Source organism: Coenobita brevimanus, chromosome 19, assembly GCF_032717465.1.
Source record: "Coenobita brevimanus isolate Jiangsu-jjx chromosome 19, ASM3271746v2, whole genome shotgun sequence".
NCBI classification, from domain to species: Eukaryota; Metazoa; Arthropoda; class Malacostraca; order Decapoda; family Coenobitidae; genus Coenobita; species Coenobita brevimanus.
Window position 1 is genome coordinate 23,714,514 of NC_136972.1, and position 126,347 is coordinate 23,840,860.

Sequence of the window (126,347 nt, forward strand, 5' to 3'; positions counted from 1 at the left end):
CGTTCCCGCCAAGTACCGCCTAGCAGTGTTACAATGGGGTCATTGTTCAGCCTCAGGAGGTCACATGGGCAAAAGGAAGACCCAGGGCCGTATCCGAGCTGACTTTTTCTGGCCAGGGATGGGACGAGACATAGATAGTTTTGTCCGTTCTTGTAGTGTGTGCCAAAGTATCACCACTAATCAGGGACATGCCCTTCCAGTGCCATTTGTAACCACACCCATAATCTCTGAGACAGTTGAGAGACAGGGTAGTGGTGAAGTGGGTGCAGACCTGACGTCTCGCCCATTGGCCCCACAGGACACATTATGTCCAGGGCCTGTACATACATATTATGTATCGTAAGTTAAGGGGGAAGTTGAGAGGCGACTTGAGGCTATGGAAGACCCAAGTTTACATAAGGATTCTCAGCTTCCCGGTACTAATAGAAGTACTGTAGGTTAAGGGGGAAGTTAGAGAGAGAACTCCGCAGAGGCGACTCGAGGCTATGGAAGACCCGAGTTCGCACAAGGATTCTCAGCTCCCGATACTAATATAAGTACTGTAGGTTAAGGGGAAGTTCGAGAGAGAACTCCGCAGAGGCGACTTGAGGCTATGGAAGACCCAAGTTTGCACAAGGATTCTCAGCTCCCCGATACTAATATAAGCACTGTAGGTTAAGGGGGAAGTTCGAGAGAATTCCGCAGAGGCGACTTGAGGCTATGGAAGACCCAAGTTTGCACAAGGATTCTCAGCTTCCCAATATTAATATAAGAACTGTAGGTTAAGGCACAGGTTGAGGACCCGTGTGCAGTTCGAGGCTATGGAAGACCCGAGTTTGCACAAGGATTCTCAACTTGCCGACCATAATCGTGTGCTATAATTAATGGCGACCTCGAATGTACGTCGTAGCAATGACTGCTAGGCAGAGAGAGTAATTGTAACATGATAAAATTTTGTCTCATTGACACTTTTGATGCTCCACCTCAATTGGTTTTGCAGGTTCAGCAATGGGTGTAGCAGTTTTGATGTGCGGGCCAGCTGATCGTCTGCCGCCTCTTCTCTGCCTTCTCGCTGCCGCCATATTATTATTTACTGTGTCATTTTACACGTAGGTACAGTTACACTACAACTGTCACACCTACACCGTGTATTACATACACCACGCTACACAACAATTAGTTGTCAGTGTAAATGTACCGAATTTTCGCTCAGTTTGACCTGAGTACAGGATTTTCACCGTCGTCACGGAGTTTTTCCCTCAAGCTTGCTTCTATTAACGTAAATACGAGGTTTTTTCGCTCACTGGCGACTGCGACTTTCTCCTGTAGCAGGATAGCACACACACCACAGTGTGAATCTTGTGTGAATGACTTAGGATGTGTACATATATATATATATCCACAAATTTTTTCCCATAAGGAAAAAATTTAATTTTGTAGGGGCATAATGTCACGAATCAATTCGCGACATTTCCCTTTTGTGAGAAGCCACGAACTATTAGTGGAAAACTCACTGTGTATCGCTCAGTTAACCGTTTCTCTCTCCATTTCGGAGTATGCTTTTCAAAACATTCGTCACCGTTTTCAAAAGTGACCGATTTAATGCACGTCACTAAGTGCTGTACTGAGCGATACTATTGTTTTTTTATTGTTCGTCCCTGCTCACTCGACCGTTAGAAAATGCGGCCTAGTGCTCCGCTTTTCTTTCCCACGACTTGGTCAGTCTAGTGTTTGTTGTGACGGAGGAAGGTCCTGTGCTCCAAGAAGTGTGAGAGGTCGCTAGCACCCAAGCTCCACTGAGACAGTTAATCCAGTCCTCCCACCCCCCGGGTGATACATAGCATTCATCGACTGGTATTTCCTTTTGTATAATCCGTTTTAAGAGCTTAGTTAAGGTGTTTTTTCCTAGGCGTAAGTATTTAGCTATTGCGTGAGTGAGTGAGTGCGTCTCATTGATTTGATTTGAAATGTAACGTTAAATTTATTTTTTTGTAATCAATAAATTTAACAGTTCTTTCTCTTGAGCTTAATGTGAGTAAACTCTTGTTTCATTTCTCCATAATTAAGCTTATTTCCCACATAGCTCCTAGCTTGCATACACGTTTTACTATTCATAACTGGTACTTAGACCAGTCTTGTTGTATTAACTTAAAATCCGTTGTGCCATAGGAGTTAATGCATCAGCAAGGACCTGATTATTATTATTAGTATTAGTTATTTATTGTCAGGGGTGAAGTAACTTTCTCCAGAGGCTAACAGTACAGTAATTCAGCAATTGTGAGTAATTAGTCTCTTCTGTGTACTGTTGAGAAACTTTATAAATTCTCGTTCTTAGAGAATCGTAGCAAGTCAGCGTAAAGTAATCGTTGCTTGATGTAGCAAGACAATCATTGTCTCTGCTCTTCAATATTATTGAATATATTATCAATTTAAATAACATTTAACCATTTATTTAAAAAAACACAGTGATATTATAAAAATACCGTGACAATTGGCGACCTCATTCCAGGATATTAACTCCTAGCTATAAAGCTACTCACAAGATAGTGCTCACTCATTCATATTTAGGTATTTATCATTAAAGTTTATAGGCACAAGTTTACTGGTGGTTACCGTTGATTTAGCAAGTGAATTTTTGCTTTATTAATCAATAGAGTACTTAACTCTAGTTTATTCTTGGTAACGCCAGACGATTTTATTCGCTCCTGGGAAGTCGGTGTACCCATTGTGTTATTATTGAGTCTTCCCAGTCATTTACATTTTTTATTTATTCTTTGCCAGTTAACTAGATAAGACTGGTCACCACTAGCTTGTGTCTGTATTCTTTATTTGTATTATTAGCATTCGTTTGCGAAGCAGTCAGTGCTCAGTTTCGTTTGCTTAATAAATTGGCGCCATGACAGCCAGTGCTTATGTACAGGAAGCCAAAGATATGGGTCTCACTGACCCAGAGAAAATACAGAGTTACGTTCTCTCACGGTTCAATTACGAGCAAGAACGTGAGAAAGACGCTCGTGAACGTGAGCGAGAACAGCGCGAATATGAGCGAGAACAGCGTGAACACGAACAAAAACAACGCGAGCTCGAGTTAGAAAAAGAGCGACAACAGCGCGAACACGAGCTAGTACAAGAGCGAGAACAGCGCGAATACGAGCGTGAACAACGAGACAAAGAACGAGAACATGAACTTGAAGTGCTGAAGCTCAAGCGAGATTCCTTGGCTTCAGACACGTCTGGTACAGTTGGTCCAAGCTCCACGAGCGTTCTCCCTGCACATGTCCTGGCGACCCCACGCATCAAGCATACAAGGAAAGCGAGCGAATCGAGCCGTACATAGCTCGTTTTGAGGACATGGCAGACTTATATCAACTGGATGAGGCAGCTAAGCGGCTTCAGTTCCTTAGCCTATTTGAGGGCCCTGCCCTCGATATTCTCCACAGAATTCGTGGAGACAATCTCACATATGAGATGATGAAAGCTGCACTCATTAAGGCGTATGGTCTCACAGTAGACGACGCCAAAGTTCAGTTCATGCGAGCTCGTCTCCAAGACAAGGAGACAGCTGTTCAGTTCCTTGATCGTCTCACAGCTTACTTAAATGAGTGGATGGAGAAAGATGAAACTCCTTCCAGCGTGAGGGGATAATTGACCTTATGCTGCGTACACAGCTAGAGAGGTCGTGGCCTGCTGAGCTCATAGCACAGCTTAAGATCTGCCAGGTGAAAGATGCCAGCCAAATGGCAGAGAAGGCTGACGCATTCTTTACTGCATACGGGTATAAAGCTCGTAAGCAAAACACCTGGAGCAGAAAAGATACTGCCATGTCTGGGAATTCGTCTCAGACTGAATCCCAGCACCAAGGCCGTTCTCAGAGTAATGGCCAAGGTCCAAAACCACAGAAGGACCAGGGGCAAAATACACAGCAGCCTGCTTGGAAGCGGTACAACAAGCACCCCAACCAGCAGCAGTTCCCCAAGCAGCAGCAGCAGCAATACAAGGACAAGCCACGTAACCCTCAGTCAGGTCAATTAGTGTATCGGAGGCAGGAGGCAAATGCAGCCTTCATTCCACAAGTACCCGGTGGTACCATCTCTACCAGTGTGGGTACTTCCCCACAGTTCACTAGTCCCACAGTGACAGTGAACCCCCTCCACAGATGGCCAATGTTCCATCTCCTTATAATTCTCAAGGCACAATGTTTGCCACATCAATTCAGCAGCCTCATGAGTGGCTAGCTGCTTCCTCCACAGGCCCCACCACAGGTGACAGTACTTTCCTTGTACAACCAGGGTTTGTGGAAGGCATTCCTGTGAAGGTCCTGAGAGACAATGGTTCCTCAGGTTGCTCTGTTAAGCAGAGTTTAGTTCGGCCTGAGCAGTATACAGGTCGACAGATCCATGCAAACCTTATTGATGGATCAGTGAGATTGTTCCCTGAGGCATGTATCCAGGTGGCATCTCCATTTTTCACTGGTACGACACTTGCAGTTGTCATGCCAGAACCTTTATTTGAACTCATCATCGGCAACATTCAAGGAGTCAAGGATAGTTGCTCCGATGATGATGCTACTCAGACTTCGGCTGCTGCGGTAACACGAGCCATGGCTGAGGCTCCAGATTGTGTCACCCCAGTGATCATTGAATCGCCGCAAGATCTGATGTGTAGCCGACTTGTTGTACAAGAACAACATTCTGACCCGACACTTGCTACCGTGTGGAACAAAAGGGTCGAGTGACAAAGTATTCACGGGGAGGTCGAGCCAAGTTCCTTCGTAAACAAGGACGGCTCTACCGTGAGTCACGAACACCCGAGGGCGAGGTTCGACTGCAGTTTGTCGTTCCCGCCAAGTACCGCCTAGCAGTGTTACAATGGGGTCATTGTTCAGCCTCAGGAGGTCACATGGGCAAAAGGAAGACCCAGGGCCGTATCCGAGCTGACTTTTTCTGGCCAGGGATGGGACGAGACATAGATAGTTTTGTCCGTTCTTGTAGTGTGTGCCAAAGTATCACCACTAATCAGGGACATGCCCTTCCTGTGCCATTTGTAACCACACCCATAATCTCTGAGACAGTTGAGAGACAGGGTAGTGGTGAAGTGGGTGCAGACCTGACGTCTCGCCCATTGGCCCCACAGGACACATTATGTCCAGGGCCTGTACATACATATTATGTATCGTAAGTTAAGGGGGAAGTTGAGAGGCGACTTGAGGCTATGGAAGACCCAAGTTTACATAAGGATTCTCAGCTTCCCGGTACTAATAGAAGTACTGTAGGTTAAGGGGGAAGTTAGAGAGAGAACTCCGCAGAGGCGACTCGAGGCTATGGAAGACCCGAGTTCGCACAAGGATTCTCAGCTCCCCGATACTAATATAAGTACTGTAGGTTAAGGGGGAAGTTCGAGAGAGAACTCCGCAGAGGCGACTTGAGGCTATGGAAGACCCAAGTTTGCACAAGGATTCTCAGCTCCCCGATACTAATATAAGCACTGTAGGTTAAGGGGGAAGTTCGAGAGAGAATTCCGCAGAGGCGACTTGAGGCTATGGAAGACCCAAGTTTGCACAAGGATTCTCAGCTTCCCAATATTAATATAAGAACTGTAGGTTAAGGCACAGGTTGAGGACCCGTGTGCAGTTCGAGGCTATGGAAGACCCGAGTTTGCACAAGGATTCTCAACTTGCCGACCATAATCGTGTGCTATAATTAATGGCGACCTCGAATGTACGTCGTAGCAATGACTGCTAGGCAGAGAGAGTAATTGTAACATGATAAAATTTTGTCTCATTGACACTTTTGATGCTCCACCTCAATTGGTTTTGCAGGTTCAGCAATGGGTGTAGCAGTTTTGATGTGCGGGCCAGCTGATCGTCTGCCGCCTCTTCTCTGCCTTCGTCGTCGCCATATTATTATTTACTGTGTCATTTTACACGTAGGTACAGTTACACTACAACTGTCACACCTACACCGTGTATTACATACACCACGCTACACAACAATTAGTTGTCAGTGTAAATGTACCGAATTTTCGCTCAGTTTGACCTGAGTACAGGATTTTCACCGTCGTCACGGAGTTTTTCCCTCAAGCTTGCTTCTATTAACGTAAATACGAGGTTTTTTCGCTCACTGGCGACTGCGACTTTCTCCTGTAGCAGGATAGCACACACACCACAGTGTGAATCTTGTGTGAATGACTTAGGATGTGTACATATATATATATATCCACAAATTTTTTCCCATAAGGAAAAAATTTAATTTTGTAGGGGCATAATGTCACGAATCAATTCGCGACATTTCCCTTTTGTGAGAAGCCACGAACTATTAGTGGAAAACTCACTGTGTATCGCTCAGTTAACCGTTTCTCTCTCCATTTCGGAGTATGCTTTTCAAAACATTCGTCACCGTTTTCAAAAGTGACCGATTTAATGCACGTCACTAAGTGCTGTACTGAGCGATACTATTGTTTTTTTATTGTTCGTCCCTGCTCACTCGACCGTTAGAAAATGCGGCCTAGTGCTCCGCTTTTCTTTCCCACGACTTGGTCAGTCTAGTGTTTGTTGTGACGGAGGAAGGTCCTGTGCTCCAAGAAGTGTGAGAGGTCGCTAGCACCCAAGCTCCACTGAGACAGTTAATCCAGTCCTCCCACCCCCCGGGTGATACATAGCATTCATCGACTGGTATTTCCTTTTGTATAATCCGTTTTAAGAGCTTAGTTAAGGTGTTTTTTCCTAGGCGTAAGTATTTAGCTATTGCGTGAGTGAGTGAGCGCGTCTCATTGATTTGATTTGAAATGTAACGTTAAATTTATTTTTTTGTAATCAATAAATTTAACAGTTCTTTCTCTTGAGCTTAATGTGAGTAAACTCTTGTTTCATTTCTCCATAATTAAGCTTATTTCCCACATAGCTCCTAGCTTGCATACACGTTTTACTATTCATAACTGGTACTTAGACCAGTCTTGTATTAACTTAAAATCCGTTGTGCCATAGGAGTTAATGCATCAGCAAGGACCTGATTATTATTATTAGTATTAGTTATTTATTGTCAGGGGTGAAGTAACTTTCTCCAGAGGCTAACAGTACAGTAATTCAGCAATTGTGAGTAATTAGTCTCTTCTGTGTACTGTTGAGAAACTTTATAAATTCTCGTTCTTAGAGAATCGTAGCAAGTCAGCGTAAAGTAATCGTTGCTTGATGTAGCAAGACAATCATTGTCTCTGCTCTTCAATATTATTGAATATATTATCAATTTAAATAACATTTAACCATTTATTTAAAAAAACACAGTGATATTATAAAAATACCGTGACAATTGGCGACCTCATTCCAGGATATTAACTCCTAGCTATAAAGCTACTCACAAGATAGTGCTCACTCATTCATATTTAGGTATTTATCATTAAAGTTTATAGGCACAAGTTTACTGGTGGTTACCGTTGATTTAGCAAGTGAATTTTTGCTTTATTAATCAATAGAGTACTTAACTCTAGTTTATTCTTGGTAACGCCAGACGATTTTATTCGCTCCTGGGAAGTCGGTGTACCCATTGTGTTATTATTGAGTCTTCCCAGTCATTTACATTTTTTATTTATTCTTTGCCAGTTAACTAGATAAGACTGGTCACCACTAGCTTGTGTCTGTATTCTTTATTTGTATTATTAGCATTCGTTTGCGAAGCAGTCAGTGCTCAGTTTCGTTTGCTTAATAAATTGGCGCCATGACAGCCAGTGCTTATGTACAGGAAGCCAAAGATATGGGTCTCACTGACCCAGAGAAAATACAGAGTTACGTTCTCTCACGGTTCAATTACGAGCAAGAACGTGAGAAAGACGCTCGTGAACGTGAGCGAGAACAGCGCGAATATGAGCGAGAACAGCGTGAACACGAACAAAAACAACGCGAGCTCGAGTTAGAAAAAGAGCGACAACAGCGCGAACACGAGCTAGTACAAGAGCGAGAACAGCGCGAATACGAGCGTGAACAACGAGACAAAGAACGAGAACATGAACTTGAAGTGCTGAAGCTCAAGCGAGATTCCTTGGCTTCAGACACGTCTGGTACAGTTGGTCCAAGCTCCACGAGCGTTCTCCCTGCACATGTCCTGGCGACCCCACGCATCAAGCATACAAGGAAAGCGAGCGAATCGAGCCGTACATAGCTCGTTTTGAGGACATGGCAGACTTATATCAACTGGATGAGGCAGCTAAGCGGCTTCAGTTCCTTAGCCTATTTGAGGGCCCTGCCCTCGATATTCTCCACAGAATTCGTGGAGACAATCTCACATATGAGATGATGAAAGCTGCACTCATTAAGGCGTATGGTCTCACAGTAGACGACGCCAAAGTTCAGTTCATGCGAGCTCGTCTCCAAGACAAGGAGACAGCTGTTCAGTTCCTTGATCGTCTCACAGCTTACTTAAATGAGTGGATGGAGAAAGATGAAACTCCTTCCAGCGTGAGGGGATAATTGACCTTATGCTGCGTACACAGCTAGAGAGGTCGTGGCCTGCTGAGCTCATAGCACAGCTTAAGATCTGCCAGGTGAAAGATGCCAGCCAAATGGCAGAGAAGGCTGACGCATTCTTTACTGCATACGGGTATAAAGCTCGTAAGCAAAACACCTGGAGCAGAAAAGATACTGCCATGTCTGGGAATTCGTCTCAGACTGAATCCCAGCACCAAGGCCGTTCTCAGAGTAATGGCCAAGGTCCAAAACCACAGAAGGACCAGGGGCAAAATACACAGCAGCCTGCTTGGAAGCGGTACAACAAGCACCCCAACCAGCAGCAGTTCCCCAAGCAGCAGCAGCAGCAATACAAGGACAAGCCACGTAACCCTCAGTCAGGTCAATTAGTGTATCGGAGGCAGGAGGCAAATGCAGCCTTCATTCCACAAGTACCCGGTGGTACCATCTCTACCAGTGTGGGTACTTCCCCACAGTTCACTAGTCCCACAGTGACAGTGAACCCCCCTCCACAGATGGCCAATGTTCCATCTCCTTATAATTCTCAAGGCACAATGTTTGCCACATCAATTCAGCAGCCTCATGAGTGGCTAGCTGCTTCCTCCACAGGCCCCACCACAGGTGACAGTACTTTCCTTGTACAACCAGGGTTTGTGGAAGGCATTCCTGTGAAGGTCCTGAGAGACAATGGTTCCTCAGGTTGCTCTGTTAAGCAGAGTTTAGTTCGGCCTGAGCAGTATACAGGTCGACAGATCCATGCAAACCTTATTGATGGATCAGTGAGATTGTTCCCTGAGGCATGTATCCAGGTGGCATCTCCATTTTTCACTGGTACGACACTTGCAGTTGTCATGCCAGAACCTTTATTTGAACTCATCATCGGCAACATTCAAGGAGTCAAGGATAGTTGCTCCGATGATGATGCTACTCAGACTTCGGCTGCTGCGGTAACACGAGCCATGGCTGAGGCTCCAGATTGTGTCACCCCAGTGATCATTGAATCGCCGCAAGATCTGATGTGTAGCCGACTTGTTGTACAAGAACAACATTCTGACCCGACACTTGCTACCGTGTGGAACAAAAGGGTCGAGTGACAAAGTATTCACGGGGAGGTCGAGCCAAGTTCCTTCGTAAACAAGGACGGCTCTACCGTGAGTCACGAACACCCGAGGGCGAGGTTCGACTGCAGTTTGTCGTTCCCGCCAAGTACCGCCTAGCAGTGTTACAATGGGGTCATTGTTCAGCCTCAGGAGGTCACATGGGCAAAAGGAAGACCCAGGGCCGTATCCGAGCTGACTTTTTCTGGCCAGGGATGGGACGAGACATAGATAGTTTTGTCCGTTCTTGTAGTGTGTGCCAAAGTATCACCACTAATCAGGGACATGCCCTTCCTGTGCCATTTGTAACCACACCCATAATCTCTGAGACAGTTGAGAGACAGGGTAGTGGTGAAGTGGGTGCAGACCTGACGTCTCGCCCATTGGCCCCACAGGACACATTATGTCCAGGGCCTGTACATACATATTATGTATCGTAAGTTAAGGGGGAAGTTGAGAGGCGACTTGAGGCTATGGAAGACCCAAGTTTACATAAGGATTCTCAGCTTCCCGGTACTAATAGAAGTACTGTAGGTTAAGGGGGAAGTTAGAGAGAGAACTCCGCAGAGGCGACTCGAGGCTATGGAAGACCCGAGTTCGCACAAGGATTCTCAGCTCCCCGATACTAATATAAGTACTGTAGGTTAAGGGGGAAGTTCGAGAGAGAACTCCGCAGAGGCGACTTGAGGCTATGGAAGACCCAAGTTTGCACAAGGATTCTCAGCTCCCCGATACTAATATAAGCACTGTAGGTTAAGGGGGAAGTTCGAGAGAGAACTCCGCAGAGGCGACTTGAGGCTATGGAAGACCCAAGTTTGCACAAGGATTCTCAGCTTCCCAATATTAATATAAGAACTGTAGGTTAAGGCACAGGTTGAGGACCCGTGTGCAGTTCGAGGCTATGGAAGACCCGAGTTTGCACAAGGATTCTCAACTTGCCGACCATAATCGTGTGCTATAATTAATGGCGACCTCGAATGTACGTCGTAGCAATGACTGCTAGGCAAAGAGAGTAATTGTAACATGATAAAATTTTGTCTCATTGACACTTTTGATGCTCCACCTCAATTGGTTTTGCAGGTTCAGCAATGGGTGTAGCAGTTTTGATGTGCGGGCCAGCTGATCGTCTGCCGCCTCTTCTCTGCCTTCGTCGTCGCCATATTATTATTTACTGTGTCATTTTACACGCAGGTACAGTTACACTACAACTGTCACACCTACACCGTGTATTACATACACCACGCTACACAACAATTAGTTGTCAGTGTAAATGTACCGAATTTTCGCTCAGTTTGACCTGAGTACAGGATTTTCACCATCGTCACGGAGTTTTTCCCTCAAGCTTGCTTCTATTAACGTAAATACGAGGTTTTTTCGCTCACTGGCGACTGCGACTTTCTCCTGTAGCAGGATAGCACACACACCACAGTGTGAATCTTGTGTGAATGACTTAGGATGTGTACATATATATATATATCCACAAATTTTTTCCCATAAGGAAGAAATTTAATTTTGTAGGGGCATAATGTCACGAATCAATTCGCGACATTTCCCTTTTGTGAGAAGCCACAAACTATTAGTGGAAAACTCACTGTGTATCACTCAGTTAACCGTTTCTCTCTCCATTTCGGAGTATGCTTTTCAAAACATTCGTCACCGTTTTCAAAAGTGACCGATTTAATGCACGTCACTAAGTGCTGTACTGAGCGATACTATTGTTTTTTTATTGTTCGTCCCTGCTCACTCGACCGTTAGAAAAAGCGGCCTAGTGCTCCGCTTTTCTTTCCCACGACTTGGTCAGTCTAGTGTTTGTTGTGACGGAGGAAGGTCCTGTGCTCCAAGAAGTGTGAGAGGTCGCTAGCACCCAAGCTCCACTGAGACAGTTAATCCAGTCCTCCCACCCCCCGGGTGATACATAGCATTCATCGACTGGTATTTCCTTTTGTATAATCCTAGTTTTAAGAGCTTAGTTAAGGTGTTTTTTCCTAGGCGTAAGTATTTAGCTATTGCGTGAGTGAGTGAGTGCGTCTCATTGATTTGATTTGAAATGTAACGTTAAATTTATTTTTTTGTAATCAATAAATTTAACAGTTCTTTCTCTTGAGCTTAATGTGAGTAAACTCTTGTTTCATTTCTCCATAATTAAGCTTATTTCCCACATAGCTCCTAGCTTGCATACACGTTTTACTATTCATAACTGGTACTTAGACCAGTCTTGTTGTATTAACTTAAAATCCGTTGTGCCATAGGAGTTAATGCATCAGCAAGGACCTGATTATTATTATTAGTATTAGTTATTTATTGTCAGGGGTGAAGTAACTTTCTCCAGAGGCTAACAGTACAGTAATTCAGCAATTGTGAGTAATTAGTCTCTGCTGTGTACTGTTGAGAAAGTTTATAAATTCTCGTTCTTGGAGAATCGTAGCAAGTCAGCGTAAAGTAATCGTTGCTTGATGTAGCAAGACAATCATTGTCTCTGCTTTTCAATATTATTGAATATTATTATCAATTTAAATAACATTTAACCATTTATTTAAAAAAACACAGTGATATAAAAACCCCGTGACAGTTATTATCACGTGTTTGAAGTGGTCAACAAAGACAAGTGTGGACTGATGAAGCTTTTGCTCATAAGTGACCCTTTCCTGGCTAAAGAACCAGCCTCCCATCGGGGAACATGGCTTTGTCATCGAGATTGACGAGACATTTTTTGTGAGGGCAAAATATGATCATGGGAGAGACCTAAGGGACGTGTGGCTTTTTGGAGGGATTGAAAGGGTCGGAAAAAGGTTTTTCTTGGTGCCTTTAGTGAAGGGGAATCAAGTACCTGACAGGAGTGCTGCAACCCTTGTACCCATTATCAAAAAATTCATTCGGCCAGGTAGCCTCGTTAACAGTGACAGTTGGGCTGCCAATCGACGGTTGGCGGACGAGGGGTACACGCATCGTGTGATTAACCACAAGGAGGCATTTGTGGACCCAGACGACCCTACCATCAATATGCAGACCACTGAAAGACTGTGGCGTGACGTAAAGGAGTGGTCTAAGCATCCTGGACTATGGATTGAATATTTTGAACAGTACTTCTCTAGGTATCTGTTTCTTCACGCGAACCCTGAGCAAACGTTATCCCACTTCCTTATTGCTGCAGCCGCACTGTACCCGCCACAGTCAGATCAGCCACGTGAACGACCTGGTGCTGTTGCCGCTATTCCAACTGGCCTACCCCCGGAAGACGACGACGACCCAGACGACCCTCGTCCTGGACCATCATATCTCTAGGGTAAGCGTTCCCCTAGGATAGGTTAGGTATGTTGGGTTTAGTTTGGTTAGGTTTAGTGTGTTTGGTGAGGTTACGTTACATACTCCCCTAAGATAGGTTAGGTATGTTGGGTTAGGTTTGGTTAGTTTTATTGTGTTCGGTGAGGTTACGTTAGGTCTGTTTCGTTTGGTTTGGTCTGTTCGGTTACGTTTACGGGTGGTGCAGTATATTTTTCTGGTGGTTTTTGATGCGAGTTCAGTTGTTTTTTACTTCATTTTTCCCGGAAAATGCTTCATTTTCACCTACTTGTCCAATCAAATTCAATGTTTGTAAACCAGGGACAATGAGGCATTTCCAACAAAAATGAAAGTCAGAAACATTTGAATCGCATCAAAAACTGCCAGAAAAATATATTGCACTACGTGGGGGGTGTATTGTCCACTTGTAAAAATTTACCCAATAGTTTGACAACTGTCACTGAAATCAGGCAACTTAGGCTCTGCAGCTTCTAATGCAAATTCTTAATCTGATATGTTTTTTTTTTTTTTTTTTTTTTTTTTTTTTTTTGGTGACATGAAACTAGAAATGGTAAGCTTTTGGATGTAAGGGAAGCCTCAGCTGCAAAATGCAGAACTTGATACTCAATGTTAAAGCGGGAAATGCAAAAGGTAAACCCCACGGGGAGATGTTGGCCCAAGTTAAATTCTGTAATTTCAAGTGGTTGCAAGTTTCGTAACACATTCTTATAATTTGGTATGGAAATATATTTAGGTTCTTCATCTTGGTGAGGAAGTGGAGAGAACAGCAGTAATGGCAGGTGGCTTGAATTTGAAGTGCCAGGGTGAGTGACAAGAAATGATTAACCATTGTACCTATAAAATGATCTTATCTACTTCCAAGGCATGGGAGGTTGAGACTTTTTCTCTTGTGTGGCTCCAATCTCTCGGTCATCTTGAGGCGTATTATACATAAAGATAATAAGCTCTTATTTCTACAGAGAAATATTGTTACGGCAGGAGGAAGAATGAGGCAGCGCGCGGGACATGGAGGGGAGCAGCTTCTGGGACAGGGAAGAGGCGCACGGGAAAGTGAGTGGCTCAACCGCCTTTCCCGCACGCCACCTCCTTCCTCCCTCCATTTGACAAACCTCTTCCTCCCTTTTCCCACCAAAACTGAACATTTCCCTGCCGATATAGCTTGGATTTCCAATTACACCTGATTATGCTAGCTGATGTTTTCCAAACTGAGTTACACATTTCAAATCTTCCATTCCCATGGTGTCTAAAATGCCCCCCGTGCCCTGCTACCCTACGTGTAGCGCTACCCAATTACGGAAGCGGTGTCCCGGGGTCGGTACCTTGCCGCAACGGACGGGCGAACTTAGTCGTCTTCCGTACAGGCAGACACTCGGCTCCAGCCGGGGCATGTACCAGGGTAGAGAATTCCCTGCAGGTAGGATCTGTCCGTATTGGAGAGAGTGTGGCCTCTGCGCCCCTCACTCCGGCTTGTCTCCTACTACGGGAGGAACACCACGCCGGCGGTACCTTGCCACGGTGAAAGGGCGACCTCGATCACCCTATAGGTGTCCCCCGTACGCCGGGCAAGTTCACGGCTACAGCCAAGGTGCACAATAGGGGAAGGAGAGCCCCAGCTCAGGCCTACAGACACACTCAAGGGACCACGAGTAGCGTGAGTCTTCCTTTAGCCTCTTTCCCTTCGGAGAGCCCTTCGTCGCCATCAGGGCTTATAGGCCCAGAGGAGGCACTAGAGTGGTGGCAAGGCCCGATATCAGACCTACCGCCCACACCCAGGAGTTCTTTGACCCTGCCTGAGCCCCACAGGAGACGCTGCCGCAGTCCAGCCCTGACGGCGCCTCTCCCCCTGAGCACCCGCAGTCCCAGGACGCCCAGGCCCGCCGCCGCAGTCTACAATGAAGGCGATCCAGGCTCCCTCACTCCCCGGAGGCAGAGGAAACAGGCCCGACTGCTCCGGCTGTTCGGCCCTAGTCCCGAGGGCCACCGATCAGGTCGAGGCCCCCAGACCACAGGGCCTCCCTGCACCCCACCGGCGCGGCCCTAGTACAGGAGCCGCCCCTCAGGTCGAGGCCCCAGACAGGTGAGCCTCCCTGACAGTAAGTGAAACAGTGAACTAGTAAACCCAGGAAACAAGGGGAAAGACAGTGACAGTGATCCAGAGTACAGTGACAGTGCTTACACGGAAAATATATTAAAAAGTGGCCCAATAGAAACTCGTGCCATCAGGGTAAGAAGTGTATTTTAGCAAATAATTCAGTCCCTCCCCGCATCAAGGAACCAGGGGGTTTTCTGTGAGTCTAGAGGTAGGTGCGCGGACGAGTTGAAAGATAAGTGTACGTGTCCCCGTGACCAGGTGACAGTGTCGAGTGTCGCTATCCGCACCCTACCTCTATTATGGTAATATCCTCGAAACAGACTCCCAATCTCAGTATTCTTAAAGTGAACAACCCCAGTTTATTATTATCCTGAAGCGACATAATAATTCCATACAATTAATTAAAGTGAACAACCCCATTTGCATAATTACCCTCCAAGTGACATTAAAGAATACCCGCGATCTCACTGTGCAATAGTGATAATATATGTGATCATTCTGTGAAGCCGAGTGTAATCCTGTATCTCTGTTCCTCTATATGCTAAATATCATTGTATGTACACTGTTATGAGTAGGACCTAAGTAATAGATGTGATACGGTATACTGCCTGTTTTTATGTCCTGTTCCTTTGTTAGTGCTTTACATCCGGTCTAGAAAAAGGACCCCGTTTCAGTAGCTCGTGTTTTTACGACGTGAAGTCGCCTTAAAAACACAGCATTACACTGGTGGCAAGCGGTGGTTCTGGATCCGAGTAAAGCACGGAGGAACGAAGAAAGGAAACTTACACAATGGCAGCCAAACCACACATCCAATTGCCGAGGTTTAACCCGGACCAGTGCGACATAGAAATATATTTAGATATGGTCAAACCCCTCCTAGACATAGGGTTCGACTCAGACAGAGAAAAGATTGCAGTCACACTACCTAACCTGGGGAAAATAAACACCACTGTCACTCCCAAAATCGTCCCGAGACTAAAATGGGATCAATTCAAACAAATTGTGAAACAGGTGGCGACACCGTCTCGGGGCACAGCTGTAGCCTTGTCGGAACTAGACGCCCTCACATACGACGGAATCCTCGATGACACCTTCATCCAGGCTAGGCAGCTCGTCACCGCTGCGTACCCGGGCACAGACGCAAAAACCCGGGAACAACTCATATTCCACAAACTCCTCAGGATCCTCCCCGATTTCATTAAAAACCACTTCATAATACATGAACCGACGGGAGACCTGGATAAGCAAATCAACTTAATAAGGCGCCTTCTAACCGTCCACTCCTCCCCCAAATGCATCGGCATCATCAACCATTTCCCCACGGATCTCATCCCTGTAAATCCTTGGAAATTTACTCCTTGCTGCCCTGAGTGCCCAATCCACGACATTCGTGAGCAGCTAAAAGCTGCCCGGGGCAGCAAAACAAAACAAGAGCGCCCACAAGCCTCCCCACCATACGCCGATTGCCCCAAGCCTCAAAGAAGAAAAGTGAAACGAGGAAGTCACAGAAGGCGCCCCCCCACTGCCCCCACATCTCACCGTAATGACGGGGGCCACCTCACATCTCCCCCAGATGATGACAGGGGAAAACGTCATCTTTCCATTTCCTCTCCTCCCACTATCTCTTCTATTTTGCCCTCCCCTATTCCTACCACTATTCCTAACCCTCCCACCTCACACACCACTTTCTCCACTGCTACTGCCTCCCCCCTTCCTATTCCTCCCCAACACAAAGCCTCCCTCCCCCTTCGCAGGCCTCCTAGAACCCTTACCCCATCTTTCCCAAACCCTCTTCCCAAAACTGCCTCCTCCTGTCTACTCCCTCCCACCTACCACCCCGCACCACCCACCACCACCACATCCCCGCCACTCATTTTTCCCACCTACACAGCCTCTCTTCCCTCGCTCACTTCCCCCACCCCACCCTCAACCTCACCATACCCACAAACCCCTTCCCCCACGTCACCCTTGCCTGACCCACCACCACCTTCCTCCGATTCTGATCCTTCACCAACCACCCCACCTCCTCCAACCCGCCACTCTCAATCACCACCCGCTACGCCCGCCACCAACACCTTACAACCAGAAACAAAAATTGAGAGAGTGCTATGGCGCCGCCACGACCGCCCACCTGTCAGAATCCAAGGGACCCAACACCTTCTCCGACTCCTATGCCGGACCAACCATCCATCCTCCCTCCGGCTCACTCTCAACCCCCATCAGGAGCCTAACACCTTCACCACCCACTGGGTCAGCCTCACCCAACACCTCACCCCGGCCTACCAGACTTCCACCTCCACAACCTACCACCTCCAGTCACGGGCCGTGACTTCAACAACGCGGAGGGTGGTAAAATGCCCGCCATGCCCGCCACAGGACCTCCCACCTCACCACCCCCCACACCACCACCGAGCCGCCACCCCACCACCACCCCAGGAGGACACACCGGTGAGGTTAGTGACCCCGGGCAAGAGGGCCATCAGGGCATCACGGCCCTGAGCCCCTATTCCCCGCAAGTGCCCCAACCCCAGGTGATCAGGGGAACCGAACTACTGTGCGGGCGGGGTAGTGATCGTCAGACCAAGGGTGGGACTGAAAAGAATTCAGTCCCAGGTAACACTGTATGGACGGTCTTGTTACACCCTCTAGGGCAGGAGGCCCAAGGGCAGGAGGCCCAAGGCTACGGCCTAAATAAAGAGAGATTGATAGACATAGACTACGGCCTAACAGAGTGTGCAAAGGGGAAGGAGACCCCAGGCTCCGGCCTTAACACACTAAGGAGAGAGAGTTGCCTTTGTGCATCCCTCTCCAGTTGCTCTTCGGCTACGGCCAGAATACGGTCCAGGGTAGAGAGACCCTGCTACCCTACGTGTAGCGCTACCCAATTACGGAAGCGGCGTCCCGGGATCGGTACCTTGCCGCAACGGACGGGCGAACCAGTTCGCCCGTTAGTCGTCTTCCGTACGGGCAGACACTCGGCTCCGGCCAGGGCACGTACCAGGGTAGAGAATTCCCTGCAGGTAGGATCTGTCCGTATTGGAGAGAGTGTGGCCTCTGCGCCCCTCACTCCGGCTTGTCTCCTACTACGGGAGGAACACCACGCCGGCGGTACCTTGCCACGGCGAAAGGGCGACCTTGATCACCCTATAGGTGTCCCCCGTACGCCGGGCAAGTTCACGGTTACAGCCAAGGTGCACAATAGGGGAAGGAGAGCCCCAGCTCAGGCCTACAGACACACTCAAGGGACCACGAGTAGCGTGAGTCTTCCTTTAGCCTCTTTCCCTTCGGGGAGCCCTTCGTCGCCATCCGGGCTTATAGGCCCGGAGGAGGCACTAGAGTGGTGGCAAGGCCCGATATCGGACCTACCGCCCACACCCGGGAGTTCTTTGACCCTGCCTGAGCCCCACAGGAGACACCGCCGCAGTCCAGCCCTGACGGCGCCTCTCCCCCTGAGCACCCGCAGTCCCAGGACGCCCAGGCCTGCCGCCGCAGTCTACAATGAAGGTGATCCAGGCTCCCTCACTCCCCGGAGACAGAGGAAACAGGCCCGACTGCTCCGGCTGTTCGGCCCTAGTCCCGAGGGCCACCGATCAGGTCGAGGCCCCCAGACCACAGGGCCTCCCTGCACCCCACCGGCGCGGCCCTAGTACAGGAGCCGCCCCTCAGGTCGAGGCCCCAGACAGGTGAGCCTCCCTGACAGTAAGTGAAACAGTGAACTATAGTAGGACTCGCGCGCGCTCGCGGCCGTGGCGCGGCCCTCACCTGTGTACAGTGTTGCCACGTTTTCTATACCGTTATCTCTCTCTCTCTCTCTCTCTCCTGGCGGGAAATGTGAGCCACCTTGAGTACTTTTGATTCTTTTATAAGTTATGTATAATTGTGCTTTCATTTGTTAATTTGGTTTTGTTATATTTAGTAGTAGATGGAGTGTCAAAGTTACTGTCTGCTGAGAGGTTTGTTACGTTACTGATTCATACACCCCGACGTAGTGGTCCAGGGGGGAGGGGAAGTGTGAAGGGGGATTTGACCTGAGACACCCAGGAGGGATTAAGAAGGGAGGAGAGGGGAAGGGGGGGCTGGATTCACCTACCACGTGGTCAGTATTAGAAGAGAAAGAGAGAGAGAGAGAAATTACGTGTATAGATATATGTGCATCAATAGGAACAATGTATATCAGTGTGTGCAGTATGTACAAAGGAACAAATGAATACAAAGACGGCAGTGACAGACCTCTCTCTCTCTCTCCCCCCTCCCCCTCTCTCTCTCTCTCTCTCTCTCTCTCTCCTGGCGGGAAATGTGAGCCACCCTGAGTACTTTTGATTCTTTTATAAGTTATTTATAATTGTGCTTTCATTTGTTAATTTGGTTTTGTTATATTAAGTGATGCCGACAATGCATTCAATGCATGCCTCTCTCTCTCTCTCTCCCTCTCCCTCTCTCTCTCTCTCTCTTGGGACATTGAATCTCCTCATTCTCCCTTGGGACATTTATTTTAAGCCAGATGGATGTGTAAGTATTGCCACTCACAAGAATTACATGAATTATTTCTTTTATTTTGGATATTGGCATATTTCTTCTTTTTTCAGGTTCATTATCTTATATCCATAACTGTGATATTATTACCCACCCTAAAACTACGCTAAAAACCAATAAAAGTGACTACAATATCTTTTAGCAACACTGTACAATATGTGTGCCATGTTTCTGTGTTACTGTATAAATATTTTATGCATAATAAGATTACTGTTGATTCATCCATCAAAATACACAAGTGTAAGTTTTATTCATCTGAATTTATCGAATTTGTGATGCCTTGTACATAAATAGCTTCCGTTTCACATCGCAAGTTGGGGAAACGTGGCACCATTGCCCACAGGTGCTGGCCACACCCCCGCCGCAAACAGGCGGGAATCCGACTATAGTACCCAGGAAGCAAGGGGAAAGACAGTGACAGTGACAGTGATCCAGAGTACAGTGACAGTGCTTACACGGAAAATATATTAAACAGTGGCCCAATAGAAACTCGTGCCATCAGGGTAAGAAGCGTATTTTAGCAAATAATTCAGTCCCTCCCCGCATCAAGGAACCAGGGGGTTTTCTGTGAGTCTAGAGGTAGGTGCGCGGGCGAGTTGAAAGATAAGTGTACGTGTCCCCGTGACCAGGTGACAGTGTCGAGTGTCGCTATCCGCACCCTACCTCTATTATGGTAATATCCTCGAAACAGACTCCCAATCTCAGTATTCTTAAAGTGAACAACCCCAGTTTATTATTATCCTGAAGTGACATAATAATTCCATACAATTAATTAAAGTGAACAACCCCATTTGCATAATTACCCTCCAAGTGACATTAAAGAATACCCGCGATCTCCCTGCGCAATAGTGATAATATATGTGATCATTCTGTGAAGCCGAGTGTAATCCTGTATCTCTGTTCCTCTATATGCTAAATATCATTGTATGTACAGACGTCGGAATAAGTTCGTTTCCTTTTCTGTGAACTAAGGCGTTTGTAACACTGCTCGATGGAGAGCTTCCCCCTCCTCCTCCCTTCCTAATAGTCCCACACTCCCCCCAACCCCCCCACTTTTCTCTCTGACCCCATAACCCCACCCGGTACCCTCCATACTCTCGCTCACAGCCACCTAGGGGTTTCTGTACTTCAAGCACCTCTCTAATTACGTGTAGTCCGAACAACTAATTAAGAAATAATACAGTATATACATAAACCAAGTTAGGAAAACTTTACTACACGGAGAGAGAGAGAGAGAGAGAGAGAGAGAGTTAAAAGACAGGGAGCGACAGGCGGAGAGGGAGTGCGAGTGGAAAAATGAGAAATAAGAGGGCAGTTACGGAGAAAATAAAAAGGGGAGAGGCAAGCAGAGAACAACTAGAATTAAGAAATGAGAGAGTGATAAAAAGAGACAGTGAGAGGTGAAATGAGATACAAGCAGTGTGAAAGGGAAAGAGAAAAAGGGTGATGTGAATCGGAAGGCTGGGAGACAGGGATGCAGAGACAAAAGGGGTGACAGCTTAGAGAAAATGGGAATGGAGCAAACATAGAAATAGGGATAAGAAAAGGAGAAAGTGGAAAAGAGAGTTACGGAACGGAACACTGAGAACGATATGAGAAAAATTAGAAAAGGAGGCAAGGTAACAGTGAGGAGGAAGAAAGTGTGTTATTATGACAACGACTCAGTGAAAGAACTAAGCAGGATAAGACGAAGGCACTGAGACTGAGTAGAACAAATGACATTCAAAGAAAAGGGAGGGAGAGAAATAGAGAAATTTGCGGAGAAAGTTGAGGTTAAGGGTGGGAAGAAAATAGGTTAATTTTTAAGGCAAGAATGGGAAAGGGGATGTTAAGAAGGGAAGACAAGGGGAGGGAGAGGGAGGGAGGAAGGGAAGGAAAGACAGTGGGAAGAGTGGAATGAAAGAAGAGATTTCAGGTGACAGGGACAGACGGAGAGAGGAGAGAGAAAAAGGAGCATGCAGTTATTACTGGAGAAAGAAAGCAGTGAAGGAAATGGGTTTAGTACAAGTAAAGAAATACGAAGAGAGTAATGGAGAAAAAAAGGTAACACGTGACAAATGAAAAAAAGTAAGACAAAGTTGTGACAGGGAGGGAGAAAGAAGAGTGAGGTAAGAAGGGAGTGACAGACAGGGAGACAGACTAAGGAGAGAGGGAGGAAGGTAGGGACTGAGCAGATAGCTAGAAAGAGGACGGAGGGAAAAGGAAACTGGGGGTGAGACAAAGGATCAAGAGGGAGAGATGAGGGGGGGGGGTGCAGGGGCAGCACACAGACAGGCACAGACAGATAGGTCAACAAATATTCAGAAAGTGTGTGTGTGTGTGTGTGCGCGCGCGCTTTCGTCCCTGTGTCACTTCCATAACATTGTTCTATTTTTTTCACCTGAGTGTTTTCCTCTTCCCTGCTTCAGTTACTCCTCTTACTTTTCTTATCAGCATTTCTCCTGACTGTTCTTACCATTCCAAGTCTCCCCTCCCCCCCCTCTCTCTCTGTCTCTCTCTCTCTCTCTGGGAATAAAGAGATTGTTCTCACAGTCTATGTCTCCTTAATACGGCCACTTCCTGAGCTGCTGTGGAATATTGGTCGCTTGGAAACGAAATACGTCGACTTAAAGAGTTCAGGAGACTAAGGTATCAGGATCGCCTGAGGGCTGTGGGACTTTTTTAGTAGAAACTCGTAGACTACGAGGTCAACTAGTTAAAGTGTTTAAAATCTGAATGGGTTTCACAATCATTACATACAAAGTTGCTTACTCTTAATACGGACTCGGCACACAACCATGGTTGGAAGCTGTCAATTAGAAATTTTACCAGCAGAATTACGTGAAAACTTTTTCACCTGCAAGATCTGCTCCACATGGAACTGACGCAACATGGACGTTGCTAACAACAGATAAGTTTAAGGGATTCATTGGCAGGATCTTACACTAGAATAAATGTGAACTGGATATGCATTCCCAGGCAAACAAGAAGTATCTCCACGGTAGTCATTAAGATCCTAACTTTTCCTTGTAACTCCACTCTCTCACTGTGTGTGTGTGTGTGTGTGTGTGTGTGTAAAAAAGATGTCTACTATCGCAACATTTAATCACAGCAGATTTATTGTGTGTGTGTGTGTGTGTGTGTGTGTGTAAAAGAGGTAAAAGAGGTGTCTACTACCGCAACATTTAATCACAACAGATTTATTCTGTGTGTGTGTGTGTGTGTGTGTGTAAAAAGGTGTCTACTACTGCATCATTTATTAACAGCAGATTTATTCTTTCTCTCTCTCTCTCTCTCTCTCTCTCTCTCTCACACACACACACACACACACACACACACACACACAGTGTGGTAAACCTTTTCGTAACTTGGTTTATGATATATACTGTACTATTTCTTTATTAGTTGCTCGGACTACACTTAATGGGGTGCTTCTGAAAAGCCTAGTATTCCGGTAGATGTCACTACCACTGGGACAAACACAGTCCCTGCACTGTTTAAAAAGCATTTTTTTCTTTGTTGAATCTCTACATTGTGTGAAACTGTGAATCATAGTAATGTCAAATTCCGTAATGTAAATAATACAAATAGAACACGTACGTATAACGAAGCGTGAATTATTTATATTTATCATAAACGGAAATTAAAATATCATTGATGAAATATGATGCTCCTATATTATTTAATGTCTGCTACATTTAGTGCATGTTAGGTTCTAAATACATAGTTTGTTCAGACTGTAAATTACGCCTACTATAGTCTCACCAATCTAAAACCAAGGTTTGGGTGGGGTCTGGCGCTGGGTGCAGCCATGCCATACTTCCTAAACAAGCGATGAGTAGATTCTGTTATATATGTAATAGGCATCACAGATAGGTACACACATACTAATACAATATAAACGTAAGTATTCTAGCTTATCAAAGGAAAGTAAACTTGTAATGCATATGGCTCTTGTACATCAATAAAGAAACGTGGCATACATATTTTACAGTGGTGCTGAAAAAAATGTGGTTACTTTTACCGACTTTCACGGTAGTTCTAAGTTGGGTAAGTAATGTAACAATTACGTTTATAATATAATTTGAAGGAATCAGTAGAACATACGCTATTTTCTTAATAGATATAAGTTAAAACACTCACGAGCGGCAACATCCAGGCCCATACTGGGAGTTAATCCATTGGAGGGAGATTAAGCTTCTGTCACGTGCTTCCACTGTTCACTTTGTTATATATATACCGGTAACTTAAATTATATTTATAACTTAAATTAGTTTGTCTTTACACACACACACACAAAAAAAAAACACACACACACACACACACAGAAGTGGGTGAAGTCATGTCAGGCCAGGTGGCGAGATGTGAGCGGCGAGCTCTAACGGTGTCAGGTCAGCCACTACCCAGAGTATAGGAAACAAGGCAACGCTGTACGCCGGGAAATCCCCGGCTGGACTCACCCAAACCTTGGTTTTAGATTGGTGAGACTATAGGTATCTTGACTCATTCAGTCTCTACGTGGGCAGAAATTTAATGCTGAGTAAATACTGGGACTCAACATTTATCTCACTCCCTTCACGCATGCGCACAAGACAGTCCAGTGTTTACGTTTTTTCACGAGAGATTTGTTTTCAAAACAAACGCACTAGGGCTAGTGCTTAAAATAATACAATTTAGACTAGGCTACGTGTGGTCTAGTTAGGTTAGATAAAATAAGATACTGTAATTGCTTTGAAGGGTCTGAGGGGTCAACACCACGGCCTTCTCACACCGTGGCACACGGGTCTTGCGGTGTGCAAGGGTGAACGGAGTGAGCAAAATGTTGAGTCCCAGTATTTACTCAACATTAAATTTCTGCCCACATAGAGAGTGAATGAGTCAAGACACCCACTAGGCGTAATTAACAGTCCGAACAAACTATGTATTAAGAACCTAACTTGCACTAAATGTAGCAGAAATGAAATAATATAGGACCAATGAAATTACGGGTTGCCATCATATTCCATGAATGATTTTTTAATTTCCGTTTATGATAAATATAAACAATTCACGCTACGTTATATATACGTGTTCTATTTGTATTATTTATTTTACAGTATATGACATTACTATGATTCACTGTTTCACACAACAGTGTAGATATTTAACAAAGAAAAATATACTTATTAAACAACGCGGGGAATATGTTTGTCCGAATGGTGGTGACATCTACCGGAATACTAGCTTTGAAAGCACCCTATCAGGGAGGTGCTTGAAGTACAGAAACCCCTAGCTGGCTGTGAGCGAGAGTATGGAGGGTACCTGGTGGGGTTATGGGGTAGAAGAGAAAAGTGGGAGGGGGGGTTGGGGGGTTGGGGGGGACTATTAGGAAGGGAGGAGAAGGGGGAAGCTCTCCATCGAGCAGTGTTACAAACACGGAAAAGGAAACGAACTTATTCCGACGTCTGTACACTGTTATGAGTAGGACCTAAGTAATAGATGTGATACGGTATACTGCCTGTTTTTATGTCCTGTTCCTTTGTTAGTGCTTTACATCCGGTCTAGAAAAAGGACCCCGTTTCAGTAGCTCGTGTTTTTACGACGTGAAGTCGCCTTAAAAACACAGCATTACAGTGTCAATCCACTTTAATTTTGCAATAGCTAAACTATTTCACCCATTTGATGCTAACCGATTGTGACGGTATTCACGAGCGATTATATAATATATACCGGATATATATATATATATATATATATATATATATATATATACATACATATATATACAGACACATATATATATATATATATATATACACATATATATATTCATACATATATATATACACACAAATATATACATACATATATACACACACATTTATATATATATATCTATATATATATATATATATATATATATATACACACACACACAAATATATATATATATATATATATATATATATATATATATATATATATAAAACCCGTCTACTTCAAAACATCCATCCTAAACATGAACAAGATCTTAAGACAGGAATGTAAAAAAGTCTCCAGATTCAGCGGGTTAGGCTAGTGCAAATTATTCACCACCACTTTCAATTTTCGAGAGTCCATTCATCACCCATTACTTTTTCCCCTTAATTCGAATGCTTAATCGCGGTACTTATCACTCAAAGGCGATAATTCAAGGATAACGTGTGGTCACGTAACCACGTTGCAGCGCCGTCTGACATTTCACATTCCTCCGGCCGTTTTCTCGCCTTCTCTTATCGTATCACAAACTATAGCTGCCACCTTTCCAGTACTAATACTGATAATCCTTAATAATAAAAATATCACTTACTCGGTTATTCTGGAGATAAAGCAGGAGCAGATCCCCGCACCCCTAACCCCCACAATGGTCATCTTGAAACTGAGAATCAGTGTTGCCAGATGGTGCAGAGGAAATTTCAGGAGAAATTTGCCAAAAAATTCAGTAGATATAGGTAAAAATTCGGTAGACACACACCAGTATATATATATGCACCATATTGGTACTTAACATATATATTTCTGGAATCAATTTAATGAAATTAAGGAGAAGCTTTTTATATATTTAATATCTTATTACAATAGTTGGTGAAATATTACAAAACAAAATATAATTTTCTTCACAAACTAAAAATTACAAAATCATTCTTTTATATGCAAATCAGAAGGAACCAAAGGCTAAGGAGCCCACAATTTTGCTCTCACTTAAAAATTAATTTATTGAATAATTATTAATCACCATCATTTTGTTCACACAAAAAAAATGAATATAATGAATATCGAGTAGCTTTTTAACGACTGTAAATGACAGTAATTCGGACATCTAGTTTTTTTTTCAGCAAAAATGAACTTATAAAGTCAGTATAGGCCATCGTTTACTTTAAAATATCCCCAAAACATATTATGATCTATTAAAACTTCTCACCTTTCAATTATGGCGAGGCACAACTGAGTACTCGTAAGATTTGCTGCACTAATGTCTATCTCCATGCACCTCGTCTCGTCCTCAGCGCAACTGCCAACTGCAGTGCCGAATTTCTGACTGACTAGGAAAAGCAGGGCTGCCAAATATTGTTATGTCAAGGCACTATACCGGTATTTACAAATAAAAATCAATAGAAAAGCGCTGGATTCGATATTGGCAGAATTACTAACTAGTTAACCTTACAAACATAACATCCAAATAAATCAACAAAATATTTTGGGCCTTCAGGCCATTATATTAGGTCTCGTGGATGTGTGTTCCTCAAAGTCTGCAACTCCTCCCCGAGGGTTCAGTTTCGTCGCCTTCCTGTACACACCGACGTGTTTAATACGAACGAGTGGCAGTCAGCAGTGGCACACGTACAGAAAATGTCACAACACCGGCCATCCAGTCCTCCCTCACCCCCCCCCCTCCGGGCCTCCCTCCCTCTGTCTCCCTTCCTCTCATATTTAGCTTTTATGGATTTTCAACTGCCGGGAAGCATAATTTCTGTAGATTTTCTGGAGAACCTTTCAAAATTCAGTAGATCAGAGCAATAATTCGGTATATCTTGAGATCCATCAGAAATTCAGTAGATCTCACGATATTTCGGTAGATCTGGCAACACTGCAGTGAGAATTTGTCTGAGTGCAAATTTGAAATTTCCTGGGCAGGGGGCGCGCTCTTCCGCCCAGTCACGGCGCGCTGTGATTGGCCGATTTGCATTGACGCCAAAACGAATACCCACAATGCCCAAAGGACAACCATGACAAAGACCCACTAAGACTATGCTGAAATTGCAAACGACACCTGGCCATCTATCGATCTGAAACGTTAAGGATAATTTTCAGATTAGAGTGGACGCACCATAATTGTTTTCCTTATAACGTCCGTCGTCAGTCAATGGCTGAATATTCTACAGGCTGGTCAAATATTAAGCCAACTCAATTTCCGTGTTACCCGGATATACCAGTTACGTCTATTTTGAATAATTTCTAATGGTACTTACAACACTTCATGCTTTATAAAACCTGTTTTACGTCCACTGACTGCATGGCTGACTGGTACTACAATGAAGCTGCCAAAACGCATGCTCTGCATGATGTTTAAGCTGTCCCCGCAGCATAAAGATTCCAGCCACACTTAGCACCACCCTGTATATTCAATATCCTCAACTTTCATTTTGGGTTACACTGACTTTCACTACCCGTCTCAGAAGGTATTATTCTTTATTTCTTGTCACTTCAATTTCCAGTTTCGTACAACCATCGAATTTTAATATGAATTTTTTTTGTTGATTCGATCAATTTTGCACCTAATTTGTTGCAAATAAACCGTTTGCTACCCCTTTCCCCAACGATAATGGGGGACCGGTGGGGAATCGGGGGTTTTGGGTGGGGGATGCACGGCTGAAACGGTTTATCTGCGATAAATCTGAAAGCCAAAATCGATCGAATCAACAAAATACACCAAAACCACACTCCTAATTGGGAGGTCTGCCCCCTCAAACCGCAACGATATTAACCAACCTAATCGCATAACTAACCTATCCTTGAAAATACATAAATCTTACCTTACCATTTCGAAGTAGATGGTTGCTGCTCTTGAATGTTGGGAGTTTTCTCGACTGAATGGAACTGGGGGCAGAATGGAGGCAGTTCTCACTTCCTCGGACTGGGGAGGGTAAGCGTCCACAGTACAAGTTTGTCATTTCAGTAATTACATAGCAACTTGCACTTTGGAGAGTCAATATGTTGGTGCTAGAACTCCATGCGATTTTTTAAAAATCGAGCGCTACACCATCCTCCTTGTAAAACGATTCACGAAGTCCCAGTAGTTGTAACTTCAATCACCACATAGAGCAGCAAAATCTGAACTGAATTCGGGTTCAAGATACATGACGTAGGTGTCACGTGACTTCCAATCGGATTGGTCGGCGCATCTGCGTACGTGTCACGTGACTAACGAGGTTCAACCTGATTGGTCGGTGCTCCCGTACTTTTACCCGCCGAAAACCCTGCAAGGGTTCAGGCACGGCCAATTATACTAATGTTTAATAATCATCTGCGACGATTTAATATTTAGTAAAATCGACACGTGAGATATGTAATATAAGAAAATTTCAAAGTTCCCTGGTTGTACGAAACGGCAATGTCAAGTTTTTTCCACTTGGTGCACACCTTTAGTGGTGAAGATATTGATGAAGGCTATACCGTTGTGCCGCGTTTCAAAGGTAAACCAGATCTGCAGATAGCAAGAATAATCGTAAAAATGTCACCGGACTGAAGGGGTTAGGTAGACACAAGAAATTATTAGCCACTTCTCAGTTTTCAAAGTTCACTCACTCATCACCTATTAAATGCGTCTTTTCCTTCACTCGAATACTTAATAGCGATAGTAATTAACATTCGAAGGCGATACTTTTCAAGGACAATGGGTGAAGTCATAGCCACACTGCAGGGGCGGCATCCATGTCAGGTTCCTCTAACTGATTATTCGTCTTTTTCTTGTTTTATCACACACCCCCTGGGTAGGGGGGTTTTTCAAGAATACTCCCCCAGTATCCCTGCTTGTCGTAAAAGGCGACTGAAAGGGTTGGCGGAGGGTTAGTGCCCCTCCCCGGAAAACAACTAACTAAAAAAAAAAAACAAGAAGCCTCGGACAAGGACTGACCAAACGATGACGACCCAGGACCGGACAAAGGACTTGGTAATGAGTACATGGAATGTAAGAGGAGCGAATGATGAGGTGAAAGAGAGAGAGATTGTCCAGGTGCTTGAGGGTGCGAAAGTGGATGTATGTGGAATAACTGAAACAAAATGGAGAGGAGAAAGTGTGAGAGAATGGGAGTATGGATGGGGTATGCAGTATGTGCAGGAATAGATGAGAATGAGAGGGCAAAGGAAGGAGTGTGTATAGTTGTGAGTAAAAGATGGAAGAAGAGCATAAGACAGTATGGATCAGTTGGGTCAAGGATTGTGTGGGTAAAGTTGAAAGTTGGAATACAAATGTGGGCGATTGTGTGTGTGTATGCGCCAACGCAAGATCGTGCTAGAAGAGTGAGAGAAGAGTTCTGGACAAATGTGGAAGTGTGCATGGAAAAGTTTGGAAGGAATGAGAGAGTGTTTTTGATTGGTGATATGAATGGTAAAGTTGGTAATGTGAAGGTGGATGGAATAGTTGGTGAGTGGGGTGTGCCTGCCGAGGTAGATGAGAATGGGAGTGCGTTAGTGGACATTTGTGCTGGGAGGGGGTTGGTGATAGCCAATACCCTCTTCAGGCATAAAATGATCCACAGGTATACATGGCGAGTGATGAGAAGGGTGGGTGGTGAACTGAATGAAAGGAAGGCAATGATTGATTATGTGTGTGTGGATGAAAGGATGCGAAGATGTGTAAAGGATGCAAGAGTGTATAGAGGTTGGGGGAGTGGACTTTCTGACCACTACTTGGTGGCGGCCAGAATTAGGATGCAAGAGAGATGGAGGAATAGAAGAAGGGAAAGACGAGAGGAAGGAGTAGTTGCAAGGAGAGTGGAAAGGTTACAAGAGGATGAGAAAAAGGCAGAGTATAAGAGAGAAGTGGAGGAACGATTGGGCAAATATGAATTGGAGCAGATGGGAGACGTGGAAGGTGTGTGTAAGATATTTACAGAAGAAATATGTGCAGCATGTGATGTGGTGTGTGGAAGGAAAAGAAGGCGGAGGGGGGTGCAAGGAACAGCGTGGTGGACTGAAGAGGTGAAACAGGCTGTGGCACAAAAGAAGAAAGCATACAATGAATGGGTGAGAAATAGGGGCGTGGAAGAAGTTGAGAGGCGGAAGAGAGAGTTATATGTGGAAAGGAAGAGAGAGGTGAAAAGATTAGTAAGAGAGAGTAAGAAGAGAGTGGATGAGGAATTTGGAAGGAGTGTAAAGTGGAGGGACTGTAAGAAAATGTTCTGGAGAGAAGTGAAAAGAGTAAGACAGGGTGGAAGTGAAGTTAGCAGGGGAGTGAAAGATAAAAATGGTAGATTACTAGTGGAGAAGGGAGAAAAAGTGAGCAGATGGAGAGAACACTTTAAGGAATTGTTGAACGTAGAGGATGGAAGTAATGCGAGTATAAGTGGCTGGGGAATGGCTGGGAGAAGGAGGGAGGTGAGAAGACAGGAAGAAATCAGTAGGATAGAAGTTGTGGAAGCAATGAAGAAAGTTAAATCGGGGAAAGCCCCAGGAATTGATGGAGTGTGTGGTGAAATGCTGAAGCATGGGGGAGAGATAGTAGTAGAATGGATGTGGAAGATGTGCAGATTGGCCTGGGAGGAAGGTAGAGTCCCAGAGGATTGGAAGTCAGGTATAATTATTCCCTTGTACAAAGGAAAAGGGGAAAAAGAAGTGTGTGGTAATCATAGGGGCATTTTGTCTTCTTAGTATAATAGGAAAAGTGTATGGTAGGATACTTATAGACAGAGTTAGAGAAAGAACAGAGAAATTAGTTGGAGAAGAACAGGAGGCTTTAGGAAGGGAAGAGGTTGTGTAGATCAGATATTCATTCTTAGATCTTTAGTGGAAAAGTTTCTAGAGAAGGGAAAGAAGTTGTATGCGGCTTTCATGGATTTGGAGAAAGCATATGACAGGGTGGATAGACAAGGATTGTGGAAAGTGTTAAGAATATATGGAGTAGATGGGAAGTTGTTGAATGCTGTGAAGAGTATGTACGATGGTGCGAAGGCTGCAGTGCGTGTGGATGGTGAACTAAGTGAATTTTTCTCTTTGAAAGTTGGTTTGAAACAGGGATGTGTCATGTCTCCATGGTTGTTCAATCTGTACATGGATGGGGTAATAAAAGAGGTACAAGGTAGGGTAGTGGATGTTGGAGTGGCCCTGGTGAGAGAGGATAGTGTTTGGAAACTCCCTATACTGTTGTTTGCAGATGATACTGTGTTGTTGAGTGAAGACGAAGGGGAGCTGCAAGGCTTGGTGGATGAGTTTGAGAGAGTGTGTAAGAAACGGAACCTAAAGGTGAATGTAGGGAAGAGTAAAGTGATGGTCTTTGAGAGAGGTGAAGCTAGTGAATGTACAGCGAGGTTAGATGGTGAGGAATTGGAAAATGTGAGTACGTTTAAGTACTTGGGTAGTGTAATGAGTAAGGATGGAAGTTTGGAGGGTGAAGTGCTTGAAAGGGTACAGCAGGGAAGAAAGGTTGCTGGTTCCTTGAAAGCAGTGATAAGAAACAGGGAAGTGAGCATGGAAGTGAAAAAGTTACTACATGACAGTATTGTGATACCAACTCTAACGTACGGAAGTGAAGCTTGGACATTGTTGGAAGGACACAAGTCAAGAGTGAGAGCAGTGGAAATGAGTTATTTAAGAGGAGCCTGTGGAGTCACGTGGAGAGACAGGCTGACGAATGAGGATATAAAGGAGCGTTGTGGTGTGGATGTGGATGTGATAGGAAGCGTTATGAGGAACACACTGAGGTGGTTTGGCCATGTGGAGAGGATGGAGGGTGAAAGACTGACGAAGAGAGTGTATGTGAGTGAGGTGGAGGGGGGAAGAGGGAGGGGGAGGCCGAGGATGAGATGGAGGGATGGGGTGGAGAGGTATATGAGGGGGGTGTGAGTTGGGAGCAGGGCAGTGAAATGGCGGGGGACAGGGCGACTTGGAGGCGATTTGTTTGTGGCCACCCCAAACGGGATTGAGGTGTCTGGCAATAGATAGATAGATCACACACTTAGCAATGCCGCCTTTTCATTAACCAGTAATTATGATCCTTAAGACTAAAACCAATTTCTTATTAGAACCTACTTTTTTTTTTTTTTTTTTTTTTTTTTTTTGGAGATAACGGAGCACATACCCTTCCCCACAAGCCCCTACCACGGTCAACCTGAGGACTGCGACTATCCCGGGCCGGGACCCCGGGCACGGGCGGGCGCGCCCCGAGTTACGGCGCGTTGTGATTGGCCGATTGGAATGATTGGCGCCAAAACGAATGCCCACAATACATAAACGAAAGAATGACAAAGACCCGCTAAAAATCTAAATGCCGTATGCTTAAACCTGAAATTCCAAGTGATACCTGAATCGATCTGAAACGTGTTAATACTTCTCAGATTACAGTGGATGCTCTATAATTCAAAGGTTTAATTGTAAAGTCCATCGTAAATCAAGGGCCAAAGTATTCTACTGGGTGTGTCAAATATAAAGCAACTCGGTTCTTGTGTTACGGGGACACACAAGTTGCAAATACTGTATGTTCTATATCATTTCTAACGGTACTTAAAACTTCATGTTTTATGATTGCCTTTTTACGTAGCCTATACTGACTACATGGTTGACTGGTTGAGTTCAGTTCATGGAGCTGCCAAAATGTCTAGCAAACTGAGCAGTCCCTGCAACACAGGACTGGAGCTCAATATTCGCACTGCCCTGTACATTCAACGATTTTCTCAACTTTCACTTTGGATTACATATACAGTATATGTATAATATTTATTTATTTATTTATTTATTTATAGGTGGTGGCGACCATCATCCACTCACTTGACGTAATGCTGCCTACTGCTTTCTTGGCTTTTATCATTCTTTTTCTGTGACTACCCTCCTCTCTTCCTATTTCTCCCATCTTTCCTGTCACCTCTTATTGCTTTTCTTTCCATTACAGGTGGCTTTACGTTAAGTGACAAGCCAAATGGTTTCCTGTAAGCCAAGAAACCATTTACAATGCCGGGTGGTAACTATATAACCGAGCCATACGTGCTCCCTACGTGTCAACAAGTGGGTTGGTGGAGGGTTAGTGCCCCTACCAGTAAAACAAATAACTCAGAGTCAAATGGCCACCCCATACGGGATTATGGCGTCTGGCAAAATATATATATATATATATATATATATATATATATATATATATATAGATAGATAGATAGATAGATAGATAGATATATATATAGATATAGATATAGATATACATATATAGATATATATATATAAATTATTCACGTAATGCCACCCAGGGATGAGTGAGGCTGGTCACTCTCATCTTAAATGTCAGGACCAACTTGCCTAGCCCCGGGCTCCTACGCTCCTCATGGGGCAACATAGGATTGGATGATGGATGGATGGATTATTTTTTTAGTTTTTTTTACGTTACGTCATTTATGAAAAAATACCTAATCTAAAAACTCTAAACTAATAACCTAACGGAAAATTGCTAACCTATACTAAAGCCTAATGATACAAATAGCTGAACCTACACTAATGGGAAAGATACCTGGACCAAGAGAACACCATCGACTCCAGGTATGTAATGCCTCTCCACAGTACATACCTGCAATCATCACCTGCTGATTGTCAGTCGAGACACAAATTAATATAGGGGACATCAATATATGAAACAGACCCAGAGGAGTTGAACTATTCCATATACGTCAGCTGTCGAACCCAATTCATACAAAATGGTAAACTGCATTTACATATCTACAAAAAGTGAAGTACCTCACCCAACAGTAGAGACGTGTATTGTGTCGCCCGGAACCGCTAACTCGTTAGTAGTTCCCACCCTGACCGCACAAAACTGTTGGCTTGTATTCTCTTTACACCTCACTCATGTCTTCTAAAAATCTGTAGGCCAGGTTATCATGCCCTATCCATACCTCTTGAAGTTCGGGTGTTGGGAAATCTCTAGAATCATTTCATTAATGTTACGAGGAACAACCTTGACCCCTTCAGTACGGTGACTTTTTATTCTGGTCATCTCCAAACGACCAATTTTCGCCAGCGGAGGTCATATACACTTCATTATCCCTTCCACAACCTCACGTCTCAAGGAGAATGCTAGAGGTTTCAGAGCTGGATCTTTTTCTGCGTTATTTATGCAGAACTGTCGATATTGGAAGGCTTTACTTAACACACAGGAGTCCAGTAAGGTGTAATAAACAAAATCAGTTGCCTAGAAAGAGGTGTTAGGGAGCCTCCTTACCCATCGAGAATATGGGTATCAGACTCACATGACAGCTGAGCAAACTCGTCTGGCGTTAGATGGAATAGGATAAAGAGTTGCGCTTACCATGGATGAGGCATGACACAGAGTAAATACGGGTCGAGATAACTCCTCGACCAGCGTCATTCCAAACAGCGGGAAGCGGATCTAACCACTTTGTTCACCGCATTTAGGAGAACAGCTGATAACCACGCGATTAACACTCAGGCTCCTATGATTCACTCACTCTTTGTCTGTCTATTATCCTATCTATCTGCCTATCTATTATTATACCGATCTATTACTCTCTCTATCCATCAGTCATTCTCCTATGATTCACCCACTCTTTATTTATCTATTATTCTATTTATCTGTCTATCTGTTATTCTACTTATCTATTACTCTATCTATCCATCAGCCATCCTCCAGTTAGACGCCTTAATCCCATTGACGCGGTGACCACAGACGAATTTATTCAATGTCACCTTCTCCGTGATCAGGCTGCCTTTTCTCCGTCTCAAACCCTTCTCAATCACCAACCTTTCTACCCCATCCCTCCATGCCATCCTTGGTCTCCCCTTCTTCTCCCCCCGTCTTCACTTCACTCATGTACACTCTCCTAGTCAATCTCATTTTTCATTCTCTCCACATCCCCGCCCACGGTAATCATGCTGCCCTTTCTCCATCTCACGCCCCTCTCAGTCACCAACATTTCCACACAATCCCTCCTCATCCTTGGTCTCTCCCTCCACCCCCCGTACGCACACTCTCCTAGTCAGTCTGTCACTACGTTTTCTCTTCATGGCCCGTTAACTCACCATTCAGAGGAATAAAAACATCTGTCGTTAGTTGTAATAGAGTTGTTCCCACCATGAAAGGGTTAATGGTGACAGTGTTAACTCCCTCGGGCTCCTATGACTCACTCTCAGCTGAATGAAATCGTCTGGCTTACCTGGAATAGAGTGCCAGAGTTGTGCCGCCCATGTGAGGGTCAAGAAGCTAACTATCGAATATTTCCCCTCGTATTTCCGCTACCACTGTCACATTTAACGGTGTGGTGCTGTGCTGGAGAGGGTCGCCTTCACGTGGTGGCACAGATAATACAGGGAATTTTTTTCAAAGCACCACCTCTTTGTTTTCCCCTCCGATAAAAGCTCTCGAAGTCTTATCAGCTTGGGAAGGCAATGGAGCGGAGATAGCTCTTATCGGCTAAAAAAATCATCTCATCAACAAATGCTCTTATCGGGGCTATCGTGAGATAAAACTTCCACGTATACAGGTGGCGGTGGGGGAGTGGTCAGTGTGGCATTGGTGCTGAACCGAACGCTGCCACATGCCATCTTGTCTCGTGTATCCCTCATTCCTCATCTGGCAATCGTCTTCATCATTTTTATCAGCTTTCAAGAGTTCCTCATTATATCGCAAAGTGTTAGTGGTTCTACAGAGCATCGATATTTCTCCAACTGTGCCTCACTATTGCTTTTATGGTGCCTTAAAATTACTTCTACAATGCCCCCATAGTGCTCATTATAATAGTTAAGTAGGACTAGTGGCGTCCGAGTGTGACTCAGAGTGTGACTACAGATGTTCTAATAGTGCTCTTTATAGCGACTAAGTGAGATTAAGTGTTCGAGTGTGACTAGTGGCGTTCGAGTGTGACTTCGAGTGCGACCACAGAATATTATTAGTGTTCGAGTGTGACTTCAAGGGTGAATACCGGAATTAAATTTTCAGTCTTTTACTGTTGACGTTGAGTCTGCATGTAAATATCAGAATTCAAAATTTCTTGACAAACGTTTTTCGCGAAACTTTACACATCCACCCACGGGGGTTCCAAGAGCAAACATTCTGAGATTCATAAGGCTGTATTCTCGTGAGGTTAGGAAGCTTACTAACTCCTCTTCCTTTGTGGTTTATTTTTGTGATTCTGCTCCGTTACACCATTCTTGCGTGTTATTCATTACACTATTCCTGCGTGTTATTCAGGCAATCTATGTCAGTATTAAAAATACGAGTACTGTGTATAAGAAGCAAAAAGGAGAATTTTAATCGATAGTTCTGAATATTAATCGTTAAGGAAGAGGTGGAAATAGCTCGGAAAATAAATCGTTAAAGAAAAGGTGTCAGGGAGCCTCCTTACCCTACGGAGATACGGGTCAGCTTCCAGTCATCAAAGACACTTGTTATTATCTAGTAAATAACTCTAACTGTGCCCCTGCAGGAATTTGGACACTGAGGCTTGAATAATGCGGTTTGTGGATTTCTAAATATACCATGAAGACACTAAAAAAAACGACAGAATAAACAGGGATAAGAGGACTGAAGGAAACAGGTGACGGTGATGTGGAAAAGAGAGAATTTGTGAAGATAGGGGAAACTTAAGATTTTGAGGCGAGGGGACGGAAAGAGGGGAGGATAGTGTGCTGGAGTAACATTTCTGACAGAGAGAGAGAGAGAGAGAGAGAGAGAGAGAGAGCACCATGCACCTCCGTGAGTGGGTGTGGGTGGGTGTTCTCTTCCTTCCCGTCCTCACCCCTCCCACTGCCTCCAACATCACATTCAACGTTGATCAAGTGGAAAATGCAGCTGTTAAGGCCACGAACTCTATACAGGCAGCTATCAAGACGTCAAAAGCTATTAATGTTACAGAAACTAAGATCACTGCAGCTAAAACGACCCAAGAATCGATCAACACAGCTAAAACCACCATGAAATCTAACACCACTGCTAAAACGACTTTGAAATCACCCAGTGCAGCTAAAACGACCACAGAATCAATTACAAAAGCTAACACGACCACAATGTCAATCAACACACATAAAGCGACCCCAGAATCAATAAACACAATTAAAACGACCACAAAATCTAACACCACAACTAAAACGACTTTGAAATCACTCAGTGTAGCTAAAACGACCACAGAATCAATTCAAAAGGCTAAAACGACTACAGAATTTACGCCCCAGACACTCCTCACTGCAGCTGCAAGGATCACGAGAGGCACGACCACCGACGAAGCTGCCAGAAGGACTACATATACGACCAATGAAACCCCTACGACCTCAAAAGCCATCCCAAGGGGGGCCCCAGCCACCACCACCACCACCACCACCATGACCAGAAGGGCAACCAGCACCTGTCTTGATCCCCTCAGTAAGCAGTGGAGGTCATAATATGTCGTAACATGCACTTTTTGGCAATTTACCCTACGTGTTACAACCTCAGTATCATGCTGTAAATTATTCGTGCAAGAGAATGTTTGCAATAAATCACATAGGGAAGAATGCTTAGATGTTATATGCAAAATAAATCGCCAAGGAAGCGGTGTGAAAAAATCTTATGCCATTCAGACTTAAGTGTCCAAAACACACAAAATACAACCCTTTACCTTCAACCCGTGCACCAGGTATGGATCCCCCAGGCGAGGAGGTGTACTGGGAGGCGGGATATCCACACACCCTGGCCTGCACCACGCACGACACCGCCACCGTGCCTGTGGAAAATGTTGGATTATTTAAGGACTTCAGTACACCTGTGCCTATTACGGTGGGTAGTGTTGCTCCCTTCCCCCCCTTCCTCCCTCCCTCTCTCTCTCTCTCTCTCTCTCTCTCTCTCTCTCTCTCTCTCTCTCCTGGTGATGAAAATAATGTTGATTAGGGTTAGAAAACGAAGATTACATTACTACTACTACTATAATAATAATAATAATAATAATAATAACAATAATAATAATATATAATGACAAAGATTCTGCTATTACTGCTACTACTGCTGCAACTACTATTACTACTACTACTACTACTACTGCTACTACTACTACTACTACTAATAATAATAATAATAATAATAATAATAATAATAATAATCATAATAAAAGCAACAAAACAACAATAACAACAACAATAAAAGTAATAATAATGATAATAATAATAATAATATCACACAGACCATGACCAACAGCACAGTGGTAGCAGTGATAAACCAGACCAGACCAGAGACCTACTCTATCTCATGTCAAGATGTCATCAACCAGACCAGTGCCATCTGTCTTGGTATAGTCTATGCTGGATGTAAGTACTGTGGTCTGTTCACTTTCATATGGTCTAACATGTGGTCTTTTTAATTCAGCATATACTATTTTCACATAAACTTGGTCTAAAATATACTAAACTGGTCTAGTATAAACTCAGTTGCTCTAGAATATACTCAGCTGGTGTAGAAGATACTCAGCTGGTCTAGAATATACTCATTTGGTCTAAAACATACTGAAATTGGTCTTAAAATACAATAAACTTGGTCTGAATTATACTCGGTTAGTCTAAAATATACTCAGCTTGGTCGAAAATATGCTCAACTTGGTCGAAAATACAGTATACTCAGTTGGTCTAAAATATATTCAACATGGCCTAAACTATATTCATCTTGGTCTAAAATATATTCAGTTTGTTTAAAATATACTCAATACTCAGCATGGTCTAAAACATATTCCTTTCTCTTTAAAATGTGTTGTCTCCATCTTGAACGCTAATCAGTGTGGTGTGTGTGTGTGTGTATGTGTGTGTGTGTGTGTGTGTGTGTGTGTGTGTGTGTGTGTGTGTGTGTGTGTGTGTGTGTGTGTGTGTGTGTTTCATTCTTGCTATAAGATGGCAATGACCTTTATTATTACGCTACCAGGATTATGATACAACAATCAATCAATCAATCAATTAATCAATCAATCAACTAATCAATCAACCTCAATAAGATTATGTCTTTTGTTTTATATTTTGCTATCTCGAGACGATTTTACTCTGCTGATATCACATTTCGAGCTGTAGGGGGTTATATAAAGCCTTTATTAACCCTTTCACTATCAAAAGCCCCTATTAAGTTGAAGAAAATCGTCTGGAGGTAGATAGATTACAAGGTACATCATCTCCACAGGGCATACTCCCCCTCATTCCCTCCCTCTTATCATCACACACCCTCACCCTCCACCAACCCAGTCTTATACCCCTTTTACTCTAACTTGGTCTAATATCGCCATCTCTCCATGTTGAATGCTGTGCTGTAGCACTCGATTAACACTAGAAAATGGTGCTAGTCACGAGGAAGTGCTATGGAAATGATGTAGAGCCACAGTAATGTCTTTTTCTGCGAGTGAAATAAGTGAAACAGGCTGCAAAAAAAGACAAAAATTCTGGACGAAGTTAAAGAATTATAGCGAAGGCGGGAAACTCAAACTTATTATTGCTTCCCTGTCATAATTTAGAGATGCTTTCGCAGGAAGGACAAAAAAAAAACGGATATGCAGAAAGTCTCCAAGTCTCAAATTAATCCTACAAAAAGCACATCTTAGTTGCGAGAGGAAAAATTATCGCAGCTTATAACTGTTTTCTGCAGGAAGGACAGGGAAAGAAACATTCAGAATTTTCCCATGTCTTTAGTTCTTCCTACTAAAACAAATTCAAGTTCCGACAGCAGATAGATTGTAAATATCTGAGAATCCCACCCCAGAAGCCTTCATATCCCACCCTCAGGTGAGGAACCCCAACCCACGTTCACATCTAAAGGCACTCACAGTCAAGCTGCTCAAGCACAACCAGTCATCACCCACAACGTGGTATAGACACTCAGAAGCCTTCTACAGACACTCACAAACACCCACAGTCATCCACAAACACCTACAGTCACCCACAAACACCTACAGACACTCACAAATACCCACACGCATTCACAAACACCCAGACACTCACAAACATCTACAGTTACTCACAAACACCCATAGACACACACAAACTTCAGCCACATACTGTACACCTTCAGACACTACAGACACTCACAGACGCCCACAATGAGGCCTCTCCACCCCCACAGACAAGCCCCTGGACGTGACGAGCCTGGAATGCGTGTCTGTGAACTGGGAATGGGTGTTTTGTAACTGGACAATACCTAATAACCCAGTGCAGAGGCCTTCTGAAAAATACATCCCTACTGTCATCACATCTACTACGATAAGGTATTGGAGGGATTAAGAAACAGATAGATAGATAGATAGATAGAGTAATATACTGTCTCCAAGCCGAATAAAAGTAAACAAGGAAGTCTGTGTGAACGAATGAGTGACATAATGAATGGGAATGAATGTAAGGGAGAACTACAAGGCACTCAGAGAGCACATCCATCCATCTGTCAACGCCATTAAAACTTATGATTAACTGTTGTGCCTCCACTTTCTTACCAGACGAATACGGTCTCACATAGTCAATTAATTCTATATTCTTAGTCTGCCCTGTTAAAGTCGCAGTGAGCACATACCTCAGCGAACGCGAATAAAATCTATTATTTATTCCTGCACCAGGATCCGGATCTACCTCAGAATCTAATCAACTTTTCCTTGACCCTCTGCCCACTTGTCCACGTGATTTCATTGAAATCCGATTACAACGTTTTAAGATATCTCGTACTCAAACACACACGGATGAATACATATCTCTGTCCGGCTTTGTTGGTAATGAATGTGATGGTGTAGGCTAGTAGAATCAAAGAATGAGTATGTGAGTGAGAAAGACAGTGAATGTGAAGAGTGAGTAAGTGGGTAAGAGAATGAACACGAGTGAAAGCGTGTGCGTTGCGTCATGCAACTGAAGGAATTAACAAAATATTGCTATTCCTCCATCCCAGCGGTAAGTCCACGTGCAATGGCTCCCTGGGCGGCTACACAGACTCCTGCAAATGCCTCACTGACTGCAGCTGGTGGACTCCTGGAGAAGGTTATGTTCCCAGAGACACGGAGTTCGCTGTTAACTTCGAAGTCACCAACCATCTCGGCTCCGCAAACTTTACACACAACATAAGCAACTTTGCTATAGGTAAGTTTGTGAGTTTAAGTGATAAGAAGAGGTGCAGTAGTAGCAACAATGGTAGATGTCTGTCTATCTATTGTTGTTGTTATTCTGCTACTACTACTACTTTTAAGTCTTCTTCCTCTTCTATTAGCAACCCAATAATTTATTTCCTTACTATACCCTTTTTACTCTAACTTGGCCTAAAAAGGTTCTCTCCCTGTCTTGACTATCGAGTTGTAAGAACAAATTAACGCCAGATGACGATGCTAGCCACGAAGAAGTGCTATGGAAGCGATGTCGAACCATAGTAGTGTCATATTTTGTCAATGAGCTACGTGAAGCAAGCTGCAAAAGGGCAAACATCTGGGTCAGGTTAAGGTGAAAGGAGAATAGGTTTGCAAACTATAGGTTTGAATTTCTGCGGCCACTTATACACTGCCCCACGTACAGTGTTGCCAGATCCACTGAAGGAGGTGCAGGCGGAGGTGGTGGAGGGGACGAGAAGGGTGCGAGTGAGGTGGACTCTACCAACACCTATGGACTCCCTTGCAGAGCTGGCGGGCGTGGTGGAGCGAGTGGAGTACCACCTCGCTCCACCTTACACCTACCCATGGTCTCAGGTAATTAGTCAATGGTTCCTTTACACCTCAAACATCCCTACACTCATGTACACTTCGTTCCTCCCAAAACGACGGAGAATATCCTTGCATCTTACATTCTTTTGCAGTGTGCTACATACTGATGATGATGATGGTGGTGGTGGTGACGATGATGATCATGATAGACACGCAGTGTCATTTCGTAGTAGTTGTGTTTTTTAGATTTTATACAGAGAGAAGAGGTGCATATGCCTCTTCCCCTTCTCCTCCCATCGCATTCTCGGTCTTCCTCTCCTGGCTCCCCAAGACAAGAAATAAGAGAGCACCAAGACTCAGCATTTTCCTTCTCTCTTATAATCCCTAACTTTGTCCTTCCACCTCGGTCTACCTCTCTTTCCCACACCACAAGAAATAGTTATAAGGTAGATAAAACATATTAATCTTTGTTTTCTATATAATTCTTTGTCTACGTCTTCTCCCCACATCAAAATGAGTAACTATAAGGTTGATCAAACATTCTTCTTTTTTACATATCATTCTAGTTCTACTTTTTTTCCCCTATCTAATTTTTGTATCATTCTAGCTTATTTCTTTATCTCATTCTTCTATCTTTTATTTTTAGTGTTGCTTTCTCTATCATTCTAATTATACCTTTTTATCCCATCCCCCTATCGTCTTTTCTTTCCTCTCTGTCATTCTAACTATACCTTTTTATCATATCCCCCTCTTGTCTTTTTTTCTCTCTGTTATTTTATCTCTATACCTCTCTCCCCACGCACAGGCAGAGGACATAGAGTGCAATAATTCGTGTCTGCATGGAGTGGGTGAGGTGGAGGTGGGGTATTGGTGGAGCAGCTATGAAATGAGAGTGCGTGTGAGGTCAGCCGCTGCACCAGATGAAGAACAGTGGTGGTCTGGGTGGCAGCCTGTCAATTTTACCACTCCCACGTCAGGTTCGTTGTCTGTCTGTGTATTCTTCTGACTGTCTGTCTGTCTATCTATCTGTCTGCCTGTTATATTTATGTCTTATCTATAGGCATCTAGATTATAACACTGCCTCTTGGGATTCGACTAGTACTAACAAGATAGTGACTTTTTACATATTATGCATTTTATTTTTTACCATGCCAGTAAGAAAGAACCAAAGTCTAAAAGACAGAATGCGGTGTGTGTGTGTGTGTGTGTGTGTGTGTGTGTGTGTGTGTGTGTGTGTGTGTGTGTGTGTGTGTGTGTGTGTGTCCCTAATGCAGTATGTACCCCCTGCAGCACCACCTTCAGCCCCTTCAGTGGGTCCCGGGTCATACGAGGTGACGGAGGCGCAGGAGGAGTCGGGGCTGTGTGATGTCACCCTCTCCTGGCGTCCCCTCCCACCCCTGCTACACGCTGGACCCAACCTCACATACCTCGCCACCGCCACCCCACAACCACGCCTGTATGTTCTAAAAGTCCAGATCAGATCAGGTCAGGTCAGGTCATTATCTATCTATCTATCCATCTATCTATTCCCTACCCTACCACGTAAATCAAGAACGAGGAGATGGACAAGATGATGGAGCACATGACAGGGTGTAAGAGAGTGACAAGGTGGGAAGAAGAGGTAGACCAAGAGCAGAGCAATCATATGGCTTTGGTGGAAGAAGAAGAAGAAGACCAAAAAAGAGAAGGAAGGTCAATATGGTGGCGTAGATATGGGCAAACTGGGAGAAGTAGACCAAGAAAGAAGTGGAGGCATTAGAGAAAGGAATTGGAAAAAGTCTCTGAAGTAGAATAGATAGGATGACTGAGAAAGGAGGCAAGGAGGTGGAGAAAATAAGAGAAAAGGAAGAAGGCTGGATGAAGAGGGTTTAGTAGGAAGGAGGAGAGTGGATGAGGAAAAGATGATTGAAGGAAGAGATAGACCAAGGAGGAGGCGGAGGAGAGGGACACTGAGCAGGAGTTCATACAGGTGGGTGTATGATAGTGAGGTGGGTGTACGAGTTAGTCCCAGTACAAGATGGAAGGGAGTGTACATGAGGGAGGGTAGCAAGATGGAGGAAGGGGGTGTACCATTGGGGAGGATGGCGTGGTGTGGTGGTAGAAGGGATTGTTACTGAGTAGTGAGTAGTGTCACTGTCTCTCTTGCAGGAATGTGGGTGTGGAGGCGGACGTTGTGTGGAACTGTGGAGCAACATTCTACAATCTTTCTTGCACTGTTCCTTATTGGTGAGTTTAAGTGAGATGTTCCTTTGTTTACACCAGCTTTTATGTGTGTGTGTGTGTGTGTGTGTGTGTGTGTGTGTGTGAGAGAGAGAGAGAGAGATAGTGGCAGTGAAGTGTATGTTACAGTTAATGGCAGTGAGAAATGTGTTGGAGTTGGCAGCAATGAAGAATGAAATGGTTTACAATGACGGCAGTGAAAAGCGTATAGCACATTGAGAAATATTACACGTGACAACAGTGATAGGCTGTACGTACTAAGAGCTAGTGGTGGTGGCAGCAGTGAAATGTTGTGCAAATATGCTAGAAATGGTGACAGCAGTGAAATATTATGCTACACATGGTGACAAAGAAGATGTATGACGTTGTTGCTGGCAATGATATTTTAAGTGAAGAATATTACATTTAAAACAGTGAAAAATGCATGACAGGTTGGAAGTGACGGCAATGAACAGTGAAGGCAAGAGTAATGACACTTCTGGCCTGATGCTGGAACTCGCTGACTCTCGCCCAGCCCTTCCTTACCTCCCAGTGGTCGTCACACACTCTACCGACAATGCCACACTTTATGAACTTAGGTGGGCTTGGTTCCTCTCTAATGTATTCAGTATAAACGGTTCGTATATGTATCTCTAGTGTATTAAGTAAAGACGGTTCATATATTAATCTATAATATGTCTATCTGTACTATACTCGTATATCTGTCTGATACATGACTAATTCAAGTATTCACCAATCCTGGGCTGGCAATTTATCTATTTATCTACCTGTGTCATAATAACATAAACTTACACAATTTATTACCTGAGCTGAGCTTTCTATCCGTGTATCTTTTACTTTCTATCAGTCTTGAGTAGGGAATTTTTCTCTCTCTAAACTGACACTCCCTACAGGTGGTATAGTGACGCTAAGGGCGTGCCAGCAGCCAGGTACACTGTCTACCTGTGCACAGATGGCTTGGACACCCGAGACCCTTGCCAGGTACGTCTCGCCTCTTCACTGCGATGATGTATAATTTTAATTTATTCTCGCTACCTCCAGGTAAATTTGTTAAAGCTTTGGGAAGAAATTATTATTATTATTATTATTATTATTATTATTATTATTATACTTCCAGGCAATTTTGTCGTCTTAAAGAGAGTATATGTAGGATCATTCGTAGCGACTAGGCTATAACCATCTCCATTAACCCCTTTACTACCTAGTATCCCTACGCAGAATAAAATCGTCCAAAGATAGCAAGAATACATTTAGAGGCACAATATGTAAACGAAACTAACAGGCAGGAAGCTGTATTGATAGTACACCGGGAGGAGAAATCCAGTGTATACAATATTTCCTATGGTGACACCTATATCTCTCTTGGATAAGGAAACTCTCTGTCTCTCTCCTTTCCTCCTTTTCACACCTTGCTCTCTCACTTTTCTCTCTAATTTCACCTCACCCCTAATCCTACCTGTATTGTCTGTTTACACATATAGTTGAAGAACAGTAATGGATCTCAGTTTATGTATATCTATACAGCTGTTGTTCTGTGTGACTGTTCATGTAGTAACGCTTTATTTACGCAGGATGATCTGTACTGGGTGGATGTGGGCAACGTGACGGCCATCAACGTGAGCCTGTCCATGTTCAACGTGACGGAGGAGTTGGTCGGGTCAGTGAGGCTGGGTGTGTCTGGTGAGAGTGTTGATGGAGCCTCCAGTGGCCTGGCCTGGGACCAGTGCACCACACCACGACCATATACACCTACACGACGACCACCAACACTGACTACACCCAGTGTGTAAGTATTATACCCATGGTGTTAGTATTACCCCACAACCCCAGCACCACCATATACAGCCACACAACGACCACCACTACCACCCACACCAACAGCGTTAGTATTTTGTCCTTGGTGTTAATATTACGTCCACAGTCTTTGAATTACCCTGCCTACCTTGTGTTTATATGTGTAACTTGCGGCAACTTTATAATGACTGTGGTGATAGTGATGATAGTAGGAACTGGTGGTGATGGAAGAACTATATACCGATAACACTGTATAATTGGTACCACGAGTAAATTTGTTCTTATGATGATGGTGGTGGTGTTATGATAGGCGTGATGATGATGATGATGATGATAATGATGATGATACAGGCGTGGTGGTGTGGTAGTGGTGGGGTGGACTGCAGATTGCCAAGACTGGGCTGGTGTGGTGGAGGGAGTCACCGCCACATACTGCGAAGGTGACCACAACACCACAGAGCAATGCCAAGGTCAGTACTGTACACTGTTTTGTAATGTACCGCACAATGTACGAAATGTGATAACGGTTCTGATACTGACTGGCAAACTCATTTATATTAAACACTTACTTGCAAAATACTCCCCACCATGCACAAACTTGTTCAAATGTTCCAGCTATTGATAGAAGCATTGCTGGAACTCCTGCATGCAACTCTTCTTACTTGCTGTTTTTCAGATGGATATCTTAATCTGTTAAAACGATGTCATTTCATCAAGGGATTCAATTAGGGAAACAACCAGAAGTTGCATAGTGCTAAATGGAGTGGAGGTGCATGGTGCTAAATGAAGTGGATGTGGAACTAATACAATTTCTTCTTGGCCACAAGACTGTTGGATAACGACCACTGCCTGACTGGGAGCACTGGCATGGAGAAGGACCAACTTACGATTCCACCTCTCACATTGTAGTTAAGGTGTGGAAGAGTGAGACTGATAGTGAGGTGTGCAGTATTGTATTGTTGTGTTGTGTTGTAGGTGAGGAGGGTAACGTGGAAGGCGAGGTGTGGACGGGTGAGGTGGAGGTGACAGATGCGGAGGCGGGGGTGGAGTACACAGTGTGGCTCAGATTCCGTTATAGAGCAGGCTTCTCGCGATATTCTGAACGCAAGGGATTCATCATCTGGACACACGGTAAATTCCACTGTATATCATAGAGTTAAAGCTTATGTAGCTCAGTGGATGTAGTAACGCGATGTTGCGTACTTCTTTAACTTTATGGTCTGAGTACCACTTTGTAGTATCCTGAACAAAATATTTAGGCTTAGTAGTCTTGGATATAAGCGAGGTATGAACATCCGCTTCTTGGCTTGTATTCCAGTCGGTTGAGGGGGCTTCCTAACACCTTTTCCTATGCGATTTACTTCGTTTATTACACCACACTGTCCTTTTCTGCGTTATATAAATCCTTTCCAATACCGACATACTTTGCATAAATAACACATATGGGGATATTAACCAGCCATATCCAAGAGTAAATATTTAAGGAAGAGGTGTTTGAGAGCTTCCTTAACCGACGAGAATACGGGTCTTAATCTGTCAATTCCTCAGGGGTAGCTGCGTGGGTCATCGGCATCATCATCACTACCTCCATTATCATCACAGGCGTGCTGGTGGTCACATTAATCTACAGCAAGAGGTTAGTACGTGTTGAGATGTCTAGTACATCGCTACGGACATACTGGCACCTGGCATACCGCAGCCATACACGGGTAGCGTAATGTGGATAATACCAAGCAGTTTTATTAAGCTGAGAAAGCCTCACGGTGGTATATGTGTTCGTGGCGTCAGGTGGGGATTATTTTAAAGAAACATCTGAATAATCTTTCAGTAACAGGAAGTACAAAAGAAAGGGAAGTGCTGAATCGTCCCGTCTCTTCTTCCTGCAAAACCAAATTTTATATACAGTAGGACAGGGAAGTGATTGTAAGTTTGTTCGTGGGTTCAAAATTTTAAGCAATTGAAATTTACCAGATACACCGACACGCAGGCTGTGGGAAAATATTGCTCAAGCCAAATTTCATCGAAGGTTGGAGTCTTGATACCTCTTTGGTTGACTATGCAGTATAATTATGAAAGTGATGTTGATGATGATGATGATGACGAATATTACCGTTGCAGAAAACTATCAGTCACCCTGGAAGAACTACGCAGAGATATTTCCCTTCCTGACGGTCTAATTCCTGAGGTTAGTCTTATTACATTGCCTAGTGTTTGCAATAATATGCAGTTTACAAGTTCATATTGTTCCGAAGATTATACAGCTCGGAGGATCCCCACATATCTCTCTCTCTCTCTCTTACCCCCCCCCTCCACACACACATTTAATGTATGTGCCAAGCTTGATAAAACTCAGTTCAAGTGTTCATATTTCTTTAAGGCTGACAGACAGATAGACAGATTGATAGACAGATAGATACATACTCATCACAATAGCTATGCCATGGTCATCGTCAACAAATCCTTCTCCAATAATATGTTTCCTCAGGATGCGGGGCTGACTCTAGAAGCACAGCAGACCACTCTGGTCCACCCTCACCCTATCAGCACCCACCTCCCTGACGCCATTCCTCCCACCACCCACAGGTCAGTTTCTAACCCATTCTCAGTCTGCTGTTGGAAAAGTCATGTCTAGACACACACTTCACACTACCCACGTTCGCTGACACATCCATTACAAAAATATGTGAGACCTACCCAAACTCTTACTGCCTCACTATACTTGGGTATACTTTCACATCGACAGCTTCAAAAGTTATGGCTGCTCAAAAACCAACACCTTTAAAATAGTATCTTGCTGTTTCAAGTGTTTTTAAAGAAATAATGCATTATTGAACAATATATTAGGTATGTTCATGTTTGGTGTAAAACATTCAATACGTAATTAGTTGTTTACAATTTATCTGAGCCCAACATCGCAGTACTTTTATATAGCTCAACATCGCAGTACTTTTATATACCGTACCGGTATATTATTTACATTTAGCTTTACTTCATAAGTATGGATGAGGTGTGTAATGTAGTTACAGCCAACAAAATGTAGCACCCCCTTTTACTGCTTTGGAGCAAATGGAATGTTTCCATACAACATGTGTTGCGAGAACTTGCATGATCAGGTGAAGAACACAATGTTGATGGCTTTTCAATGAGGTTTAGTTGAGTATCTGGTAGATGTGTGAATGGATGTATCACCTACTTCAGTTAGTTCTCGATAGTTTTCCTCCTTTTGCGTTTTACGGTTACCTGTACTGGCCACAACACCTCCAGTTTATAGAGTGAAATACCATTATGATGATCATGGTAATGACAATGATGATGATTACTGCAGGTGACATGAATCCTTTTTCCCAGGTCCGGCCAGAGAGTAAGGAATGGTGGAACGAAGATGACAGTGGTTGACGGTCATGGCTTGGCTGTACAGAGCAACCTAGATGACATCACGCTCCTCATTTCAAACGCCACACCAGCAGGTAGAACGTCCATCATCTCGGAATCAGGATCAAGTGGGTCTGTGAAGCCAGGTGACAGTGTGCCCCTCCTGGCTGCATCGCCCTCACTCAGCCGCCCAGCTAGTGCTGCTGGCTACAAAGATGACACTACCAACAACCACTACACAACAACCCCTGATACATCCCCCAAACGCACCCATCAGTCCGCGCCCCCAGATACCAAGACTGCATTTCAGTTTGCGCCCTCAACAGGTTATGTCTCTGTTCTGATGGTGGAGTCTCTGGGTGCATCTGACCATGGTAAAACAACTGCTTTGTGTCAAGAAACTGTCGGAACATCACCCTACCCTCACAATGAAAGCTTAACCATCACCACTATTGTCCCACTCCAAGAAAATGCACAAACAACACCCGATCCACGCATGAGAGATACACCCTTGCAAAATACAAACAAAACTTCAGAGCACACTTCTACATCTCCAACCATGCCACAGAGGGAAGACACAACCTTGTAAAACACAAGCAAAACTTCAAACTCGGGAGCATTGTTGTACTGTGCCTACCAGTCATGTTTATCTGCGGTTTGCAGGGGCATGGGTGAAGCAAGAAAAGTGGAACACTTACTGATATGGATGGATAATGCAAGGATGAAGTTTCCGTTGTGCAGTGTGCCGGTGCAGCTGGTGCCATGATGGTAAGGAACTCCAGTTACCAAGGGACGGTGGCGCCAAATTTTGTGAACACTGAACCGAAGGCCAGAAGCCCGCAAGATTAAATATATACATTACACACACACACACACACACACAGATATATATATATATATATATATATATATATATATATATATATATATATATGGTAGGATACTTATTGACAGAGAACAAGAACAGAGAAATTAGTTGGAGAAGAACAGGAAGGCTTTAGGAAGGGAAGAGGTTGTGTAGATCAGATATTCATTCTTAGATCTTTAGTGGAAAAGTTTCTAGAGAAGGGAAAGAAGTTGTATGCGGCTTTCATGGATTTGGAGACAGCATATGACAGGGTGGATAGACAAGGATTGTGGAAAGTGTTAATAATATATGGAGTAGATGGGAAGTTGTTGAATGCTGTGAAGAGTATGTACGATGGTGCGAAGGCTGCAGTGCGTGTGGATGGTGAGCTAAGTGAATTTTTCTCTTTGAATGTTGGGTTGAAACAGGGATGTGTCATGTCTCCATGGTTGTTCAATCTGTACATGGATGGGGTAATAAAAGAGGTAGCCTACAAGGTAGGGTAGTGGATGTTGGAGTGGCCCTGGTGAGAGAGGATAGTGTTTGGAAACTCCCTGTACTGTTGTTTGCAGATGATACTGTGTTGTTAAGTGAAGACGAAGGGGAGCTGCAAGGCTTGGTGGATGAGTTTGGGAGAGTGTGTAAGAAACGGAATCTAAAGGTGAATGTAGGGAAGAGTAAAGTGATGGTCTTTGAGAGAGGTGAAGTCAGTGAATGTACAGCGAGGTTGGATGGTGAGGAATTGGAAAATGTGAGTACGTTTAAGTACTTGGGTAGTGTGATGAGTAAGGATGGAGATTTGGAGGGTGAAGTGCTTGAAAGGGTACAGCAGGGAAGAAAGGTTGCTGGTTCCTTGAAAGCAGTGATAAGAAACAGGGAAGTGAGCATGGAAGTGAAAAAGTTACTACATGACAGTATTGTGATACCAACTCTAACGTACGGAAGTGAAGCTTGGACGTTGTTGAAAGGACACAAGTCAAGAGTGAGAGCAGTGGAAATGAGTTATTTAAGAGGAGCCTGTGGAGTCACATGGAGAGACAGGCTGACGAATGAGGATATAAAGGAGCGTCGTGGTGTTGATGTGGATGTGATAGGAAGCGTTATGAGGAACACACTGAGGTGGTTTGGCCATGTGGAGAGGATGGAGGGTGAAAGACTGACGAAGAGAGTGTGAGTGAGTGAGGTGGAGGGGGGAAGAGGGAGGGGGAGGCCGAGGATGATATGGAGGGATGGGGTGGAGAGGTATATGAGGGGGGTGTGAGTTGGGAGCAGGGCAGTGAAATGGCGGGGGACAGGGCGACTTGGAGGCGATTTGTTTGTGGCCACCCCAAACGGGATTGAGGCGTCTGGCAATAGAGAGATAGATAGATATATATGCAATTCATTTAATAACACGTGCTTCATAGATATGCTGATCCCCACATTTTGTTTCCTTTCCTTGTGGATATCAGCATATATATATATATATATATATATATATATATATATATATATAAAATGCAAGGAAGAAGGAACCAAAGGCCAGAAGCCTGCAAGATTCTTATATATATATATTGGAGAGAGAGAGAGAGAGATGAGATTAATCCCCGAGCTAGACCTCATCAGATCATATAGCCCTGCTAGGGTTACAGGAGAGCGATACCCCTCCCAGCACGGCAGCCACCGGGCGGGGCACGAACTCGCAACCTCACGATTACGAGCCCAACACCCTGACACCGAGCTACCGCGCTCCCCAAGAGAGAGAGAGAGAGAGAGTTTTGTCAAGCAGCACTCATCTGACGCATGAAAATATCAAGTACACTATTGTACTCTGCTACTTACTAGGCTATACTAGACAAATAATACTGGTGACCATCTTGCAGCTTATAGAGAAAAAAAAAAAAAAAGCTGCTTGCACACAGTAACACTAGCTACCAAGTTAATGTTTTGATATATTGTATTTCTACATATTATAGTGGGGTTTGGGAACACAGTACCCTATATAAACACTGATATACATTATTGTCATAAATTCTGGAGCCTGAAAATTGGCACAGTAACTTTTACAGCAAGGTTGGACCTCTGCTGAATGTTAGAACACTGGTTATTATGGAAAATTCAGTGACAAGGGCACTGTCACCCAAACACAGCTGTTAGATGTAAACTATATTAACCCCTTCACTACAGTCACTATATATTAAAATGATCTTTAAGTAGCAGGAATAAAATGACATACATCACTGTATTAAAGTGGTTAATGTAAACAGTGGATGGCAGACTTTCCTGTAGTCATCCTCTGTTAGCAATGGAGGCAGGGACATGGCTCAACTTAAATCAACAATCCATCATTCAAACCTTTATTGTCCCATCAGGAGCTCAGAAGTCCAAGCCTAGGCCCCTCAGTCCAAAAACTTTATGAAAAAATGAAGACTTGTTTGTCCACGAGTAGCACTATGCAAGCAATAAACTCCATCCATCCCTTGCCCTGAACTCCTTCAGCCATAGGATATTTATTTTTGCCATTTCCAGACCATTTCCATCATCTTTAGGGGACTGTAAAATGGAGCGGTTAGATATCCATCCATCCATCCATCATCTAATTCTATGCCATCTCATGGGCAGCGTAGGAGCCCAGGGCTAGGCAAGTTAGTCCTAACATTTAAGATAAGAGTGACCAACCTCACTCATCCTGCGTGGTATTATGTGAGCAATAAACCCCAACCATTCCTTGGATTTAAACCTACACAGGCTCAATCCAATTGGAGCACCTTAATTACCCACTAACCACCAGGTGCCATAATTTGATTATATTGTTACCACCCGGAGAAGTATATTATTTCCTGGTGTACAGGAAACCATTTGGCTTGTCACTCAGTGTAGTCACCCACAGGTACAAGGAAGATGAAAGAGTGAAGGAAAGAAAGACAGAAGAGGAAGGAAGCACAAGAGGAAAGGACAGACACTCAAAGTAGCACTACATCAAGTGAGTGGATGGTGAGCACCCCCATAACCTTTATTGCCTCTTCAGTACTCACAGTCTTTTCTAAGCTCAATAATATCACCTGGAGGTAGCATTAATAAAACTTTAAGATACATCATCAGGCTGTATGACTTAAACTCTTGTGGGTGCATTGCTACGGAGCCTACACGTGGTGGTGCTACGCATTCTGGGTGCAACAACTGTGGTGTCCACCCGGAAGCCAAATATCCTAATATTTCCCTGCACCTCAGCATGAAAAAGACCCTGATCTGAACCTGGTGAGCCACTGTGTAGCACAAGGGGATACTGGTTCCCTACACAGAGGAATACTGTACTGTAATTGTGGAGAAGAGAGAGAAATTGAGGAGATGGAAGGAGCACTTTGAGGATTTGTTGAATGTAGAGGGTGAGAGCAGTGTGAGTATAAGTGGTTGGGGAATGGCTGGGAGAAGAAGAGATGAGAGGAGGGAGGGAGAGATCAGTAGGGCGGAAGGAGTGGAAGCGATGAAGAAGATTAAGCTGGGAAAGGCCCCAGGAATTGATGGAGTGTGGTGAAATGCTTAGGTATGGGGGTGAGATTGTTGTGGAGTGGATATGGAAGTTGTGTAGACTGGCTTGGGAAGAGGGAAGGGTTCCAGAGGACTGGAAATCAGGTATAATTGTTCCTCAGTACAAAGGAAAAGGGGAGAGAGAAGTATGTGGTAACCATAGGGGTATTTGCCTTCTTAGTGTGACTGGTAAAATATATGGTAGAATACTCATTGATAGGGTTAGGCATATGACAGAGGAGCTAGTTGGAGAACAAGGGGGATTTAGGAAGGGAAAAGGGTGTGTAGATCAGATATTTGTTCTAAGATGTTTAGTGGAGAAGTATCTAGAGAAGGGAAGGAAAGTGTATGCTGCCTTCATGGACTTGGTGAAAGCTTATGACAGAATAGATAGGCAAGGTATGTGGAAGGTATTAAGAATATATGGAGTGGAGGGGAAATTGCTGAGTGCTGTGAAGAGTATGTACGAGGGAGCTAGGGCTACGGTGCGAGTGGATGGTGAGCTGAGTGAGTTCTTTGATCTTAATGTGGGACTGAAACAGGGTTGTGTGATGTCTCCATGGCTGTTTAATATATATATGGATGGGGTTGTAAAGGAGGTGCAAGGTAGGGCAGTGGATGTGGGGCTGGCCCTAATGAATGAGGGTGAGATTTGGAAGCTTCCTGTGTTGCTGTTTGCTGATGATGCAGTATTGTTGAGTGAAGATGAATGGGAGTTGCAAGGTTTGGTGAATGAATTTGGGACAGTGTGTAGGAGGAGGAAGCTGAAAGTTAATGTAAACAAAAGTAAAGTTATGGTGTTTGAGAGGAATGAAGTCACAGAGTGTGCATTGAGGTTGGATGGTGAGGATATGGAGAATGTGAGTGCATTCAAGTACTTGGGTAGTGTGATGAGTAAGGTTGGAACTTTGGGGGATGAAGTACGTGAAAGGGTACAGCAGGGAAGGAAGGTTGTTGGTACACTGAAAGCAGTGATGAGAAATAGGGAGGTGAGTATGGAAGTTAAGAAGTCACTGCATGATGGTATTGTGATCCCTACCCTGACGTATGGAAGCGAGGCGTGGACCTTGCAAGAGGGGAACAAGTCAAGAGTGAGAGCAGTGGAAATGAGTTACTTGAGAGGAGCATGTGGAGTGACGTGGAGGGACAGGTTGACGAATGAAGAAGTGAAGGAACGTTGTGGGGTAGATGTGGATGTGGTTGAAAAGATTAGGAGAAATACACTGAGGTGGTTTGGACATGTGGAGAGAATGGAGAATGAAAGACTGACTAAGAGGGTGTATGTAGGTGAGGTGGAGGGAGGGAGAGGGAGGGGTAGACCGAGGATGAGGTGGAGGGATGGAGTTGAGAGGTATCTGAGGGAGGAGGGGGTGAGTTGGGGGGAGGGGAGTCAAATGGTGGGTGACAGAGTGACTTGGAGGCGTTTTGTCTGCGGCCACCCTTTGTGGGATTAGGGCGTCGGGCTATAGATAGATAGATAGATAGAATTGTGTGATGGCCCCATACATGCAGATACTTAATCGTAATTAACAGGATTGCCTGGCACAACAGAAAAAAGTTTAGTAACAACAACAAATCCTTGTGGGTCACATCCAGTTTATGAATACAGTAAAACTGCTTCTTATGTACAGTATTTATACTTCATAAGAGCTTACAGCAAGAACTGACAAGTTTGTTCAGCTCCTAGACTCCACACACTAAGGCCTTACAGTACTTCATCATGCAGCTACTGCATTCTTAATACAGATTAAAGCTTCATGTCTACAGTAATAATCAACATTAATATCATGATTCAACAGTACAAATATAATTTATCTAACCGGCTAAAATCAAAGAACAACATGAGTCAACAGTACAAATATAATCTATGTAAATAAAAAAAAAAAAAAAATGGAATGTAGCATTTACTCACATACCTGACTAACAGCCATCCTCACACAGTTTATTGGAACACAGGTCAACATACAGTATTGTAATTCAACCTTTTCTCAATATCATTAGTATTATTATTTTTTTAATACAGTGAAATGTCCTTATACAGTAATTCTGTAAGCCAGAGATGAACAATTTTCATATCCTATGTTTTTCCTGACTGGAGGGTAATTTTTAAGTGGGATATGCTGTACTATATAATCCTATTCTATCAGCTCATTAGTGATGAACCACTCAGGTTAAAACAGAGATTCCAGATTAATGAAATGTACAATGTATAGCACAACATCTCTACTGTGTACGTAAAGATACACCGCTGAGACAAATTGATACCTTGTTTTTTGTACTTGTTATAATATTTTGCATTTTTGTATACATAAGTTTTATTAATTATAGAGATTCCAAGAATGTCCAAACAATTCACTGTACTGTATTACATTCTCTCAACGACACTAATAACTAACAGGAACCCCCTACCAGCTCCATGTCATCATAAATGCAGCACTAAGCATCTCATCCTAAAACAAGCTATTACTTGCTATATAAACAAAAAATTTTCAGCTCTCACGCAACTAGAAATTCATTGCATACGATGGTAAGTTTGGTCTACATTATTAATTGTAAATAACCAGATAAGGGTGTAGAAATAATCTACTGGAAGAAAGTGTAGGGGTAATATATTATGACCTGTGTATGAATGATGTGAAGTCTGTACAATGTATGACTGATTTTGATGTTTGCAGGCTACTTACTTGCACTACATTTGAAGAGATTCACAATGAGGGGAAAAAGGTACATATGAACTCCTTCAATATGGTGAAACTTTTTTTTTTTTTTTTTTTTTTTTTTTTTTTTTGCTATCTCTGGCAACTGTTGGATATTTAATTTAAGAGAGATTATCTGAACAGTATAGGGATCAATTACAGGCTTTCTTATTCTTTCAATTAATTAGGCACTCTCTTAAACTGACTACCTAAACTGATACAGTAGGGAATCACCATCATCATCTTTTCTCCCAACTAAGAAAGGAGTGTTGCGATGGTCTGGGCATATGGAGAGAATGGATAATGAGCGACTGGTGAAAAAGATAACTGGATCTGATGTGAGAGGTGTAAAGCTGAGAGGAAGACCACGAATAGGATGGATGGACAGTGTAAAGAGAGCGCTGGATGCGAGAGGGATGTCTGTTGAGCAAGGAAGAGTGGCTGTGCGTGACAGAAATGGGTGGAGAGAAATTGTGAATGAATAAGTGATGACGCAGCCCTGAGGGGATATTCTCCCGCATTTGGTCCGATCAGCTATTTCAGGTCAGGTGCGGGTAAGGGGATGAGTCTGTTATGATGTGGCAGGGGTAAACCAGCTCTGCTGTCGGGCCCTGCTCCGGATGTCACTGATTACAATGCGCAGTTGACCCTTGTGCAGTGTGGTGCGGTGAGGATCTGTCCGTTCTCCCCTTTGGGGCTAAGATGCGAATGAATGTGTTTGAATGGATGAGTAAATGGGGAGTGTGTCGTCCTGTCTCGGCTACCTCCCTTTCCTTGGGGGAAGTAGCCTAGGTATATAGATAGATAGAAGAATGGAGTGAACTTGGATCCACAAACTAAGAAAACAAGATAGTGGGAGAACAGCAATAACATGTCCAGTGAAATAAGCCACACAATTATTGACACATCACTGAGACCTCCAGAACTGTAGCAGCTAGAATACATTTGTATAATTCGTATAATTTATCTCATTAAAAAAAAAAAAAAAAAAGGAAGTGTTGAAAGATGGATCAGCAACAGGAAGAAGAGAGATTATATTTGCAATTTACTACCTTCAGAGCAAGGTGTATGAGAGTATCAAGGACTTAATTTCTCATACTGGTGTGTCTAGAATGATATAATCTATAAGTACTGGCAGTCATTTTTATTACACTCTTGCAGCTATCAAATGGTTTTACTCAGTTTAAGGAGAAAACCCCAGTACTGAAAAGGGTTAATAAGGCTATATCTAACTCCTCCAGTTCAAAAAATCTTCCCTTAATTATCATCCAGTGATAAATTTAGAAACAAGTGACCATGCTAGCATATGTACAGTAGGTTCTATCAACTCATGGCAATGCTCTATTCACTGTGATTCTGAGCCATTTCCTTGCTCAATTCTCCAGCCTGGAGGTCTCCATGCAGAACCTCACCCCATGTCTTCCTCATGCTGCCTCTGGGCATTCTTCCCTCAGGTGGAATGAGGGAGACATCCGCATGGTGAACAAAATAAAGTAATATGGTAATAAGGTAGTGTAATGGAAAAGGAAAATGAGTGAGAAATAGTTTCTTGGTAGAGGTGAAAGATAGATGACAGAATAAGTTTGACATTTAGAAGTAAAAACTGACAAAGGATCCTGAGAAGGTACAACAGAATGATAATATAAATACTGTACCAAACAGTACTTCCAGAATCATTAATGAGCGAATGCAAAAGAAACCAGTATGTATTGGTTAAAATATAAGCACTAGTTAGAAGTGAAAAAAATTACTGATAGTAATGTGCTAATTTATATAAAAGGAGAATCATTACTTATGGAATGCCAAATATGAGTACTAATTTAAACAGAAGAAACCACCACTACTCAGTGAGTGCCAGAAATATGCACCAATCAATGCAAATGAAGAATCATTTCTCAGTGAAATCCCAATATGAGTACTAACTTAAGTACCAAGAAAAACATAATAATAATTTAAACAACTGAACAAAGATTAGCTACTTAGTAAATGCCAAAATTAAACATTAATTTGGTAACAGAAGCATTAGTAAGTAATAATGTACAAAATTATTACAGTACCAGGATACAGAGTAGAAATTTACCAAAAAACCTAAAAACATATGTACAGTATGTGGACTCCACGTATTAGTTTCAAAATAATGATAATCGCTCAAAACTTGTGTACTCCTTCAATTTAGCTAACAATGAACATCCCCCAACTTTATTATGTAATTATGCTCCCATTACCCTATGTATACAATGCCTTTAAAACCCCGAAGTTACCAATGTCCCCCCTTCTACTTTCCATGGAGAACCTTCACTGCCTCCAACAGCTTTCTACTGGCTCCTTATACTGTACTCTTAATTCCCCTGATCTGCTTATGTCTGTCTGGTGTTCCACAATTACAATTAATGTTGTTTAGGAGGGCTGCTTACTAGTGAAGGGGTTAATAAAGGCTACATCTAACCCCTTCACTTCCATAAATATCTTCTAACTTGAAACCATGTCATCATGACCTACTTCTCAAGCAGTCTAGCAAAGATTCACACAAATACGTTAACTCCTTCCATCGGATGATACAATTATTTTATCCTTGTTATCTCCAAATTATTCTGCTCAACTCAGGAGAGACTTCTCAAATGTAGGGGCTAGTTATAGCCTTCACTAACCTATTGGCAACAAAATATCTCCCCTAAAATTAATAAAATCAACTGGAGGCACCATCCACACAGAAAAAAAAATCATACCACCAGACTGAATGGGTGAACAATGGATAGCAAGTCTATATTCGTATGAAACTCTGGTAATGACTTGCCTCCAGCCGATGACAAGGATAGATAGTGAACAGAATTCTCTCTTGGGTGTACAATCAAGAGTACATCCTGTTATGACATGAAAATAATACAGGAAAGCATATGCTAGAAAGCACTACTGCATTTTCCTTGGAATAAATCATCATCATCATCATCTATACTATATGATATGTCCAGAGACAGATCCAGCCTTTAGAATGATAAGGCCGAATACTGTATACTTTTCTACCTGTCACTGGTAGTGTCATATTATTGTACTAAGTGATGAAACTCGGACACGAACACTGTTCCCTGTACTTTTTATTTTGGCACTTTTGGAAAAAGTAATTGTATAGCTTAAAATGGAGGAGGGAATCTGAACTCCCTGGACCTCCCCTCTGGATCCGCCACTGTTGTTGCTTAAAGTAAACAGAGAAAGTAAAATCAAATACTGTACAGTAACAATAAGTACAGTATAAGGTAACAGACTATACGAGTACAAATATACTGATGGCTAAAACAATACTGCTTATGTAAACTATAACTGCAGACTTATTAGATATCAACGTACAAATATCACGTATTTATTCTGGATTATAACGTACACGATAAGTGTAATGTTTATATGAGGGGCCTCCCACTGGCAGAAAGAAAACATCATCATCTTTATCATCGGTCCCAACTAACACTCTTACTCCGTCAAATGGTGTAAACTTAACTTCTTCAATTAGATGAGTTTTTTCTTTATTTTCATTATCACCAAACAATTTTTCTCAATGGAGCACATAACTGAATAAATAATGGAAAAAAAAAAAAAAAAAAAAAAAAAAAGGATGATAAAGAGAGCTAGAAAATATCAGAAAATAATGAAAAACATTAAAAGAGAACAAACTGTAATTATCTAGTGTTACCATGGACCAAAAACTGAAGTGGACACAGGTTACATACTGTCTATGGTGTGCTGACTATACTGGATTGCTGACAGCTCTTGATTCCTGCTTCTCACAACTGTCTTTTGTATTTCATTCTTGCTATCTCCGAACAATCTTGATTCAGCTTGGATTTTTCAAACTGGAGAGGTCAGATATAGGACTGTATTCTCGTCAGTTAAGGATGCTCCCTAACACCTCTTCCTTCGTGATTTATTTTGCTTATTACAGTACAGTACTTCTCTTCAGTTAAGGAAGCTCCCTAATGCTTCCTTAGTGATTTACTTTGCATATTATACCTTACTACCCTTTTCTGTGTCATTTAAATCCTTCAAAAATAATTACCTGTACATTCAGCCTAAATAATGTGCACAATGATACTGACTTGCTGTATCCAAAAATTAACTGCTATGGAAGAGGTGTTAGGGAGCTTCCTTGAAAGATGAGAATGTGGTTATGGCCCATTATCTTCATTAACTTCTTCAGTAGGAGAAGTCTTTCATAAGCTGAATTAAGTTATCTGGAGGTTGTAGCAATAATATAATCACTGTAAAAGGGTTAATAACTTGAAAAAAATTAAGCATGTGTGCTGACTACAACAAAGGTGAAAGTTGTATTAGTAGCTGTTTTGGTGTAAATGGTAGTGACGTCAATGTTTTGGTGTTAGTGATGTAGTGGCAGTGATGTCAAAGTGATATTAGTGTATACATCAATGTACTTGTAATGCATTCTTTCAACCTCTCAAAGATCCCTGACCGCTTGCAGCTCAGCTGATGCCAAAAGTGGTCAAACTGGAGATGCAAATCTGACTGGTAACCAAGGAGATTCATTCATAACTCAAAGCTAAAGATCATATTCTAGGTAGCATAGGAGGTCTCTCATCACCTCTTCCTTAATGAATTATTTTGTATATTACACCTTAATTTTCACCTATATGATATTTACATCGGTTCAAAGGAGTGTGCAACAATAACATACAAGAAGAAACTGTGTAATGAGCAGAATAAATAAATATGGATGAGGTGTTACATCTCCAAAGCCACATTTTTTACACCCCTAAGGCTCATCAAAATTACTGGGGCTACAAAGTCACTGAGGAAAAAAAAAACTATAACAATGTCAGTGATTTAAGGATGTCAAGCTTATGGTGTGAGTGATGTTATGATAGTAATGTAACTGGTGTAGTGGTAATGCTGTCAGCACTGTGGTGTTATTGGTGCTGTGGTAGTAAGGTGAGGACTTCTGCCTGGTGGCTGTAGGTGACGGTTATGGTGCCTGGGTGTTGTTCCCAGGGCTCTCCATCAACCTGCATTGGTGCAGTTTCCTTCAACTTGAGCTGTCACACAAAACATCACCATTACATTTTATACATCACAATTATTTACACACATTCATCGAACATCATCTAATCCTGTGTTGCCCCATGAGGAACGTAGTAGCCCAGGGCTAGGCAAGTTGGTCCTGACATTTAAGATGAGAGTGACCAGCCTCACTCATCCCTGAGTGGCAGTATGTGAGCAACAAACCCCAATCACTCCTTGGATATAAACCTGCACAGGCTCAATCTGACTGGAGCACCTTAATTACCCATTAAACCACCAGATGCCATACTTTGGTTATATGGTTACCACCCAGCATAGTAAATGGTTTCCTGGTGTACGGGAAACCAACTGGCTTGTCACTCAAAGTAAAGTCACCAGGAGACAGACGGATGAGGAAAGAGTGAAGGAAAGAAAGACAGATGAGGAAAGAATGAAAGAAGGAAGAGAGGAAAAGGCAGTCACTCAAGAGCAGCACTACATCAAGTGAGTGGATGGTGAGCACCCCCACCTACAGTACTTACACACAATAAATCATAATCATATTCTACATGACATCATGATTACATTATGGACAAGATATGATCATTACATTATCCATCATCGTCACCATCAACACCATCCTGACCTTTTTTCCCATCTATGAATGAGGTAAGATGGGATCCAAAAACAAGGAGGAGAATACATGAGAGCGGGAGACCTTGCAATGGCATACCCAATGAATAAGAATGAGAACTGCATTCTACAGCAGATTCATTATCATCATTATCCTGATCTCATTTTCCCACTTAATGATGGGGTACTACATGATCCAGAAAGCAAGGGATGAAAACACTCAATAGAGGGACAATTACACAACAGGATGCCTAGTGAAATGGACCACACATTCATTCTTTCACTATTCAAGCCCTGAATCCTAGCTCCACCACACAGATAATACAACCAAAAAACATTCCCACCTTGAGAGTGGAACACTGGCCCAATCTGATAGGTTCACTGAGACCGACTTGCAGCTGTGCAATGTGGAATGATGAGGACAAACAGAAGACTTCCAGAAGCCCGTCACTATAGCTTTGAGTAGGAGCGTCTGCACCGCCTGCGGAGAATTAGCAAAGACGGATCTCATTGTACGTATGGAATGGGTTTCAAAATACCGTATTTTTTTTCCAAACGACTGCTAAGGTAAACCTGAGGAATCTGGAAAATCAGCTTCACAGATGGGAGAAAAACAAAAAAAAATCAAATGATGGTCAAGCACTGTTAGGCTGGAGGGTAGATTTGATCAATGACATTCATTTCTACCTCAAAACTATGGGTCACTGAACTGGACACAACCATGACATAATATTCAACTTGTAGGAGTGGCCCAGTTCTGTCAGATGAAAAAAAAAGGGGGGTGGGGGGGGGCTATGGTAATCTTACCTGGTCCCAATGTCCAGGGTCGGACTCCAGCACCCCAAGTAGCAATGTTGAGTACCACCACTGACTCTATGCTGGGTAATGTCACAGGTACCCCATCCATCCACAGCTCCACGCGCTCTTCCAGGTTGCTGCACTCACGCTCCAACACATCCTTTGTTCCAAATCCAAAGTACAACAACTGCAACACAGCACAACCAGTACAGTATTAAGAAAATTACTATAAAGGTAAATGTGAATCACTCCATCATATTACTACAACTCACTGTATTCGCAGTAATTTCTATTTACTTTCAACACTACATGCACTCAGTAAATAGACATTAAACATCATCATCAACATCATCCTGACCCTAAAATGGTAGGAAAGCTATCAACTGCATTCCCAGTAAAACAGGCTTCACAATCATTCAGCTCCTGGAATCCTATCTCCATTTCAAACCCAAACCATCTGTGCCCTTTTCTGTTTTTTTTTCTTTATAGCCTGAAGAACAGGTACATGACTGAAAACATACAACTTCACTAAGAAAAATGCAAACTTTCTAATAATGAATATACCAACATGAGAGATACACCTCATTGCTTTAAGACAAATTCCACCCTTACAATTATATGATTCACCAATCCAACACAAAGACAAACAAAGCAAGACACTTCTCTACACTGCATAAAATGCCTTGAAAACATCCCTTGTCCACCAACCAACACTATGTTAAGCAAATATATACACAAATACACGGCCACTACAGATATTCAATAACATCAGCAAAACATCTTCCAAGAACCCCAAACATATATTCATCTCACAGAAACTGCCACTTCCAGAGACACAGAAGTTCATCTAGTCAAACAATGATGTGCCAACACCCTTTCCGAGTTCATTACCAATACTCTACGCCATTCACAAGCGATCCATTCTACCCTTATCACACTTAACTCACCTCCTGCACACAAACCTTCATCTTAACTTCAACAAAAGATCTCTAGGAGCACCCGGCTAAGATGCAGGATAACCGCAGTCCATCACATTTAGGCCCAGATTACCCTGGGATCAAAACAATTGAAGTGTAGCTTCTTTTGCTGAATATCAGTCTAATTTTGGATGAAAAGTATATCTATCACTCAGCTAATATTAACTTGTTCAGCAAAAGAACTTAATTTCTTAATATCTTCAGCCAATTATTGTCAGCTGAGGTGAGACTTTTCAAGCTGGATTGAAGGGGTTAAACTGCTAACAGGCAAGAATTATGGAATAGTATTTTAAATGACTTTGGAGATTTCAAAACATCTCCTCCTTAGCAATATATTCTGTTTTCAAAATCCTCTTGTATATCACTGAGACAAACTAGGTGAATATTAAATCAATAAAAAAAAAAAAAGTTTACATAAGAATGTTAAGGTGTACTATGCAAAATAAATCACGAATGACAAAGTGCTACAAAGCCTCCTATGCTATGTATAATATGGTCTGAGTGTGGGGAGACCTTGTTGATTTGGCGATGAGGGAAGATGTAGAACGGAGACTGGCGTGCCTTGGTGAAGTTGAGAGTGACCAACGCATCCACCCCAACACTCAGGTAGTTGTTCATGTACACCTCAGCTGCTGGTATCCTTAACCCCGCTGTCAAATAAATAAATAAATAAATAATAGTAATAATTTTTAAAAATCATCATTATACGGTTTGAATTTGCACTGCCATCACTCCACTTTGAGTTGTAAAAACAGATTAATACTAGAACATGTTGTTAGTCAAGAAGTGCACTGAAAAGCAGGTTAAGCCATAGCACTATACTGCCTATTTCTGCCACTGAGTTAGGTGAAATAAGCTGCAAAAGTATAAGAATCTGCACCAAATTAAGGTGAAAGATGTACAGTAACCAAGAAGACTCACTCCTACCTCAGAGAAAAAGGCTTATCAAATTTTTTGTAAACAAGACTTAGTATTCAAGTGGCTGGAGTGGCCAAGTTCCATCAGATGGAAACACATCAACCCTCACTGTGCTAACCTAAACTCCGGGGTGCATCATAGTGTACTCTCCAGCGGTCCAGTGAAGCCGGAACAGCATCAGCCAGCTGGTCCAGGTACTCCACCACGTCCACATCGCGGGAGTGACCCTCACCAAACCCTAGTACCCGGGACAGGTCATTGCCAGTACCTAGGGGTAGCACCGCCACATGGGGGGCTCTCTCCTGTAACATGAACAGTTGTTGTGATTATTAAATCTACAGCTCATCTGGACGTGAACTCCGTGGACCATAGGCTGAAAATAGCATTTTCATGCAGTCACCATCTCCCTTTCAGAGGACAGACAGACAGCGATGCAGAGCACTACATAACAAGGTAGCAGCGCCACCTACTTATATCAGTGCCACCACAAGAAGCATCTCTCACCAGCACCAGTACTGTACTTCATTATCAGTACCAGCAGTAGTAGTTGTAGCCCCATGTTTATCTGAAACATGAATGTGGTGGACTGCTGGCCGAAGGTGTCCTTCTCCAGTAGTCCACCACCCTCCTTTCTGAGGCAGGGAGAGTTGAGAAACATTTGTATAACCAGGAAGAGGAACTGCTCAGTCATATCAGTGCCACCACATGAAGGCATCTCTCTCCAGCCCCAATAGAAACAGCAATAGAGAACCCATTTAAGACCATGAACACAGATCTGATAGGTCAAAGATATAATAGGAAGAGACCTGCTTGAACAATTCAACCATGTAATGAACTACGGTACCATAACAAGAGCACAAACGTACCTTGAGGTCCATCTTTTGTATGGAGTTGAAGACCCAGCCAATAGTGCCATCTCCACCAGCCACCACCACCCTGCACCGGGCATGGGCTGGCAGGAGATGGCACCACTCCAAAGCCTCCTCTGGTGACCGTTCAGACAGATCTATCACCTGGGCAGGGTTTAGAACACTACGGAACGATGATAACACCATGTCAGCTTCTAGACTCCCAGACTTCCTATTGCCTGACCAGAGAAAGGAAAACCACTCATTAGACTAACACACACCTGATCTGAAAACACACAAAACAATCCCTAACATAACAAGTACTGGTACTCTATCTCCTTCACAATATATGGCAAATCAAGTCAAATGAAAGAAATTCCTCTTGTATAAAGAAACGAAGGTATCTAACATGAAGCAATACGGTTACAAACTGAGGTACCAAACCAAATCCGACAACTAGTTTGATTTCTTGGAAGAAATATTGCCACAGCTATTATCACATATTCAATGAGATTGTTAAATACAGTATGGATGGATACTGGCATTATGTTAGACAGAGATCAAAGACACTTCTGAGAATGTTATACTGCATTAGTGCACAAAACACAAATGCATAACAAAGGTGGGATGGATTATTAATGGACATAAAATTACAATTACAACCATACAGAGGTGCAATTCAACATACAACACAATGTACCGTATTGCACTTCTTCATCATACCAGATGAATATCCCACTTTAACAATGAGGCCTGACAAAAGGATACAGTCCATAGGAGGGCAATTTTGAAACTGACTAATTTTGTGCCACACTCAGGTGCCCTTGAGATGTCTAGCCCAATAACAAGATCATGGATGGTGGATGACTAACTACTGCTATGGAAACGTCATATTTCACCACTCTAAATAGTCAGTCCTCACATAGCCCCTTCAATCCACTGACAATTTTTAAATTTTACTCTTGCTACCACCAGACAATCTTAGCCAATTTGGGACTGACCTCTAGCAGTGAAAGGGTTAACAGAGGCTATATCTCTCCAAAGCTGAATACAATTGTCTGGTAAGTCAATGCTGTAAGAGAATACAGTTTAAAATATGTCATCTGAGTAAGGTGGTTAAAATCTAGGATGAGTGAAGGCAAAATGTTAAGTGAAGCAACCTTCAGTGAGACATGCTCCTGGTTAAGATTAAGAGGCTAAAAGCACAAAATACACTAACTTCTGACTTAAATCAACCTCAGAGAATTTTGGGCAACATTTGGTGAAAAAGAACCCTAAATTCTAAACGTGCTTCATAATGAAACCTCAAAACTGGTGACTTAAACAACTGTGAAAAAAAGCAAATTAAAACAAGGACTGCTTGTATTCTTAAGTCAGTGCTTCATATAATTCTACAGCTAATCTGTACACTTAAACAAAGCATAAAATTGCCATTTCTCTCTATCTGAATGTTAAGCTATAGCAAAAATTTACACTGGAATATGATGCTGGTCACAAAGAAGTGCTATGGAAAGTATGTACAGCTATAGTATTGTCTTATTCTGACACTGAGCTATGTGAAATAAGTTGCATAAGAACAAAAATTTCTACCATGCTAATATAACCAAACTATGGCTTCTTACACTCAACTTACCCACAACAATGACAGGACTCCAGCTGGGAATATTTGGTTCCAATACTTCATTGATAAGCAGGTTCCTCTTCATTCTTGAAAACTTTAATCGGATGCAGCTTGGAGGTACTATGCAGTTTCTGAGCTTTCCAAAGTCACAAACCTGTTAGAAATATTGCACTATTAACTGCCACATGATACATCAAGACTTTTTTTTTTTTTGCTTTATTCTTGCCATCACCAGAAGATTTTACTGCATTTATCTTATGATAGAAATCCTCTAGTGAAGGGCTAATGAGGGACAAAGTTAAACTCATCAAGTAAAGTCACTCCAAAGCTGAATTAAAAATCATCTGGTGGCAACAATAAGGTATAAAATGTCAAATGCACACCCTGTTGATTCATACTGATGACATTTACTGCTGCTGACAAACATAATCATAACAAATAAAACATTATAAAAGGGGTTACTGTTCAGGAAATTCTGGTCCCCTCCCATAGGGACTCTAAGATCTGATCATTTGCTATCATACTGACAAAGTTCTGATGGCTAATAGAATGTGTAATATTGCTGGAAATAAAACCACAATACTGCAATATGATGTCAGTATCACTATACTCATAAGAATAAAAGCTTTGCCCTGTCAGCCTCCAACACTTACAGCAGCAGTATTTGTACTTATTTAGAACAGTGTGCATGTGTGTGATTATAAGACAAAATACAATGTCTGGTTGATAGATCCAATAAGCAATTGTAAAATCTGCTTCCAAGAGATTAGGCGTGCTAAGCCAACTCCGTTCCTTCTTTACCCCTGCACAACTGTTGACTCTATACAGGGGTTTTATCCGTCCCTGTGTGAACAACTCTCATGTGTGGGGAGGCTCCCCACATACAGCTCTTCTCAATAGAGTGGAGTCAAAGGCTTTTCGTCTCATTAACTCTCCTCCCCTTACCGACTCCCTTCAACCACTGTCTCTTTGCCGCACTGTTGCATCTTTATCTCTTTTCTATCGCCACTTCAATGGTCACTGCTCCTCTGAACTGTCTGCATGCATAGCACCCGTCTAGCAGCAAACTCTCATCCCTTTTCAGTCCAACTCTTTAATGCAAGAGTTAACCGTTACTCCCAGTCCTTCATTTATGCAACAGGTCAACTCTGGAACTGTCTACCTCAGTCTGTATTTCCTGCCTCCTATGATCTCCAGTCTTTCAAAGTAGTGTGTCCAGGCATCTCGAAATGATCGGATCTTGAATTTGGCTCTCTCTTGTATTTTGTTTTTCTCTTGGAAGGAGCAATTTTGTGGGCTCGTGGTCCTTGGTTCCTTCTTCCTCACATAAAAGAAAAAAAAAAATTATATTCCCACAGTTATTACCAGAAAGACTGGAAATAAAAAAATGGCTTTGCATTCATTACCACAGTTTGGGTTGAAAATCTCCTATACAAACATGAGCCACAGATTCTTCTCATCTTCAACTGCTGTCCAGTGTTAAGTGGTAATATGAAGCTCTGCTAGAATGTATGAGGAACAGCTGACTACGACAGTTACCTGCACTGTCTGGAAAAGCTTGTCTTCAAACAACAAGGCTTTGGTGTAAAATCCAGGTTACAACTTCCTATCAGCCACAGCTGGGCAGAGAATGGCCAGGAACTATAGCTCATGAGTGTAAGGCATGTGGCATTGTGGTGGTGGTGGTAGTAGTAACTAACCTCGGCCACATTGAGGATGCAGGCGTTGTGTGCATAGCGATGGCACCAGCAGCATCGCCAGTCACTCAGGCCTGGCTCTGCTCCACACTCCTCCTCACACACCTCACACTCTGCATTCACTGGAAGGTTTCCTGCAACACACACCTCAGCTTAGCCTATGTACTATGAAAGGTTTCCCCGAGCTGATTTAAATAATTTGTCAAAAGCAAAAACAGAACAGAGTACAACATAACGTCATCATACTTCAGTGACTAAGGGAAATACTGTGGTGTAGTTTCTAACTCATTCAATACACACCATTCTCTAATGACCTGACTTAGTTTCAGCAAGAAACAACCCCCATTCAGAACCACACAGCAGCCACAAACATTAACAAAGATTTTCATACACTAGCAAAACATATTCTAGTAAACCAAACCTTAAACACTTATATGGACAATGACAAGAAATGGCTAGCTAACTTCCCCTTCAGCAGACAAGTTCAAGTACACTAGGAAAGCCAAAGCTCCACATTCTGCATAACATTTAAAGGTATTCAGGGCCGAGTTGCCTCACCCTCAATTTTTAACCTATTCCTACATGACCCACCAATCTCTCTCTCCTTCAGTACTGCATTAAGCTGATGACTTAGCAACATATCGACAACACCTCTAAAACTCAACAAGCAACCAGCTCTGCCAATAGTGTAATTATTCTCTCTCTCTCTCCCTTACACACACACACACACACACACACACACACACACACATGCTCTGCACTTTTAGTATTGCAAAATGGATACATACTTTAGTAAAGCAAATTTGGAAAAGAAAAGGGATAAAGGTACAAAGCAAAATGATGATTTCTACCAAGAACTGGTTGAAGTGGAGACTCACAACAGACTGGTTGAATGTGTAAACAAACTAGAAATGGCTTTCAAAAATGAAATTAATGAAATAAAGAAGCAGATGCACTTGCAAAAGGAAGAAATAGAAAAACTAGGAAGGGAGGCCAATAAGAAAGACACAACCATCAGTGAAGTAACAGTGGAATTGAGTACACGTAGGAAGAAAATGAGTGAAATGGCAAGTACAGTAGTCAATCACGAGATTGTTATGGAAGAGTTCAAAAATGACACAGACAATTAGACAAGTACGCAGTCTTATAGGCCAGAGCAGTGATATTGAGGAGAAGATAACACAGGTGAATGAAGCTGTGCAAAGCTACAAAAATGATGTGGAAACCACGTATGCTGAAATGGTGAAAGTAAAGAAAGACTTAGAAACAAGGGTGGAGGAAAAAAGCATTAAAAAGGAGGTGAAAAGAATACAGTAATCCAAAACAATCCAAGGTTAGTCAGAGATTCAGTAGATATAAACAAATCTATAGTAATCACTGGTATAGAAGAGGAAGAAGTAAAAAACAAGATCACAAGAGACAAAAAGGAGATGGCAAATGTAATGAGCTTACTGAAAGAAGTATCAGAGGAAATCTGTAGTAAAGACATAGAGGAACACAAAAGGTTAGGGAAATATAAGAAAAGCAAGACAAGACCTCTAAAGGTGACTTTCCAGAGTGTAAACACTGTGGAAGAGATACTAAAAAAGGCAAAGAATCTTATGGAAAAAGAGGAGTTCAAAAATGTATGGATAAAAAGATGCCTAACACAAGAGGAACTGGAAGTACTGAAAGAGAAAAGGGAGGAAGCAAAAACAAAAAATGAGGGAAGATCAGAAGAGGAGAAGAAGAAATTTTTTTATAAAGTAATAGGATTGCAGGTACGAAAGTGGTACACAAACAGGGTGGAATAAAAAGGAGGAAGGTAGTAGAACCATGTCATGACAAGTATATAAACAAGATGATAAAGTTGATGTACTCAAATGTGGATGGAATGGTATCTAAATTACTAGAGATGAATGATTATGTCAGAGAAAATGAACCACAAATAATATGCCTAACTGAAACAAAATTAACACCAAGGATATCCAATGACATACTAAACTTAGAGGAATACAATATATGGAGAAGAGACAGAAATTTAAAAAAAGGAGGAGGAATTATAATATTAACTAAGAAAAATCTAAAAGTCAATGAAATAAAACTAGATATACCATCACAAGTAGAACTGATTGCAGTAGAGATCAACACATCTGAAGGTAAAGTAATTGTAGCCAATTTGTACATGCCACCCAGATCAAACACATGGGAAAGAGATGAATATGAGGACCTGGCAGAGAGTACAATTCAGAGTTTAAGATCATTACTACATAAAATGGAAGAGAAATCAGAAAGAATTATACTAACTATGGATTTCAATACAAATATAAATTGGAATACTCTAGATATACTGTAATTAGCCAAGAAAGCTGTTGGGACCAAAAGCTCCTGGATCTCGTACAAGAGTTCTTCCTAACGCAACATGTGAGGGAAACCACCAGAAAAAGAGGCCTTGATGAACCTTCAGTGCTAGATCTAATATTTACTAGGCAAGAAAATGATATTGACAGTTTAATATATCACCCTCCACTCGGCAAAAGCGATCATGCAGTACTAAATTATAACTTCAGGATAGCATATGACATAGTAAACAGCAATGACAGTTACAAAAAGAGCCTAAACTATAAAAAGGGAAATTATCAAGACCTGAAGAAGTATTTCTTAGAAGTTGATTGGGAAAATGAGCTTAGAGGACAAGATTTAAATGCTGTATATAAAAAATTCTGTGAATTTTATGAAATAGGAGTCCAGAAGTACATCCCACAGCACAAAGAAGCAGATAAGAAAATACAGGAATGGTTCAATAGAGAATGTAAAAAATCAAAAGAAAGAAGAGATTTGTTGTGGAATAGATACAGAAGGCATAATAGTGAAAGGGCGTATAATAATTACAAACAGGCAAGAAATGATTATACAAGAATAAGGAGGGAAGCCCAAAAACAGTTTGAGGAGGATATAATAAATAAAAGTAGTGATCAACCAAAGCTGTTTTACAGCTATATCAGAAGCAAAACCAAAGTAAAAGATATAATACAATCAATTATGGACGAGGGAATCACTTATACACAAGAGAAAGATATTTGTGAAGCACTAAATAAGAATTTCCAATTAGTTTTTACAGAAGAAAAAAATTTTGAGAGGGACTATGTGGAACATGCATGTCCACACATACTACCAGATATACAAATAGCAGAAAAAGTAATACAGGAGGAGTTAAGTAGATTAGACAGAGGAAAAGCAAGTGGTCCTGATGAAATTTCATGTTGGGTACTACGAGAATATGCAAAGGAGTTAAGTAAACCATTATTTTTAATTTTCAAGAAATCCTTGAGTCAAGGTAAACTACCTGATATTTGGAAAAAAGCAAATATTGTCCCCTTATTCAAGAAAGGAAATAGACAAAATCCACTCAACTACCGACCAGTATCACTGACCAGTGTTGAAAGCAAGGTATTAGAAAAGCTTATAAGAAAAGCTTAGGTAGATCATCTAGAAGAACACAGTATGATAACAGAAAGACAGTTTGGTTTCAGAAAAGGAAAATCATGTGTTACTAATCTGTTGAGCTACTATGACAGAGTAACAAACACAATACAGGAAAGGGAAGGATGGGTGGACAGTATCTATTTAGATTTCAAGAAAGCTTTTGACACAGTACCACACCAAAGACTTTTATGGAAACTGTACCATCGAGGAGGAATTCGAGGCAAACTGTTTTGTTGGATGCAAGCCTTTCTCATAAAAAGAGAAATGAGAACAGTACTAAGAGGAAACTACTCATCATGGAAGGAAGTGACTAGTGGAGTACCACAGGGTTCAGTGCTGGCACCAATCATGTTTTTAGTGTATATAAATGATATAAACAGTAACACTGGAAATGAGAGCTATCTGAATATGTTTGCAGATGATGCAAAAATACAAAGGAAAATTACTAACACAAACTCTTGTAAAGAGCTACAAGAAGAATTAAATAAACTTCATGAATGGAGTAGTACATGGCAAATGGAATTCAATGTGGACAAGTGTCATGTAATCAAGTTTGGTAAAAGTGGAAAAAGACCTGATTGGGATTATAAGTTAGGAAATAAAACCCTATACACATCAGAAAGAGAGAAAGACCTAGGTGTGATTATCAATAGCAAACTATCTCCGGCTGACCACATCAGCGAGAAGGTACGGAACATGTATACACTGCTTGCAAATATGAAAATATCATTCACATACATAAATGAAGACATGCTAAGAAGGATAATAACATCATTCATTAGACCAACCCTGGAATATGCATCAGTAGTCTGGAGTCCTCATCTCAAAAAGCACATAGACAAGACTGAAAAAGTTCAAAGGGCCGCTACAAGATGGATACCAAGCTCAAGGGACCTAAGCTACGAAGAAAGACTAAATAAACTGAATCTACCAACACTACAGGAGAGAAGGAAAAGAGGTGACATGATAATGCTATATAAGTGCATATCAGGGAAGGAGAAAATAGACATAAATGATTACTTAACATATGGAGAAGCATCAGCAAGAGGACTGCAAAAAACTGCATAAGAAGAGAGGTGATAAAGACGTAAGGAAATTCAGTTTCCCAAACAGAGCAATTGATCAATGGAATGCACTACCAAATGAAATAGTGTGTGCCAAAACAAGTCACAAATTTAAAGATATGTACGATAAATATGGTTTAAGACACGGGACAGTACGAGCTTGACTCATTCCTGTAAAGATACAATTAGGTAAGAATTAGGTAAGAACACATCATAAGCATAAATACACCAGTAAGGGATGGGTTCTACAGAGCTTCCTGGGCTGATGAGATATCGTATGGGATTCAACAATAAAACGTTGTATCACCTTTAACCCAGTGGTGCTTATGTGTGGCCGTCCTAGTAGTGATGACTTTACACGGCAGAGTGCGGTCAGCGGTGACTTCACACTGATGGGAGTCGGCACACACACCACACGAGTCACACACCATGCCATCACTACCCATGGCTAGAGTCTCACAGATGTTGCAGAAACATGGCTGATAAAAAATTTAGCATTACTACTATACAGTCATCCCTTAACATCTGCAGTTTTAATATACACGGCTTTGAATATCTGGAGATGGCTACAGAAAAAAAAAAATCTCATTGGACTCTGCTGACACTGTAACATTATCCCAGGCACAGTTTGTGGCTGTTTTAGTACAGTAATGGCATTACCCAGTGAATGAAATATACCGTAACACTCATCCTTTTTGACGGAGCTGGGATGAGCACAGTAGTCAGAAGAGGCCATGCAGGAGTACACTATTCATTATTTTTAACTTTTAGTGTTCTTGTATTAAATAATGTAGTTGTTTAGTGTTCTTGTATTAAATACTGTGGTTGTATACATGCACACAGGGTTTTTCTTCAGTTATATAAGGAAATGGGGGTCCAAAGGTGTTTTTAAGGGGGGCAGCAGATATCCGCGGATTTTTAAAATTCGCGGGTGTCTCTGTTGTCTAACCCCCACGGATGTTAAGGGATGACTGTACATGATTAGCATGAGCATAAATGGAATTCAGTGCAGCATGGGAGAACATGTGATATCTAAGTTTTGAAAAAAAAATAAAAAATAAATAAATAAATGAATAAATAAAAGTTTATTCTTCCTACTGTAGTCCATACAGCACACAAATACAAATTAACCATCACTTCAAGTCTAGTCTGTGTGTGTGCAAAATGCTGCTTCATGTGAAGCAACCTTAAATGCGATGTGCTTTTGGTTCATGATTCATTGAATAAAAACACCTAATTAGCTTACACTTTAAAACAATGTTATAATCAATCATAAGTGACTTACAGCAAAGAAAATACCAGTAGTTTTTTTCAGCACTTTATTACTGGTAATGAAACAACTTTAGCAGAAACAACTTTTACACTTGGACTACTGTATTTATAAACATCAATACAGGTATATGTCATTTTTGGCCGATTGTATATCATACTTTTGGAACAGTACCGTACCTCCTGGAAAAAAAGTAAAATGCACTTTTCTCAATACTTTAATAGTTAATGTAAACTCTTACTGCACTGAATTCCTTATATATCAGATATGGTGTATCAATATCTGCTACATTATAAACCATACCCCTTAAATTATAAACACAAGATGCTTAATTTTAAGTAAATCTAAAATTATGGTACCAGGTAATGCCATTTGACATACAGTACTGTAGAAGCCACAATATGTACGGTACAGTATATATTGTACATACATATGCTGTACCATACTGTACAATATATATATGACACTATCACCAATTATTAATCTTGAGGTGAATATGGCCTACCCTTGAGAACATGCCCAAAGAGCACCAGCGATGGCCCTTGTGGACGTCCCTGGCCCTGAGGTCATGGTGGTGAGGGCGTCGTGTCAGCCTTATCAGCACAGCCAGCACCACCAGCACTACCACCAGCACCACCACACTCATCCTTAGTGTCACCTCAGCCTATACGTCATCATCACCAACACTGCAACACATGCATAACACAGACCTTTCTCTGACTCCAACACTGATACTGAGCCACTCAAATATCTATCTGCCACTACACATGCTAAGTTGAAAGGTACTGGTATTCAATAATTTTCTTGCCACTACAGTTGCCTAGCCTCCCTTAAGCAGCTACACTATCATTGTAAATCTTTAGTGTTCAACAGTTTTCCCCTCTCTACGATTGGGTAGCCTCAAGCCCATACGTCCATATATATATATACTGTATACCGGTACATATATATATATATATATATATATATATAAACGTAACAGTTTCATAAGGACTTTAATCAGAAAAAGAAAAAAGTTTCACTGAGTTTCACGAGGACTGTAATATGAAGTTATATGGAGAGACAGACTGACAAATGAGGAAGTCAAGGAGCGTTGTGGTGTGGATGTGGATGTGATGGAAAGCGTTAGGAGAAATAGACTGCGGTGGTTTGGCCATGTGAAGAGGATGGTGAGCAAGAGACTAACGTGGAGAATGTATGTGAGTGAGGTGGAGGGCAGAAGAGGGAGGGGGAGGCCGAGGGTGAGATCGAGGTATGGAATGGAGAGGTAAATGAGAGAGAGGGATGTGAGCTGGGAGGAGGGCAGTGAAATGGCAGGGGACAGGGTGACATGGAGGCAATTTGTTTGTGGCCACCCCTTATGGGATTAAGGTGTCTGGTAATAGATACATAGGTACACAGTTAAAAAGGATGGACAATACATAGAGCTCATTATATAAATATGCAAATCACAGACACGGTAAACCTGTAGAAGACACTTCAGTATAAAATATAACTGGCTGTTAGTGTATGATAATAGTGTCCTTGGGGTTGTATGATAGTCAAATCTTATAAACAGCTAATAAATTAATTAATTACATTAGTAAAACAAATAAAAAATCTGGGTATTATTTTGGAATTACACACAACTAATGGAAAGTGAAATTACAGTAATATGTTCATCATTTACTTACTGTATTTTTTAAAGTAATTTCTCTTCTATGCACATCTGTCATAAATACCGTACACTTTTCAGTACAGTATTTACTATAAAAGGTGGGTGGCTCTGTCCAGCTCAATACTCTGTCCATTATTGCATCTACGTTAAAGTTAGGTTAGGTTTGGTTACGATTAAGCTGTTAGGTTTGGTTAGACTAGTTCACTTTAATGCAGAGTCACTAAAAGATAGACATGGAGCTGAAAAGTCACCCCCAACACTACATATGCTACGTAAAGTATGTAAAAACATATTTGTGATGGATATTTACAGAAGAGAAACTGCTTCAGGTGGAATTAGTGACTTTAGTTCTGAAATGAGCACTATATAATTTCAGTGTCCACTGGCTGGGTGTGATTCCACAAATTTACCAAAATCTGTGATCTACTTCTTCTCCAAGGTAAGGATAATATGCACTTCACTCAAAACAAAAGCCTCCCTCAGTTATAGTAGTGTCAAGTACGTAAAGGTTGAAGAATTAACCAGTGGTGTCCTAAATCCCCTACACAGCAGATGCTCTTCAGGATCTGCACAATGCAGTTAGAACACACACGGTAAATGCTGCCCATTCAAATAGCAATAGGCTGCATGTAAATTAATCACTTTAACATATCACTAAAGATTCCTAAAGCTTTCTCCTGTGTGAATAACATGCCAACCAAAATAATGTAGCCATGGCAAGTGGAACTGACATAACCATGAGTGTTGACGGTGGCTGTCATAACTCAGAGCTGCATAAAATCGCCTGATGTTAGCCAAAATAAATTAGTGAAGGTGGAGCAACCATTACTGATACGCATTGTCGACGTCAGTACTGGATCAGATCATCAGACGGCTCAATATTATTCTGTATTAGTGTACTCTACAATATGCTATTTTCCTTCACCATTTCCAAAGCTACAAGTCTTCTCCCATATTCCATACTCAGTTCTGGACCACAGAGGGCTTACCTGATAGGAGGATAAGTATAGGGCTTGCAATCGGATATAATCCACCTCTTCAAAGTACACTGCTCAAAATAAAATATTCAGGATTATTTTCCTGAATATACCGAGTTTATAGGAAACATACGTTCAAAATCATGTGCTAATCATGAGAATCATTCACTAATGAGACTCACTGGGATATGACCACCGATTTTCAAGACTGGATGAAAAATTTATCTTTCAAAAACAGCACCAAAATGATAATCACACAATGAATCAGATAAACACATTTTATTGACTTAATGAGTTTAATGCGACTCCAAATCAACATTAATAATGGGTTGCTGCACCACTGAGTCTTACACACACTTCACAACGCCTACGCATGGTCAGAATAGTGTTCTGGATCACATTATTGCCAATGTTCCTCCACTCGTCCTGGAGAGCAACTATTAAGTCCTGGACATTGGAAACGGGAGGCTGACGGTTCCTAACTCTGTCACCGAGTATACTCCAAATGTTTTCAATCGGATTTAAGTCCGCCGACAAAGCTGGCCACTCCATACGCTCGATATTGTGATCCTGAAGAAATGTGGAGACGAGTCTCGGTGGGGACGGGCGTTATCGTCCATTAGGAGAAAACCAGTACCGATACGATTTGCCATTGGCAAGACATGAGGCTCCAGAATATTGTCCCGATAATTCTGGGCGTTCATGTTACCCTGGACAATATGGAGGTCTGTACGATGATTGATGGAGACTCCGGCCCAACCATTAATGATCCACGCCCCCATCGGTCACATTCCACGACAAACTGAGGGTTGTAACGCTGTCGTACACCTCTCCAGACCCGAATACTACCATCTGGGAGAATCAACACTGAGGTGGCTTTCATGTGCCCACTGGTCCACCGTCCAACGAAGGTGTTGTCTAGCCCACGCGAGACGAGCTCTGCGATGTGCAGCAGTCATCCGAGGCACAATGTTTGGTCTCCTGGAGTGTAGGCCGACTTCGTGGAGCCTGTTACGGACGGTCTGGTCACTCAGAGTCCTCCCATGGCAGCCTGAAACTCATTCTGGATCCGCCGAGCTGTCAAACAGGGGTTCCGACGTGCCAAAAGATCCATATGACAGTCCTCTCTGTCATCAGTTATCCTTCCACTACCTGTCCCACGTCTCCTACGGTAACTGTGTGTATCCTGGTAGCGATGCCACACGTTCCGGATACACTCCTGACTCACACCCATTAGCTGAGCAACTTGTCGCTGCGTCCGGCCACTCTCGAGCATCGTGCATGCTCTAGCACGGTGAATCTCATTCAGGTGTAGCCTACTGTATTGTCACACCATGAATGACCGACAGAAAGCAGACCAACAGGGTTAGCACTGTCAAAGACATGCTTTAACAGAAAACAATCGCCTGCACGTGATTGTGAACTTGCACTTTTGACCTGACTTGGGAGAGCTGCTTTCCGAGTCATGGCCAATGAAGCATGACTGAAACAAAACATGACAAAATGAACACGATACACTCCTGAATAGAAATTAAGTATCATATTTGGAATATCCTTGAGTACTATTCTATTTTGAGCAGTGTATTTCTTTACTAAACAATGACGTCAGAGTTCTTGAACAACAAACACGAAAATCTAGTTTTATAACTATTACATTTTCATCCACTACTACCACCAACCTACTTGCCACCCCACCCACCCCACCAACCTACTTGCCACCCCACCAACCTTTTGAACCACGTCACACCACCCTAACTTCAACATCACACCAATTTCCACACATTCCACGTTCGACTCACCAATTCCCACATCATACTATACCACTAACTCACATACCACATTACGCATCCCCCTCTCCACACCGCACTTCCCACCGACATCACATCACTTCGCACACCGTACTATACGATCCCACCTCCCACACTACACAACACAACTCTACCTCCAACACCAGTTATCTCCTACACCACACCACTCGTACCATAACAGCACACACATTCAAAAAAAAAAAAAAAAAAAAAAAAAAGTTTTGTTTACGTTGCCTGGGTGCAATGACAGGATAATTGAAGTTAGCGTCTTTTCCGCTAACTTATTATTTTATTGTTGTTCATACTGCTAAAAGAAATCTTGCGATAATAAGGATTTTGTGAAGCTTCAGAAATATTTCAGAGATTATAGTAATGTTAATTTTTCTTATTTAGTTCTTATGTTTAGCGATATACGTTGTTTTGAGTGGAAATTTAGCGGGAATCGTTGATAGGGATGCTTGGCAACCCTTGATGGGTGTAGTAATAGTAAACAGTAGCTCCAGCGAGTGACAGCAGCCTGTTGTTGTTCCTGTAAAAACGTGGTGCTGTTAGACCACCAGAATGAGGTATGATTGATGAATGGTGATGTAAGTGCAAGTGCAGAGTAAACCCAGTGTATTTTACGTAGCTGAATTGGCCAGCCAGTTGAACACGTATTTGTTGAGAGTAGTTACACCATATGCATTGCAGTATAGGCTTTGGTGTTTTTAATTTTTATTGAATTGTTTTTATAGCCGTAGTTTTACAAGTCGGGGTGTACAGCCTGTAAAGTTTTCCAGTTATTATTTGATATAGGTCCCCCTTTTGTGATGGTTGGATGGGGGAAAGAGATCGTAAACCATGAATTACGTTAGGGTACTATGTTCTACAAATTATGTAAAAAGTATTACACAATTAGGTAATTAAAGTGAGTCGTCCATGTGCCTACGACCAGGGCAAGCTTGGCACGGCCCTGATATGTTCAAAAACCAGAATTTTAAGAAATGGATAGGGTAATGGGGTGCTTTGGAGCCGCCATTGAAGTGGTCGAGCCTGCCACTGACAGTGAACAGTCGCACTCTCATGAATCATTAATAATATATCTTTGTGTGGACTTATGATTCAGATTAATGTTTGTAATGTGTAGAGGAATTATTTTTTTCTCAAATAATTGAGAAGAAATGAAGGCAAACTACTTATTATTTTCATAGTAATACGTAAAAAATATTTATCCAGCTAGACTAGCATCAAATGAACTCCAAGATCCTCATTTATTTTGCATTAGTAGTCTTTTATTGTACTGAAAGAGGTGGAGTTACATTATTCACTATTGGCTGGAACGAAATACTTTGTAATTGCCCTCTTCAAGTCGATTACTAGCCAATATAAGTAAAAAATCGGTATGACGCTCGTAACATCCCAAATATCCAAGTGGCGCATGCGCATTGAAGGTACAGTCCCAGGGACAAGATAGACTCTGCTTTTGTTTACTAATATTGCGGCACCCAAGATTTTGTAATATTCACATTTGAGGACATCAAGATAATTTCAGAAAGGCTGTCTCAGATAACTATTTTTACAGATCAGCTTCTAACTAACTGCTCTATGCTACAAGATATTACCAAATTCTTCTGTTACTGTGCTTTCATTTCACCAAAGATTTTGTGTGCATGTGGGACAAGGGGGATGTTATTGATAGTGAGGTGTGAGTTATGACTGTGTTCTACCATAAAAGAGGCCATTCTGAGTCTTTTTGTAGTACACCAGTCATGAAGTGTGTGTGGGAGTGTTAAGTCATCTGGGTAGGAAGCAGTGTGTACTTTGTGAGTGAAAGTGAAAAGCACATATTTTTATATATATACATATATTTTTCTATATATACTTATTATAGAGAATATATTCTATTCTGGATTGATTAGCCACTTTGAGAAATATATACATACTGTATATGACACTATATCATCCAAATTGTTTATTTTGTAATTTCATCATTCATAATCTGAGGAAATTGATGGCCACCCCAATTAATGCACAGGGGAACACAACAGTACGATCCTGACATCTCAGCTTCTCAGCGTGCGTCCTCTCGACTTCAGTCCAACCTTCCGACCTCTCTCAGAGCAGGCAAAAAATGACTGTTGACCGTTCCTGGATTTGGGACGGTTTGTTGAAATCGCTGACTGAAGGCGAATTTAGGCATTAATAAATTTAAGTTAGTAAATCGTCTCAGAGGAGGAAAATATGACTTTCCTCATTGAAACCATATATTAAGAGATACAAATCTACTCATTTCTAAAGAATTAACATAGAAAACATTAAATTATAAGGGATGAATGAGCTGACTAGTTGCTAGACTTGCCAGATTAGAATATTTTTACCTTTTTGTATGACTCATACAAATGAATAAGCTCTTGTTGTGTGTATTCATTGGAGAGTGTAAGTGGTTTTGTAAGTAGGAATGACATTAATCCTATCACAAGTGCACACAAACAAATGCAGCATATGATTCATGAGCATGCGTGTTCTACGACGTTTGTGGCAGGCTCGACCATGACGATTGTCAATTGTCTTCCACCCCATAAAGCACCCCATTGGCTTTGGTATAGCCATTTTCAATCTGTTTAATCTCAAAGTTTCACTGTGCTAATAAATTTTTAAGGTAATTATATGTATTATTGATACTCTTTTGTTAAAGTGCCAGAAGACCTATTTTCATTATCTCATTATATTCTTTCAGTGATGTGCAAGACTCACAGATAGCATCAGTAGAAGAATATTCAAGATGCTTCATAAGGCTGCAACATTTATGGAAGGAGAACAAGAAAACAGAGTTTAAGAATCAAATGCAAGAATATCTTTCCTTGTCGGCAGATCCTTACAGAATGACACTTGTAAATGTAAAACTTTGTCCAGATGTGTTCAGAAGCAAACAAGATTCATTGGCTGCAAATATTTTGGTAGAGCTGCAGACATTTATGAATCAGTATGATGCTAAGAAATTTGAGTCATGTCTAACTGAGAAACTGCAGAGAGAAGTTTATGAACTGGCTATCAGACAAAAGAATACAGGGATGTTAAAGATACTGGTGAAGACCTTTCATCTGGTGAACAGAGGCCAGCAGTATCTGCCATCCCTGAAATCAAAACTACAGGAAGGTCACTACAAGGAAGTTTGTCTGTTGGTTTCTCTCCTCAACCTTGAACCCCATTTTACTACCACAGAATTAATTGTGCCTCTCTTCCTGGAGGATAGTCTTTCCCTTGCAGATGACATCCTCCAGTCCAGTCCCACTCATCAGAAGGAACTTGCTATTTTCTTGGATGATATTATTGGCAAGAAGATTAGTGTGACAGATCTACAAAAGTACAAAATCAAGGATATGAAGAAAATACGATCTAATAAAATTCTCAGTGGCATTCTCGCTAAGTTTTTGAAGAGATTTAACTTGGATCCTGCCATCTGTCCTAACTTCCGGACATTCCGAGCCAGTGGAGGGTTGCGATATATTTTCTACAAATATCATATAGAGAAAGGCCTTCAAAGACCAATGTTTTATAGCCTGATTGATGACACCCTGAAGGAAAATCCAGAGGTCCTCAGTGATCTCCTAAACCTCTTTGTTGATTATTATGATGCAAAAGGAGCACTGCCTTATATAAGAAAATTCAAAATATCACCAGAAGACCTGCCAGAGCAGATTAAGGATGCACTGGCAAATTCCTCAGAACTTGAACAAGAAGAGTTTTGTGAGGAAGAACCACCAAACCAAGAGAGCTGGGATGATGAAATTGGCAACTTTTACACTTTAGATATATCAAATGATCAGATAGTTATTGTTGATACAGCTGACAAGTTTGATGAATGTTATTGCTACATGAAAGAGAGTCCATTGTTGGCTATTGATGCTGAGTGGAAGCCAACGTTTGGGATCGGAACAACTGAACAAGCAGCTCTTTTACAGTTTGCCACTACTAATATGGTATTTCTTTTAGATCTTGTGTCACTGCAGCCAGTTCTACAAGGCTCACATTGGCAAAGGATTGGTGAACTTTTTTCAGACACTAACCTTACCAAACTTGGGTATGGAATAAAAGGAGATTTTAGAGTGCTGGGAACTATACACAGTGACATGAAAAAGGGGATTGCTAGTGCTACAAATGTAATTGACTTTGATGTTACAAAAAACATACTTTTGGAAGAATATCCTAACATTTTCTCCTATAGTGGTGAAGTCCATAAAGGTCTGAGTGACCTTGTCTATCGGTGCTTTGGTCTTCCTCTTAACAAGCAGGAGCGCTTCTCCAACTGGGCAGCACGGCCTCTCACCAACCTACAAATAACATATGCTGCCTTGGATGTCAGGTGCCTCATAAATGTCTGTAATTACCTGAATCAGAAAGCTGCAGAACTCCATCTTCCTGACTGGAAAAAGGTGAAAAGGAAACCAGTCAAAGTACTAAAGAAACCAAGACAGCATCCTTCAGTCACAGATAACACAGTGGATGCCAGACAAGTGGCTGAGCCAGGAGGAGAAAGGGAGTCCATTAGAGCAGGAGATTTCCAGGTTGTTTGTGATACCATGGTTCAGGTAAGTGTAGTCATTGTGTAGTATCAGACAGTGGATAAAACATGGTAATATGTAGGTAGCAAGAATAGAACAAAGTATTTTATGCCATCCCATTGAAACAGTGCCATCTTTGGTACCCAATTATTATATTTTGTTTCTCGTCAGGAGAGTATTACAGTACTTGGTCAAGGAGATTTTGAATTGTTGAGTAAAATATGACCATTGTTGATCCCATCCTGAAGTTTAATAAAATCATTTTGAGGAAGCAAGAATGGAACAAAAAAGGATAGTACCTTAATGAAGTGTTAATCCAGCAACCTAAATGTATAGTGCTGATTTTTCATCTGTACTACAGTAAGGAGGTGTTGGTCAAGTGGTCAGAAACTTGGTCTGCTGTCTAAAGTGCTTGGGTCCTGTACCTGGCTGGGATGGGGAATGATATGATGATTTGAATTCCTTTGAAGCAGTCTTTACTTATTGTACACAAGACCCATTGAGATGTCATTAAAACGTTCCTGCAGCTACCATGACTCCATTCTGTAATGAGACAGCACAAGCATGTGTTCAGTAAAGATGGAGAGTACATATTAGTGCTGAAGTGGTGACATGAAGTGCAGTGCATAGGAAGACTGTTGGGTCTCAGGGAATGGATCATTTAGTCTGTTCCCAGAATTAAAAAAGAAAATAAAGTATTGTATGATATCACAGTAACATGGGTTTGTTGCAGGGCCTGGCAAAGCAGCTGCGGTCATGCGGTGTGGATGCAGTGGCTCTGGAGAATGGTGAAGGGTGGGACCAGTGTCTACACTACTATGAGAGGGAGCGGCGTGTGGTGCTGACCCGGGGACGCTCATACCAGGCCCTTATGAAGCACATCCCATGCAACTACATTTATAATGTTACCAAGGAGGTGGGTTATTTGGGATGAATTTTAGTGCTACCTTTCTTTATATACAACCGAATATTTTATGAATACTTGTTGTCTTTTCATCCATCATAGATTTATATATAACTGTTGCAAGACTGGGTCTCCACCATATGTATAATTTTATAATTTGTCTAAAACCTTGACAGTTTTGTATTATATATGTGAGATGAATGTATGGCCCATTGCAGTGGGTACTGTACTTTGTAGTTTTCCCTTTTGAATGTATTAATTTTCTTGTAGGTTCCCACCCATCCTGTTTATTAACAAGAAATAGGTATAGGATGATTATGACGATAACTTCACTTGACTTCAGCTTATGTATCTAATTCATCAGAGTTTATATGAAATTGTTATATCTTTATATCCCTTTTCATTTCAGACAGCACAGGACCAGCTGGCTGAGATTATAGAGGCATTCAAAGTCAAGGTAACAATAAATGATGTATTTGCCCGCTGTTCAAAATGTAATGCTGACCATTACCTAGTCCTCCCTTCCTCTGTTGTAGCCACTTTGCAGGCCAGACACACAAACATTCAAGAGAAAAAGATGATAGAATGTAATGAGGGATGTGATAAGGCTTGTGAGGTAGTGTGTGTGGGGCATATGAGTGCAGAGGCAGAGAAATGTGAGAGTGAGGGAAGGGGGACAGTAGATATGGGGGGTAAACAAAATATATGTCATAGTAAAGAGAGAAATATATGTCTAGCTGAGAAGGGAGATGAGTGGGTGGAGTGTGAGGGTGGAAGGGTGAATGTAAGTACAGGGAAGACAGAAGGTGGTGTGGTTGTGTTGGCTGGAATGGTGCCCAAGAATATTGTGGAGAGCACAATGTGGTTCTATGCATGTTCTTGCTGTGGTAAGTGCTACTGGGAGGGTTCTCACCACAAGAAAGTATTGAATGGCCGGCTGAAGAATATTGTAGAACTTGATGGTTCAAGATAGTGACTGGAAGTTACATGGGGTAATGAAATATGTAATAGTAGTACCTGTAGTTTATTACTTGTGTGCTCAATTTATCCAGATACTGTAAACTGAGGTTGTGTGTGCCATTGTCCTTTCTCTTTCCTTGTTTCTTGATCCTATCTCGCCCCACAGTTATTTGTAATAGTTGGATAATGATGATGTGTAGTGGATGACAGAAATTTTTTAGATTATAGCTAGCATCATAATGTATATATTTAGAATTAGGTAGCATATTTATATGTATAACTGTGAATTTACATGTTATATATACAGTACAAGTGGACCTTAATGTGATTATCGTTACTGAAGCCTGTGATTCTGGTTTAGAATCAGTAACTTCGTATTCATGTGTGTGCCAGCTATTTCTGTTAACACACCATAAAGGTAAGAACTTTATATTGCATATGGTATGAAATACATTGTATATACAGAAATATTTGACTTATGAAAAATATGTAGACAGTAACAGCACTCATTGTGAAACCATCAGTCATTTAGATAATACTTTTTTGTTGTCCATGTATTTTATTCCAATATTAAGTGAAGCATCTTACTACCAACATTTAGACACATTTGAGACTCTATTAGATACGTTTATATGAAGCTACAGAATGTGGTGAATGTTTTTGGCGTATCAGATAAAGCCAGGATTCCGGGGGCTTGAATGGTGAGTGAGTGGAAGCATAGTCCATTGGACTGGGCAAACTTGGGCTGTCTGGACATTATACTCCTCACCCTGCCCTAGGGTGGGAAAGGAGGTCTGGATGATGATGATGATGATGAATAAGGGACAAAGAGAATATTCTACTGTACAGTACAGCCTTCTTGATATGTATTTTGGAAGTTCATTTTTATCACAGTATGTCTTCAGTAATTTGGACTAAAATTGCGTGTCATAGCTGCATTGTTACCTGTGAATCCGATTTGCCAGTTTTCCTCAGTTTACAATAACAGTTGTATGTAATAAGCTGTATTATTTTGGAAAACAGCTCTGACTTCTACTGAGGACAAACTCTACATGTGAACAGAAACAGAAACTGAGGAAGCCAGTCTTTAACAGTTTCACAGTGATGTCATTCTTTGATATTTCATTTTGGCTTGCAGCATTTGACTTTATTCGTCTTTAAAGTATCTGCATCTCAGAGGGTTAAATCTATCTCATATATCCTAGGTAGGAGTGATGTCACACTCTAGTGTTTTATTTTGGTTATCTGTAGATAATCTAATACATCATAAGAGAAATCTCTACTACTCATACACATGGTAGGTTAAGAGTGGTAAGTAACATTCACTGTACTAGTAGGAATACTGTTCAGCTTGAAAGACCTCTAGCATTTATACAGACTGGGTTTGAACCATAGTGTTGGATTGATGGAACTAGAGCACCATAGGTAGTGAAATGTATGTTGTACCACTTAAGTAATAATGTAATATTTGTCTCTTGTTAAACAAGATTAGCCTTACAGTTGAAGTTAGTGAAAGAGAGGCAGTTGGGTAGAGGTATAGACAAACCTGATCTGCGATTAGGGAGAGGTTTGGGCAAACCATATTTGAGTAATGTTAGTCACTGTTTACCTGTTTTCTTTATGTACCCATATTAGTATGTTTATTACCATTTAAGTTCAAGTTGCTGGTTCCTTGAAAGCAGTGATAAGAAACAGGGAAGTGAGCATGGAAGTGAAAAAGTTACTACATGACAGTATTGTGATACCAACTCTAACGTACGGAAGTGAAGCTTGGACATTGTTGGAAGGACACAAGTCAAGAGTGAGAGCAGTGGAAATGAGTTATTTAAGAGGAGCCTGTGGAGTCACGTGGAGAGACAGGCTGACGAATGAGGATATAAAGGAGCGTTGTGGTGTGGATGTGGATGTGATAGGAAGCGTTATGAGGAACACACTGAGGTGGTTTGGCCATGTGGAGAGGATGGAGGGTGAAAGACTGACGAAGAGAGTTTATGTGAGTGAGGTGGAGGGGGGAAGAGGGAGGGGGAGGCCGAGGATGAGATGGAGGGATGGGGTGGAGAGGTATATGAGAGAGGGGGGTGTGAGTTGGGAGCAGGGCAGTGAAATGGCGGGGGACAGGGCGACTTGGAGGCAATTTGTTTGTGGCCACCCCAAACGGGATTGAGGCGTCTGGCAATAGATAGATAGATAGAAGTTCAAGACTTTAGTTGTAAGATGCAATAGCCCTCAAATTTCATGGTTAACTGACTATATAAGTGTTATATATATATATATATATATATATATGATAATGGTGATGATGATTTGTTTCTGTTTTAATTTGTTGCAGGTTATGTCTTGTTAGTCAGTAATGGTAGTGTTAACTGTTGTACAGTGTTTGTTCAATGCCTTAGCTATTATCTTTTGATGTTTTCTTCAGATTTTAGCCTATTTTGTGAATGCAGTAAACCACTGTTGTGTTCTAAGTGAGTTAAGTTTTTATGATGAAATGTAAATTACATATGTAATATGAAAACTAATATTTGAATTCTCATTCATACCCAGGTTGAGAAGTGTTGAGTATGCCAGTGAAGAAGGTTAGTCATATCGGTGACTTGAGAGAGCCAGGGCATTTTTTACTAATTTGTCTGTTCTGACTTAACTGCACGATCCTTCAACTTGAATACTGAGACATGATTGGATGATACAAGGTTGATCATGACACAAAAGCCAAATATAAAGATATGAAGAGAACAGGAGCATTGTTTTCCCTTCAGTAATATCAGTGAGTCAGTTGTAGAGATGGTGTTGCTGCTTTGCCAGGAAACATTAAACAGATTATAGTTTCCATAGTCCCTCCTAGGCTTTAATCACTGAGAGTCCTGTGATATATCTGCAGTGCCACTAGACCAAATCTGGGTTTATTTTCATAGAAGGTGATGAGATATTGAAGTTACTTTTTATGTTGTATATTGTACATTGAGGGAATTAACTGCCATTTATTAAAACTGAGATTGTGAAAGTGTATGCAAACCCACCACTTTCCTATACTGTGTCTTTCAGTTTAAATACAGCCATATTATTTTCCTAAGCACAAGTTCTTTTACTACTTGTACTCTAATCTGGGCTAAAATTGCCATCTCTCCATTCTGAATAGTGACTTGGAACACTAGATTAATACATGTACAGTACTAGCGAATGATGCTAGTCATGAAGAAGTGCTATAGAAAGGATGTAGAGCTGTAGTATTGTCTTCTTTTGCAATTGAGCCATGTAAATTAGGCTGCAAAAGAGCAAAAATCTAGACCATGTGAGAGTAAAAGAACTAAACTACATTAGATATGCTGGCCATTAAGCACACTCAGGAGTAGACATTTTATTCAGTGAAGAGTATTCGTTATTTTTGTTGTGATGTGTTATTTTGTTGCTTGTAACCCCTTCAGTCCAGTGTCCCCCCTCCTTTTCTCTCTCTCTCTCTCTCTCTCTCTCTCTCTCTTTTTTCTTAGGGGAGGGACTATTCCAAGCAGTTATACAGCTTAGGAGAAATTTTTCAGATTGGAGGCTATATGTACAGTATATCCTTTTGTAGCATGTTCACCACACACAAGTGTTTTGCCACAGCCGAATAAAATCAGAAAGTACTGTAGCAGGAATAAACTGGTATAAGACATACAGTAACAATGTAGAATGGGTTAAATGGAACTTTGCTATTTATTTGTATTAAGCTTGTGAACCTTTTTTTTACATAATGCCAATATGGAAAACAAATTATTGTTTAAAAGTTCAGTGTACTACACATATTTAATTTTAGTGGTAATGGAGGCCTTTTAAGAAAAAATTATCTCCTGTGCTACGGAAATCTAATGGCATTTGATTCAGTGCCGATTCCTGGGAAGGAAACCAATGTGTCACTGATTTAGATATTCATACTGTTTGTATCATAGTTCCCAGCATGGATGTAAGAGATCTGTTGAAAAAGTTTGATATTTTTTCATTTGTATATATGTTTTGTAATTGGTGCCAGATTGCTGAATAAATATTGAACTATGAAGTGAATATGAACTATTGTTAACTATCATTATCACCTACTTCTGTGTAGAATAATACCATTGTGCAGTATTGTATACATAATAGAGTTTAAAAGATATCTAGTTTACATAATCATATTAAAATATGGAACAGTAATGAGTTTTTTTAAAAGTGAAGGTTGTACTAATGAAACGTGACACTCGTAGAAGTGAAGAACGCTGTGAAGTGGCTGAAAAATTGGAAAGCAGCTGGGGTTGATGAGGTGAATGCAGAGATGATTAAGTGTAGTGGAGAGAGTGGAATGAAGTGCTTGTAGGAGATATATAAGAAAGCATGAATGAGTGAAACTGTGCCAGTAAAGTGAAAAAAGGCAGTGATTGTACCCCTGTACTAAAATAAGGTGAGTGAAGTGAGTGCAATAATTATTGTGGCATTAGTCTATTGAATGTTGTAGGGAAGGTATATGGAAGACTTATTATAGAGAAAGTTAGAGAGCTATGTTAAGTCCTTGTGAGTTACGAACAGGGTGGCTTTAGGAGTGGTAGAGGATGTGTAGATCAAATGTTTGCTGTGAGACAGATAACGGAGAAGGCCTGTGAGAAGGACTCTAAGGTATTTATGGGATTTATGGATCTGGAAAAACATATGACAAAGTAGAAGAGAAGAATTATGGAAGGTTTTGTACATGTATGATGTAGATGGTAAGTTGCTAGGTGCCGTCAAGAGTTTTTATGATGGTAGTAGGCCAGTGTATGGGTAAATGGGCATCTAAGTGAATAGTCACGATTAATTTGGGCATGTGACAAGGTTGTGTGATATCTCCATGGTTCTTCAATATATATATATATATATATATATATGGATGGGGTGATGAGAGATGTAAAAACACAAGAGAGAGGGTTGGTGTTGGTAATGAATGGTAATGGATAGAATCTCTCAAATTTTTTGTATCCTGATGATGCAGTGCTACTTGCAAATACCGGACAAGAGCTTGGTAGACTAGGGCAGAGTTTTGTAGACGTCTGTGAGCATCGTGCCTTGAGAGGAAATGTAGAAAAGAGTAAAGTGATGGTTATTTAGAGAGAAAGTGACTCCCAGTGTGATGTTACAGTCAATGGATAGGGACTGGAACTGGTGAGAGAGTTCAAACACATGGGTACAGTGACAGAAAAGAGAGGAGAATGTGCAAAAGAAGTGGAAAGTAGAGTGACACAAGGAAGGAAAGTAGCTGGTGCTATGAAGGCCTTGATTAGAAACAGAGGCTTGAGTATTGCAGCTGCGCAAGGCTTTCATGAAGGAGTGTTAATGCCAACTTTAAAATACAGATGTGACTGTGGTGTGGCATGAAAAGTCAAGAGTAAGAGCAGTGGAGATGGGACTGCTGAGGAGTGTATGTGGTGTACAGAGAGTGGATAGGATATGGACTAATGCGATTTGTGAAAGATGCAGAGTGAGGAAGTCTGTGGACACCAGAATTGAAGTGAGTGTACTGAGATGGAATGATCATGTGGAGAGAATGGATGGCAATAGAGTGGTGAAAAGGGTATATATGAGCAAATTTGAAGGAGGGGGGAGGCGAGGTAGGCCAAGAAGGTGAAGAGATATGGTGGAGAGTGTGTGAGGAAGATACAGTAGGTTTGGAAGTCGGTGAGAGTAGGGAACTGACAAGAGATCGAGCTGGCTGGATGAACGTTGTGAGGAGATCAAGGATTTGGCACCCCTTTTTAACGTGGCAGCATCCGATTTGACTCTATTGGATACATTTATGTGAAGCTACAGAACGTGTTGAATGTTTTTGGCGTATCCGATAGAGCCAGGATTCCGGTTGCTTGAATGATGAGCGAATGGATGCGTGACCCATTGGATTGGGCAAATTTGGGCTGTCTGGACATTGCTACTCCTCACCCTGTCTTAGGGTGGGAAAGGAGGTCCGGACTCCGGATGCTAATGAACTTCCTTCGGAAGGGACAGCTTCGTAGACCTTTGGTTCCTTTTTCCTGGATATTTTCAATTATTTGGGTATTGTCTCACATAATTTCATTCATATCAACATCTCTCATTACCTTTTGTGTGAAAACTCAATATCGGAGGCCATACCGCTTTTTGAAAACATGACTCAAGTCCTCAAGGGACGGAATTGGAATGCAATCCCGTTTGTCTGAGGTAAACACACAGCGGTGACTGGGCCTCGGGTGAGGTAATCCAGTGCACGAGGTTTTTAGTGGGTGTCGGAGTGGCATTGCGCCATAATATAGTGCATTTGCACTACGTAAAAGGAATTTCACACAGCCAGCTGCCAAGGAGGTAAAGACACCAGTGCAGCCATCTGGAACACTACGAAAGCAAGTCATCACAAACATAAGCGTCATTGAAGTGAGTACTCATTAATTTAGGTTTAATATTAAAATGTAATGGCTCCAAAAGGTTGAGGTTGTCAGTCAGTTTGCATTGTACATGGTCATTTGTAAAGTGTTGCCTTAACTCTGGTAATGAGTGTCATGTATGATGTAACTGTGAACTCAATTTTTTTTCGGTCACCTTGCAGTTTCGTACAACTACGGAATCTTTAAATTTTCTTTTGACAGTATACACATCTCACCTTCTGCAGTCGTTTCTACTAAATACTTAATTGTCACAAATACACTTTTTATTACTAAGTAGATGAGTGGGGGTTGGGTGAGTGGAGCACGGCGGAAACAGTTTATTCCAGCTCCAGTCTCCTTCTTTCATTGCATCTGACTTAACCCAACCTGACCAGGTTTAATCTGACAAATTAACCCAACATCCTAATTTGATATAGTGTGGATGTAGATTTGATAACAGAGCTACAAGCTGAACAACCCCCACTTCCAAGTCTTTATCTGTCTATCAATTGCCAGACACCTTAATCCTTACAGGGTGGCCACAAACACGTCTCCACTTTGCCGTGTACCCCACCATTTCACTACCCTGCTCCCAGCTTACACTCCCCTCCCTCATATACCTCTCCACTCCATCCCTCCATCTCATCCCCGTTTCCCCCCCCCCCTCAAGATTAACCCCTTTACCCTCTCTAGTGAGCGAAATAGGTTAAAACACAGAAAATAATCACATACATACATGAAGGCTCATAGGAAAAGGAAAATTTCAAGCCACGTACCCTATCCAAACCAATTTCTAAGTTAGACATGTGTGATGCTTGTGCCACATGTGTCAAGACCACTTGAGTCATTAACCACCAAAACTTGTCTGAACTTAAGGTTGGAGAGCCACGTAACCCCAATTAGCGAATTTTGGTATCTTAATCATTAACCTGACTTGAACCTGCTATAAAATCACTGGTTGCTGCTTTCCCAATGTGGCACACAGAAGTGTGGAGTAGCAACAAAGGAAATTTAATGATGGACTGATGCACTGTTTACACCTAACATAGCCTACTGGTACTTGGATAGAAGGCTGTCATCTCTCCATCTTTTAGTTAAGAATTAGGACATAGGGTTATACTGCCACATATATATCCTTTATCAATGACTTTCTTTAGGCACTGGTACTTGTGAATATTCTTTTCTGTGGACTTCTGACCTAAAGAATATAGGAATATTCCTTAGTTGTGGTAGAGAACTGTTTGGAAATTTGAATTTAAGTTAAACAGTCTTGAGGGATCCACAAGACCCAGTGATGTTATAAAAACTACTAGTACCATCACTGCAGATTGGCCTGGGAGGAAGGTAGAGTCCCGGAGGATTGGAAGTCAGGTATAATTATTCCCTTGTACAAAGGAAAAGGGAAAAAAGAAGTGTGTGGTAATCATAGGGGCATTTGTCTTCTTAGTATAATAGGAAAAGTGTATGGTAGGATACTTACTGACAGAGTTAGAGAAAGAACAGAGAAATTAGTTGGAGAAGAACAGGGAGGCTTTAGGAAGGGAAGAGGTTGTGTAGATCAGATATTCATTCTTAGATCTTTAGTGGAAAAGTTTCTAGAGAAGGGAAAGAAGTTGTATGCGGCTTTCATGGATTTGGAGAAAGCATATGACAGGGATAGACAAGGATTGTGGAAAGTGTTAAGAATATATGGAGTAGATGGGACGTTGTTGAATGCTGTGAAGAGTATGTACGATGGTGGGAAGGCTGCAGTGCGTGTGGATGGTGAACTAAGTGAATTTTTCTCTTTGAAAGTTGGGTTGAAACAGGGATGTGTCATGTCTCCATGGTTGTTCAATCTGTACATGGATGGGGTAATAAAAGAGGTACAGTACAATCCCAGCAATCCGGTATCCAGACAAACGGAATACTCAGAACAACGGGAAAATTCAAGGGCTGGTAAAAATGTCAGTAAGTTATAACTGTGCGCCAATTTGAATGGACCGCCAAACCGCCGTTTGATTGTGTCACACGAGGCTGGGGGAAGTCAGACAAAGAGGTGAAGGCATTTCCGGCTGATGTAAATCCCTAGCAAATCCTCTTAACCACCCCTCCTCTCCCCCTCTTTCCCCTACTTGAATTCATTCATCCTCCACACCTTCCAAAAATCACCAGTCTGCGTTTTGCCACCAGACAGTAAACAAGGTCTCTTGCTATTGTGTTCCTCTGATAGACGGTAATTTGTACACTCCAAAATGCCTAAAGTGCAAACTAAACGTAAGCGTATCGTGCTTACCTTGAAACAGAAGCTGGACATATGCAACAGACTTGAAAAAGGCGAACATTATAAAACACTAATGGCTGAATATAAATGTTAATAGGAATAAAAGTTTACTTTGTTGGAAGAAAAATAAATAAATAATATGCCTGCATTTCATACGTACATCATTTATTTTATTTTCTGCAAAACAGCTGAGTGGCGGGTGAGGGGTGGAGTGATGGAGGTCAGGTAGGGAAGAAGAAGAACAGTCGGAAACGTAAACAAACTCACGTGGGGGCACAGGTGTTGTGTTAATTCTACAGTGCAGTCTTAACACATCATCAGTTCACTAATAAATGTTCAAGCTTTTATTTCTATATTTTATTTTTCAATTTTTATGAGTACAGTACATATAATGAATACCCGGTACAGTAATTCGGTAAACAATGGACTGGTGTAATTTGCAGTACTGCTAGTTGCTAGACATTGCACACGTGCGTTATGGCCATGGTGTGTGTTTACAAGGCAGTTTTTCAGGCGGAATCTCTTAGTGTAACCCCTAATATGACTGGTGAGTACCTGAACTGTATTTACTGCTGTGATTGCCTTTGTATAGATTTGACTTGAAAATCAGAAATACGGGAAAAATCTGTAACCGGGAAGGTAAATTCCCCAAGCCACCCGGTTAACTGGGATTGTACTGTACAAGGTAGGGTAGTGGATGTTGGAGTGGCCCTGGTGAGAGAGGATAGTGTTTGGAAACTCCCTGTACTGTTGTTTGCAGATGATACTGTGTTGTTGAGTGAAGACAAAGGGGAGCTGCAAGGCTTGGTGGATGAGTTTGGGAGAGTGTGTAAGAAACGGAATCTAAAGGTGAATGTAGGGAAGAGTAAAGTGATGGTCTTTGAGAGAGGTGAAGTCAGTGAATGTACAGCGAGGTTGGATGGTGAGGAATTGGAAAATGCGATTACGTTTAAGTACTTGGGTAGTGTGATGAGTAAGGATGGAACTTTGGGGGATGAAGTACGTGAAAGGTTACAGCAGGGAAGAAAGGTTGTTGGTACACTGAAAGCAGTGATGAGAAATAGGGAGGTGAGTATGGAAGTTAAGAAGTCACTGCATGATGGTATTGTGATCCCTACCAAGACGTATGGAAGCGAGGCGTGGACCTTGCAAGAGGGGAACAAGTCAAGAGTGAGAGCAGTGGAAATGAGTTACTTGAGAGGAGCATGTGGAGTGACGTGGAGGGACAGGTTGACGAATGAAGAAGTGAAGGAACGTTGTGGGGTATATGTAGATGTGGTTGAAAAGATTAGGAGAAATACACTGAGGTGGTTTGGACATGTGGAGAGAATGGAGAATGAAAGACTGACTAAGAGGGTGTATGTAGGTGAGGTGGAGGGAGGGAGAGGGAGGGGTAGACCGAGGATGAGGTGGAGGGATGGAGTTGAGAGGTATATGAGGGAGGGGGAGGTGAGTTGGGGGGAGGGTAGTCAAATGGTGGGTGACAGAGTGACTTGGAGGCGTTTTGTCTGCGGCCACCCTTTGCGGGATTAGGGCGTCGGGCTATAGATAGATAGATAGATAGATAGTTGTGGTGTTGATGTGGATGTGATAGGAAGCATTATGAGGAACACACTGAGGTGGTTTGGCCATGTGGAGAGGATGGAGGGTGAAAGACTGACGAAGAGAGTGTATGTGAGTGAGGTGGAGGGGGGAAGAGGGAGGGGGAGGCTGAGGATGAGATGGAGGGATGGGGTGGAAAGGTATATGAGAGAGGGGGGTGTGAGTTGGGAGCAGGGCAGTGAAATGGTGGGGGACAGGGCGACTTGGAGGCGATTTGTTTGTGGCCACCCCAAACGGGATTGAGGCGTCTGGCAACAGATAGATAGATAGACCATCACTCCAGTCCTGAATAAGACAGCCATAGCATGTAATGAGTGCAGACATTTAGTATCAGTTTCCAGGCATTGACATGTGAAGGCGTGACCTCCAGTATCCTAGTCACCTTTTCCTGGATTTGAGCCCATGCTGGATTCTCAGCAAAAATTTGGAAATTCCCTGGAAACCCAGTTAACTTTTTTTGTAAAGAGCAGAAAATAGGATAATGTCAACTACCACACATGCACTATAAGGTGAGACTTCAGTATTTACTTTGTGTATAAGTAAGCTTATTGAGTTTAGGGTGTGTGCAGAATGTACACAAGTTATCTTCTCTTTGCTATATTTCATGCTTGGTCAAAAGGATTTACTGTATGTTATCAGTTTAGAGTGTGTTTTTTTTTTTTTCTTTTAAACAAAAGGACAAAACTGTTGTAAGTGCATTGCATATAAGTATGTTAAGCGAGGTGATGATAAATACTGTACATCATCAGAGCACTCATTCAAGCATAGGTTATGAGTAAGAGCTGAAATGTGTGACAGCATTTGTCATGAATGGTATTGGTACTGGTAATTTTAGTATCTCATATGGTACTGGTGTCTTACAGAGGACAGAATGGACTCCACACATGAAGAACCTGGGAGTAATGGTAATGTGGAATTCACACCTGAAGAACTTTCATTACCTTCCTGCAAGTATGAATATCTGGATCACACAGCAGATGTGCAACTTCATGCTTGGGGAGACACCCTCACAGAAGCATTTGAGCAGGTGGCAGTGGCCATGTACGGCTACATGACGGAAATAGACACTGTGGAGATCATCGAGAAACAGGAGTTGGAGGCCAGTGGACACGATATGGAAAGTCTTCTCTTTCACTTCCTTGATGAGTGTCTGTTTTTGTTTTCAGCTGAACCATTTTTCATTGCTCGTAAAGTTGTTATAACTGAGTTTAATAAGGAGGAGTTCAGAATAAAAGCAACTCTCTATGGAGAAGAATTCAGTTTAGATAAACATCCCCAAGGCACTGAAGTGAAAGCCATAACGTATGCAAGTATGCAGATTTATGATAATGATGATCAACATGAACTATTTGTAATTATTGATATATGAAGTTATAACAAGCAAAGAAATAGTCATACTTGGTGATTTTGTTGTTCTTTCCACTACATTATTGTTCTCCCACTCTTGTGCTGTCTCCTACCTTGTTGCCTGAACCATACCTTGCCCCAGCTGTAGATGGAAAAAATGCCAGGATAATGATGATTCTGACATAAATAGATGCAGCTGGGATGTATCGCACTCACATACTGTAACCAGTTACACCATGGAGTGAGCCCTCAAGTGTGTTTCCACTATCCCTCTATAAAAAGAAGGGATCTTGCAAGGTGATTTTTATTGTCTGAAAACTCATTTTGTGTCACAAATTTTTGTGCCAGCACATATGAAAAACATTATTTTTAGTTTGTTATATGATTGTATTGATTATTGAATACTGTATTTTGCATTTGATGGCAGACATGGCAAATAGAATTTCAGCTTAATTTGAAGTATGATGTACAGCATATTACTTCTGAGTGAACATCTTTTGATGCTATACTGTTAGTATCATTTATAGTCAGCACAGTACTGGGTACCTTGAATGCAAAAATGAGCTTGCTTCTTTTAAGTGGTACTCTCATATCATTTGTATCATTTATAAAGGCTTCAACATGCTTGCATGCTTTCACCTTGGTCACCTAATGGCCACTCTCCATGTTGCTTAATCTCTGGAAGCCTCCCTGTTCAGTTCCTTATCCTTTAGGTCACACTGTGACTTCGTCCCAGATATTTCTTGGTCTGCTTCATACAGCCGTGCCCCCGACGTTCACACTCGTCACCGTCTGCACCCAAATGTCATCCTCCATCCTCTCGTATAGTTTTTTACACAGTATTAGAGTATGCTACAATCCAGCATATCCATACACTGCACTGTGTAACAGTTTCCATCCCCTTAACTGACATGTATTAGTATAGTACTGCAGTTACAAAGGAAAGATCAGGTACTTTTGAAATCAGAGTAGACCTTGTAAAATCATCCCCATTTTTATCCCATAGAGAGCTCTGTTCTCTGCTTGTAAGGCATACCATAGGTCTATTTTTGTGACATCTAAAAATTTAGCAAATGATTCAGTGCAATGTAATGATCACAAAAGATAAGTATTGATATTGGTGCATCAGGAAATGTCTCTTTGCCATAGGATGTGTTGCTTGTGCTGGAGGCTTACATTACCCACTGGCACCATCAGTCAAATAAATGAGTACAGTACAGTACTTTGATCCATGATAGAAGTTAAGCATCGATCGTCATTATCATTTTCTCAGTATATCCATTCAGAGAGACCTCCCAAACAGAAGATGATCATGGTAGACAAATCTCTGCCGCAACAGAGAAGTTTTTATTTTTATTTATTTATTGTTTTACAAAGCAGGAACAGGCCATTGGCATTCTTTATTAATGTTGGCCAGAGCTATGAGAGATGAAAATACTGTAAATTTGTTGCAAAATCAGTATTAAAATGTACATCACAATACAGTAGGTACCCACAGTACACGAGTACAGTATATGGGCGGCAGAGGATGTCGCTTACTAGGAATTCGCATACTCTGAATACATAAATTTATGGGAAAAATTACATATGGTTGGCATCCCCTTTCATGGGCAACCCTTGAGACTTCTTTCAGACCTAAGTATTGTACTGTACAGGGATTTATCTAAGACATATTACCTAAGATAAAGTAAACCAACAAGATATGGCTTTACTGAGTCAACATGGATATGGCTTAACTAAACCAGCAAGTATACGGCTGCTCACATCAACCCAAGAGGACAACAGGTGAATTGTCTCCTGCACCACTCGGTTTTGGGACAGTTCGGCATCAAGTCAATTTGCTGTCACAACAATAACAAGACAATTCACCGTCATTAATGAAGACAGCTGTGGGTGACGCCAGAATAATTCAAAGGCGACTACAGAGAGGAAGAAACAAGTTAATCAAACCACCAGTGATGGCGAGTGGAGACTTGTCTAGGAGCCATTTCCTGGGGAGGATCAAGAGGATGATGCAGTGTCTGAGGCGTCAGAAGTAGACTTTGAAAGGTTTATGAATGAAGTGAGTGCATTAGCTAGTGAAAGTGTCGAAAGTGCTGGTGACGAGAATGGTGAGGAAGGTGGTGTGTCGAGTGATGCAGGAGACAATTCGCCATCAAGTCAATATGCTGTCAGACAATTCCCCGTCAAAACATGGACGATTCCCCGTCAGGACAGTTTGCACCCTGGACAATACCCCGTCATTCTATAAATACAGTATATTTATTATTAATTAATCAGTACTTTAGTAACCATCAGAATCTATGTTCAATAGCATAGAATTTGGATATTATTTATTAGATGCACCTTTAGTCAATATTGACTAAAGTTGCGACTAATAAATAAAATCCAAAGCCTGCGCTATTGAACATTGATTTTTATGGATTCCCCTGAAATATAGTTATTAAAGTATTGATTAATTAAAAATAAGTATACTGACGGGGAATCATCCATGTTTTGACGGGGAATTGTCTGATGGCGAATTGACATGACGGCGAATTGTCTTGGAACCCTAACGTGCAACTCCTGCACCACTCGACACACCACCTTCCTCATCACTCTAGTCACCAGCACTTTCAACACTTTCACTAGCTAATGCACTCACTCCGTTCATAAACCCTTCAAAGTTTATTTCTGACACCTTAGACGTTGCATTATCCTCTTGATCCTCCTCAGGAAATGGCTCATCGACAAATCTCCACTCTCCATCGCTGGTGGTTGGTGCTTCTTGGGGTGGCAACGTCGTGTGCTCGGGGTAAACCCTGGATTTTGGCCGCTCTTTGCTGCCTTCTCACCTATTACGAGTTCGGTTCGCGTCACTGTTAAAAAAATACACTAAAATTCGATAAAAAATTGGTCCTTGCGTACAATGAGGATTGCGTACTCTGAACTCGCAGTCTGTGGGTACCTACTGTATGTGGAAATGTTTAGAAAGGTTGTGGTACTACATTTATCTTGTGTTTCAGACCTTGCAGTAAGCCAGTGAAATTGTGAAACTGCTGTAAAAGTGGAAACATGTTTTTAAATAGGGATAGCTAGTTAGACAGTGAGATTAACTTTGGATAGTCAGCATTGTTTCCCAGTTTGCTGAACTCTGATCCTTAAAATGTATAATTTGGGGTTAGTGTAATGCCTTTCCCTCGTGTGATTTGAGATGAGACTAAGCTGAAATATTGTTGAGTATAAATAAGGTCACTAATGCTATACTGGGTGAATAAAATCATATTCATATGGTGCAAAACTTTTCTGGCACAGTAGAATCAGGTAATTTCTAGATGATTGTATTTAATCTTACAGTAATTAAAATCCAACTGATATTATAAAGGCTTGGACTGGATTAGTAGGTGATGTATGTTTTTTATCTGATTTCATAATAAAACTACTAAAATATCGTAGATTATTTTCCCTCATCTTTGGTGTACAGTATTCGACGGTTTGAAATATAATCTGTACTGTATATAGATATTGATTAATTCAGAAATAGGCCAGCACAGTTAATGGTATGACTGAGACAGAAGCTTTGGACATATCAAAGCATGTACAACAATCACAATATGGTTTTGTAAATGCCGTGTGATGCGGGAGTGACACAACGGCTCATCGGTTATACAATTTTTATTTGTCTGGCGAGTCATAGATGTGGAGAGAATGGAGAATGAAAGACTGACTAAGAGGGTGTATTTAGGTGAGACGGAGGGAGGGGTAGACCGAGGATGAGGTGGAGGGATGGAGTTGAGAGGTATATGAGGGAGGGGGGGAGTGAGTTAGGGGGAGAGTAGTCAAATGGTGGGTGACAGAGCGACTTGGAGGCGTTTTGTCTGCAGCCACCCTTTGCGGGATGAGGGCGTCGGGCTATAGATAGATACTGTAGATAGATAGATAGAGTCATAGATTTCATAGATCATTCCCAGAGGCTTAACAGTCCTCATGTATAGCATACACTTTAATATGTCACCGTTTAGGTGCTGTTACCCAATGTCCATACTGAATACTGTACATGCAAGGCCTGTTTTATTCAAGACATGAAGTGGTGGTATTTTATGACGTGGATGGGTCTTGTGGAAGCTCGGTAAAGTAAAATTTAGATAATCAAACTGTTACTTTCCCCATCCTGGTACTGGACTCTTACTCTTTCAAACAACAGACAAGTTCTTTAACAATTTGACAGAAACCACTTCAGTGACAGTCTCTGAATTGCTATAATGACATGATAATGGTGGCAACCATCATCCACTCACTTGATGTAGTGCTGCCTACTTCTTCCTTGACGTTTATCTTTCTGTGTCTGTCCTCGTCTCTTCTCATTTTTGCCATCTTTCCTGTCACTTTTTATTACTCCTTTGTCCTTTTCAGGTGTCTTTACATTGAATGACAAGTCTAATGGTTTCCTGTAAACCAGGAAACCATTTACAGCACTGGGTGGTCACCATATAACCAACCCATACATGTTCCCTTCATGTCAACAAGTGGGTTGGTGAAAGGTTAGTGCCCCTCCCCATAAAACAACTAACTCAGCTCAAAGGCAAACGGTTACCCCTTACGGAATTGTGGCACCTGGCTATAAATAGATGGACTTAAACTCAGTTATTTTTATTGAGGCAAAGATGCACTTGACAGGTTGGTGATGATTGGCTGACTAACATGTCCGAATAACATTTACTAACCTAAATTTCCCCCTAAGAATTAAGTTGTCAATTAATAATGCTAATGAGCAAAGAGATTATGAAGTAATGTTGTATTCAGTCAATTATCACCAACCTTTCAAGTGCATCTTTGCCTTGGGGAAAAAAAAAAAAAAAAAAAAAACTAGTTTCAGCTAGTTATATCCTGTATGGAGGTGTCATTTTCTTCAAACTTAGTACTTGTTTATGTCACACTTGTTTTGAAAAGTTTGTAATTCATATATTAGCATGGTACTTTATATTTGTGGTGATGACATAAATATCAAGTGTTTAGCGAGGGCACTGGAAATGCGATTTATGAGAAGTATATCTAAGATGTAGAAAATGCTTATTAGAGAAAATTAATGTAGGGAAAGACTCCATGGGACATTAATTATGGTGTTTATTTCTGTAACTAGGCCTTTGAGCTTGTGGGTGGTATTCACCCACAATGGTGGGATAAAAGGCCACAGCATCATCCAGGTTATCACACTTATCTCCCTTCAAGTATTACCCTACATATTACCGTAGATGTTACCCTAGGTGTACAATATTTTAATGTGTGACTTTTGTATCCAGACCTTGGCACCTTAAATTGTATAAATCTGTAGTATTGTATGATAATGAGGTAGGTATAGTATGAGGATGTACAGTGAAATTTCGAATTTCTATGGTTTAGAATTCGACAATTCGAATTTTGATGTGTTTTGGAGTGGTCCACCAGATAATATTTTTGATGTGAACCAAAATGCTAGAAGTGAAGGAAAATTATAAGAAAAAGTATGAGCCTAACCTAATATGTGACATGTCCAGAAGAGAATGAAAATCAACATCATTTATTCATATGTGAAGCATACGAAGATATGGTTCTGAGACAATTCACCATCATCAATTCACTGTCAAATAATTCCCTGTCAAAACATGGATGCAGCCAAAGGAGAACTGGTAATACAGGAAAGAGCAGAAAAACACCAAGTGTACACTTGTTGACAAGGCAATGTACACTTGCCTACAGTATGGCAGTACAGTGCAGAAGTACAGTTACATAACCACAGTTATAGTTCATAAAGTTTACAGAGGGTGTGGGCAAAAAATCATGATTTTACGTAGTTAGGTTCGGAGGCTCCGGACCCAAACTAATTTTTCCCATAAGAAGTTCAGTTTAAATTTCGATTATTTGAATTTCACGGTGATTTTTAGGCATCCATGCCCATCGAAATTCAATATTCCACTGTACATTGTGGTGAAGGAAGTGTTCATTAAAAAAGAGATAGATACTTTCAGAATCTTGTGAATAAAAGATTCTATTTCTTGAATATACAGTTGTGTATAACTACAGGAATATTTATTTCAGGTGTTTATAACAAACTCATGGGGAATTTCTAATACAGTAGGCTATCCCATTGATGGTTACCCCATCAGGAGAATAAGTGCCCAGGGGTAGGCTGTGCAGTCCAAAAATTCAAGGCCAAACACCTGAGTAGCATTACATGAAGAGAAACCCCAACCATTCCTCGGAAATTAACGCTTAAAGAATTTCCTGTTTATAATATTGTTTAGTACACTTTCATTGTACAAAGTATTTCAAGAAAAAAATAATTTGCAAGAATCATCTCAGAATATTTTGTTATGAGTCTGGCTGTCACTGTGATTCTGTGCTGAAGTAAAGTATGGCAAAATTTTCCTTTTAACCCCACCGTATAGTAACTTGCCAGCTGTATGGAGAATCTTGTGAGATTTTGGAACACATACCTCACATATATGGATTCCCTTTACTTGATTTTTGCTCTGAATCCGCTGGTACTAAAACTAATGATTAGGCATGTTGTACAGAAGGATATTATTGGTATTATAGTTCCTAACTGAATATGTTTTTACAACAGGTTTGTGACAAAGAATCAGAGGGAGGAAAACCAGTTAAAAGAGTGTAAGTCAGCATAAATAAAGATAACCAGTTGTACATTATCACAAGTGAATTAACTCTGAAGGAAACATCCACTGATCATTACTCAAGATATTTAGTCACTTCATTAATGTGGCATCATGGGTGACATCAATGGAGTGGAGAAATCAATACTCGAGTCTCACAGGGTGCAACTTGAGTCATCAGGGGTTCCTCAGATATTCTGGTCGGCTCTCTTCAGGAAACTCTTAAAACAAGTAAGTGTTCTTAACTTATAGCCACGGTACAATACCATCATATTTGGTTGAGTTTAAGTGAGGTTTTTCAATGCATTTTCCATATATAAATGGCAGTGAGTTTGCTACACATGTTTTCTATATGTACATGTAAAGTGAGGCCAAAAATAGGACTAGACAGTGTACTGAATATGAATATTTTGGAGTGCAGGTTGCAGTAATTCTGTTTTTTATACATTATTATTCCAAGGGGGTGGAAATAGATTATGAACATGGTTTTGTACAGAAATAAAACTGGCTGATGTGCATGCAAAAATTATCTTGGAGTAAGCCTGCAGAGAGCTGTAGAAATGGTACGTGAAAGAAGAGAGAAGGCAAGAGAGATATATATAGTGTGTAGTGAACAGAGTCATTCTGCATAGGTCAGCTGTTTGCAGCAAGGCACATAATGGAGAATGCATGTTTGATGTACTGTGATGTGTATGGCATTTGTGGATCTGCACAGAGAGTATAAAATGACCAGAATGGGATTTTTGAAGGTGTTATGTATCAGTGACATGGAGGGGTAAATGTTAATTTCTGTAAAGAGTTTTTATGATCAAATGGGTGTGACGTATATGATAAGGGTGTTTAAATAATGGATACTTTTGCTAATATATGTCCTCAGTGTTCCTTGAGAAAACCAAATAGTCTGTATCATAAAGGTCAAATATCTAAGGAGAGATTCTAGTCTCCTTAAAGTTGTATCAGCCTATAGTTCTTTCACAAGATGCAGAGTTTTTATCTTCTGCAGCTTATTTCACATAGTACAGTGGTGACACAAGATAGTGCTGTGCTTTACATCTTTTTCATAGCACTTCTGCAATATTAGCATCATATTCTAGTGCTGATCCGTTGTTATAACAGAGCATTGAAGATAGAGAGATGGCAGTTTTAGGCCAAGGTAAAAAGCAAAAGAATAATGCATTTTATCTAAGTGTTGAAGAACCATAGGCCTGTGGAAGTTCTGTTGCTTATAAAACTGCATACATGCAGCAGCAAATGTGTGTTATTATTTCAGTCATAAATTGCAGGTTTATGATGCTGGTGAAAGTTTTCAGCTCTGCCAACTTACATATTCTGAGGAAGAGAGGGAAGAAGGAGATTCACTGTGGGAAGTAATTGTCATAAAACCTGGTGGAATCAAGGCTAATGACCCAGAAAAGTAGGTGCATATTTTTTTCATAGTTTGTAAAATATTTTTTCATTGTGCAAGAGACAGCTACAGTACAGCTAATATTGCAGACCATATTGAAGAGCTTAGATGACAGGATTGAACTATTTGGGATATCATCAGAATGTCTGTTGTGTTCTTATTATTTTAAATTGCAGTCAGCTCTGCAGAGACAAGATACTTCACTTGCTGATTTAAAACCCTTGGTAGCGGCTTTAGTATAACTCAGTAGTGTCAAGCAGTACTTTGAGGATTAATGCCAGTTTGTTTTGTTAGTTGGCTTGTTATTTTTTTATTATTATTGTATGAGTTTGTTTTGAGGAATTGTTCAGAACATATGGTGCTGTGCCAAATATGTTCTTAGTTGTCATTTGCAGCCAATGTAGTTTTGTATGGGGTTGTCTTGTTTTGATGTATGCTGTAATAGCTATATTCACGTTTGGTTAGACTTTTTGAATTGGAGAGGTTGGAGCTTTCATTTACCCTATCACTACAAGAGTTCTTCCCAGTCTGAGGAAAGTCATCTGGAAGTACATTACAACAAGAATGAAATGAAAAATAAGTCATCTGATTTGGGGAGTCTGATGACTTCCTGTATAGCGTATTTTTTGCTTTCCCGACAGCATATTCCTGATTGATCATGCTTGGACGTACCGAGCCCATGAGGCCCGGCAGTGCCTCAGCAATATCCCTGGCTTGCTGGAGCGCATGGTATCCCTCATGGACATACCCAGTGAACACAGTGATCGCGACTGCTTCATAGACAGTGTCCTCCAGAAGATGTGGAAGTTTAATGCTACCTACAGTATTGGTAGGTTGTCTTCCAGATTCAGTTGAATCCATGAAAAAATATTTATCTTCAAGCATAATCTGCTTGCATTATTATAGTTACCAAATTAGCACTGGTCCCAGTTACTTCATTGTGCCCAAGATGTAAAAGTTTAATGTTACTTGCAATATTGGTAAGACATAACTAGTTGATCCCTTTTAAACCTAATAGTCAAAGGATTAACTCTACCAGCAGGCAGTGTGAAATGCTTCAGTAAAGAACAAGTATAAAAGTACTAAGTGGCCCTATGGTTAATGCCCTTGGTGTGGAGTAGTGTTGTAGAGTACTTTTGTGTGATATAGTTGCATAATGAAGAAGCTATTAACCCCTCTGGCATTGTACCATAATTCAGGGATGCTTTAGGCATCATCATGGGAAGGATTAGATGGAGCAGGGTGACAGCTAATTGATCAGAGTGGGGAATGATGAGAGTGACCTTTGTTGTGCAGTGGACTTAAGGAATTTGAGTGTAAAGTGGAGGGACTGTAAGAAAATGTTCTGGAGAGAAGTGAAAAGAGTAAGACAGGGTGGAAGTGAAGTTAGCAGGGGAGTGAAAGATAAAAATGGTAGATTACTAGTGGAGAAGGGAGAAAAAGTGAGCAGATGGAGAGAACACTTTAAGGAATTGTTGAACGTAGAGGATGGAAGTAATGCGAGTATAAGTGGCTGGGGAATGGCTGGGAGAAGGAGGGAGGTGAGAAGACAGGAAGAAATCAGTAGGATAGAAGTTGTGGAAGCAATGAAGAAAGTTAAATCAGGGAAAGCCCCAGGAATTGATGGAGTGTGTGGTGAAATGCTGAAGCATGGGGGAGAGATAGTAGTAGAATGGATGTGGAAGATGTGCAGATTGGCCTGGGAGGAAGGTAGAGTCCCGGAGGATTGGAAGTCAGGTATAATTATTCCCTTGTACAAAGGAAAAGGGGAAAAAGAAGTGTGTGGTAATCATAGGGGCATTTGTCTTCTTAGTATAATAGGAAAAGTGTATGGTAGGATACTTATAGACAGAGTTAGAGAAAGAACAGAGAAATTAGTTGGAGAAGAACAGGGAGGCTTTAGGAAGGGAAGAGGTTGTGTAGATCAGATATTCATTCTTAGATCTTTAGTGGAAAAGTTTCTAGAGAAGGGAAAGAAGTTGTATGTGGCTTTCATGGATTTGGAGAAAGCATATGACAGGGTGGATAGACAAGGATTGTGGAAAGTGTTAAGAATATATGGAGTAGATGGGAAGTTGTTGAATGCTGTGAAGAGTATGTACGATGGTGCGAAGGCTGCAGTGCGTGTGGATGGTGAACTAAGTGAATTTTTCTCTTTGAAAGTTGGTTTGAAACAGGGATGTGTCATGTCTCCATGGTTGTTCAATCTGTACATGGATGGGGTAATAAAAGAGGTACAAGGTAGGGTAGTGGATGTTGGAGTGGCCCTGGTGAGAGAGGATAGTGTTTGGAAACTCCCTATACTGTTGTTTGCAGATGATACTGTGTTGTTGAGTGAAGACGAAGGGGAGCTGCAAGGCTTGGTGGATGAGTTTGAGAGAGTGTGTAAGAAACGGAATCTAAAGGTGAATATAGGGAAGAGTAAAGTAATGGTCTTTGAGAGAGGTGAAGTTAGTGAATGTACAGCGAGGTTAGATGGTGAGGAATTGGAAAATGTGAGTACATTTAAGTATTTGGGTAGTGTGATGAGTAAGGATGGAGGGTGAAGTGCTTGAAAGGGTACAGCAGGGAAGAAAGGTTGCTGGTTCCTTGAAAGCAGTGATAAGAAACAGGGAAGTGAGCATGGAAGTGAAAAAGTTACTACATGACAGTATTGTGATACCAACTCTAACGTACGGAAGTGAAGCTTGGACATTGTTGGAAGGACACAAGTCAAGAGTGAGAGCAGTGGAAATGAGTTATTTAAGAGGAGCCTGTGGAGTCACGTGGAGAGACAGGCTGACAAATGAGGATATAAAGAAGCGTTGTGGTGTGGATGTGGATGTGATAGGAAGCGTTATGAGGAACACACTGAGGTGGTTTGGCCATGTGGAGAGGATGGAGGGTGAGAGACTGACGAAGAGAGTGTATGTGAGTGAGGTGGAGGGGGGAAGAGGGAGGGGAAGGCCGAGGATGAGATGGAGGGATGGGGTGGAGAGGTATATGAGAGAGGGGGGTGTGAGTTGGGAGCAGGGCAGTGAAATGGCGGGGGACAGGGCGACTTGGAGGCGATTTGTTTGTGGCCACCCCAAACGGGATTGAGGCGTCTGGCAATAGATAGATAGATAGATGATGATTGTAAAATGATCAGATTTCTTTGTACAGTGTGTTTTGAATTATTTTTAAAATTTTTTATATCACAGTTCAGTACTTAATATTTCATTGGTATAAGCAAGTATATTCCCAGTTATGACATTGTTTATAGCAGAATTTTTCCAACACAGCTGGCAAGAACCCGGAGGACTCCCTGCCGGTGTGGTACATCATGGATGAGTTTGGTGCTCGTATCCAGCACTGTGGTGAGCCCAACTTCAGAATTGTCCCATTTTACTTCTCTCCACATGAATGCTGCTACTCCCTCCTCTATCCTCTTCAGGTAAAATGCAGATATGTTTGTTTTCCCATCATTTTTCAGGTTCCATCACTGTACAGCTAACTCATGCTTAAAGTTGTTTCACTGGGCTGTTTCATTATTAAGATACTAATAATCCTATTCCCCACTTAAATTTACATGAGATTAATTGTAAAGTTGTTTAAAGGTAGCAGTGAGTACTTTCAATGCTTGCACCTGCTAAATAATGAACTAGAAGCATTTAAAGCTTAAATTTGTTTCAGTAAACTTCCATTTTACCAGCACACAACCAGAACCTTAAACTAAGTGAGGGCTGGCTGTATTGTATGTTGCATTTCTTTCTAAACTGTAAAAGGCTGCAGGATTTCTCTTCTTTTTCTGTTGTTTTTTCTACAGTGCGACATTTTAACACTGATGAAGAGTGATATCTCTCCTAGTCAGTCAGAAATAATACGTAATTCAGGTTGTTGGTATGTTTTACGTATGCAACAGTCTACAAGTATCATAACTCATAATGCATTGTGGCATAGTACAGTAGTTGCCAGTTTTAAAAAAGAAAAAGGAAAGAAAAAAACGTGATACAAAGTCAGATTTTGTACTTTAACACATTGCAGCCTTTTTCCTTCTCAGGATGCAGATGAAGGGGAGGAGGTGACACGGAACTATGTCGAGAGTGGGGCAGTGGACAGCTTAACCAGGGATGCTCAGATGCTGCCATGGTTCCCCATCCAACTGTCACATATTGACCCCACCCAGGAGGAGCCCACGGAAGGGTACTTTCAGGTGTCGAACTCATTGTTGTTTGTCACTGTTGCCATTAACCCCATAACTTTGATATCTTTTTATTTTGTTCTTGTTGGTCAGATAATTTTGCCTAACTAAAGGGAGCCACACATCTCATCAAAGCTGAATATCAGTAGGCAGTAGCACGTACAACTTAAATAATGGATGTCCTTGGATTGAAGAGGATATCATGTACTGCAAAGGGATTTGCCTTTTTTTGCTGATGAGTCCACTGTAAACTACATAAAACTTGCATACAGGCAGTTGTTATACTAAAACTTGCAGACAGGCTGTTGTTATTGATCAGGGCTGTGTTCTATTATGTCACAATGTTTTCCTTGCAGTTGACAGTGTTACTTTAGGGGAAACTAGCAGACCGACTTTATAGGTAGCAGTTATACTGTATATTACTTATTAAACTAGATTTTTTTATATAGTACATACAGACATTTAATCAAAACACTGAATATACTTTGGTACTTATTTTGCTGTCTTAATATGATTCTTTAATATTTATATTTGGGAAAAAATACTTTGTTTTAAGCATGTAATCTTTGAAAGCAGTTTTCACTCAACATGGTAGTTTATAGGAACATAATGGTATCTGCCATATTAAGTGAGGAACTACTGTACTTTATTAATGTTCTGTAGCTAGCAGTTAAGCTGAATATCCCTCTCCTCAAATTTATCCAACCTGTTGTAAGGAAAGTTGTGATATTTTGGAATACATTGCTGTAATGTGCACTGTGTAATGTGTATATGAGAGAGTGGGGTGTGAGTTGGGAACAGGGCAATGAAATGGTGGGGGACAGGGCGACTTGGAGGCGATTTGTTTGTGGCCACCCCAAACGGGATTGAGGCATCTGGCAATAGATAGATAGATAGAATGTGTTCTGTCTGTACAATATTGGTTACCTTTCCTCTGCAGGCTGTGGCAATGAGTGAAACCCTTCCTGATCCCCAAACCCCTGTCCAGCCTTTGCCCTCCGACCGTCCACTAAGGGTTTTTGCAGAGTACAAGTTTGTCGTGGACTACCTCAAACACCCTCGCTTTGTTTTCACTGACAACAGAGAAGAGGCTGATATATTTTGGCTCACAGGACATTTCAAGGACTTTAGGTCAGTTGAGTATTTTATTAAGGATTGCAGGTGAATGAAAAAGAAGTAAAAAAAAAAAGTTAAGCACAAGATGCACAGATGTATAGCACTGTATGAAATAAATCCCATCATCCAGAGAATGAACATTTTACAGTACAGTGTTGTGATTGCTAACTCTAAAAGAGCCCTTAGATTGCAGAGGCTAGAATCAGTCTCCAGTAATCTCTTCAGCCTGAAGTTGTACTTTGTATTTTATTCTGGCTAATTCCAGATGATTACGGTACACAAAGTTAACGAGAGACTCCTTGAGTTGAAGGTTGCTGGCATTCAAAATCAGGATACACTGTACTGTATACATATACAGTAGTTTAATTTGCACAATTGCAGTCTTTGGCTCTGTTGCAAGACCTAATTAGTGTGTTTCTACTTGAGTCGGGCTATTAATTTGAAAGAAAATTATTATAATGTCCTTAAATAGCTTTTCATCTGGTAACTAAACTGAATTTATTTTAATTGATTTATCCATCCATCTATCCATCATCAAATCCTATGTTGTCCCATGAGGAGCGTAGGAGCCTGGGGCTAGGCGAGTTGGTCTTGACATTTAAGATGAGAGTGACCAGCCTCACTCATCCCTGAGTGGCATTATGTGAGCAATAAACCCCAACCACCCCTTGGATATAAACCTGGATATAAACCTACACGGGCTTAGTCTGATTGGAATACCTTAATTAACCACTAAACCACCAGGTGCCATAATTTGGTTATATGATTTATACATGAAATAATGATTTCATCCCATCAGAGAATAATTCTCATGTACGGTAGCACTACAGACATTGCACTGTATCTATAACTGCAGGGGTCTGAGGGAGAGGCCAGAGCAGTGGATGAACCAGTTCCCTGCTGAACACCTGCTCACTGTGAAGGACCTGTTGGCTGTGGTGTGTCGCCGTGCTGCATCACACCACACGCATCACCAGGAAAGACTTCAGCAGCAGCCGGGAACTAAGCAGAAGGAGCAGGAGGAACTGGACGAGGCTGACAAGACAATCCATTACCCTTCCTGGCTTCCTCTTACTTACAGCTTAAAGAATGAACTTGTCAAGTTTGTGTCTGTGTTCCAAAGGAGGGAGAAAAGGTGAGAAGTTGAAATAGTCGAAGGGATGGGAAGACTAATACAGATGATATTAGAAGAGGTGAGAATGGTATACACTACAGCAGTTCTCATTATAAGTTGCCATACTTTACTTTCATTTTTCCTAAGTCCATAGAAATTTACACAGCATTTGCCTGTTAAACCCCTCCCAGCTAAATGTCATCAACTAATGACATTTACTGGGACTCAGATCTGAGGTTATATGTGTCTGCATGCATATGTACATATTTGTGAATTGTAAAACTGAAAGGATGATATAGTTTCTGTGATGTATCTGTGAAGTGTTTCTTTTACTGTCATGCAGGCCTTGACAGAATGTCTTTATTTCATCATTTCATGGCTTATGTTCATATTTCATCTGCTGGTGGGTGTTAATGGAGGCATTGTGTGATGTAGATGCTGTTGGGGCAGCTCTTTAGCTGCAGCATTTGTTGAATGAATTGCTTATGCATTATACATAAAGCTTATACAGCTGATATTGGAACTCTGTAACAGTTACATATTATCTGTTATACAGCACAAGTTTTGAATACTAACCAAATTCATCAAAAAGGCCTTCTGATGTTGTTAAAAAGGATGTAACTCTTGTCATATGCATTTTGATACCTTCATAATTCATCCATATATTTCTGTTTTTTGTCAGGTCTTTTAGTTCTTCCATATTTAGAATTCACTTTGTCACATATTTCATCATCATTGTTTTCCTAGCCTCTTTTCCCACCTAAGGATGGGTTAAGTAGGATCCATGGATGAAGAATTAGAGAGAATTACTATCACTCATTCTCTCACCACATCATTCACTTCTGTTAATCACCAGAGGTATGGACAACCACTGGATCATCAAACCATGCAACCTTGGTCGTGGACTGGACATCACCATTACCAGCAACCTTGACCACATTCTGCGCCTCCCCTCCACTGGCCCTAAGGTACCCTGCTGCTCTTTGTATATCATACCAGTACAGTAATGCTTCACTATAAAGGACTAACTGAAGGGAAGCCAGTTCCCATAAAGCCAAAAATCCATTACACTGTATCTGATGGTCCCTCTTGAGGTGGGATTTCAAGCAAATATTTGAAAATAATTGAGTACGGTACCCTATTCTGGTACAAAAATTGAAAACCATACCCAATTTACACTAACTTGGCTCATAATTTTGCCATATTGTGGTTTATTTTACATCCTTGTCATAACGTTTATTCATGAAGCACATATATTGCAACCCATTGTGTCCCAGTTAACGGACATTGCTCGTTATACTGTAGCTGATGGAAGTCTGGTGACATCTTTGTGTTCATTAAATCCGATATCTGGTCTATCAAGGTACGTTAAATTTAGGTTTTACTGTATCTATGATTAAATTACTACCTTGGAAGATCTCTGAAAGCAGTACCATAGTATTAACAGAGTGATAAGGGTGATTCTGCCATGTCAGGACTACAGTATAATTTATCTTAGAGACTGGTTAGGCATTTATATTTCAGTTCTTTAGAAAACAGATATTTCAGAGTATGGCAGACTTACCTTGGTTACTTGAAAGAAAGATCCATCCATCATCCAATCCTATGTCGCTCCATAGAGGAGCATAGGAACCCTGGGCTAGGCAAGTTGGTCCTGATATTTAAGATGAGAGTGACCAGCCTCATTCATCCCTGAGTGGCATCATGTGAGCAGTAATAAAATATATTTGTGGTCTGCCTAAAATCTGTGCTTCCTTTGACATTTCAGATTGCTCAGAAGTATTTGTCAGATCCAGTGCTGTTCCATCGAGAGGACTTAGATGCTGATGTGAAGTTTGATGTTCGGTACATAGTGATGCTGCTTAGTGTTAAACCACTGAAGGTGCGTGTATTCCATGGAAGCTAAATGAAGGTAGAGAATTCTGACTGTGTAGGAGTTGGCCTTTTGTTGGTGTGTTTATTTGTTTGAATATGAATATAGGCAGTCCTTGTACTGTATATAGTTCAGGGTTATGTTCCAAAATATCTCCACTTTTTCATGCTGCTAAACACTGTTAACAGTGATTCGTCACAAAATTGCTATTTCTTCATATTGATTTCTGAGCTGGACCAGAGGTTAAGATTTTTGTAAGTTTATTGTTAGTTCAGGTAAAATTGTGTGGAACATACAAGTAGCGTCAGTTCTCATTACTGTGCAGCACATTTTGCATATATTCCTATATACTGTATCATAAATTTTTCATAGAATTAGTACTTTATGCTGTAATGTGAGAAACTGGCAAATTCATTTTTTAAGTTGCGCCGGAACTTAAGACTGGCAATTTTGTTGAAATTTACTGTGGACTTAATAGAAAAAAGCAATGTCAAGAAAATGAGGTTGTCTTTGTGTGTGTGTGTGTGTGTGTGTGTGTGTGTGTGTGTGTGTGTGTGTGTGTGTGTGTGTGTGTGTGAGACAAATAAGAAATTTCAGTTAGTTGTTGATGCTGATAATATTGCCTTACATACTGTATGTATGTAACACTTGCATTTTGTGTAACAGGTGGCTGTGTACCGACACTTCTGGATACGATTTGCCAACGAACCTTTTGACTTGACGCAGTTAGAGAATGCCCAGAAGCATTTCACAGTTAACAACTATAATGATGCATTCCTCCTGCAGGTTTGTTCACAGCAGTTGTTGCATATTTACCATCATCACTATCTCCAACACCTTACTTCCATCAGGACACCCTCTGATAGGGGATGGTCCTGACAACCACTTTTTTTTTTTTTTTTTTTTTTTTTTTTTTTTTTTCAAATCTCAAAAATTTAAATGCAAACATTTGGAGTTGGGCCATCAAATGGGGTGCCAAAGTATGCTTTGAAGCACCATTACTTAGTTTTGTTTAGGCTTGTGAACTTGCTGCTGCTGTGGAAAGTGTGAGTGGAATTTATTGACGTTAGTTTACCTGCCTTAACCCGTGGATTGCGCAATTACCTTTTTATATCGCATCCCATGGTGTGCAGAAAACAAAGGATTTTTTTTTTTTTTTAGTTTTTGTTTATTATAAGAGAAGACGGAGGGGGGTGCAAGGAACAGCGTGGTGGACTGAAGAGGTGAAACAGGCTGTGGCACAAAAGAAGAAAGCATACAATGAATGGATGAGAAATAGGAGCGTGGAAGAAGTTGAGAGGCGGAAGAGAGAGTTATATGTAGAAAGAAAGAGAGAGGTGAAAAGATTAGTAAGAGAGAGTAAGAAGAGAGTGGATGAGGAATTTGGAAGGAATTTGAGTGTAAAGTGGAGGAACTGTAAGCAAATGTTCTGGAGAGAGGTGAAAAGGGTAAGACAGGGTGGAAGTGAAGTTAGCAGGGGAGTGAAAGATAAAAATGGTAGATTACTAGTGGAGAAGGGAGAAAAAGTGAGCAGATGGAGAGAACACTTTAAGGAATTGTTGAACGTAGAGGATGGAAGTAATGCGAGTATAAGTGGCTGGGGAATGGCTGGGAGAAGGAGGGAGGTGAGAAGACAGGAAGAAATCAGTAGGATAGACATTGTGGAAGCAATGAAGGAAGTTAAATCGGGGAAAGCCCCAGGAATTGATGAAGTGTGTGGTAAAATGCTGAAGCATGGGGGAGAGATAGTAGTAGAATGGATGTGGAAGATGTGCAGATTGGCCTGGGAGGAAGGTAGAGTCCTGGAGGATTGGAAGTCAGGTATAGTTATTCCCTTGTACAAAGGTAAAGGGGAAAAAGAAGTGTGTGGTAATCATAGTGGCATTTGTCTTCTTAGTATAATAGGAAAAGTGTATGGTAGGATACTTATTGACAGAGTTAGAGAAAGAACGGAGAAATTAGTTGGAGAAGAACAGGGAGGCTTTAGGAAGGGAAGAGGTTGTGTAGATTAGATATTCATTCTTAGATCTTTAGTGGAAAAGTTTCTAGAGAAGGGAAAGAAGTTGTATACGGCTTTCATGGATTTGAAGAAAGCATATGACAGGGTGGATAGACAAGGATTGTGGAAAGTGTTAAGAATATATGGAGTTGATGGGAAGTTGTTGAATGCTGTGAAGAGTATGTACGATGGTGCAAAGGCTGCAGTGCGTGTGGATGGTGAACTAAGTGAATTTTTCTCATTGAAAGTTGGTTTGAAACAGGGATGTGTCATGTCTCCATGGTTGTTCAATCTGTACATGGATGGGGTAATAAAAGAGGTACAAGGTAGGGTAGTGGATGTTGGAGTGGCCCTGGTGAGAGAGGATAGTGTTTGGAAACTCCCTGTACTGTTGTTTGCAGATGATACTGTGTTGTTGAGTGAAGACGAAGGGGAGCTGCAAGGCTTGGTGGATGAGTTTGGGAGAGTGTGTAAGAAACGGAATCTAAAGGTGAATGTAGGGAAGAGTAAAGTGATGGTCTTTGAGAGAGGTGAAGTCAGTGAATGTACAGCGAGGTTGGATGGTGAGGAATTGGAAAATGTGAGTACGTTTAAGTACTTAGGTAGTGTGATGAGTAAGGATGGAGGTTTGGAGGGTGAAGTGCTTGAAAGGGTACAGCAGGGAAGAAAGGTTGCTGGTTCTTTGAAAGCAGTGATAAGAAACAGGGAAGTGAGCATGGAAGTGAAAAAGTTACTACATGACAGTATTGTGATACCAACTCTAACGTACGGAAGTGAAGCTTGGACGTTGTTGGAAGGACACAAGTCAAGAGTGAGAGCAGTGGAAATGAGTTATTTAAGAGGAGCATGTGGAGTCACATGGAGAGACAGGCTGACGAATGAGGATATAAAGGAGCGTTGTGGTGTTGATGTGGATGTGATAGGAAGCGTTATGAGGAACACACTGAGGTGGTTTGGCCATGTGGAGAGGATGGAGGGTGAAAGACTGACGAAGAGAGTGTATGTGAGTGAGGTGGAGGGGGGAAGAGGGAGGGGGAGGCCGAGGATGAGATGGAGGGATGGGGTGGAGAGGTATATGAGAGAGGGGGGTGTAAGTTGGGAGCAGGGCAGTGAAATGGTTGGGGACAGGGCGACTTGGAGGCGATTTGTTTGTGGCCACCCCAAACGGGATTGAGGCATCTGGCAATAGATAGATAGATAGATAGTTTATTATAAACTTGAAGATAAACATCCAGGGCATCATCTGGTGAAAAAAAAAAAAAATCTCTCTCTCTCTCCATCTTTGCGTAGGATCATGCATAAGTTTATGTACGAGAGTAGTGAAAAAATGTAAAATAGAAAATAAAAAAATTTTTTTTTGTTTATTATGAACTTGAAGATAAACATCCAGGGCTTCATCTGGTGAAAAGAAAAAAATCTCTTTCTCTCTCCGTCTTTGCATAGCGCTATGCGTAAGTTTGCTTAGGGGTCGAGTTGTTTATGGTGATGCACGGCCAGCACAGCCTGAGTTGTGGCTCGCAATGCGACGCTACCCAGCCTGAGCTGTGGCTCGCAATCCACGGGTTAAAGATTAATGTTCCTATCCCCAGGCCACTGTTTTAGTTGATTATATAGTGTGCTATTTGTACTAGAGTTTTTAACAACTTCAAGAGTCATGAAAATTATTTGTCCTTTCAGATGTACTGCCATGATTTCATCTCTAAATTTAATGAGCAGTATCCTGAACAACCATGGGAGGTGGCTGAAAAGGACATATTCAGTATGATGCATCAGGTACTGTACTGAGTTTCCTTCCTTATGAATTTTAATGTTCTGAAATAATTTGCATTCTGTTTATGATTTTTTAAGTATGATAGCTAGATGTAACTTTGGTATAATATTAAGTGCTACTACCATATACAGTACTTAGAGTAAATACCTTAGGTATGAGGAAGGAGAATTCAGATTGCATTGTTAAAAGCAAAGTAGACAGCAGTGCATAATGCAGAGAAAGGTGGAAGCCAAAGTACAGGCAGTTCCCATTAACCCGTTAACTGCTCAATACAGCCTGGGCTGTTTCGAGCGCAACTGCTCAATACAGCCCTGGCTGCGCAGGTGAATTTCGAATATACTGCCATGGTGACCAAGACCGATCCATGCAAGCATGTTTGAGCCTTCAAAACCGAAACCGAAAAAGAAAACAAAAACCATACAATCCGATAGGGAATCAGACACTCCGTTGTTCATCCATGGCTTCACCAAGGTAAATATTGAGCTAATATTTCGTTACTATATACTTTGGCATGTGTTCTCTCAATTCCTAAGACAAAATTTGGCCTTTGAGAAATTTAATTTTTACCCCTACGTCTGCACACCACGGACACCTCCAAAAAACCGCCATGCGCAGTTAACGGGTTAAATGTATAAGCCGAAGATGTGTTCCAAAATACTATATCATATTTTCCATACAAATGATACTGTAAATGGGGGGAAAAAACATAAACCAGATCCATAGGAACATTGGAATTATAACTCATTCAGTCTGATGCTGTAATCATTTGATTTGTGCTGCATTTAGATGGTTTTATTCACTGCAAGAGGTCTCTAGATGTTTTAGTACAAGAGAAGGCAGTAGACCAGAAGTATTAATTCTAATGGTCGCTTGTCTATGTTGGCAGGTGTTTGAGAGTGCCGTCCGCTGTCCATATCCCCACGGCATCCCCCACAACCTACAGTGCAAGGGTTTCTATGGCTTTGATATCATGCTGGATTGGATGCAAAAAGATGGTGAGACTAGTGTTATTTTACTTGATGTAGGTACTGATTATGGTCAGTACCGGTATCTTTGCTGTCATTGTTGTTGTCATTGTAACACAGTACTGTACTGTAATTGTTTCATTGTCATTGTTGTCATCATTGTAATAGTTGTTGTCATTATCATAGTTGTCATAGTCATTGTTATTATAAGTAGTAGTAGTAGTAGTAGTAAGTAGTAGTAGTGGTAGGTAGTAGTAGTAATAGTAGTAGCTGGTAGTAGTAGTAGTAGTAATAGTATTGTCACCATCATAAAAGGATTCATTACACCATTTTCCCTACCTAAGGATGGGATGAGGTACAGTCCAGAAAACAGGAAAAATAAAAATGAAAAGGGAGAGCTGTCAACAGAATGCCTTGTGATATGGGCCAGATGATTATGTACACATCATTCAAGCCTCCAGAATCCTAGCACCACTTTACAGGACTGACCATCTTCACATGTTTTGGAGGATATTTTCCCTCCTATGTAAATATAACTTCCTCCATTAATCTTATCTCGGTTTTCATTTCAGGAAAAAGGGTAATGCAGCCACAATTATTAGAGGTTAACTTTCAGTCTGACTGTAAGAGAGCCTGTGAATACTACCCAGACTTCTTCAATGATGTATTTGCTGTCATGTTTCTGGATGAGACAGAGGGACACAATGTTACTGTTCTTTAATGATTATATTATTATTGTAGCTTATAGTCTAGCTGAGATGGATGAGGTGTTTTAGCCCCTTCTGGCTTGTGATTTTTTTTTTTATATTGTTTTTTTTTTTGCCATTTCCAAACACTTTTATTCAGCATTTGAAGGATTTCAAGGGGTTAAAGAAAGCAGTATAAACTTCACCAGTTTGAAGTCTATCTTAAACCTGAATTGAATTGTCTGGAGATAGCAAGAATGAAATCAAAAGCATGTCATCAGACAGAAGGGGTTAACCCTTTGGTTGCAGTTAGCTTCTGTGAGCAGAATAATATTGTTTGTTAGAAACCGAAAACAATATGATGATTCTAAATCTCAGCCAAAATGTTCATCAAGATTTTTTCCCAGTTTTACAATATTGGCACCCTGGGTTGTTCCTCAGCATTGTAAAATCATCTGAAGTTAGCCAAAATAAAATGCAGATAGGTATTTTGCAGCCAAAGGGTTAACTGATACCATAGTTGTTGATTCCTATGATGTGTGCCTTTACCATACAGTTTCAGGCTAAACTAGCTTCAGAACTGTGAGGGACCAACACCAGAAACAAGTACTGTATGAGTAACTTGTGTATTTTAGTTTTCCTATGGAAGGCTTTGCCACTAGATCATCAAAGTAATATTTATTAAATATTTTAATTGTACAATGGCTAGAGTTTTACATGTATTGAGTACAGGGTGCTGCATGTTGGAAATTTTGCCACAGCTCAAGACATAATCACCATTATGCATATGCTGCTGAATTAAATAATTAGACAGTATCAGTCATATTAGACTGAGTTAAATTAATATTGTGTTATCTAAACTATGAAACATAATATCATCACCAGAAGAAGATAATATCTTGTATGCAGTATAATGAAATATATGAAGTGCATACTTACTGTTGTCTCAAGCCTGTCCTCACCCTTCTCATGGCTCATAAGCAAAGATAGCTTTATTTGACTCTTTTTTTACTGTAGTACAGTTATTTCATCTATTTACTGTAGCACTTTTAATCCCTCAAATGTGAAAAGGACATTTTAAAATTTAATTCTTGACACTGACAGACAATTTTTTTCAGCTGGAGACAAATGAACCCTGGAAGTCTTTCTATGAAGCTCTTGGTCTTTCATGCACATTATTTCCTTGAACAGTAATTGTAGTGTTTGTTTTACCATTACCAGTGGTATTTTGTTTACTGAAAACTCTCCATACCATTCCAATTTTTTGCTGAATTTTGTTACCATGACTTTACACTGTTTGAACTGTCTGTCCTGCATATTTATATACTCTGTACAAATTGTATTTCTCGGTATATTTTAGCACTTCATCTGTTACTACTGAATGGGACTGATCATGTATGTTGTGGTAAGCTCAGCTTTGTGTGTGTGTGTGTGTGTGTTTCTTATCTTTGAGACTCTGACACCCTCTTCATTTCACCTCGCTTTTCTTGCACTTCCTCCATATATTCTCTAAAAGAACTTCAGTATGTTGTCAGCATATGGAATATTATTTATATGCTTACAGTATATGTTCATTACATTGCCATCCCAATCAAAATATGTGAAAACCTATCCAGTTGCAAGTTAACACTGCCGCATGGTGTAATGGGGTCTATAAAAGCCAGCATTGCTTAGAGGCAAAGCGGGATCCTCTCTTTGGCTCAGTGGTAACGTGCGCATTTGAAGTGTGAGGGCCTGAGTTCAATCCCAGCCAGACCAATGATTAAGTTAAGTTTCAGTTCGGTCATTATATTGGTTGGCAGCAGTGTGGGATGTGAGGCAAGGCTTAGAGGGCAATGATGTTCTTGGTTAGCTGACAGCATCCTAGTCTGTACATCCCAGGGATGAGCTGTTCAGTGTGGTCTGCAGTGTCCCCAGTGGTGGCCTCCAATGCAGTGCTACCATGTGTGTTCAAAACTCACCAAATTAATCACCAAGGGAAGAAAAGAATGATGTAATAGGGTTCATAAAAGCCTGTGTTGCTTATAGGCATGGAGAGATGCCATTAGGTGACAAAGGCCAACTCATGCAAGCACATTGGAGCATTTATAAATGATACAGTATGACGATGGATGCCCTTGATGGGGATAACAAATATAAGGTTGAGTACCATAATTTCAGCTGCCTAGAGATCAGATATAATAAATATAGTATCAGTATAGTTTTTAGTTCCTAAAAAGAGACAGGCCAGAGAAAGGGATGGGGGATGAAGTTATCCCCGTACCCTGAAGATTGGGTCTATGAATGTGCGTGGATGTAGTACGATTGAGGCTAAAAGGGAGGAGATTGGGAGAATGTTTGCGAGAAGAAAGTTGGATGTGTTAGCTTTGAGTGAAACGAAGATGAAAGGGAAGGGTGAGTCTATGTTTGGAAGTGTGAATGGAAGATTGTCAGATGTTGATAGAGGAAGGGCAAGAGAAGGTGTGGCCTTGTTAGTGAGTCCGGAAGTACAGCAGTGTGTGATTGAATGGAAGGAGGTGTCATCGAGACTGATGTGGGTGAAAGCGAAATTTAAACGTGAGTTGTGGGTGGTTGTGAGTGCATATGGGGCTGGTAGTGAAAGGGATGAAGAAGAGAGGGAGTCTTTCTGGAATGGTGCTGATGAGTGTCTGCAGAGTTTTGGAGCGAATGTGAATGTGGTAATGATGGGAGATCTGAATGCTAGAGTGGGAAATGTAGCAGTTGAAGGTGTAGTTGGTATGCATGGTGTGCCTGGAAGAAATGAAAATGGGAAGCAAATGATAGCGATGTGTGTTGAGCGAGAGATGGTGATTGGAAATACGTTGTTTGAGAAGAAAGATATTTATAAGTATACATGGGTGAGACAGGAGGGTGGAAGGGTTGTTGATAGAGCTTTGATGGACTATGTGGTTGTGTCTAGGAATGTAATAGGAAGATTGTTGGATGTGAGAGTTCTGAGAGGGGAGGGTGGAGGTATGTCTGACCACTACCTGGTGGAGGGAAAGTTAAGAGTAGGTAAGAGATGGGTGAGAGCTAGGAGGGTTAGGTGTGGCAGGGAGGTTTTGAAAGTGAGTGAGTTGGATAAAAGAGAGAAAAAGATAGAGTATCAGGAGAAATTGAAAGATGAGTGGAACGCAGTGAAAGATCGGGAAAATGGCAGTGTGGAGGAGGAATGGCAGTTGTTTAAGAGTGCTGTGGTGGGGCATGCAGAAGAGGTGTGTGGTGTGAGACGTGTGGGTGGTGGTGTAAGAAAAGGAAGTGAATGGTGGTGCGAGGAAGTAAGTATGGCTGTGGCTGAGAAGAGATGTGCATATGAAGTGTGGCTCCAGAGGAAGGATGAGATGTCATATGAGGTATAAGGAAAAGAAGAATAGGGCGAGAAGGGCTGTGCTTGATGCTAAAGTGGCAGCAGATGAGAGGTGGGGTAGGCGGCTGACAGAGAATTTTCAACAGAATAAGAAAATATTTTGGAAGGAGGTGAAAAGGGTGCAAAAGGGAGAGTCTGGGAAGGAAGAACAAGTAAAAGCAGAGGATGGAAGGATGTTAATTGAGATGGATGCAGTAAGGAAGAGATGGGCAGAGTATTTTGAAAGATTGTTAAATGTAGAGGAGGAAAGGGTGGCTGAGATTGTGGCGGATGGAAGGGTGCAAGGAATAAATGTGTTGGGAGAGTTGAATGATTCTCTGATCACGAAGGAGGAAGTGGAGAAGGCAGTAAAGGAGATGAAAACAGGGAAAGCTGCAGGTATGGATGGGTGTGCTGTGGAATGCCTGAAGGGTGGTGGAGTGACTATTGTTGACTGGTTAGTAAGATTGTTGAATGTGTGCTTTGTGAAAGGTATGGTGCCAGTTGACTGGGCAAGTGCTTGTTTGGTCCCGTTGTATAAAGGCAAGGGTGATAAGTATGAATGTACTAGCTTTAGAGGTATAAATCTGTTGAGTGTTGTAGGTAAGGTGTATGGTAGAGTGTTAATTATGAGAGTTAGAGAGGGTACAGAGGGAGTGATTGGTGATGAGCAGTGTGGCTTTAGGAGAGGGAGGGGATGCGTGGATCAGGTGTTTGCGGTGAGACAAGTGTGTGAAAAGTATTTAGCGAAAGGCAAGGATGTGTTTTGGGCATTTATGGATTTAGAGAAAGCGTATGATAGAATTGATAGGGAGGCTTTGTGGACTGTTTTAAGATTATATGGACTTGATGGTAGGTTATTAAAAGGGGTGAAAAGTTTTTATGTAAATAGTAGAGCGTGTGTAAGAGTGGGAAATGCTGTGAGTGATTGGTTTCTTGTGAGAGTGGGGCTGCGACAGGGATGTGTGATGTCGCCTTGGTTGTTTAATATTTACATGGATGTTGTTGTAAGGGAGGTGAATGCAAGAGTTTTAGATGGAGGTCTGAGTCTGGTGAATGTTGATGGTGGAGAGTGGAATCTGAAGCAGCTGGTGTTTGCAGATGATGCTGCACTGGTGGCTGATTCAGAGGGGAGATTGAGACAGTTGGTAGAGGAGTTTGGAAGGGTGTGTGAAAGGAGGAAATTGAAAGTAAATGAGAATAAGAGTAAAGTGATGAAGTGTACAAGGTTGGTAGATGGTAGGGGGATGAATATAGTTTTGAATGGTGAGTTGCTTGAGGAGGTAGAGTGTTTTAAATATCTAGGGTCACATGTTGCTGTGGATGGAAGAATAGATGCAGAAGTGAAGTTTAGAATAAATGAAGTAGGAAAGGTGCTGAGAGGAATGAAAAAAGTGTTTAGATGTCGTTTGCTTAGAATGGATGTAAAGAGAAGGCTGTATGAGGGTGTTGTGGTACTAACTGCATTATATGGGGCTGAAACATGGAATATGGGTGTAGCAGAGAGGAAAAGATTGAATGTAATGGAGATGAGGTGTCTGAGGAGTATGTGTGGAGTGACGCGTGTGGATCAAGTGCGATATGATGAAGTGCGAAGGAGAACTGGAGTTGTTCGGGAGATGGCTGGCAGAGTTGAGCAGAGGGTGTTGCGATGGTTTGGGCATATGGAGAGAATGGATAATGAGCGATTGGTGAAAAAGATAACTAGATCTGATGTGAGAGGTGTAAGGCTGAGAGGAAGACCACGAATAGGATGGATGGACAGTGTGAAGAGAGCGCTGGATGCGAGAGGGATGTCTGTTGAACAAGGAAGAGTGGCTGTGCGTGACAGAAATAAATGGAGAGAAATTGTGAATGAATAAGTGATGACGCAGCCCTGAAGGGATATTCTCCCGCATTTGGTCTGATCAGCTGTTTCAGGTCAGGTGCGGGTAAGGGGATGAGTCTGTTATGATGTGGCAGGGGTAAACCAGCTCTGCTGTCGGGCCCTGCTGTGGATGTCACTGATTGCATTGCGCAGTTGACCCTTGTGCAGTGTGGTGTGGTGAGGATCTGTCCGTTCTCCCCTTTGGGGCTAAGATGCGAATGAATGTGTTTGAATGGATGAGTAAATGGGGAGTGTGTCGTCCTGTCTCGGCTACCTCCCTTTCCTTGGGGGAAGCAGCCTAGGTATATAGATATAGATAGATAGTTTTCTAGACCCTAACTAGATATTGTGTGCAGAGTGAAGGATACCACCACACTGTGAGAGCAGACAGGAACACTGGGTCAGATAATTCACTTACCTTTCATTGTCTAGGGTTCAAGAACTTTATATTGTTTAGACTGAGCCAGTGTAGGTTTATATTCAAGGGGTGGTTGGGATTTATTGCTCACAAAATGCCACTCAGGGATGAGTGAGTCTGGTCACTCGCATTTTAAATATTAGGACCAACTTACCTAGCCTCAGGCTTCTGCCTTCTCATGGGGCAACACAGGATTACATGATGATGATGCCCATGAGACAGATATAGTATGTCTGTTGGGGAAATCTGTAACAGTCAAAGGATTAAGGAGGCAAGCAGTGGGCGTTTGCCTAAAATGATTAAGTTCTTTTAGTGGCTAGAGTAAGTTAACAAGTGAAACCATTACCCTTTGGAGGGAAAGCCAAGCACAGCAAAATTCTGTAGCCCCTTCACATCAGGAAAGCTCTGTTATCTGAGGCTTGTAGCAAGCACAGATAATACGGTACTGTAGTTGCCTTTAAAAAGATTTCGGTAACTGCCATGGTTAGTCCTAAAATCGTTTTCTGTAACAAGCTCTGATATGAGAGAAATGTAAATGAAAATAGGCAACATATATGAACGTACTTACATTATACTTAACATACATTTGGGGCCGTGTTGGGCCAGTCTCCACCACAGATAACAACTTGTGATAGCAGGACTTTTAATTAATGCAATAGTCCTGTTGTCTTTGCAGCTTGGATGAAATTTGCATAAGAAGTTGTAGTGTGTGTGTGTGTGTGTGCATGTGCAGGTGCTTGTGTGTATGTAAGTGCATGCATGTGTCCTCCTGTGTACATGTGTATGCCTGTATGTTTTAATCGTGTTGGGATATGTGACAGTGTGTGTGTGTGTGTGTGTGTGTGTGTTATGGTGTTGGCGTATATCCAGGTCGAGGCGTGGGTGGTGTCTTGCCCCCTCCCCCCCTTTATCTTATTTTACCCCTATCTCACCCTCTCCCTCCCCTTCACTCTCATCCCTCTTCCTCCAGTATCTCTTTCTGCCCGGATCTCCTCCTCCCCTTTCTTTCTCCTCCCCTATTCTCCGTCACTTCTCTTCCTCCTCCGCGTGCTTTCTCTCTCCATCTCCTCCTCCTTTCTTTCTTTCTCCCTGTCTTCCTCCTCTTTCCCCCAGTACCCTCCCTCTCACTGTCTTCCTCCTTCCCCTTTCCCTCTTCTCATGTCTCCTCCCCCTACATTTCATCCTTCATATATTTCCCCTCCTTCTTCCCCTTCCTTTAACTCTCTCCCCTTCCCCCTCTCCTTCTGCCTCTTCCTCCCGTCCCCTTCCAGTTTTCCCCCTGTCACCCCCTCCTCTTCTCCCCCTGTCTCCCTCCTTATCCATGTCTCCATCCTCCTCCCCCTTCCTCATATCTCATGTTCCTTCAGTCTCCCCCTCCACCACCCTTTCTCCTAACTCCCTCTTTTCCCTCATCCTTCCCCTGCCCCTCCTTCTGCTCGTACTTTCTTCTCTCCTCTGTCCTCTCCTGTCTCTCCCCTTCCACCTTCTCCTCTCCTCCCCACCTTGTTCCACCACCCAATTTTTCTTCTTCCCTCTCTCCCCCTCCATTTGTCTCTCCCCGTCTCCTTTCCCTTTCCCCTTTTCTTCTTCCCTCTTCATCTCTCCTCCTCCGTTAATCTTTTCTTCCCCTAATTTCTCCTCCTCTTCCCAAGTACATTCGGGGGCAAGTTTGCCAAATATTTTACCACTTCTTCTCACTTGCCTTTGCTGGATTATATTTTGAACTTTAGAGATGTTTTGATGTTTCTCTGCCTCATTCTTCATTTCTTCTTGTCACTTTCCTCTGCAGGCTAATATTCCTAAGCTGAGAGAGACTTGGTATGTTTCTCTGGCTAATATTTCACCTCTTCTACTTCTCCCTTTCCTCTGCTGGCTAATATTCCTAAGCCAAGATAGACTTGGTATGTGTCTCTGCGTAATTTCACCACTTTTACTTGCCACTTCCATCTGCTGGTTAACATTCTCAAGCAGAGGGAGGCTTGATATGTTTCTCTGCTTTCTCTGCCTGACGTTTCACCTCTACTTCTTGTCACTTTCCTCTGCTGGCTAATATTCCTAACTGAGAG

General features: G+C 41.7%; 4 protein-coding genes across 5 annotated transcripts; 3 read left to right on the forward strand and 1 right to left on the reverse strand.

The window, feature by feature from the left end:
• Positions 1-61,118: 61,118 nt before the first annotated feature.
• Dgkepsilon (diacylglycerol kinase epsilon) lies at positions 61,119-77,916 on the reverse strand. The gene is made up of 11 exons (XM_080266250.1): positions 77,689-77,916; positions 75,006-75,164; positions 73,538-73,709; positions 68,705-68,835; positions 67,017-67,158; positions 65,402-65,622; positions 64,654-64,834; positions 64,131-64,267; positions 62,650-62,827; positions 62,187-62,323; positions 61,119-61,244 (listed from the first exon to the last, which is right to left on the reverse strand). The coding sequence occupies exons 1-11, from the start codon at positions 77,914-77,916 to the stop codon at positions 61,119-61,121; spliced, it is 1,812 nt and encodes a 603-aa protein (XP_080122376.1).
• A 1,546-nt stretch (positions 77,917-79,462) lies between these two features.
• Positions 79,463-89,469, forward strand: Nbr (exonuclease mut-7 homolog). 2 transcript variants are annotated; one of them, XM_080266166.1, is made up of 5 exons: positions 79,463-79,508; positions 81,659-83,510; positions 84,217-84,399; positions 84,797-84,844; positions 87,892-89,469. In XM_080266166.1, exons 1-5 carry the CDS (start codon positions 79,504-79,506, stop codon positions 87,904-87,906), a joined length of 2,103 nt encoding a protein of 700 aa, XP_080122292.1. In that variant the 5' UTR covers positions 79,463-79,503; the 3' UTR covers positions 87,907-89,469. The 2 variants fall into 2 exon arrangements, with proteins under 2 accessions (XP_080122292.1, XP_080122291.1); XM_080266165.1 differs by lacking the exon at positions 87,892-89,469 and having other exon boundaries at positions 84,797-85,466.
• Positions 89,470-91,568: 2,099 nt separating this feature from the next.
• TTLL12 (Tubulin tyrosine ligase-like 12) lies at positions 91,569-119,554 on the forward strand. Its single transcript, XM_080266282.1, has 15 exons — positions 91,569-91,728; positions 101,323-101,450; positions 103,514-103,790; positions 104,843-104,973; positions 105,606-105,793; positions 108,228-108,379; positions 108,986-109,138; positions 110,067-110,257; positions 111,099-111,377; positions 112,213-112,324; positions 113,125-113,238; positions 113,896-114,015; positions 116,906-117,001; positions 117,886-117,994; positions 118,537-119,554. Exons 3-15 carry the CDS (start codon positions 103,674-103,676, stop codon positions 118,683-118,685), a joined length of 1,911 nt encoding a protein of 636 aa, XP_080122408.1. The 5' UTR covers positions 91,569-91,728; positions 101,323-101,450; positions 103,514-103,673; the 3' UTR covers positions 118,686-119,554.
• Archease (protein archease) lies at positions 96,455-99,728 on the forward strand. Its single transcript, XM_080266251.1, has 2 exons — positions 96,455-96,893; positions 99,646-99,728. The coding sequence occupies exons 1-2, from the start codon at positions 96,455-96,457 to the stop codon at positions 99,726-99,728; spliced, it is 522 nt and encodes a 173-aa protein (XP_080122377.1).
• Positions 119,555-126,347: the final 6,793 nt, after the last annotated feature.

Coding starts and splice junctions, on each gene's coding strand:
- Dgkepsilon (XM_080266250.1), bottom strand. CDS start 77,916: ATGGGGGCGTGGATCATTAATGGTTGGGCCGGAGTCTCCATCAATCAT. Junction 73,710..75,005: donor CTTTGGGCATGTTCTCAAGG/GTAGGCCATATT, acceptor ATTTTTTATCAG/CCATGTTTCTGCAACATCTG. Junction 62,324..62,649: donor ACCCTGGACATTGGGACCAG/GTAAGATTACCA, acceptor AATTCTCCGCAG/GCGGTGCAGACGCTCCTACT.
- Nbr (XM_080266165.1), top strand. Junction 83,511..84,216: donor TTTGTGATACCATGGTTCAG/GTAAGTGTAGTC, acceptor GGTTTGTTGCAG/GGCCTGGCAAAGCAGCTGCG. Junction 84,400..84,796: donor TTTATAATGTTACCAAGGAG/GTGGGTTATTTG, acceptor TTTTCATTTCAG/ACAGCACAGGACCAGCTGGC.
- Archease (XM_080266251.1), top strand. CDS start 96,455: ATGGACTCCACACATGAAGAACCTGGGAGTAATGGTAATGTGGAATTC. Junction 96,894..99,645: donor GAAAGCCATAACGTATGCAA/GTATGCAGATTT, acceptor GATCCTCCTCAG/GAAATGGCTCATCGACAAAT.
- TTLL12 (XM_080266282.1), top strand. CDS start 103,674: ATGGGTGACATCAATGGAGTGGAGAAATCAATACTCGAGTCTCACAGG. Junction 103,791..104,842: donor TCAGGAAACTCTTAAAACAA/GTAAGTGTTCTT, acceptor CATAAATTGCAG/GTTTATGATGCTGGTGAAAG. Junction 117,002..117,885: donor TATTCAGTATGATGCATCAG/GTACTGTACTGA, acceptor CTATGTTGGCAG/GTGTTTGAGAGTGCCGTCCG.